This window comes from Eumetopias jubatus, unplaced genomic scaffold (assembly GCF_037043125.1).
Source record: "Eumetopias jubatus isolate StellerSeaLion01/CBP00866 unplaced genomic scaffold, mEumJub1_p1.0 scaffold_11, whole genome shotgun sequence".
Taxonomy (NCBI): domain Eukaryota; kingdom Metazoa; phylum Chordata; class Mammalia; order Carnivora; family Otariidae; genus Eumetopias; species Eumetopias jubatus.
The window spans coordinates 17,551,900-17,696,078 of record NW_028274817.1 but is presented as its reverse complement, the minus strand read 5'-3'; the positions used below and the strand labels follow the sequence as shown (position 1 = coordinate 17,696,078).

Below are 144,179 nucleotides of genomic sequence, written 5' to 3'. Positions count from 1 at the left end.
AACTCTGCGGTGTGGTGTGTGCTACACCATTTTCCAGAGTTGCCCTCTCTGGTTAAGTGTCAGTCCATCACTGTGGTACCTGGCTTAATAGCACAGTCTTTATAGAGTGTCTTCATTTCCTTTATAACGATCCTGTTCCCTTACAGGTGTTACCCGCAATTCCCAAACAAACTGCATCCATTCAAATCCTTGTCTCAGAATCTGATTCCTGGAGAACCCAAGCCAAGATTCTATGATTACCCTTGAGTTAGTCCATAAAGAGCCCTGAATGAGACAGTCTTTACCAAAATATTTTTGCTTTTGTGTCTTACAGTGATCTGTCTAATGAACCTTTGGTTCCTAAATCATAGCCTAATGAGGACTTGCTAGTCAAATGGGATATAGAGAGAGTAACTATAGATCAGATATAGTATAATATACTTAAATAATTTCCTCTTGAGAATATCAATCTCCTAAATGTAAGGGATGTGGAGAATTATCCTTTTAGTATGAGGTAGGAATGTTGGGATCAAGGGTCATTTTCACAAATTGGCAAACTAAGGGGATTAGGAAAAGCCACTCCTGATCACTAGAAAATGTAAACTTTCTCTGAATAAGCCAAATGAATACAAAAACGCTTGCCAAGATTTGTTTGAAATTTGCTTGAAAAAATTAAGGATAAAGATTTCTGGAACAAGCTGAATCCATTTAAAAAACAAAGTATAAATGGAACAATATGCTATCAGCTTCAACAACAAACGAATGACAAAATCAACAACAAAAATACAAACTCATTTTTTGAGCACTTACGTGTAGACAGTTTGCTAAATGTGTTATGTGTGGTATTTCGCTTAATCCTCACCAATAAACTCTTAAAGGTATTATTTTTTTATCCTCATTTTACACATGAGAAAACTAAGGCACAGAAAGGTTGAGTCACACAGCTAGTAAAGGGTATAGATAAGATTTGAAATCATGTTTTTCTACTCCAAAGCTTATGCATATTCTAATTTACTTCTTTGCTTCCCGCTCATGTACGTTTTTATTACTGTGTTTCTCTTCATGTGTGTTTATTTTCGATAAAGATCAGTTATAAAACGTAGAACTGAATGCGATTTAATGTTCGAATCTTAGAATAGCTTATAATAACTGTGTAAATAAATTCAGTAATGAGAAAAAAAATCCTTAGTTGGATCATATATCTAACCTGGGATTCATAAATTATGGTTGCCATGTTCATAATGAGTCTACAGCACATCATATGTCCAATCAGGCCTGGGGATTCCACACACTTGGCTTTTCGACAGAACCAAATCTGGTATGGTTTACACTCCTGATAGGGCTTTTGTGTTCCCAATCGTCACATCCCTGCAGAGTGCTTTGTGCATAGTAGGCTTTTGATAAATGCATTTAATTGAGTCCCAAGTCTTCTTTGGACTGGTCTCCAGCCCCAAGGCCCTCAAATAAGATTGCAAGTACAATCAACCCGATCACCGGGGTTTGAGGTAACTGCTTTACCCTTTCTGAAGTCAAGGATGAGAAGCTCTTTCCTTGATCCCACCTCCCCAGCACTAAACAATTTTCAGTTTTCTCCCGGGTCTTGAGGCTTGATTCCCAGGGCCTCAGGATTCTGTGTCCTCCCATGTTCCTGGGCACTAACAATACATCCCCCCCCTCCTCCTCAGAAGTACTCTGGGCCTTCCTGCCTCTTTGCCTTTATTTGCAGAATTCCCTTGGCCTGGGATAGCCCCTCCCCCATGTCTTGGCTTCTGCCTGGCTCTTGTCTCAGATTCCCGAACCTTGCCTGAACCAGGTACAGATGTAATTCCAGCCCCGGTCTCCAGTCCCGACTCTCCAGACCAGCTGGGAGTACTTACTTCAGCCTACTGGGGTCTCCAACCTTGACCTGGCCCCTCAGATCTGGTGGTTGGCCAGCGTGAGCCTGATAAGAGCCCTGAAAAGTCACCACCGGCGTGTGTGTGTGTCAGCTGGAAGCCCGGTTTCCAGCCTGCGCCTGCAAATATCTGACTTATTTACTCGTTCTGCCTTTTGTTTGAGTTCTTTGAACACAGCAGGTTCCCCCAAATGATTTCAGACAGCGCAGAAAGAAACCTGCCCTCATCAGTCCAGGAGTGAAATGACAAGTCAGGCCTGTAAATAGGATTCTGGCCTTTTCTACAGCTTGGCTCCGCTGCCTGTAGAGACATGCAGCCCCGCGGCACACCCCCACAGAGATGCATGGCAGGACAGGAGCTGGTAAGATGAGTATTGACATGGTTTGTGCACCTTTAGATAGAGGATTTTATTTGAAAGGGAGATGAGGCTCAGAGTCCTGTTGACTCCATCAAGGAGAGCAGTGATGTGATGTGTTGTTAAGAGGGTCTCCCTGGCCATTTAGGAAATCCAGTCACTTGGCCTGAACTGTGCCAGCCCTCAGCATACATTGTAAACAATTCCCCCACTTTCTTCCTTTATTGCCTTCAGACAACTGAACGTGCTTTAGATATATTTCTGGAATCACAGAAAAGCAAAGCGCTCCTGTGTTTGCCTGAGATACATTTTCATGCGCGGTTACGCCACCCCCCCCCTTTCTGGCCAAACTTGCACGCTCAGCTGGAAATGAAAGCTCCAGGTGGTTGGAACCCTAACTGTCCCCGCTAATGGGCCAGCCTTGGCCAGCACAGGGCCTCCTTGCCATTACTGTGCCATGTGGGAGCACAGGTCCCTACTTGCCTGGACGCGTGCTGCTTTGTAACTGCCCGACCCTGACCACCGTCCCTCCCCCTCCTCACCAGCTCTTCAGTCCCCTGCAAGTCCTCATCGCCATACCTCCACCCGTGCTATTTAAAATTATTATAGCACATATATAATGCTTGCTTTCGCCTCTACGAAAACATTTCTACCAGTAAGAAGAGGCTCACCCGTTGATTTTGTTTCCAACGTGTTGGCGTTTTTTTCCCAATAGAGTTGAATCCATTTGTTAATGCTATTTACTCTATTGATTGGAAATACCAGGGGGTCACGCTCCCTAAAGGGGCCCTTCACACAGTAAAGGGCAACCCAGATTGGATTAGCTTATTTAGCAAGGGTGTCAGCTCCTCTCAGACATCAGTGCCTCTGAGACACCCCCTTCCATTTTAATTCACTGTTCTTAAGAAAGTTAAGATCCTTTTGAATAATCTGAGATGTGTGAAATAAGGTTAGTCACAGGATTTCCTGCCACCAGAGCTCACAAACAAACTTTCCTCACTTCCTCTTTTTTAAAGTTCAATTTAGACTCACAGATCTAGCTGCTTTTGTTTGAGTGGTTACAGTCTCCACCCTGTTACCAATGGTTAAAAGGGTTGACAGACTCTCAAGTTCTCTCTCTCTCTCTTGCTCTCTCGCTCACTCACTCTTGCTCTCCTGCTCTTTCTCACTCTCTTTCTCTCCCTCTGTCACTCTTTGCCTCTGTTTCACTCTGTCTCTGCCTCTGTCACACACACACACACACACACACACACACACACACACCCTAGAGGCACTGAAACAACAGACACTCTTTCCATCATAAACTTAGACTCAGAAAACTCAGTTTCTTCTAGTTTTGGCTTCTTCGTCTCTCTTCCTTACAGGCTTTGTTATCTGTCTTCCAATCCATGGACCTGGACATCCTCAGATCTCCAGGCTTTGAACTTTTTCTAGCCTCCTGCAAATTCTCTCTCTCTCTCTCTACTGTGTAACCTCATTGCACCTATACCTCCCCATAGGACCAATGTTCCTATACCATTGTCATGTAAGGCCCTGGGCTCAGCTAAACTGTGAGCTTCTTGAAGGGAGGGATTCGGTTTTATACATGTCTGCATCCAGTAGCTTTGCTCCAGATCCTCAATATTTGTTAAATAAATGGAGACAAAAGTAACAAATCAGGTAAGGTGTTATTCCTCCCAGGTAACAACATCTTAGTTCAATTACAGCTTATGCTGCCACAAGGCCATGAAATATAGAATCTCACAGTGGGAATTTCAGACCCTGAGGGATGGTTACCCCATTTGGACATATTTCAGGGTTTTTTTTTTAAGATTTTATTTATTTATTTGACAGAGAGAGACACAGCAAGAGAGGAAACACAAGCAGGGGGAGTGGGAGAGGGAGAAGCAGGCTTCCCGCGGGCAGGGAGCCCGAAGTGGGGCTCGATCCCAGGACCCTGGGATCATGACCTGAGCCGAAGGCAGATGCTTAACGACTGAGCCACCCAGGCGCTCCATATTTCAGGTTATTAAGACACCATGTGTGATGAGGCTAGAGATTTCTTTATTCAGAGTTATAGGTTCCCCATTTTCATCAGACCGTCCAGATTTTCCACCAGCATTCCTCTCCTTCCATATTATCCACTGAGGACCAACACAACAAGTAATTTAAGTTTATAACTATGTATCTCTCTAATGTAAAGAAATTCCAAGCTATGCACTATATACCAGTAAAGTTTCTCCAGGTACAGGTCACATGACTCATTTTGCTTGGATGTAAGCCATGGGTGGATTCTATTCAGGATCCATCTGCTGGCATTCCTTTCTAATCCACAGGTCCTTTCTCAGAGTGATGGGATTCTGATTGGTTCACTTTACTTCTACTCTCCGGAGTAGAAGACTGGATCTATTATCTTTGGTTCTCATTCTGGTTTCTGGAGGAGTAAGGCACTTTTTTGCTTGAACCCTAGATGGAACCCATTTGCTTCTGGTAGAACCCATTTCTATGTATGCAGTCTGCATCCTCATTACCAACACAGCTGGTACATTCTGACTACTCTGTTCTATGAATTATGCTTCTTTTTACCTCCCTTCCCCAGCCTATGACATAGGCCTTGCTCTCTCCATGAACTTTCCTATGTACTTCTCTGTCTTAGGAGGTTCTGCCTGGCATTACCCACTACCATGCATCTAGAATCCTTTGCTTTGGATCTTCCTGTTTTCCTTTCTTCACTCTTCAGCCAATCCCTGTCCCCCAGCCTACATTTTTCCTATCATAGCTTGTCTGCTCTTTTAGTTTTCTGAAAATGCCTCAGTTAATTCTTCATCACATGCCAACTGAGGGTCAACTTCACTTTCTCCTCCCATCCCTGATCCAGGTAAAGGGACCCCTCTACCACCTAATTAAACAATTTAAGAGCAAGGACCATGGCTTATGCTTCCACATGTCCCATACCACAATAAGCACAGGGCTTTAAGCATAGCCAGTACTCAATAAAGATTTGTTGATTCAGTTTTCTTGAACGACATCCCCCACCTAGCATCCCCCACAGCACATCCGTGTTTTCAAGACAATTCGGATTTACTTCAACTTTACTGCGAAAATACTTAAGGCCCCACATTTAGGAATGAAAACAACTACTTCCAGCTCTCTGGCGTGGTGGCTGGGTAGCAGTTCAAAATCCCTTTTGAGGGAAGACACGTAGCTTCCTAGTCAGCTAGCTGAGAGTGGAGGGGAACATTTCTACAGGTTGTGCTCTATTATCACAGGGAGTCGAAACCATAAGCAGGAAAACCACTGGCATCACATTCTGTTTAAGTGTAAGGGGAGACTTGGCAGTGCTGACCTGGGAAAGGCAGCCCAATGGGCAGTACCAAATGTCCACCTTGATTTATTCAAAGTTTGACAGGTTAAATGAAAAGCAAGGGTGCTTTCTTCTCCTCAATGAAAATAATGAATATGAATTCCCTTTAAGAATTCCAGATAGATTTAAGTATTCCAACCATGGGACATCCCAGCGAGGTAGAATTCTGCCTCCTAACACTTGGAGGAATCTAGTTTCAGTTTCTAAGTACTTTCCTTGAGCCAGTCTCCGGGGGGATGATATTGCTCCCTAAATGACAGAAAACACCTTCACCTTTAAAAGGACTTGGGTTTATTAAATCTGATTTACAATGAGTACTGTGACAGTTGCCAGATGGCAAATATTCAATTGCTGTTGGCCCTTCATAAGTAATCATCGTTTCTAAAGGGAAAAGGTGCTTCCCTAGTTTCAAATCTTCTCCTGAACTGCTCTAGACTTTCAGTCGGTACCACACAATATCTCAATTATAAAATGTCGTATGTTGCTCCTTAGCAAAATGAATTGCATAATTCTCTTTTCAGCGAGGCTTGGATCTAGTACCTCCCTACATGTCACAGAGTTGGGCATATGGCAGATAATGAATCACTGCTTATGAGTTTCACGTAATAAACAGCTTTTACTCCCTACTATGTTCCAAATGCTGTCGTAGGCAGAAAGGCTGGGTATACATTTCATCAGACAAGTCTTTGGCCCTTATTGCAGAGTACAGTGGATCACATGAACATGGAAATCAATAATTACAGCCAAACTTGTTAAATGCCATAACAAGAGTTTAAATGAAGATGAATGGGAGCACTGCATCAGGGTGAGACTATATCATTGAAGACATCTGTTCAAGGCTGCTCCTATATACTAAGGTAGACAACAGGAGAAAAAAAACTTTCCAATAGAATGAAAAGCACAGAACAAGATAGGTCCTGAGAGGTTCAAGGAGGAGAGAGCTAGTTCTAGCCAGAGCATGCAGTGTATAAGAAGGAGAAGGACGAGATGAGGCAGGGCCATGCTAAGGAATTGGGTGTTGAGGAGCCATCAATGGGTTTACAATCGAGTGTGGTGTTCAGATCCGCACTGTTAAATAGCCCACTTTAGCAGCAACACGCAGGACAGATCAGACAGTTATGAGCAGACCAGTTAGGAGACTACTACAATCATCCGGGTGAGTAACATACAATGATGCCTTAGGCTAGGGCCATGGAAGTGGGGACAGGAAGCTCAAGAGTGGATAGATTTGAGAAGTATTATGGGGGTAAAATGAATAGCATCTCATGACAGGTAGAAGGACAGGTCAGACAGGGGAACCCCGGGAGACAGTGATAGTGTTCATCGAGATCAGCTGTGAAGTCAAGAGCCCAGAGTTTGGAGTCAATGCTGGAATGGTTGTCACTTAGCTGTGAGGTCTGGGGCAAGGCTTCTCTCCCTGGAAACTCGCTTTCCTCACGGGAGAAGCAAAAATAGCTATGACTTACCTCACAGATCTGTTGTAGGAGTTAAATGAAATCATGCGGGAAAATGTGCTTTATATGCTGGAAGGGGCTACATACAAATGTTAATTGTTATCCCGTTGACTTGAAAACTCACTTTTTGAATCTAGCAAAGCCAAACCCTGGCCTTTTTCCTTAGAACCAGTTACTGACACTGTGTCTCTCATAATTAAAGAAAATGTTGCTTGTGCAGGACAGGTAGGCAGAAGGGCTTATTCAAGGCATAATGACGAGTCAAGATGACAAGTCAATCACCCACACCCTCCAGTCCTCTCCCCTATGCTGCCAAGCAGGAAATGGCTGTCAGGGGTTATTGTGCAGGTGACAGTTAACAGCCATACTTTTAACATTCCCTCAAACCTACTGCTTTGGCCTGCTTTTAGTCACATTGGTAAGAACTCATTGTTTATGTCCTAAAAAAGCAACAGTTGTAACTTGGTGATTTGAGATTTGTTTATACCAGCTAATCAGTGGATTCTGAACAAGAAGAATGTCCTCAGGCCCAAGGAGGACATGAACACAAATGTTATTTTCTCTGAACTGTCAATTAAAAGTCTACATGAATAATAATAAACATGACCATTGAGTTGGTCACCAGTGATGTCTTGCCCCTAAACTCCTATCTTGAAATGGGGTTGCACTTCCACTGCCTTCCTCTAAATGGTTTTTGTGAAGGAAACCACATCTTGTTTGTACAGGTTGACCAGAGATCACACACACAGTTTCTATGTGAATAGGTAATGTGTGCTTCTGCCTCTAGCTCTCTTTCATCTGTTGGCCTTCTACACTGCTCTGAGTTCTCAGGGTACCAGTTCAGTTGTCAACTACACACATTTGATTAGACCTCATCCTTCCAAAGTATGGCTTTTGGGTCTCTGTTGGAACACAGGGACCCTCCCGTCTTCATGTATTTGTTGGGCTTATTTCTTATGTTATTTCAGGTTTATTTCTTTCCAGCATTGAAGAAATTTGCTAGAGTTTTTATGTTGAGGTGGCATAAATCTAAATACACTGAAGTAGTAGTCCACAAAGAATATATTATATATATTTGAGAATAAAATACAACCTTAAATTTTTATCTTTATAGTAACAGCTAACATTTCTTGATCACTTTTGCCATCCCGGACATTCCACTAAGTGCTTTACATGAACTATCCCATTTAATTCTCAAGACAACCCTGCATGGTACGTACTATTATTACCTTCAAAGATCAGCAAATCCAGGCTCAGAACAATTAGAAATTTGCCCAAGTCCACATACCTAGAAAATGGCAGATCTATAATTTGAACCCGAGTCTGTCTGATGCCAGAACTCGGTTTCTTAACCGTTATAGAATGCTGTTTATATGATACCATTTCATGTATTCTAATTACTACTGGCTGAAAGCCAAATAGGTCTGCAAGAGAAGCTTGTCTTCTGGTACTGTTCTGCTTCTCTCTTCTAGGAACTTCCCTACTTCATCCCCACATGTCCCATCCTGTGTCTTCATAGTGCCTCAGAATCTGACCTAAGTCTGTTCTTTGGGAATATGAACCTCAGCCTCTACTATATTCCCACTGATATATACCAGACTTTCTTAAGGCACCTCTTTCAGTTAGGTGTTCGATGGAAAGGATCTGATAAAATTAATTTATACCTGGATGCTAATGACTGACAATGATTTATTACTCCTTTCAGAGATATCTGCATTTGCACAATGGAATCTTACCTTAACCCAGAATCAATAAGAGGGGACCCGAAAATTTCAAGTCAGGGTCTTCTCGGTGCTACCATATTTGTCATGCCATCTGGACATGGGCTGAGCATGCTGCTCATCACATCTCTGAATGAGAAAGCTAGTATAAGCAGTATGCTAGTTTGTGAGTCATTCAAGAGAAAATGTAGGGGCACCTGGGTGGCTCAGTCGTTAAGCGTCTGCCTTCGGCTCAGGTCATGGTCCCAGGGTCCTGGCATCGAGCCCCACATCGGGCTCCCTGCTCAGCGGGAAGCCTGCTTCTCCCTCTTCCACTCCCCCTGCTTGTGTTCCCTCTCTTGCTGTCTCTCTCTCTGTCAAATAAACAAATAAAATCTTTTAAAAGAGAGAGAGAGAAAATGTAGAAAATCATATGTGGGATTACTACAGGATTTATCTGAAGCCATGTAAAAAATTATTGTCCAAGTCATCATTAGAGGTGGCATTAGCATTATTGGACAGGAATTGCATATTTAGGAAACTACTATTGGAATGAGATATTTGCAAAGCTTTCTTTGGGGTCTTTGAAGTACCATTTTGGAGAATCATATTATCTCTTTGTCTAGATGATTATTACTAAAACTTCTTTGTGTAACTGAATATGCAAAGCCCTATATAACACTAAGGAGTTAGCATTATATTTGAGTTTTCAAGTAACAGAGATGCAGTCATGGTGTAGATCTATCCATATTCTGTTACCCATGTTCCACTGGGACCTGCAATTGTGAAATAGCTGGCTGAGGTTAGGGTTACAAACTATGTCCATGAAACCGAATGAGGCTAACTTAAACAAATGGGAATTGAACCACCAACTTTGACCTCAGTAATTACATGCTCTAAACAACTGAGATTTGCCAGTATCTGAATAAGATTTAATAAATTCACTCTCTGGAACTGAAAGTTCGACTTTTTTCAGGAGGACCTAACCTACTCACAGCCAAACATATCCAGTACATAATTTGTAAATATCTGCCGCATACTATGTACCATTCACTATACATAAAAGTTATACTCTCTCCACAAATATAGAAATAAAATAATAGCTGAGTCACAGGATGAATGTTTTAGCTGTGAAAACACTCTAAAACACAATACAGATATAGATCAATACTATTGTCATAATTAGAAGAGTCTGTTTTCTGGAAAACCAGAATCATATATATAATAACAATCCGACACATACACGGGAATGGAAAGTATTAAGAGGAGGAGTAACGTGATCAAATCTGTGTTTTATGAAGATTACTTTGGCAGAGGTGTGAAGAATGGGTAGGCAGGGAATGAGAAGCATGGAAAAGTGGGATGGGGAGAAAGAGACACTGGCCATAGGGAGGCCAATTATTAGGACACTCCTGCAAACAGTTCAGGCAAGAGATGATGAATTCAAGAGACATTATGGAGGGTAGACTTAATGAGTCTTGGCAATCGAAAAAAATAAATAATAATTCTTCACATCTGAGAAGCAAGAACTACTAAAGAGTAGATGCTATAAACCATCACTTTTCTTCCTCATTTACTTTAGGCAATATAGAAATTCAGTTGGCTCAGCGGTAGATAGTGGTTGGGCAATCAAATTCCTTCCTTTCCATTTGTTTTCTGTTCCTTCTGAGAGCATTATCAAGGAGCCACAAATCTCTTAAGTCTGAGTTCTGCTCTCAGGACTCAGCGTATCAGGCAGGGGTACCTTCCACGGGGGCCTGTATAAAAGTCCCAGGAAGTGGCTTGGTCCCCAGTTCAGGGCATTCATTCATGGATGCCACCCGCAGTCTAGCCAAGTGGAGAATCTGATTATTGGCCAAAGAGGACTGCAAAAGGCTCAAGTCAGAGAAGTAATAGCAAGTGCCAGGTCCCAGGGTGAGGCAAGGCGGTAAGAGGAAAAATGAGTCACGAGGTCAGAAATGAGAACAGACTGAGGAAGGGTTAGGAATGAGTGTGAGATAAGCTGGGGTGAATGGTTCAGGACAGAAGCCATGAATTCTGAAAGAATGAGGGAGGCCTGTTTTCATGTAATGTGGGCAGGTTGGTACAGGCAAATACCTGGTAGCTTAAAGGCACTGAACAGGCCCGGACACCTTATATGGAATCCCTAATCTAAAGTGTCTCTGCCTCAAGAGCTAAAGAAACTTACATTCTTATAATTACAGCAGAGTTTCCTATTTGTGTTTCAGTTTCCGAAGATTTGCACTAGAAATAGACCTTCTCGGTAAGTGAGGCCACAAGCTCTTTCGCCCCCTTGGAATTCATGGGACAGATGATTTCTAATCCCGAAATCTAAATACAAGGCTATCCATCTTTCTTATTCTATTGGGTTACTATTTTCAAAGACAAATCCTCTAATCTATAAACACAGACTGCTTCATTAACTGTGTTTAACAGGTAGCAGAGGCTTAGTTACTGACAACTGCCCGGCGGTGACTTGGAATCCAGCCCTTGGTTTTTCCAATTTGCTGTAACATGATACAGAGCACAGAGCACATATTTTGCCTTAAGAGAGATGTCTAATTTTGTTAAACTTTTCGCTCAGGCTGCCATCATCTGTGCACGCTGCTTTAGGCTCTGCGAGAAGTTTGTACTGGCCTTGTGGTTGACTAAGAGTAAAACAAGGAAGTAGGAAAAGTGCAAGAAGAAACTATAGTGAATCCTTCTCCCACCACCCCCGCTTCTCCCCCCCCCAACCCCCCCCCGGCCCAAATATAGTAGTAGTTATAAAAGGGATAAAAAGCTTAAGTCAGAAAAAGCTTGTGAGGGAAAATCCAAGCTGGGAAAGGTTCCGTAATCACAGCTGTCTCTGACTCTTTCCCATCTGAGTTTTGACCTTTGTTCTACTCCAAGGCTGCCCCCAGCCTTCTAGCCAGGGCCACCACTGACACTGTCATCCTTGCTTTCCAGTAGTCCTCTCAGTACACTGGCCCTCCTGGACCGGTGATGGGCAATTCCCTTTCTTCTGCCAGAACAGGGGAGGCATTTTTCAAGTGGATTTTTACTAAGAGGAGACAAAAGCAAGGAAACTCTGATGCCTAGAACTGGACAGGATTCTCTATTTTGCCTGGGTGGCTCAGTTGTTAAGCGTCTGCCTTCGGCTCAGGTCATGGTCCCAGGGTCCTGGGATGGAGCCCCGCATCGGGCTCCCTGCTCGGTGGGGAGCCCGCTTCTCCCTCTCCCACTCCCCCTGCTTGTGGTCCCTCTCTCGCTGTGTCTCTCCCTGTAAAATAAATAAATAAAATCTTAAAAAAAAAAAAAAAAGACAGTGATTCTCAAAGTGGGCTCTGGAGGTCAGCATCAGCAACACCAAGGGACTCATTAGAAATGCAAATGCTCAGGCCCCATCCCAGACCTCCTGAATCAGCAACTCTGGGAGTGAGGCCCAACAGCCACCTGTCGTTCAGGAAAGCCTTCAGGTGATTCTAACCCCGGCTCACGTTTGAGAACCACTGTTCTAAGGAAACCGCAACCTAGTCCTGGGTAGCCTTGACCAGTGCCCCCTGCAGAGCACACAGCCTCCTCTACATTCGGGCCAGAGGACTCCATGTTCTGGGCTAGCATGTGCGCCAAGTATTACTACTACTAACCATCACTTCAGGAGCTTCCACATCTTCTGCCTGTTGCTCACGGGCTCTACCCTGTCCTAAGTGTATTATTACACTCAGCGTTACATTTAACCCTCGTAACATTCTTAGCTGCATCTTCCAAATGAGGAGATGTAGAGTCAGAGAAGGGAGTTGCCAAAGGGATGCCACGTCATAAGGGACAGGCCGGGATTCATACCTAGGTGTCTGTGACTCCAAAGCCCATCGGCACAACCTTGATATCACACTGCCTCCACATGGCTGAGTGGCTTCTGTGCCAGGCACCACTGTCTGGGCAGCGTCTGTAACCGTGAGTCTCCTCCTCGTGCACTGGCCCTTTCACATATCATCCCAGGACAAGTTACTTAACCTCACTGAGCTTCAGTTCCCTTGTCTGTCGAATGGAGAAATAATCCTTAACCTCAGAGGGTGGCCGGGAGGATCCAACAGGTAAATGTATGTGAAAGTGTTGTCAACTGTAACAGAAACAAAAGGCCTAATTGTCTCCTCTCTACAGATGAGGAAACCTATGGTCAGTGTGGTTACCTGGGAGACAAAAGGCTGTTGGCTTTCCACCTGTTATTTGAGGGTGTGGGGAGGGCTCTGCTCCCCGAATCTCTCTCTCAAGTAGAGAGCCGTATTTAATAAGTAGTAGTCTCTATTAAGATGAAGATGTTCTCCAGCAGAGTAACGAAATGGGCAAAACACAGATACATCTGGATCCAGAGAGGTGAGAAAAGCCCAGAACCAGGGCACAGCCTGGGGGAGTACTGGCTCAGCCACTAGCTGCCGAAATGGGCTTTTGGGCAGCCAGGGGGCACAGGGTCAGGGCCAGGGGAGTGGCCAGAGAGCAGAGACTCTGCTGTGAGAAGTAGGAGAGCTCAAAGGATTACACACTTTCATCATTTTGCTATGGCCCAATTATCCATATGAGAATTGAAATCCACATGTTGTCCTCTCTCGCTTTTGAAATGATTTCCATTGACTTCAGAACAATCCTATCTTTTCATGTGTCCTTTGCCCTTTCTCTGTTTCTCAGCTTTCCAGTTGTTTTCTTTTTCTTTTCATACTTCTTTCCCCACAGATAAGGTGAGTTCTCTGTGAACTAGACGTTCACTCTTAGGCTTTCTTCTCTTCCCCATTTCTTTTTCATGGTGTGCCTGTAGCACATACAGTATTTCAATAAGGTAGAGGTCACCAAGCCAACCGAGGACATGGGTGCCTTTTGTGGAAACTAACCATGTTACACCATGAAGACAGAAGAAGCCCCGAGCAGGCCTGGATGGCTCCGTCCTTGGGTTTTTTGAGCACTGGTGTGACAGAGAAGATATTGTGTAAGTTTTCATGGGAGGGCTTTCTTGTTTTGTTTTGTTTTGTTTTTTGTTTTTTGTTTTGTTAAGTAATCTCTATATCCAACACGGGGCTCAAACTCACAACTCCGAGATCAAGAGTTGCACACTCCTCTGACTGAGCCAACCAGGCACCCCTATGGGAGGGTTTTTATACAGGGATACTCTTTTTAAGCTATTTTCTGTTTTTCCTTGTGTGAAATGTATTTTCTCTGAAATGGAATTTCTTAAAGAAATAATGGGCATGAAATACCCCAAATGAATGCTGGCTGGAGAATGGGTGTTAAAGGAAAACTCTCCACCTACACTCTTTCGGGCAAATTATTCTTCTGCAAGTAATTTTTTTTAAAAGATTCCATTTCTACATGGCAAAGCTGTGCTTTCAACAACATTCAGTGCATGTTAGGCTATCAATGAAAACAGGCCCAAGAATAGGCTAAAGTACAACCATCATGAAATACCCACAAGGAATTCATATGCCATTCCCCCCATTCCCCTACTTAGGTCATAATTAAAAAGGAAAAGCCACACTTGACCAAATTTCTGGTCCATCCAGCCCCGAATTTTTATAGGAGGACTCAGAGACTTGTTGGCAGCAGGAGTGGAGAGGGTGTGGTTGGCCTCCTTAATGACAACCTCAAAGGCTAAAGACATTTCACAAGATTCTCTTAGTAAGCTATCATGGTTTTATCTTCTACAAATATAGCCTAAATCCTTCCTGAGTCTGTTTTCACCTCAACTTGTTGCTTGAGGTGGTGAGTTCCCTAGGTTTTACTGCCCACTGCATGGAGTCTCACTGCTTTTTGTTTGTCTTGAGCTTGATTCTTCTGAGTTTTAAGGTCTGTGCTGAGTTCTATCCAGTAAAGAGCTTTGATCATTATTTACTCTGTACGTACCCTTCATGATGCTTTTATAGTGTGGATAATAGGGGGACCCACCTCATAGGCGTAATAGGTATTGAATGATTCAGGACATGTCAAGTCACACAGGAAGTACTAAATAAGCAGTTATTATTAGTAGTGCCAGTATTAGTATGGACTTTGGCCATTGCCTCAAATCTTTATCTTTTTGGGTTAAAAACTCCTAATACTTTGAGTCTTCTCATTCCGTTGTTCTTCCTGCCCAACTCTTGGGTTCCATTTTGCCTTTCTTGATTTATGGCCCCCTGAATTAAACATTGTGTTCCTCTGCCCTAGGTTCTTAATTTTTTTTTTCAAAAACAGGATAATGTATCATTCTGTTTCTAGTCTATTTTCTATGGACGCACAGAATTTTGTTGACCTTTCTGGCCAAAATGGTGCAGTGAGCTGAAATTGTTCCAGAAATATCTGCAACTCCTAGATCTCTTTCCTGAGCCATAAATGACAACAGTCTTATCATTTGTGTGATACAGTTAGGGTTTGTTTGTTTGTTTGTTTTTTCTGTAGAACGCTTTACCTTGCTGAGATAATCTACTGTTCATTTTTCCCCACTCCCCCAATTTTGAGAGACTTTCTTGCCATTTATGCTATGTCAGCTTGGCATTTCACAACTGAGAAGAGCTTAGTGCCAGCTACAAACAGAAATACCACTGTGTATACCTTATGTTATACCACTTGTAACACATATAAATCTGGGACCATAGGAATCTTAATGCTGACACTTCTCCATCCACAGAAGCACCCACTTTCTCTTACCCTCCATTTCTTTTTTTTTTTTTAAGATTTTATTTATTTATCAGAGAGAGAGCACAAGCAGGGGGAGGGAGAGGGAGAAGCAGGCTCCCCAATGTAGGACTCATTCCCAGGACCCTAGGATCATAACCTGAGCCGAAGGCAGACGCTTAACTGACTGAGCCACCCAGGCGCCCCTCTTGCCCTCCAGTTGATTCTGTAAGTTCGCTTGCCTTCCGTGACAAAATGTTTCCCCAGATCCCACAGGGACTCATTTAACAACAACAAAGAAGTCAGCAGGATGGAAGCTTGTCAAGGTTTGTTTTTTTTTTTTTTAAGTCTATGTAAATTATATCCCCTGGTTCCTCCTCATCCATATGTTATTTACTCTCTTTTGGAGCGCTAATAGATTAGTCAGACATGATTTTCCCTCACAGAAACTCTGCTGCCTTCCTTCTGAAAGGTTGTGTTTGTCTATGAATTTAGATTTATTATTTAGCTATAAAACAGTTGTTCAGAGAGTTCCAGATTTTGCTTTCTGAGAATTTTTTTATATAATCATTAAATGTCAGTGCTGGAAAGAACCTTACAGATGGCCCAATTCTCTTCCTTTTACAAGGAGGAAACTGAGGCCTAAAAAAGTTTCTGCCAAATGCATTTTCCATTTCTTGGTCTCTTAACAATTTGAGTACAATTCTTATTTTGGCTCATGCTAATATGTTTGGGGCTCGATCACACGTGGGGCTCAATCTCACGACCGGAGCCAAAACCAAGAATCCATCGCTTCACTGACGGCACCACCCGGGAGCACCTCCGCAGTCCATGTTCTTAATAAGCACACTATATACCACCTCTCAGAATAGATTTTTTTCAATAGCAATGTTACCTGTTTCCTAATCTGATGGCGACTTTGTACTTAACCCTAACTGCACTTATTTTTGTATTTTCCCCTCATTATATATCACCACCCCTTGCTCCAATGCATATGCAGAGGCACGCACATATACGCAGGAAAATGCTTTGATGACATAATTTCCCTGCCCTTGCCATCTCTTTTCATGCCCCTCTGTGTCCCTCAGAGGTGTCCATGGGGAGTTTCCCCATGAGACTAAAGTATATAAACCCTAACCCGAAACTCTAAGAATATTCTCATTATTAAAGAAAAAAAAAAACACCCTAAAAATCCTTGCAATTAATCCCTAAGGGCAGAAACCACACTGTAGGGGCGCCTGGGTGGCTCAGTCGGTTGGGCGACAGACTCCTGATTTTGGCTCGGGTCGTGATCTCAGGGTTGTAGAATGGAGACCCTCGAGGGGCACTGGAGTCTGCTTGAGATTCTCTCCATCTCCCTCTGCCCCTCCCCCTGCTCGTGTTCTCTGTCTTTCTAAATAAATAAATAATTTCGTTAAAAAAAATCACACTGTAATTTTTTGTTGTAACCTAAACATGTTAGGGATTAAAAAAAAAAAAATCACGGAATGAAGGAAAACATTTTAGGCACTCTGGATTCCAACTGACTCGGCCCCTGATTGCTATGTAACTTCTGAGCAAGTAAAGATGGTTTCGTAAAGAAGCGTTAGATTTTCAAAGATTCACAGGGGTTGCTGAGCACAGTGGGGGCTCTGGGAAAGAGGCAAATGGACAGGGGGACGGGAAGTGCCACTATTCATGAACGGTCAGTTCTGTACCAGACACACAGTAGAGCAGTTTGTGTTCATCATTTCATTTAATCCTTCCTGTCAGCATTCGAAGGAGGCATTAATAACTCCCATTTTGCGGATGAAGAAAAGGAGGCTCAGACATCAAGTTCACAAAGCTAATAAGGCCTGTCTGGCTCCAAAGCCCGTGTTTATTTTGTCCCCATTAAATTGTACTACCTTTCAAAAAGTAGATGCCCCTTAGCCTGTTTTAGAGTAAAAACATCAAAGTAAGAAGAAAATGGTGTGAGTAAATCTTATATTTTTCTTTTAGAAAGCTCTTCCTGAAAGCAAGCCCTTACTCTATAAACAACACAAAGCTGCTTTGTGAAGGAAGAAAAATGTGTTTTGAACAACAGTACTTATCAGTTAATTCCATTCGTTAGAGTGAAGCACAATTTTTCTTTAACCTCTCCTATTGGAGAGCACAGAAGGAAAAATTAGTTCAAAATGTTACAGATCTTTTCACTTTTAGAACAAAAATTCTCACTAAAAATGCTGCACCCAAATGATATTAACAGTCAGAGTAAATTAAAAGAAATTCAAACTTGTAGAACTGTGATCTTGCCCATGAAGTATTCATTACTCATGACTTTTTCAATATTCCACGTAGAGAAAATGAAGCTCTCTACCTTCCATTTCTTATAATCAGTAGAAGCATAGTGGTTAAAAGCGTAAATTCTGATGTCACACTCCCTTGGTTCAAATTCCAGCTCTACTCCTTAAGAACTATATGACCTTGGCTTGAAGAGTTGTCAGAGTGAGCAAGTAAAAATACAGGACAGCCAGTTAAATTTGAATTTTAGATAAATAATGTTTTTCAGTATAAGTATGTCTCATGCAGGATTATTCATCACTTATCTAAAATCCAAGTTTAGGGGGAGCCTAGGTGGCTCAGTGGGTTGAGCGTCTGCCTTTGGCTCAGGTCATGATCCTGGGGACTTGGGATCAAGCCCCACATTGGGCTCCCTGCTTAGCGGGGAGCCTGCTTCTCGCTCTCCCTCTGCTGCTCCCCCTGCTTGTGCTCTGTCAAATAAATAAATGAAATCTTTTAAAAAATAAAATAAAATTTAAGTTTAACTGGGCATCCTATATTTTATCTGGCAATCCTACCTTGGATGAGATACTTCGTCTCTCTGTGCCTCAGTTTTGTCACCTATAAAATGGGAATGATATGATAGTAGTACCAAGCCCATGGAGTTGTGGTGAAAATGACATGGAAATGTATGTAAATTGCAACCATGCCCGACACAGAGCAAGCATTATATGAATGATAGCTCTTGTAATTACCTAATTTTCTAGTTACATTAATACAAGTTGGGCTTGGGCTCCTGCTTTAAAAAGGACAACGAAAGAATTACTTCACATCTCATTTACTAGGTGCAGAACTGGAGTGGAAGAGCAATACTAAAGTGTGTTGTTATGCATACTCACATGGAATACCTTACTTTTTTACTAGGAAACATATTCAATAACTCAGCATTTTACAACCCAGACACCGTTTCGTCTGTTATTGTTCATATAAATGACCTTTCCATACAGCAATAACCTTTTTATGCTTTGAGGGTCTGGAAAAAAATAAGAAAATATCTTTTTTTTAGTATATATTTCATGAACTAAAGTCATCCTTCACAACATAGTAAGCACTCATTTCTCTATATTTGCATAGCAGGAATCTGTATATTGTCAGATGCAAAAGTAACATTAAAATTTAAGAGCTGGTATGTTTCAGTTTCTTGCAACACCTGAGAAAAACCCAAACACATAATAAAACGCATTGTACAAAACATTTAGAATATAATCTATTTGTATCTGCTTTCCTGATTTCAGATTGTAAATGTCTACCGCTATTTTCCCTATTTATATGAAAAGCATGATTTATCTATGTTAATTTCAAGTTGGCATTTAGCCACTTGAATGCTTACCTTCACATATGGTAAACTACAGGGATGTGTGAAGTTTCATAAAAGGTCAACAGCACACAAAGAATGGGAGAACCGGAATAGTATGAATGGTTCTGAAAAATTGGGAGAAATATTAACTCAAGTTGCTGTGCACTTTCACAGCAGGCAAATAACATGGCTTTGCCAGTAATCTGTGCCTTAGATTGCAATAAATTCTTCCTGTTTTTCTTTCCACTGTAGAAGACACTAAGTTGGCTTCATGAAACCAGGCACACATGTCATCTCCCACCTCATTTTCTTTTGAATGTAGGAGGGGAAATATAATACAAACTGCTCTGGTGCACAATAATCTATTTTACAGTTGCATGCAAGAAAACCATCCCAGAAAACCTGGGAACACAGCATTCAGATCTCTTCACGTCACTCCTGTCCTTTACCCCACTCTTTTCTTGGCTGTCATTATCGTGCACTGAAAGGGCAATCTATGTATGCAGGGACACAGCAGAAATATTTAGTGATATAATATTATAGAGATGAGATTAATAATCACCACTTTGAAGAAAATGGTATGCTTTCTGCAGATAGATATGAAGTCAGTAGGCACAGGCAGCCTCTCACTGGACCAAAACATGGGACAATTATTCAAGAAGGGACTCTCTAAATAGGAAGTGAACGGTTCCAACTTGCTTTCTATTTTTTAGGTCCTTTATTGATGACTTGCCATCAGGTAACAGAGGATTCTTCTCTGCAATTCTCAATCTATATTTGCAATCTGACCTCTTGTTATTTTTAAACTAGCTTCTGGACATCCGCGCTTGCGTATCGGACAGACACTTCAAACTCAGTGCATCCAAACTGAACTCCTTATCTTTTCCCCAAACCTGGTCCTCCTCCCATATTCCCTGGCTCAGCTCCAGGCATCAACATTTACCCATTTCCCTAAGCTAGAGGTCTCTGGCAATTTAAACCTCTCCTTCTGGTCCTGGCCACTTCCAATCAATTGAATGCTGTTGATTCCACCCCCAAATTGTTTCCGGAATCTATCCCCTTCTTCATTCTCATAGCCATAAATTTAACTCAGTCCTTCTCCTGTACTATTACAATGGCCTCCTAATGGCCTCTTAATAGGTCCCTCTGCCTCCAGCCTCTCCCATATCAAATCTATCCTTTATGTACTAACCAGAGAGGCATTTTGTTTTTGTTTTTTGAACATACAAATCTGGAGCAAATTCCTCTCTTCCTTAAAATGACTCAGTACTCCTAGGCGCTTACAGGATCAAGTCCAAAGTCTTTAACATGGCACACAAGGCTCACCGTCTGCCCCTCACTTCCCCTTCCGACCTCATTACTAGGATGCCTCATGTACTCTGTATTTTTGCCTGTTAAACCAAACTACCAGCTAGTTCTCCGAGAAAGCTTGTCATTTCTCTAAGCTAGTGATTCATAACCAAGAGGGACACATCATAATCACCCAACGAGTTGTTCTTTTTTTTAAAGATTTATTTATTTATGGGGGGGGGCAGAGGAAGAGACTCTTTCAAGCAGACTCGTCACGGGGCTCCATCCCACAACGCATGAGATCATGACCTGAGCCGAAACCAAGAGTTGTATGCTCAACTGACTGAGCCACCCAGGCACCCTGTTTTGGGGGGTTTTGTTGTTGTTGTTCGTTTTTTTAATAAAATACACATGCCCTTTTGCCCTTTCTCTGCCTCAGATCTATAAAATCAGAATCTCTACAAATGGAGCACAGTATATAGATTTCAACTGGATCATCACGTGATGGGGGGGCTACGCATGCCTGGCTTAGGCATTTGTTTGTGCTGTTCCTTCTATCTGGAATGCTCTCTCTACTCCCTCTCCCATGACTTTTCCTGGCTACCTCCTACCCATTTTTCAAGGCTTAGTTCAAATGTCACCTCTTCTGTGAAGCCTTCCAGGATCTACACAGCTCAAATGTATTTCTCTCTGGTGCCTGTTGCTGTAGCATTTTTAAATGTAGTGCTATAATAATCATGTATCACTCTGAGTGTTCCTTGTTTTTTATGGCGTTCTCCTGCAAGAAAGCAAACTCCTTGCATTTCTTTGTCTTCCCAGCACTTAGCACAGTTCCTAGCACTGTACTCAAGAAATATGTGAGAAAGAAAAGAACGGAGGAGAAAGAAAAGGAAAAAGAGAAGGGTGGTGTGGCCTCGGCTGTCTCTGGAGCCCAAGCGCAAGTATAAAAAGACATCCTGTCTTCTATTTCTCAGCAAAAACCCCCTGCTACAGTCTACAGTTGGACCCTTGTGGTGGGCCTTGTGGGATAACATACGGACTTTTTACTAATCTTAAACTTTCCATTTGGCACAGGAAAAAAAAAAATGAGTAGGGTGGAAGCTTTGCTTGTCCACAATGTTGAGTTTCTGCCCGCAGAAGCTTCTGGTAGTCCCTGATAATCGTCCTGCAAGGGCTGCCTGTTACTACCCTGCTCTGTTCATGTCCTCTTGAGAACAGCAGCAACAAGACTATGGGAGCTTTTACCACAGGGTGACAGAACCCCAGCAAGCAAGTTGAAGCGTGGTAATTTTACACAACTGCCTTTCTTAGAGGTCCTGGCAACGACTTCCTTTTCCTCAGTGCGAGCTGATGGCATAGTCACTTCCTATTTGGTCTCAACTGCCAGTTTTTTTCCGGTTTTTAACTGCCACCTTTGACTAGAACTGTTTTCTTGAGGAGCCTACAAATTAAAGAACAAGGGGTCAATTCAATCCATCCTAAAAGGTTAATTCAGAGGGGGAAAGTATCACCCCGACTGGTTGTTCAGCATCATTTCATGGTAACACAGGAAGGGTTCTCCTGTGGCTAAAACCTGCACTCTGGAGAGCACAAAGAAGTTACCTGACTTCATTACAAAGAGCCCAGTCTCCCAAAGAATCTCTCCTAAGAAACTCCCCAGTCTTCATGTTCCCAATGGCAACACAAAACTATCGTTATGGGATGACTGGTGCCGAAAGCAGTGTCTCCGTCACCACCAAGGAGGTTGGGAGTGAGGGCATGCAGGGTTCTGATAGCCTTCGCCTTATGTCCAAGGCCCGTAAAGATCCCCAGGGGAATTCTGGGACAATTTAGGCAGGCAGCACAACTGGAACCAAGAGGAAACCTCTTAACGTTCCATCTTTTGGCTCCTACCTCGACATGGGAATGACACTGTCTGAGCCGCATTTACCTCTCTCAGTTCTCTAACTCATCGGTGAGGGCAAGAGGTAATGAGCTTGATGCTTTTGGTACCTAAATGCAAATATTTCGAAGTGAGTAAGCACACATGTAAAGAAATATAAGCAGGAAACCACTTAAGCAGCATCTGCTTCCACCCACCTCCTCTGTGGCTCTATTCCCCTCAGTAGCATCAGGAAGTAAAGCTAGCAAGAAAATTCAGCTGGGCTGAGTCTTAGACACTAGTTTTTGTTGTAAGTGATACCATGGTAGAGTCCTGTGCAAGCCCCCAAAGGCTTAATGCTCCTTGACCGAGAACTGATTCTATAGGTTTTTCTCGGGATACTTTGCTGGAACAATAGTGAGGATGAAACATCTGCAAGAACTATTATGTCCTGATTTCCAATTTGATACCCACAGAGAGTAAAGAGGAGATTTGAGGTATCACATATGTTTTTACATATTTTTTTAAAAAAGAACCCCTGAACGTCGTCCTTCCAAATATCAGTACAGAGTCTAGCAGCTTGAATCAAAATCTTCCTATCCTTGGATGGTGAGCTTCAGGAATTACCAAAATCATTCCCTTTCGTTCCCAATATTCAGATAATTGAAAGAAATTCAGATAACTGGATCAATTTGTACTTGCACTTCATACATTTATATACATTACACATTTCAATGCAGTTATTAAATAAGGCTCAAATTGTTAAAAGTCCAAAATGTGAAACCCTACCTCTAAATTTTGTCAAGTGGAGTAAGAGGTCAAATTTACCTCAACAAGGTCACATATTTAAAGGCTCCTAGGTAATGCCTAGTACATTACAACCTGCTCCATGATTAAATATTTTTAAGCCAATCATTAAATTTTTCTCAAAGTTATTCTCTGTTCAATATTATTTTTCATTAGGTAGTATTCACTCTTTGGAGGAAGACGATCTATGGTTTCACACAAAGGTAAAATAAAAATACTGCTTTGTTTCCAGTACCTCCCTTGATGTGGCCCAGTATCTTTGGGAATGTTTTTTGTTGGTGGTGGCTTTTGGGGTTGGTTTTTTTGCTTTTGTTTTTTGTTTTTTTGCCCCGGCCACCACACTGAACTGAAATCCTCAGGGAACCGTGTTTCTCAAGTCTGTTTCTTGGTTAGTAACCCTTAATGCAAAGAGTACGGAGCATGGTTTCTCAAACCTTGGCACCGCTGGCATTTTGGGCTGGTCAGTCCTTTGTGGTGAGGCCTGTCTTGTGCCCTGGAGAATGATTAGCAGCATCCCTGGCCTCTACCCACTCCCAATAGCATCCTTTCTTCCCCATTTGTGACAACCAAAATATCTCCAGGAGGTGAAATTGCCCCTCGTTGAGAACCAGGACCCTAATACATTATTACCTCACTATTGCCTATATCAAAGTTTGGCCATTTCTATCTACCTACACTTTAGCTATGAACCAGTCCACTCAGTAAATATTTATAAACATGGGTAAAGTTAAATATTTAATATTGAGGGTATGACAACATGTCAGGAAATTGAAACTACAGATTGTAAATTTAAATTATCAAGTTTTGTTAGGCTCAAGGACAAATGTTTAACTTGAAATTCACTGACTTTGCTTAATCTGTATACGATCTTACTTCATTTATACAGTTATTAAGTATTCATAGCCACTCAGGTCACATAGATCAAGCAGGTACCAAATCCAATCTGAGGCACAATCTTGCACTCTATGGGGCTACCAAAGAGCATAAGATGTGGTGTCTCCCCTCAAGGAACTTTTTCCATCAAGTTGTGGGAATACATGGTCACATATTATTGGACTCTGGGCTGACATTTTGAAGTAAAATATTCAAGTGTCCTTTTTGGTGGGGAGTAACAAAAGCACACATGAATTAATTTAAATTAAGAAATATATATATATATACACACACATATATATATGAAAAAGCATAATCAAACCACAAGTAACTCCATGTTACAACTCAAGTGATCTCTATCAAATATAATTACAACAGATAGTTTATTTAATAGCAGCAGACCTAAATAAGGGTCAGAAAGTTTACTAAGATCTCAAAAGCGGTGTTTTTAAGGAAATGTCTCAATAGTTCAGGTCTCAAAATCTAGCATTCACTCTTCCACATTCTTACATAACTCTGGCTCAGAAGGATGTCAGGGAAAGTCACTTCTCAGATAGGCGTAATTTACTTATTAAAATTACACAACTCACTCTTAGGTAGTTGGGAAATTAAAGTAACTGGAAAGAATTTAGGACATAAAAAATTAACAGTGTAACATACAGTAAAGTGAACAACTTAAAGATTCAACAAGAGCAGTGCCCAGGAGTTTAGCCAGGCATCAATAAAACATACAGTGTACCCATTACTTGCCTAGCACTATACTAACCTCAGTGAGCAATTCAAAGGAAATTCATTCATTCATTCATTCACTCATTCATTCAACAAATACCTATTGAGGGCTTACTATGTGCCACACACTCTTCTAGGCTCTGAGGATACACCAGTGAACAAACCAGACAAAATCTTGCCCACAGAAAGCTGGCATTCTAGCTGCATAATTCTTAGATAAGAGAAGCTGGATCTCTGGCCTCAGGGAGTTAATCATCTTGTTGGGCAGACCAAACAAATGAAATCCATGAAATAAGAAAGAACTACAATGTTGAGCACTACTTCCACCAACATGCAAGAGGAGGAGTATTGAAGGAGGGTTTGGAACAATGAGGAAGGTTCAGTGGGGCTGGGACTTGAGATTTAGACCCTTGCTACTCAAAGTGTCATCTGAGAATCACCAGTATTGGCACCACCTGGGAAACTGTTAGCAATGCAGAATCTTGGGCCCATTCCAGACTTGCTAAATCAAACTCTGCACTTTAAAAAGAATCCTAGGGAACTTCTCTTTTTTTCCTTTAAGATTTTATTTTTTTATTTGAGACAGAGAGAGAGAGAGAGAGAGAGAGAGAGAGCATAAGCTGGGGGCGTGCAGAGGGAGAGGGAGAAGCAGACTCCCCACTGAGTAGGAAGTGGGATGCAAGGGCTTGATCCCAGGACCCTGAGATCATGACCTAAGCGGAAGGCAGATGCTTCACCAACTGAGCCACCCAGGTGCCCCAAGAATTCTAGGGAACGTCTAAGGACATTAAAGTTTAGGTGACCCTGCTGGTTTCTGGCCAGGCTGACATTGTTAAGTATGAGCTGGGCTGGTGGGAAATAAAGACTGGATAGGGGCCTACCATCAGGTTAGAGGTTGTGAGGACCTGGAGGTGGGGAACTAGAAGTAAGGAGAATGCAATTATATCCTTTATCATCTGAATGGATAATGAAATGTGATGGCTATACATGCAATGGAATATTATTCAACCATGAAAAATAAGGAAATCCTGCCATTTGTGACAATATGGATGGACTTTGAGGGCACTGTGCTGAGGGAAAGAAGTCAGAGAGAGAGACTAAATACCGTATGATCTAAAAACTACCAAACTTATAGAAACAGAGAGTAGACTGGTAGTTGGCAGGGGCAGGTGAGAGGGGACACAGGCGAAGGTGGTCTAAAGGTACAAACTTCCAGTTAAAAGATGAGTAAGCTCTGGGGATGTAATGTACTGCATGATGGCTAGAGTTCACAATACTATATTATATCCTTGACAGTTGCTGAGAGAGTAGATCTTAAAAGTTAGAGGGACTTGGGTTTGGATTCCCAGCTCTACCACTTCTTAATTGTGTGATACTGGGGCCAAATTATTTAACCCCACCAAGCCTTTTCCATCCCCTGTAAAATGGCTGGGGGGGGCGGGGCACGCAGGGAGGCAATATGACCTCAGAGGGCCCTTGTAAAGATTCAATCAGCTAACATATATCTAACACTTGGCAGTCCGGGCACAAACAAAATGATACCCATTAATAATAATTATATCGATAACAATAAAATGCTATCTTGTGAGAAAGATTCAAAACCAGCAAAGGAAACAAAAGAAACTTTTAGTGTCTACTAGAGCCCCAACACTGTGTTGGGTATAGACCTGTAACAACCTGCAATGTAAGGAACTTCATCCTCATCTTAAATTGGCACTTGGATATGACATTTTTAAATGTAATTAACCCTGTTGGTCCTTAAAGGTGCCTTCATGATGGGATGTCTGTAATTGTCTATTATCATTGTTACTGTTGTTATCATTAGGGTATTCTCAAAAGAACTTGTCTCCCTGCTGGAGTGGAACTTTAGAGGGAGCGGACGCAGGGAATGCTGAAACCACGGCTGCCTATATGCTGAGTTCAATAATTAGCGTACTGCTAATGATCCAGTCTCATTTTCCATGCCTCTATCATCCTCATTAATTTTTCTGATGTACTGTTTTCCAATTTCTCTCTCTCTCTCTCTCTGTCTCTTCCACGTGCAACCTTGGCAAGAGAAGCCCCAGTCTGGCCGCCCTCCACCAACTGACAGCCCAAAAGGCAGGGGTAGGTAGCCTCAGGTTCAAGTCACCTGAAGTAGGTCTGGGGGCGGGGAATCCGGAAAGCAGGCGAGCGGCTACGGATCCGCCCAGAGGCGCCGCCCCACCCAGCGGGGACCCGACCGCAGGAATGAGTCGGGGGTCTACCGACTCGGCGGCTCTCCGTGCCCCCACCCTCGACTAGATCGGGGAACCAAGAGGGACTTCCAACACTCCCCAAGTTTCAACTCAAGTCGTCCCTGAAGCTGCGTGTGCCCCAGCTTCGAACGCCTGCCTGCAACGTGGCCGCGTCTGGGACGCCCTCCTACCCCCAGGGTCGCCCAAACTCCACCATTCCCTTCCCAGGCCGGGCCGTGTGCCCGGTCCCCCAGTCCCCGGCTTCTCCTCTCCGCGTGCGGGGGGCGGGGGGAGCCCGCCCCTTCGCCGGCTCGGGCGAGCCCAGCCACAGCCCTGCACGGCGAGGAGCCTCGGCGCTCCTGACACCGCCCGGCTGCAGGGCGGGGGCAGGGCCAACGGCGGAACCGCCCCCAACCGCCTCCCGGGCCCGGCGAGCGGGCGGGCGGGCGGGTTGCTGGGGCGCCTCCACCTCCTCTTCCTAAAGCGGCGAGGCGCAGACGAGCGGCATCACTCGAGCCCAGGTCCCGGCCACCGCCACACGCTGAGCCCCGCGTTCGGGAGGAGGAGCGGCGGCGGAGGCGGCGGCAACAGCGGCGGGCGGGCGCCAGAAAGGTAGACTGAGTCCCAGGCAGCCGCGCCGCCGACCGCCCACCCCCCGCCCCAGCCCGGGGCGACGCGCCATCAGCCCCGTCACCTCACTTCTGTGTGTCCCTCCAGGCCCCGGTCGAAAAGCCTGGGAGGGCCGCCGAGCTACCCCCGGAGGAGGAGCCAGTCCAAGCCCAGGGCGCCACCGCCGCAGGAGCAGTGCGGAGCAGCCGTCGCCTTCATGGCCCACTCACCGGTGGCGGTCCAAGTTCCCGGGATGCAGGTGAGGAAGCCCAGGCCGCCTCCGCCGACCACGTGACCGCCCCGGAGCCCGGTGCGCGGTCCCCGGCGATCAGAGGCGGCCCCGGGACTGCCCTGAAGGCAGGGCCGGGCGCAGGGGCCAGGTGACCCGGGAGTCGGGCTCGAAGCGTTTCCCGGCGTTTAGGCTAGCTGGTGCACTGCGCGGGGAGGGCGGGGAGGGACCGGGCGCGCGGCGAGGTGCGGGGGAGGGGGGCGGGGGAGCGTAAAAATAGGCCAGATCCAGACACCTGCGCCTGCGGAGCGTGGTCCGGCTGGGGACTGGAGGTGGGAGGTCTTAACTTGGGAGAGATGGAGGTGTCTCGGAATTTGTGGGGTAAAACGCAAGTCGTGCCCTCCCCCCCCCCGCACACACACAAGTTGGGGCGGAGCAAGACAAGGGGGTGTCGGTGGTGGCGGCATTGAATTGGGCTCTTCCTGTGTGCGTAGAGCGAAGAGCGAGGTGGCTTCTTTTCCCCTTTTGGTGTTGCTTCTTAAGGGCGAAGTTCTGTCTCGCTCCCCCCCACCTGGCCCAGCCCATAGTGTGGCGTGAGAAACGCAGGGTCCTGTGTCAGAGTGGCCGAGGTGATGACTTCCCAGCCCCCTCCCCCTGCCTTTCCCACAAGACGACTGTTGCATGTGGTTAAAGGAAGCTTTTTGTCCTGGACAAGGGACTACTGCTTGGGACCCATCTTCTTACTCCAGATTTACCCAGGCCCCTCCCCCCGTTATATTTTCATTTTATTCAAGAAGAAATAAGCGATGTGTGCCTACGCTTTTTACGCGGTTACGCTTTTAAATTGGTGCATTTCAGGCTATCTACTAAATGTTATCCAGGTCTACTAACTTTCAAGCATTCGCTTTTTTTTCCTTTGCTAGTGAGTCTAAACAACCCATTTATGAACAAATCAGAGACTAGAAACATTAAAGCCTCAGTCCCTCATTATCTTCTAAGAATGTGAAAGCAGACTTTTTCAAGTTAAGAAAAAACGTTTAGAGTAGTAAATAGCTTGTGTTTCTAGTAAAAATCAAAGCGCTGTGGATTGGGGCCTCAATTTACTAATTGATGCATGGAATTCATCCTTCTTGTTAGCAATGGGTCATATTTTGTGCATGGTCACAAAAAAGTAACTTTAAAAATACTTTCCCATAAAAGGACCATTTGTGTTGAACATATATCAATCCTAGGACTCCCCTGTGTACTAAGCACCAGGCCTTTTAGCTGCCTATAGGGCACATCTGTTGAGTCCCAGGAAGTCGGTGTGTATTTAATAAAAAAAAAAAAGAGAGAGAGAGAGGAAGAAAAAGGGAAATGAGGAATGTTAGGGCTTTTTAGAAGGTTAATCCACTCAGGCTTTACAGAATGCCTCAAACTTTTTTCTCAGCACCCCCCCCCCCCCCCCCGCTCATTCTCCCATCCACCCTGCCCCACACCCCATTCATTCAGTCTGCCTTTTATTGTAGCAAGAGATTAGTAGTTTGCAGTACTAACTCCAGTTTTGCTCCCTCTGACGTGCAAAGAAGTGCGAAAAACGATTCATGGTGCTCTCCTTTCCATTATGTGGGGAGTAGAACGGTACAGATGGAAAGTTTGTCTCTGAGGGTCTCCATGCTTCTGTCTCCATTGTGTGCGCGTGCGTCAGCAGAGAGAGAGAGAGAGAGAGAGAGAGAGTGAGAGAGTGAGCCTCGAGTTCATCAAGTTTGTGATTCTGGGGAACTCTGTGCTGAGGAGAAAATGGTTTCTGGTCCTTATTTGGTTTGTCTTTATTTGATTTATATGGTTTCTGGTCCTTATTTGATTTGTCTTTATTTGATTTATATGGTTTAGGACCTGCTTGCTGTACAGTATTTCTTACTGCTCCCTGCTTTGTTTAATTATCCGAGTTCCCTGTCTCTTGAATTTTAAAATCTTAAGGTGGTTTAAAATGTGAAGTACATCTTTTAATTTACAAGTTCTGCCTTTCACTGTATGCCTTCCCAAAGTTGTGGTTACTTTGTCCCACATAATTTGGGGAGGGCAATAAACTCCATATTAGCAAAGAAGAGAGGGATATTTATCACTTTCTCCATCTTAATGGTAAATTCTTAGCTGCTTATTTCCACTTTATTTGTAGATATGGTTCTTAAGCATTTGATGCAACACAAAAGTTTTCCACTGTTAAAATTGTACAGTACCCTAAAAATAAATTTGATGGCATGCAGTGTGACTCTTGAGCCTAGACTACTTTTACTATTATTTTGTTCAAAAATATTGCAGATGAGATGCAGAAATATATCATGAACTTGCAAAATTCTCCTAGACTTTTATTCAAGAGTTAGGAGCAACTTTTAAACCCTTAGAGAAGTAAGAAAACTTGAGTTAGCCATGTGTTCTTGAAATTAATGTATAGTATTTCCACAAATCAGGGTGAAGTGGTCGACCAGCCTATAACTTTTTAACAGTTTATTTTAGAGAATTATGAAGATTGATGGAAAAAATGATTTTTCCAGAAATAAAAACAAAATTACTTTATCCACAGTGTTTTTTCCCCCTGAGGAGAGACGTGAAGTAGAAGCCGAGCTACCTGTTCTATCACTTAAGACTTCAAGCATTCCTGACTTTCGAACAAAGAAATTTCTGTTGCCACTAGTTTAAAATAGAAAAGAAACTTGGAGTGACGAAAGAAAACCCAGGATTTGGTCCAGTTCAAACTCTTCCTTATGAATTAGTTATTCAAACTCATATTGTTGATGTTTCTTAATATTGTGGGAATGACCATTTTTGCCCAATTACACCAAATGTTGAGGGTATGAATTTGTTTTTTACTTAATTTGTGCTTACTTTGTTAGTGTATACCTAAAGGAATTTTCCATACCAGGAGCTAAACTCTTGAAAAATATTTAAAGCACAACTTTAAAAAAAACAATAAACCAATAAACCTGTTTCTTTCCACTCAAATATTTACTCTTTAATGATTTAAAACATATTTTTTCTTTGAAGTTTTCAGTTATAAGTTATACTTAAGTTTAAGATATTTTCCCTTAGAACCTGCATTAGTATTTATTAAGACAAGTATTCTAAATTGGTTGTTAATTCTTTCATAAAATGTAGGTGGGAGAATAAAGTTAAATGTTGAATTGGAGTACTAAGTGGTATTACGTCACGCTTTATGTTAGGTCTCTTGTGAAAGTTTTTAAGTTCCTATTAACGAATTTAAAAAGTAGTCTTCATGTATCCTTAAGTATGATAAAGGTGGTACAGTTGGTTTTGTTTTTTTGTTTTTTGGGGTTTTTTGTTTGTTTGTTTGTTTGTTTGTTTTAAGTCATCTCCACACCCAGCGTGGAGTCCAATGCAGGGCTTGAACTCACGACCCTAAGATCAAGACCTGAGCTGAGATCGAGTCAGATGCTTAATCGACTGAACCACCCAGGCACCCTTAGGTGGTATAGTTTTTAAGTGGTTGTTATTTGAGATATGAAATGGAAATGAAGTTTAAGAATTAATGAATACTTCATTAAAGACTTTTATCTAAGAGGTGGAAAACAGTGCCTTGCATTGGTGAACCTCATTATTGGATTCTGGGAAGGATACAGAATTATACTACATGATCTCTAGCCCTTGAAGGTCTTAAAATGTTGGGGAGTTAAATCTAGTACATGAAATATAAAATAATGCAAAAATCTGGAGGCCTTATTCTAGAATAGAACTTTCTGACTGGGGGAGTTGAAGGCTTACAGAAGGTAAACTAACTGCTAAGGATTATTGGGGTTCATATGGGGGAGGGCATCTCCAGGCAGGGATGTACCCTGAGCAAAGGCATGTAGACAGGGACAGGCACACCCCCCACAAGTGTGCATGCACACACAATTTTTGTGAGATAAAATCATTTGGATTATGATGAATTCCTCTAAAGTAATAAGAGGTAAGATTGGAAAACATGATTGGGTCTAGATGATGGTGGTTCTTGAATGCTGAGGAAGGACTTTGGCCTTTGGGCTAGCCATGAAACATTTCTGAGTAAAGGAGGTTCAATGAACAGTTAAATACAGCAAGAGAAATCTCAAGATTGGATGAACTGACGACCTGGAGGATTGAGAAGCCTTTTGAGGCAGTTGAATCTACTGAGGCTGTTTCAATGGGATAATCATATCAGTATAGAGGCAGTCGACCTTGCGTTGACTGATTGCTTTCCATATGCCCAGTACTGTGAAGGGAAAAAAATATGATTACTAGACTTAATAATTAGCTAATTACAGAAGGAGAAATCAAAGGTTTTGTGGTGTTGAATATGGGAAACTGGGAGTTATGGTTCATATGAAAAAAATTGGAAAATCATGGGGAAGAGCCAGATCTGGTGGGAAGTTAATGATTTCTGTTCTAGAATTGTGAAATTTGAGGTAACAATGAGCTGATGAAGTGAAAATGTGGAACAGTAGTCTATTACCTTGATTGTGGTGATGGTTTCACAGGCATATATGTATGTCCAAACTCATCAAATTGTATGTTAAGTATGTACAATTTTTTTTAGTGTGTAACAATATGCCTCAGTAAGGCTGTTTTAAAAAATGTCCATGGGTGCCTGGGTGGCTTAGTCGGTTAAGCAGCTGACTCTTGATTTCAGCTCAGGTCATGATCTCAGGGTCCTGGGAATGAACCTCGCATCTGGCTCCACGCCCAGCGGAGAGTCTGCTTGCGATGTTCTCTCTCCCTCTCCCCCTCCCCCTTCAAAATAAATAAATAAATCTTTTTTTTTTTTAATGTCCAAAAAATATTTGAAGACATAGATCTGGAGCTTTAGTCATTCATCAGGCATATACTGAGCATTTACTATATGCCAGTCTCTTTACTTGAAACTGAAGAGGAGCCACCGAGAAGGGAGAAGTTGCTAATGCCAGAGAGAGTATGTGGAGGTGTGGGCCCTCACGAGACAGGAAGCCTAAGTGGAGGACTAGCTTGTAAGAAAAGGAAGGGCGACTTCAAGATGCATGGGAGGATGAGAAAATGTGTCAGCCCCAAGAAGGGGTTAACTGGGGGCAATCCTTTAACTAACTCTGATCATGAAAACAATTGGAGAGGGAATTCAGTTTGGTGCCATAATCTAGTATGTGGAGTTCTTACCTCCCTCACACCTTCTGAAGCTTTGCAATTTGAGGTGGAAAGAGGTTTGAAAGCATTGTCTTGCACTGATAAAGCCGAACCATTGTCCTCATTGGTGAGTGGTTGATACAGGGATGTTGAATATGCTAATGATAATGGCAGAAGACCAACTGGAACAGAATAATCAGAAACAACTGTTAGCTGGGAGAGTTGGAGGTAGTTGAAAGGTATGGGGTTAGAGAGCTAGGGGCTATAGGGAAGGTAAACAGGAATGGTGCATGGTAGGACGTGTGCCTTGAACACTAATGAGGGTCTGGAAATGGCACTTGAGGACAAAGGTCCATCATGTACCTCCCTTGCTTGAGTCATAGAAAATAAGAGAACATAATTTAGCTGGTACTTAGGAACTGATGAACATCATGATACTGTGGTTTTTTTTATTCTGCCTTTCATTTATTCAGTGACCTTGAGCAAATCATCTCCAAAATGGCAATAATAAAAGCTGCATTTCCTTTGCTTCAGTGAGATGTTATTAGGATGAATTAACCATCATCTGTGGAGTATATTTCGAGCCCCTTTGTAAAAGGTGTTATGATATATATGGGCAGTTCATCCTGCAAAACAATGCTAGGCTAATCATATGAAAACACTGTCATTATCTCATCTCTGTCCTACTTGATAACCCACATTTTTCTATTGAAATCATCCTGTCTTCCTCTCCTCTTCTCCACACTACCAGTACCATACCCGAAGTCCTCTGCTCAGCTTTCCAGACTTTTCTGTTATCTGGCTCTGGTCTACAGATGCAAAGTTTACATTATCACTGTTTCCCAGCAAGAAATCCCTTCTGTTCTGCCATGCCAGTTACAATTTAGCAATCACTGGCTGACCAGATCCTACCTGATTTTCAAGGTCTGCAAACTTACTTTCTCTGTGAACTTTCCCTGAGTGGTCCAGGCTACAGAAATCTCTCGTATTTCCAAGCACCTGTTATATCTCTTGTCAGTAGTAGACTGACAGTGCTTGATTCATACATTGCCTTAGATTTTCTCTAACATACTTGTCTTCCAAACAAGGTTGTAAATTTCTTGAAGGCGGGGACCATGTACTTTACTTTTCTTTATACCACTAGGCATGAATTATATGTAAAAGTGTTGGCTAATGAGTCCCATATAGACTAGACTTTTCTAACTTTTTTTTCCATTCTGTTTCTCTAAATATATTGTGTAATGCTTGAATTCTTACAGATCATGGAGGCTGATTTATGTGTGCACAGTGTAGACTTTTTATACTTACTAAAATGATTTTAATACATTATATGTAACACATCTAACAATCTATACTTGTAACTAATCAGCTGTCCACACAAGGAAGCTGTCATTCTCCTTACCTTCCAGGGGCCTTTGAGAGAAAAAAGAGACTCATTGCTTTCCTGGTAACTAAGGCTGATTGCAGACAAATTTGTGTCTTTGTGAGAAATAACCTCTTATCCCTTCCCTCTGTTCCCATCCCCACCCCACCCCCCCAAAAGCCAATACAAATAAATAAAAGAAACTGTTTTACTTCTCTGTCCCAGCTGTCACATTAGAAAGAATCTGATAACTTTCATTCATATTAAGATGTTTTTGATTAATGGCTCAGTGAGTGACCTCTCCCACGGATGTTCACATTTTACAGGGAATAATGTCTGAAAAATAAAAAAAGGAAATCCAGTAGTGGAACTTTAGATGGCTTGGTGATTGTTTTTGACTGAACTGTGTCTTCTGAATGAGTGGTGGTTTTACTCATTTTATTTGTTGCTAGAAAATGGAATTAGGAGAACAGAGTTAACAGCAGCAAACTCCTTTTCATTTCTTGTCATTAAGACCCAAACAATTTTCACCACAGGGACATGTAAAGAAATGTCTCTGGAAGAATGCCAGGAGGTAACTTGCTTTTCAGAGAACAAAAATCAATAAAATAGGCACAATTAAATTTGGACTCCATCTTACATACGTTTCTCATTTTGTCATCTGCCGTTTTAGACTACGATGTTATATGGTCAGGAGGGATCACATCTTTTAATTAATACTTGTGAAATCAAACATTTTTAAAAAAAATACTGACTAATTCAGGACGCCTGGGTGGCTCAGTCAGTTAAGGGTCTGCCTTCGGCTCAGGGCATGATCCCGGGGTCCTGGGATAGAGCCCCGTGTCGGGCTCCCTGCTCAACAAGGTGTCTGCTTCTCCCTTTCCCTCTGCTTCTCCCCCTACCCCCCCCCCCCACCGCTTGTGCTCTCTCTGTCTCTCTCAAATAAATAAATAAATCTTTTTTAAAAGATTTAATATATATATATATTGACTAATTCCTCTCAACCGTCCTATGAACTAGGAAGAGCTATCCAACTGGAAAATACCTTTACATTTGGATTTTAAAACAAAACACATTGCTAGCCAACTCTACCCACCATCCTCTTTGATGTCACTCCCCCAGATCCCATGTAATTCTGGCGGTTTACTTGACATGCCCATTCAGAGAAGCCAGGAAACCTAGTGCAGCCTGATCTCATCCTTCTTCTCTATTCCTGCCTGTCTCTCCCCACCACCTGTCACCAGCATTTACCTAACTGGGGATGGAGGTACACGCCCCCTCAGCCTGTTCTGGACTTGTTCCAGCATTTCCCTGACTGCACCCTGCTGGCCTTTCTTTTCCTTCATTTATCATACCATCATGGATTAGAATGATCCGTGTCCTAAAATATCAGATTAGTCATTGGTATGGCATAGCTCTGGCTCTTCTAGCAGAATTAGAACAGAATTGTGGTTCATACTTCCTGAGAACTAGCGTAAGCAAAATTGTAGACAGCTTTAGGTGAAAGAGTTGAAAATGTTCTTTTTTTTTAAGATTTTATTTATTCATTTGAGAGAGAGAGAGAGCACAAGCAGGGGGAGAGGCGGAGGGAGAAGGAGAAGCAGACTCCCTGCTGAGGTGGGAGCCCAATGCGGGGCTCGAACCCTGGACCTGGAGATCATGACCTGAGCCAAACGCAGATGCTCAACCATCTGAGCCACCCAGGCGCCCGAAAATATTCTTTTTTTAAGTGGCTACTTTCCTCCTCTATGGTGAAGTCACTTTGAAAATGTGCTGCTAAGGACATGGAAGACATTATGTTTTTGTCTCTTTCTCACGAAAAATGTTTACAGAAAAACTTTTCGATCCTTCTTTGTGATCCAGGTAACAGATTATGTGTTCTTTGTGGTGTTTTTCTGCCCTCTCCTCCTTTCACCTGTTTAAAAAATAAGTAGGGAAAAGAAATCTGTAAAACCCTATCAATTTAAAGTGCAGAGGACAGAAAAAAGTAGTGTTCAAATCAACCACCATTGGATTTTTCCGTTTGTTCGTTACAGAACAATGGAGTGTCTAGCTGAAGAGTAACAGTTGCTTTGAATTATAGAAACAGCTTACCAGTATCTGCTTAATGAAGTTTTACTGGATTTGAAATCCATACCACACTAGATATGTTAGAGAATTTCTAAGCATACTAGTGAATTACTCTACCAGGTTTCAATAGTGCCTGGTAACACAATCCTAGGAGTGAATTTTTGGCAGGTGGAAGAAATACTTCAAGGACATCTAGACGCATCCAGATTTTTCTTCGAAAATGCATTTTTGAGTTGCTCTGTTAGTGCCTTTTTATCCCCCTCCCCCCAGCTTTCCATTAAACCTTTGGCTTTGCAACATATCACTTTACAGTATGTTATATTAAGCTAGGACTTCACTGCTTGATGCAGTATAGTATAAATAACACAGCAGTGGGTGATGGGGAAGGGATGGACGACATAGATCATCAGGTGGAGCGTAAGTTGTTTTTATAAATGCAAGAAAATTTGGGGGAGCCAAGCCAATAGAAACCATAAAGTCATTATTTCTTCCCAAAGTCTCTGCCTGCTCGGTATCGCTGCCCACTAGACCTGGGAAAGTTTCTAGACTCCCTGGTCTCAATTTCCTGCTGCCTGCCTTCACTCTGAGCAGAAACACAAAAGAAACCAATCAGCAAAGCATGCACACATGCTACTAAGTATGGTGACAGAAAATAGAACTTTGACCTCTTGTGGTTAAGGAGACTACAGTCAGTGTGTCTGGCAGCCTCAGGGAAAGAAGCATTTTTCAAATGTATGCTTTTAAAGTGCTGCTGACCCCATGGGAAGAACAGTTAGCAAGCTCATTAATTAGGGTCCTGTTTGCTTCTGTAGTTTTAGTTCAAATCCTTTGTTCGAACTTAACTCTGAGCTTTCCTCTGTGCTAGTCAGTAAATGGTAACGACTTTCCCAAGTTGGACACTGGGGGCGATCCAGGTTTACTGTTTTTCCGCCCTTAGTTGTCATGAAACAGCTGGGTGTGATTTAAATTCGAAAATTATCAGCAACCAAGTTTGGAAGGCCTACTTTGCATAGGACATGGTACTTGAAGCCTATCTTTGAGGTACAAAAAGTATAAAAAAGAGTCCCTGGCCTCAAGAAGTTTTTGCTGTACCTGGAAAGACTAGACACCTACACATTTAGAAATCTAGCACAATGCAGAGCAGTGGCGATGAATCGCAAATGAGAGAGAAACTGACATAGGAGCATGCCGTGGCAGAGCAGACTAAGGGAACGGTCATTTATAGGATACCATTCAAGGAGAGTGGGAGACATGCAAGGGAAAAGGTACAAAGGGATATGCACCAGGTTCCCTCTATCACAGAGTTTTGAGGTAGGTGCTCACTGGCTTGAACTCTGAGGGCCAAATAGTGAAAGGCCTTGAATGCCACACCAGGACATTTATTATTTTAAATCCATCTACAGCAAGGACTTTTTCAGCAAGAAAGTGAACTGATGAAAGCAGTGGTTATTTCGTTTGTTCTCTTTGTTTTTGGAAAGTTGCATTAAGCTTCCAACCCAACAGGATGGGTTAGAGAAGGGGAAGGCTGGATATAATAAGCAGATGTTGAAATAGCCCAGGCTTTCGTTAGCAAGGGTTTGATTTCGGGCAACGATGATCCAACTTGAGCATGCATCAGAACCACCTGGAGGGTTTGCTAGACTGCCAGGCCCCATCGCCAGAATTTCTGATTCTTTAGGTCTGCACTGGGGCCTGTGTATTTGCATTTCTAACGCATTCCTAGCTGCTCTGTTGATCTGGCGACCACTCTTAGCGCCACTCAAGGAAGACTAACAGACCTTGGTGAGTAATTTGGTATGGAAAGGAGAGAAACAGGATGGGAGGAGCTGAATGCAACTTTGTGTTGGAAGTTCTACAACTTCCAAAATCTCACCGTCACCCGTCACTTCTGTTTTCCTTGATCCAGGTAGGTTTGACCTCTCAGTAAATGCTCTTGTCTTCAAATACAAATACATTTATCAAGAACATGAAACCTATTTATGCCTATAGTTGTGAAAATAAAACTTTGCTGAAGTGAAATAAAATGCCAGTATCCTAAATGCCAGCAAATGGCAACATTCCCCCAAAGATTGATATTCTTAAGAATTTTGATGCATTATATCAATTTTGATTGTTCAGAATCCCTTTTTTTTCACCCTGCTCTTACCCCCTCCCCCCAAAAAACCTGCTGGACTTAATAACTCTGGGCTGCTATTACGTCCAAAAATGCCCATTCCTGGTCATGACAGTCCAAAGCCAACTTGTGTTTACATATGTAAATTCCTGGAGGAGAGAGGAAGTTATTTCTGAATCTTTAAGGAAATATAAATTCCTAAATGGCCTTTCTGGGTCCAGCTATTGCTCTCTAAAATGTTCTCTCTACCTGTCAGATTAATAAATTCCCATTTGCCAACAGGTACCATGTAGAAAAGCGCAGAGCTTAGTTCAAACAAGGGATTAGAAATGAAAATAAGAGAAGCAAATAGGGCCCTACTTAATGAGTTTGCCAACACCAAACAATGTGAGCAAACTTGATTGCTCACCTCATGCACTGGCCTTGGATCTTAAATCACTTTTCAATTTCTAAAATGAACACAAGACCAACAGAAACAAAATTATCCTTCAGAATCAAAGATTTGCCCCCAATGAGCATGTTCAAAAGCATGTACAGAAGTGTACCTCTGAACACATTTAAAGCAATGATTGTCATGAGGATAAATGCCTTGGGTCCCTAGGTGACTTGCTCCCCCTTGAGGGAATTCAATTTCTTTGGGTGTAAAAATTCTGATATTTTTACCTTATACTTCTTACCTCCTGTGTGGTAGCTGTCTCTTTTCCAGGATACTCAGTTACTCTTGTGACCCATTTTTTCATTATTCTGGGTGGTAGATTAGCTTTCTGTTGAAGAAAATTGATAGGGGAGATATATATATATGCATACATATATACGTATATATATGCGTTCACAATGTGTATGTGCACAAAGTATATTTTGTGTTTGAAAACACTTTTACTCTATTCAAGAAGATAAGGCTCAACGTTTGCCATGGAATTTTTAATCAGCGGTATCAGTTTTAGACATAACTGTTTTTAGAAAGTAGAAAAGTGGGGCACCTGGGGGAGCTCAGTCCATTAAGCATCTGCCTTCAGCTCAGGTCATGATCTCGGGGTCCTGGGATCGAGCCCTGTGTTGGACTCCCTGTTCAGCAGGGGATCTGCTTCTCCCTCTCCCTCTCCCTCTGCCCCTCCCCCTGCTCATGCTCTCTCTTTCATATGAATAAATAAAATCTTTTTTAAAAAATAATTCAGTAAAATATATGTAAAAATCATGTGCTCGGTAAACATGATATCCATGGATTTTGCTAAGTATTTGTATTCGATAGAAAATACATAGAATTCTTTACCATCTTTACAAATATTTACTCTAAGGTAAATACATATGTATATATGTGCCTGTGTCTAAATACATAACAGGCTTATCAGGATATAACACATATTATATTTTTATCATGGCTAGTTCTTCTTTCTGCTTTACTACTTAAACTGTTATTATTCCTGAAGAAATTGGGCTCACAGCAGTCTATTCCATATAGGATACAGATCATGGGAAATGACTTTTAATGAAATCCAATACCAGTGTTAAGCTGTTTTAGTGAATTAGAATTGAATTGAACATTACAAAGGATTATATTTATCAAGATTCTTAATTCTCTGCTTGATTTCTCCCATAGAACAGTTTTACAGAGCATCATTGCATCAAAGGAATTGCTTTGGATAAATATAAATTGGTTTACCTGTGAGCAAAATCAGAGGCGTGTGGGTAGTATACAAATGACTTTTGGTTAACAGAAACTTGCGATCATTATGTGCAAGCTCTTATTTTGAAGCTAAAATTGCTATAGGTACTTTACACTATGATTCTGAAGGAATAGGGAATGGAGGAGACGGGGCATCAGATCCTGTTTCAGTGACAAACAAAATCTTGTACCCAGAGAGCTGCTTTTTTTTTTTTTTTAACTATTTATCTCTTCATGAAAAATGTGACTGTCACTGAAAGATCTTTTTTCCTCTGTCACAAGCTTTCCAAAGGGCACATAAAATGAAAACGTGGGATTTGACTAGTTAAATAATGAATCAATTTCGAGGTTTTAGCATAGGTGACACCTCCATGGTCGCCTTTTTGGACTGTGATTTCTGGTAATAGCAAGTGAAAAAAAAACTATTACCGCTGTTGCTATGGATCTTCTATCTGCTGAGGTTCGGGCATCGTTTTGGAGGCTGCAGTGTAAACCCTGCTTAGGGAAGGTAGAATTTCATAATACCAGAGGATTCCTGCTGCCTCATGAGCAAACAGAAAATGTAGGTGAGGGAAAAGGTGTTGGACTCTGGAAGAAGAGAAAGACAGTATTTCCAAGGAAGGGAAAAAAAGTAGCCTCTTGCTTTAAAGATTGAGAATTCTCTATTTTTGAGAATGGGAAATTTCTCTACTTTCTGCAGAGAGGAGAAAAAGCTAACAGAAAAGGAAATTGGGGAGGTAATAGTCATTCATTTCTTTCTTGTTGCTTATGACTTCTGTGATAAAAGTTGCATTTACATAATTGATTTGCTATGGCAAGGGACCATATGTAAAGAGTCTTTTGGGTCGGGAGAAAGCTTGTGAAAGATCTGGGGGAAGAGCTGACATCGTTGGGATGGGGATTTCAGCTGCTTTTCTGTTTAAGATGTGCAGTTTTGGTGGCATGTGTACTGGGCCAATAAATTGTTTCTAGACACTTGGAGTCATTTTGCGTGGCCTTTTACTTTTTTTTTCCTTCTGTAGGTGAAATGAATACCTTTCATTAACAAGGAAAAGCGCTAGGTTATCACTGGATTATATTTGGCTAATTTGGACTGTTATTTGCAAGGCTAAGGAGAAGGAATCTTTCTTTCAAAAGACTGGGTTTAATATTATTGTTACTTTTCCAGTAGGTACTGGCCTTAAAAGTCTCCTTCAGGGAATGATTAAAACAGTTCTTTGGAGCATTGCAAGGCTGAGTAGCATCTCAGATTTACTTTGAAATAAGTTGGCTTAATGACTTTTTAGCACCACTTGATTCTGTTTTGACTGAGAGAAGAGTTCTAAGTGGTAGGTCGTCCAATTGCTTTTTTCTGAGAACACTTACGGGTACTAAATACTGTGTGTTTCTATTGTTGGCTTTTAACTTTTCAGGAGTTTAAAAGGTATAAATGTCTTCATACCTGAAAACCCAATGAAGATTGTTTTCTGCTCCGGGATTACAGCCCCCACCCTTAGGTTCCCTTGTTTACCCACATGCCAGGGTTCTTTGGGAGAGTCCATCTGTATAACCAGAAGCATTTTCATTTCCCGTGTGTGTATTTTTTGAGCACAGTGTGTCATGCAATGATAGTGTAAGTATGATCCTGATTGAAAGACGAAGCACAGTTTTAGACGGTTTTTTTAAAAACTCCTCTAACCGGAAAGATGATCTGTATATTGTGAAGGAATAGTTTTATTTAATATGGACAAGTGGTTCCAGAGCTTGAGAATTTAATTAATTTTTTTTCTGGTAGGACACTAAATCATTTCCTCCTAGCTACTAGAATGAAGAAGGTAGTGTGTTCTATTCCTCTATACTATAAAATCATGCCTGCATGCCTCTCCTCAAATGTAAAGTGAGGAGATTGTAGAGGGTAACCCGTAAGCTCTGAAACTGTGAATGAAGGGGATTCTGCTCAGGAATCTGGACTAGGTTATTGTTTACAAAAGATAAAGCACGTATGACTATGTATATATGGAAGGGATCAGGTACCTGTTCCAAACAAATTTTGAATTAGATGTAATTAATTTTCTACTGAGGTGATTAATGTATAATTACTTCTCTACTATGTGTAATTATAGTGAGGCTATAATGTTCAGCCTATGCTTTGGACAAAAGTTTCTGGAAATTTTAGATTTTAACTTCTCCATATTACATATTTTTGAATGCCTGTGTTTTTTGAAAATAATAATGATCACCTTCTTCCAGTAGTGTTTTTGGACCCTTGTTAATCTATTGCAGCCTTTCTCAACCACCGTTGTCATCTGAACCACAAAACAGAGAAAAGGATTTAAGTTAATGTTTTCTCAAGCTAAGACCATTCTAGATATATGAGCAGAGTTTATTTGTTACATACAATGGATTCCTTACAGCAACTGTCAGCAAACTATAGCTAAGGGCCAAGCCCTGCCTGCAGCCTGTTTGTGTGTAGCCTGCAAGCTAAAAAAATATTTTCTGTGTTTTTAAAGAGTCACTGAACAAGAAGAGGAATATGTGACAGGGGCCACAAAATGTACCTGGCCCACAAAGCTTAAGACCTTTACCATGTGGCCCTTTACAGAATAGTTTGCGGACCGCTGTATTAGGGTATGGGACCACACTGAGAATTGCTGATCTAAATAGAGGAAACGTTTTATAGTATTTGCTCTGAGGTTAGGGATACAGTAAGATAATAGGACAGTTGCTCTTCATGAAAGTAACTGACTTATATATTGGTCCCATTACTGTGAGGCTAAATAGGTAGACATGTTTGTCTGTTTCCTAGACAGAAAGTTTAGTGGTTGAATTATATGGAAAGTTGTATTGGTAATGATAATATGATAAATTATGTGTATACAGATAGATTTTAATATTTTTCTTAGTTTCTAAAGCAAGAAAATAAAAGTGGGAGAATTTTATATAGGAACACAGTAGAAGGCACTGATTGCTTTTATCACTATTTTAAATTAAAGGGTGATATCTATTAGAGAAGGAAGGTGAATAGAGTGCTAAGTGTCAGACATAATCACATTTGTTTCCTCCTTGTACTGAATGAGTGCCTTCACCCTACAATTAACGTCTCAGGTTTGTCAGCAGTAAGGAGAATAGTACTTAATCAAAAATGCATTAAAATTATTAGATCATAGCATATGAAATAATCAGGCTCTACCAAATGCCGCTTAACTACTTGATTGAGTGGGGGAGGTGCTATCAGCCATAAAACATATATTGGTAAATCACAAAATTATCAAGGGAGAAAAAGACTAGCAGGCATTATTTGTAATTTGCCGCTGATTTCTTTTATCTCCATATTCAGTTAATCATGACAATCTATGAGGGTTCCCCTCCCCCCCCAAAAGTGTCAGACATCATCTCTTCTTTTATCATGGCATTCTAGCCTTTGTCACTAAGTAGGCTCGGGGCTAGGTGCAGACATGAGGGAGCTACCTGAAACAAAGACTTGATTTTTCCACTCATCTGCTGAAAGCTTTCAGTGGCTCCCTTCTGGCCTGTCCAGAAATTCCTAGGAAAGATGAGTCAAGCCAGCCTGCTGGGATGGTCAGGAAAGGCATCACTGGGTAGCTGAGCTGGCTTTAAGACTGGATGGGAAGAAGAGAAAGAAAGGAAGGGAAAGAAATTCACCAAGGCAAGAAAGGACAAAGGGATTTCAAAGTTGTGTTTTTCAGAATGTTCTATGGGTCCTTTCGGGGTGGGCAGTGAGGATTTGTCTGGTGAATGGTACTTTCTCTCTGGTTAGGGCTGTAAAATGATAGGGTACAAGTCAGCTCAAGTTGTAGATCACATATCTTTTTGGGTAGCACACTGTTCAAAGCATTTTAATTACTTTGAATTGCTCATCAACCTTATTTTGGCTATGGCAGTTCAAGAACTAATTAAGGAACTTTGTTATTTGTCTCCATTCTGAGGTTATATGTTTGTTATTGCTCCTCCCCACCCCACCCCCAGCTAGCAATCACTTATTATAAAATCAAAAGCCCAAACATTTTATAAGGGTTCCTCCCAGTTCTAAAATAAAATGACCCTTTAACATCCCCAAAGAGACCATATAGCATATTTTTTTGGAGGAAAAAATTAAGATTTTGTGTACATGTATTAAAATTTGTTACTGATATTGAGGATCCTTTTTGGAGAATCGCAGTTTTTTGTTGATTGGTAAATCAACAAAGACTATAAATTTTAACTAATAAAATATCCTAGCCACAGCTGTATCGAGAACACGTAAACAACCTTATGTTTATAATGGTATTTGTTAAAAATTAAAAGATTCAACTCATATTAGTAGCTATCTCATAATGTCAGTAGCATTTCCCCCCCCTTTATTTGAATATTGAATTTGTTCAACGTTGTGCTTTGGTAACATGAACAGATTTCAGCAATGTCAGCACAAATCAGTGGGGGTTCAAACTGGTGAATCTGTACCTTTAGGGATAGGGATTAGGCTATTCACACTTGCTATTGACAGTAGAGTGTAGGGTAGGACGCGGATGGGTTGAGAAATTTCAGTTTGGGAGAAGCTGGTAAACTTCAAGAGGAGATTAATTCACAACAAAAAGCAGAAGAGGTCTCCAAGCTGGAATTCTTTGGGGAAATTAAAATACGGGGATAAGCAGAGCTTTTTTTTTTTTTCCCCAAATGAAGTGGTACTCCCTATGCAAGGGAAAAGGAATAACAGTAAGAAAATCAGGGCGCCTGGGTGGCTCAGTTGGTTAAGTGACTGCCTTCGGCTCAGGTCATGATCCTGGAGTCCCGGGATGGAGTCCCACATCGGGCTCCCTGCTCAGCGGGGAGTCTGCTTCTCCCTCTGACCCTCCCTCCTCTCATGCTCTCTCTCTCTCTCATTCTCTCTCTCAAATAAATAAGTAAAATCTTTAAAAAAAAAACAGTAAGAAAATCATCAGTGAGGATGTTGAAATTTGGCCCGTTTTGTTAGTGTAACAAATCTGTTCCTGTAAGCTAATTTCTATATATGTTGGGTGCACCATGGTGCTGAGCATAGAGGTAACTTTTATGTTCATTTGTAGTAGTTCTTCTTTCCTCGGGTTTTCAAGTACAACTATGACCCACACAGACACCCCATTTTACTTGATTCCTGAATGTATTCTTGTTTATGAATGCACTGCTTCAAATAAGATGTAAAAATAACAACAAACATTATTCTTGCACCCGTACACACACACATAAACAGATACTCTGATGATATTTTTCACTTTGGGGAACTACAGAGTGGATTGTTGAAAATATTAAAGACCATTCTTTTGAGTATTTGAGAATCTCCTCTAGTCTTTTATTTGCCAAGATTAAAATTCTTTGCTGTTGACACCATCATGCCATCAGCATCATTTTCTTGGGATCATAGAATGTTAAAGCCAGCAGGACCTAAGAAGTAATTTTCCTTAGGCCTAAGATTCCATTGGGTAACTCCTTGCAAATACAATTTGATTAAATCCGCTCAAAGTATAGATTTGATTAAAGAGAAATGTTGGAGGGAAATTATACTGCAGCCACTTTCTCATTAAGAATGAAAAGGTAAGTCTATGTAAAATTCCACTTTTTCAATCAGTGTTAATTTTCTAAAAGAACTCATGGTGTTAATAATTTAGTGCTGTGCTTACAAGCTTCAAACCTATTGATTTTAATTGGAGTTCCCCATCTAAAAGGAAGATAGGCAGCGAGCAAATCAATTTTGTTTTAATCTGGTGCATTTTAATAAGTGTGCTAATGATTCACGGTAACATTATCTGCAATAGCTCGATATTTGCTATAAGGTGTCTCTGCCTTAGATTCTATCCAAAGATGTTTATTTCTGAAAGTACTTGAATGGCATCCTTTTATTTTACCTCCAGGATGGATAGCATAAAATGAGGCTCTCAGTGTCTATCATGTTAAAGTGCCCTGTGTGCGGGTTTGATTAAATAATGGCCTGAATAGATTAGGATACCTGTTTTATCATTTCTGTATTAGCAAGATCTTTGTCTTCCTTTCACTGTATGGCCTCATCCCCCTTTCCAAATGAATATTTTATAGTAAGAGCTTGTTATCAATCCCAGGCCATATTTGTATAACATCCTGTGTAGTCAGTAATAATCCTTTTATTTTAACATTAATGCTTATGGTTAAACCTGATCCCTGATTGAATTGTGTATTTCTATGTGTTTAGCCTAAGTAAATTAAAAGAAATGTACAGCAGAATGATATACCGACTGCCACTCTTCGAGACCTTTAATCTTTGCATTAGAGTATGAAATTGTCCTAGACTCTCCAGGACACACAGTCATATGGTTCTGGTTAATAGTGATTGCAGATGTGCTTCAAGAATCATATTTGCATAGATTAGTGTTCTGCATCCTTGTGGGTATGGCTACTACAAACTCTCCTTTGGGTATCGCTCCATATTACATTAAGAACTGCTATTTTGCAACCTAAAGAGCTCTCCAAGTAGAAAGAAAAAACTCTCAAAGTTGTCACTTTGGAAAGTTTCTATTATGTTAATCACATGCGAAAATAGAGGTTGACTTAGAATTTCATACCTACTTTAACATCCTTCAGTTTATTGAATGTAATCTTCCTTGCACCAAAAGTCAGAAATCAAACTACAAATGAAAGGATAACCTCATGCCGAAGATTGCAGGTAAGTTGTAAACACCCTGCAAACATCCAAGGACTACATCCAGTATAGAAGGCATTGCACTGGGTGCTATGAGGGTACCTGGTGCTTACTGAGACAGAGCTCCCTTCTTAATGTGTTTATTCATTTGAGAAAGGAACGATCATGACAATGAAAGAGAACGCAAAGATAATAAAATGTGTACTGTGTTGGAGGCTCCAGCAAAGAGCTATGGGAGGGCAGGGAATGAAGCGATTGAGTGTTAGGTGATCAGGTTACCCTGGGGGAGTTGGGAAGGTGTTTTGTTTGTTTGTATGTTTGTTTTTAAGGGATGTGGTATTTCCAGAGATGGGGGAGAGTGAGGGTATTGTTGACAGAAAAAATGGCATGACTCAAAGGCTCAAAAATAAGAAAGTAAAATTGTTCCCCAGTGGAGCATTGCCTTCCAAGTTTGTATGTCCAAGCTACTACTCACTGAAGTGTTGTGTTTGGTACACGATAAGGTATTCCTGAAGTTTTCCCTTTGGGCACTTAGTTTTGTTGGGTGTTCCAGTTCTATATATGGGCAAGGATAATTAACGTTACTTTCTGAATATTACTTTAGGAATGAATTTACAATGAAAGCAGAGGAAGACCAATAGAACCTTATGTTCTGTATGAGCTGAACTTCTGGCTCCCCTGGGCTTCGTTGGAGCAGTCGCTCATCTACACTGGGCCATGGTCTGGACAGTATCTCACCCTGTTGCTCTTTATCTGTCCTTGGCTTCTGAGCCTGCTTCATTATTAGTATCAGAGAGTTGGGACTTGAATGCAGTCCGCTCGAGATTCTGAATTGCTTGCTGCGACAATGGGGTAGTGTAAACTTTCCATATGAGCCATTGTATGCCACTACAGAATTGGCCGTGTAGACGGTGCCAGTTCATCCCCTACCTTAATGATTGCTTCAAAACTAGAGTTGGCAACAAGGAGGGGGAACGAAGCGACTTGGCTGTAATCCCCCACAAATTTGCAGTGTCAAAACAGGAAGGGATTTAGAGATCATGGAGCCCACCTCTTTCCCTCATTTTACAGAATGGTGAAGCCGACATCTGATCACGGAGTGCTTGTAATTTCTGGGATAAGCAAAACGAAGGCAATTTTGCCTGACCTCTCTGCTTTCTTTACCTCTGTAATACTTAATAAGAAACCAGACGTCCTTTTTCCTTTGGAATGGCTGTAAGGTCAGAGAGAAAGGAGCTAAATGATGCAATGGCATTTGCATCCAGCATTTATTGTGATGATAGCCTTAGACTTTTTGGTTTATTGAGAGAAGAATGTGATTGTTTGCAGGATGTCTCCTTCCCCTTACTCATGGCTATAATTAAAGATTTAAGGGAACTTCAAATCCCAGAAAGTTAGTCAAAAAGACAAAATTAGTTATTTCCTTCCATTTAAGAGGCTTTCGACCCGAAGATGATTTACCTGGCTGGACAAAATAATCTGATATTTCTACTTTCAATTAAAATGGCAGGAATTTCAAGATCTGTCTAGGAAATAGAGCTAATAAAAGTGCCACCAGCTAGGAATCTGTTTCTTAAGGATTTCTAAGAGAGGGGAGGTTATGGTGAAATTTCTTCTTGTGCTTTCTGCATTTAATTTTTCTTTCAAAAAATGTGGTATGTGGAAAAGTGACAATAGAATCAAAGAGATGTTTCATTCTTCTTTACCCGGCTGTAAATTGAACTGTCTTACCAACATGTGTAAAGAACTGCATTCTTCACATCCCATAATGTGTCCCGCTTACTCCATTGTTCTTTCCCTCTGCTCTGAGCTTAAGTACAGAGAAGAAAGCACGTTAGGAGGCCAGAGGAAGCTCTTTCCTTATCCTCTCTTGAGTAGGAGGAATTCAGATGAAGGAATATTTTCAATTATTCTTTTGTTCTTAAAGGTGAAGTAGACTCACAGTTATTAGGCAGGAGAAACTCCTCAAACTGCTGTGTTATTCATGCTGCTATGTCAAAACCTTTTATAATAATTTCAATGAAGTTATCCTCTGCTACAGTATTTTCCAAGTATTTTTGCTAATGAGGTACATTTAAAAACAGGAATAATAAAGGAAACTGAAAAAGTACTTATAAACTTAATTTTATTTCTGCCTTATGAACACATTTTTCTTCTTGTTGCTGTGCACAAAATTGCTGGAAGTTTAAATTGTTGTTTAAGAGTACAAAATAATACTGTATGAGACCTTTGACTTTCATGCTTTGCCAGTTAAGACCAGGGCTGCCTCGTCCATCTCAAAACTGCCTTTTAAGTGGTAAGTAAAGACGGGGACTCCACTGTGAGTTGATAAAATGCTGTGTGATGACCACAAGGAAGACCAGGGTTGTCATAACTACATTTTCGACTACAGTTCACTTATTTCATTGCATATATGTAAAACCGGGCAATTTGACATCTGCTGTATGTTGCAAAAGCAAATTATAATAACCTTTGAGAGAGATACAAAAATGTGAGCATGGCATAACAATAGGCAAACTAGGAACATTTTCTTTATGCACTTAGGTAAATATTTTGAGCTCTCAAACATGGAAATACAAACTCAGACGACTGACCACCTGAAGGAAATTGACCTCAAGCCCAACTCTCCATGTTTAATTTGAAACACATACAAACATACCAGCTTTATCTTAATTCTTATTCTGTCATATACAAAATATAGTGAAGCTAAGTATTTTATTTCAGAAATCTAAATCACAGAGGTCTCTTAAGAATTCCATCAATTTTTATCAGATACTTGTAATATGAACCTGAGGTTGTACAAAGGAGAAAAATACTCTGCTAACATCACATCGTTCAAAAGTTTAGAAAAAATTATGAGTTTGTTTTGTTCTTCTCACTATTAAAGTAATCTGAGTATTCACATGGTCATGTGACCAATTCTCTGCCCATATAAAACCTAACACAAAAATATTATTTTTATTCTTGGACAATTTCATCAACCTGAGGGTCTTTTTAAATGAACAGAACTGAAAGCCTTAGCGTTAAGGGTTATGGAAGTGTTAAGGGTTACAATAAATCACTGATAAAGCTGGAATTGGAGCTCTTGGTTTCCGGACATTGGATCCTATGGGAATCATGGTATGGAACACCATCACTACCTTGCCTCCCACACTCCAGAGGCTAGCCCATGTCAGATTAATTATTGACATGGAAAAAAATGGGCCAAATATAGTAACCTTGCCAGAAAGTCAAGATTACATACAGGTCACTTCTCTGTGGAATTGTAGTATAAAATATTTGGTAATCATGCATATCTGCAGGGATCAGTCAATTGCATAGTGATTCCAAAATTGTAAGAAATCCTATCATTTGGAGGAGAGGAAAATTCTATTTTAAGTTTTTCAAATTCTTTTAGGCTTAAAAGTTTTCAGATTCTTTAAATGTCGGGATATTCTTAAGTAGACGTTGGACAGTTATGGGGTCTGTTCGTGATGGAAAAAAAATTTTGGTTTTCTAGCAAAAGAGTATAATTTAAGTTACAAATTGATCCAAGCTGTAGTGAAAGAACCTTATACTTAGGAGTCAGGGGACCTGGGTTCAAGTTTGAGCTTTGCCACTAGTTAACTACTTTATATCCTTGAATAATTTGGGGTTTTTTCCCCTATAAAAACAGATTTTGGATCAGATGTTTGCTAAGTTCCTATCCAACTCAAAGATCCTATAATTCTTTTAATTTCAGGATTTCTCTTCCCCTTCTTAACCTTTCCCTACCTCTGCCATCATTCTGACATAAATGGCCTTAAATTTCATAGCTTCCATTTGGTGGTATTAGCCTGGGACACAGTGGGCATACAATAAATGCTCGTTACTGTTGGTGGTGGTAAGGAGTTGGTCTAAATGACCTACACATTTCCTTCCAGCTGCAAAAGCCTGTTTCTGTTACAGCTCTATCCAGGGAAAAGTCAACTGTGCTTGGATCATATATAGCACTTTAAAAAGATAGTGTCCTGTGGTCTTGAACACAAGCCGTGCTAAGAGGTATATGGCTGTTGATTTTAAATCATTATATATATTTTTTCTGGCATCATCTTGATTAGGAGACACTCAAACTTTTGAGGCAGTGTTTATAGGGCAGTTGACGAACCTTAACATAGGCAGTCATAACAGAACTAATTGCATTTGAGACTCATGGAGCCCGTAGAAAATGATTTCTATGCTTTCTACTTGTTAGATGACAGGTCATAGTAAAGACATGGAAGTAATCCAGAAAAGCGTTTCCTCTCTAGCTTGGGAGAACTGATCTGAGCAATTGCAACAGGTAGTTAAGGGGGTAAATCTCTAGTCTTTAGTATATTGTTAGGCCCCAGTTTTTAGTTACTCTCTGTGACTGTCTGGGCATTCTGAGTTCACGGCAAGTCACTCCTGGTGTTACCACTTGAGACTTTGAGGAGAGTAAGAGGTCTTCCTTCCTAAGCCTGATATCATTAGCACATTCTTTGCTCAGCATTTCCTGTATACCCCTCTTCATGAGTGAGTCACTGGTAGGCCTCTACACAGATCAGTCTTTGTAAAGTGCAAAAAGCATTGTATAGCCAAGGGCATCCATAGTATGGATTTTATTAAGGTAGGGAGGCAAGTGCAAAACCTATCTTGAGGTCATCTTTGCTCAGCTGGGTTCTTAGTTCTTGCAGGTTCTTTCACTCAAGCTCAACCCTTCCTGGTCAAGTTCTCTGAGAAATCTACCTTCTCTTCCCTAAATCTGTATGTTTGTACTCTCAGCTCCAGACTGGAGGTTTTACTTTGACTACCTCAGATTCAAAGAAACTAGATTTTGTACCTTTGGTTTTTGACCACCTTTGGCTTTCCAGGTCTCCGTTCTGTTAAAACCTCAAGGCTAATTCTAATTCTGTCTACAATTTTCTTGTTTCTCCTGATTCAGTTATTCCTAATGCCCCTGGGTTCAGGATATGCTACCCCAAAATATAGCACCTTGGCATATTGAATATGTTAAGCTAAAGGAGTTTGAGGAAATAGAAGTAGGAAGGTCACTCTGACTGACTCTCCCCCTTCCCTTCCTCCCTGCCCCTCTCCCCTGAAGCAGGTCATAAGACCCTCATGTGGGAGGTGTTCTCATAGTACCAGAAAGAAAAGGAGCGTCCTTCTCTCCAAAGACAAAGGGATGCCAAGAAGAATCTGAACAAACAGACCTTGCTATGTTTCCCCCAGTTTAGTACATTTAGCTCATACTCTTTGCCCTTTTCCACAATGTTTTGCTCTTTGTCAAACCTAGCATTAAAACACACCAGTTAAGGGATGCCTGGGTGGCTCAGTCGGTTGAGCTCCAACTTTGATTTTGGCTCAGGTCATGATCTCAGGGTCCTGGGATTGAGCTCCACATCAGGCTCTGCACTCAGCTCGGAGTCTGCTTGTCGCTTTCCCCTCTGCTCCTCTCCTGCTCATATTCTCTCAGAGAGAGAGAGAGAGAGAGAGAGAGGAAGGAAGGAAGGAAGGAAGGAGGAAGGAAGGAAGGAAGGAAGGAAGGAAGGAAGGAAGGAAGGAAGGAAGGAAGGAAGGAAGGAAGTCTTTTTTTAAAAAACCCACCAGTGTAGCCATTTCTGAGTCTTCATTTCTTTATGGAGGTTCTGTTATCGTGTAAAACTTAGATTAAATAAATGTATATGCTTTTCTTCTGTTAATCCATCTTTGTGAGTTTAATTTTCAGACCCAGCCAGGGACCTTAAGAGGGTCAAGGAAACCTTTTTTCCTTCCCTCCACCCGCCTCCACAATTTGTACCCATTTTCTACTAGCTAAACTTTTACTCTTTGCCAATGTTGACTGTTAACTCAAAACTGTCATCAATTAGATCTGAGCCTCTTATGTACTCTACTATTACATGTACCATATTGTGTTAAAAAGTTTTCAAAGATACATACACAAAGAGTATGGGAGATTGCACTCTGGGCTATCCTGCCTCAGTTTTGTGGCACTTCCTGGGGTCCTGGCCTCCGGGTAGTGAAGGAATAAACTGAAGTAATTACCAAAAAAAAAAAAAAAGAGAGAGAGAGAGTGAGAGAGAATACGGGATACGCTGTGTGTGTTTTGGTAAATATTACTTTTCTGGTCTTATTTGAGGGTAGGCACTAATTTTAGAGATGTGTCCTTAGAAGTATTGCAGACTTAATTTTTTAAATACAGCTATGTATATATAAATACCAAAGTGGCCTTCGGTTTACTTTTAATCTCTGAGTTGTCCACTTTTAGTGTGCACAGTTAGAAGAGAGCCACAGGCTTGCCTGGAAAAAATAGGGGTGATGAGTTCCCTATAATCAAGGACACAAATTTCAGATGTCTGCTCGGTGGTTCCCAATGCCAATGTCAAGTCTGGTGCCAAAATGACTACATAGGAAGTAGTTTGGAATACTTTAAAACAAAAACTTATTGCTGGGCCCTAATTTCAGAAGTCCCAAATCAGTACTTTGGGGATGAGGCCTAGGTATCTGCATTTTAAAAGTTGTACTGGTGACTCTAATGTGCAGCCAGGACCGGAGAGCCCTTAGAGAACCCTTAAGAATCCTTCCAGCCCTCTGATTCTGTGATTTAAGTGTGTAAGAAGCCTTCTTGCATCTGCCCCTGACTTTCCACAGTAAGATGTCCCTTTTGGACATGCTAAGAGTATTTCCACACTGAAAGCTTGTTGCTGCTGTTATGTTTTAGTAGTAATGGTAACTTCTAAGACTTAAATTTGTTAACAGTGTACTTAGAGCCGAAGAGTTCAAACCCAAGCATAGTCTGATGAACCTCCTGAGGTGGACCTGTGAGGTTCCCACGTGCACAGACCTGCTTTTGTGGGGCATGTATAAATCCTCTACCGTTAGTTGTAAATCCATGTGAAGTTAACGTAGCCGTTCCTCCCGTTTGCTGCTATCGAACTTAGAGCTCCATCCTGCACCAGGGCTTTGAGAAGGCAATGCAAATACGGATCTAGTAGTAAACTGGGATTTTGCAGTAAAGGTAGGAAGATTAGGAGATTTTAATATTCTTTGGAAATTCTTAATATTCTCTAATATTATAATATTCTTAAAATTTGATTGGGATGCAGAGGAAGCTGACTTGATATTCTTAGAGACTCTGAAGAAGAGTGATATGAACAGGTGGCCAAATCAGTTTCTTCATATAGGTTGTTTCCTAGTGCATTGCTTGAGATGCTTACCATGTATTTGCTTGATTTTGCCCTTGCACAAAAACAAACCAACCAACCAGAAAGCATACCTGTCCTAATAAAGATTTGGTATACTTCGGTTTAAGAAGCTAGTGAGATGGTGAAGGGAAAGATAGAACTTCGGTATTATCTTCTGGAAGTCAGGGAGGTGAGGTTCTCCTCAGGAAAAGTTGTTTTCATGATTCCCCCGACTCTAGATGTTGCAGTTCTGCATGACAAGTTTTCATCCCAAAATAAAGGAGTGGGAAGTGCAAACATTGTGTAAAAGCTTTCTCTTTTCCTTTGTCCGACTTGGTATTCCTTGATTTAAAATCAGAAACTATCATGAGTTAGGATCCACTTCAGAGCTTGTTTAAAATACAAAGTGTGACTTGATGTTTAAATCTTTGTTTACATACTTTCAGGAACCCATTTTATTATAGAACGGCTGTGTTCTCCCAGGGGTTGATTGTTTCAGTGAAATCCTTTTAAAACATGAATTAAGGAGATTAGGATTTAATCTTTGTTGCTTACAACAACAAAAACTCTTGTTATAAAGTTAACAAATACACTTCCTAGTCCAGAATGTGTTACCAAAGAGTGCATACTATGTGTTTTTTAATCATTGGTGTACTTACAACTTTCAGATTTGTTTTGTGTTTGTATCAGAAAAATGGAAAGATTTGTTCCTTTTATTTTTCCAAATCCACTGAATTTAGCAACTTACAGAGAGGTGAACCTATCACGGAGCTTTGGAGAGTATTTTTGCCAGTAGGTACTAGAAAGACAAAAATCATCACCAAAAGTAGGAAGAGGTGACTGGTGGGTTAGCTACTATGTGATACTAACCACAACAAAGTATAGTGTCTTGCTAAGGGAACACCAAGGAAATTAATAATGATGCTACTCAAGTTTTAGAGAAGGTATATAATAAAATGTAAGCATTCAAGACGCATTTGCAGCCTACTGGAAATCTAAATTATTTTTAAAAGCCCGTATGGGGGGTGCCTGGGTGGCTCAGATGGTTAAGCGTCTGCCTTTGGCTCAGGTCTTGATCCCAGGACACTGGGATTGGGCCCCACATTGGGCTCCCTGCTGAGCAGAAAGCCTGCTTCTCCTTCTCCCGCTGCCTGCGGCTTCCCCTGCTTGTACTCTCCCTCTCTCTCTGTGTCAAATAAAAAAATTAAAAAAAAAAAAAGCCCGTATGGGAAGCTCAAGATATATTTGTTCCATGTGGGTACTGGAGATGGGTGGGGATAACAAGTAGCTTGCAGTATCAGAGAGACTACTACATGGAAAGTACATCTTTTAGAAATGGAAAAAAATCAAGGAGAATGGGGAAGCTTATAAATTAAGCAGGTCATGTACAAACTGAATTTTGGGCAGGTTGAAAAAAATTTGGTGAAATTTTTCAAAATCAGTTATAAGCTTTTAGCTACTCAAAGGCCGGCAGTTTAATGGAATTGTTAGTGGATCTGTTTGATGCTGTTGCTGATGCAAACAACTTAATGAGAAACAAAAATAAACTTTAATGATTTTGTTGTCTAATAGAAAATCTAAGGGAACATGCTAACTCTGTAATTGTCTCCTGAAATTGTTGATTAGGTAAAATTGTAGTAAATGAACAGATAATGTAGGTCCCATTGACAGATTAAACATATACAGCTCACCAGAACTAGATAGCATCCTTCTGTTTTTTGAAGTATTTAAGTACAAATTAATAACATGCCTTTTTGGGGAGGTTTGGAAATCCTGTGTTTCTACTTGATCAGTAGTACATATTCAGCAATATGAGTTTTAAGTAAGGATATAAATATTGTCTCGTGGGAGGCAAGTTTGAATTCAAAATTGTATAAGGCAAAGGATATTTCTGAATCAGGAAGGGACAGTGAATTTATGAATATCTGAAGCATTTGTTAACCTAAAAACCTATGCTTCATTCCAGATTTTATTGTAGCAAAATGTTGACTGATTCTGGATTCCTACTGCATGATGAGTTGTGGAAGCTCAATGTAGTACCATTTCCAAATGAGCACTAGCAATTATGATCAAGGCGGAGAATCTTATTTCAGCCATTGATGAGAATGTTACATACAGATAGGATCCCAAGTGAAGGAAGAAAAGACTCATAGATTCTTGAGTCTTTTGCGTTCTTTGTTCACATGATAGTTTAGGAGTACAGGTGGGGTGATTGGAATGTCAAAGTTGGAAAGAGGAGAGTGTAAAGGTAATGTTTTGCTGGCAGGATGTTAGAATTTTAAACAATTCACCTACTTACAGCTTAGGTTACGCGGTCTCTCACCATCACTACCCTTGCATTAATGTGCAAACTCTGTCTAGTCAGCTGCTTTATACTAAAAAGTGCCTGCCCCCCCTTTTTTGGAGTATGATTCACATACAATGTTATATATTAGTTTCAGGTTGACAACATAATGATTCATACGTTACTTAATGCTCACCACAGTAAGTGTAGTCACCATCGATCACCAGACAATGTTACTGTAATGTTGTTGACTATATTCCCTGTGCTGGACTTTTCATCTCTATAACTTATTTTATAACTGGAAGTTTGTATCTCTTAATCCCCTTTGTCTATTTCGCCTGCCCCCCAAACCCCTTCTTCTCTGGCAACCATCAGTTCTCTGTATTTAAGAGTCTGTTTTGTTTTGTTTTGTTTAGATTCCACATATAAATGAAATCACATGGTATTTGTCTTTCTCTGTCTGGCTTATATCACTTAGCATTATACCCTCTAGTTTCAACCATGTCATCACAAATGGCAAGATCTTGCTCTTTTTTTATGGCTGAATAATATTCTATCATATATATACCACATCTTCTTTATCCATTCATCTATCAATGAACACTTGGGCTGCTTCCATATTTTGGCTATTATAAATAATGCTGCAATAAACATAGGGGTGCATATATCTTTTAGAATTAATGTTTTCATTTTCTTTGGGTAAAAACCAGTAGTGGAATTACTGGATCATATGATATTTCTCTTTTTAATTTTTTGAGGAACCTCCATACTGTTTTCCACAGTGGCTACACCAATTTACATTCCCACCAACCGTGCATAAGGGTTCCTTTTCCTCCACATCCTCGCCAACACTTGTTATTTTTTTGGTCAGCCATTCTGACAGGTGTAAGGTGATATCTCATTGTGGTTTTGATTTGCATTTCCCTGATGATTAGTGATGTTGAGCATCTTTTCATGTGTCTGTTGGCCATCTGGATGCCTTTAGAAAAATGTCTATTCGGGGGTCACCTGGGTGGCTCAGTCGGTTAAGCATCAGACTCTTGATTTCGGCTCAAGTCATCATCTCAGGGTTCTGGGATCGGGGCCCAATCAGTGGAGAGTCTCGTTGAGATTCTCTCCCTCTCCTCTGCCCCTCCTACCTGTTTGAGTGCATGTGCACACATGATCTCTCTCTCTCTCTCTCTCTCTCTCTCTCTCTCTCTCTCTCTCATAAATAAATCTTAAAAAAGAAAAATGTCTTCTCAGGTCTTTTGCCTATTTTTAAATCAGATTATTTGTTTTTTTGGTGTTGAGTTGTATAAGGTTTTTTTATATAATTTAGGTATTAACCCCTTATTAGGCATATCATTTGCAAATATCTTCTCCTGTTCAATAGGTTGCCTTTTCGTTTTGTTGATGGTTTCTTTCACTGTGCAAAAGCTTTTTATGTTGGTATAGTCCAAATAACTTATTTTTGTTTTTGTTTCCCTTGCCTAAGGAAATATATCTAGAAAAAAATGTTGCTAAGGCTGTTGTCAAAGTAAAAAGTACCTGGCCCTTTGGCAGGCAGCAGAGACAACATTTGCTCTATGGGATTGTTTGTGGTAAGAGGATCAGCTAAGCCCAGTTAGTGTGGGTGATCCGGTAGAATATGGACTAGCTGGCTGTTTGGGATTATAATTGCTCTGACAAAGCACATGTGGAGAGTCAAGGGAGTTTGTATGCTTTTAAAAATGTGTTATTGTCTTATGTGATTTATTTTCCTTTCAAGTAAAAGAAATTTGATGCAAAACATTTGTGTTCTTTTCTTTCTTTCTCTCCCCGGTCCCCCCTTAGAATAACATAGCTGATCCAGAAGAACTGTTCACAAAATTAGAACGCATTGGGAAAGGCTCCTTTGGAGAAGTTTTCAAAGGAATTGATAACCGTACCCAGCAAGTGGTTGCTATTAAAATCATAGACCTCGAGGAAGCCGAAGATGAAATTGAAGACATTCAGCAAGAAATAACTGTTTTGAGTCAGTGTGACAGCTCATATGTAACAAAATACTTTGGATCATATTTAAAGGTAATGTGTGTGTTGTATTATTTAAGTCATAAGGTATTTTCCTTATAAGTTTTTCTTTCTTTTTTTTTTTAATTCTATTTTTTGAAAGGCAATGTCTTAAATTAGGATTTGGCAGTCTTTGGCCTCCAGGCAGAATCCAGCTCCATTTATAAATGCCAGATAGACTGTTTTTAGATTTAGCAGCTGTATCCTGAATGCATCCCAGCACTCGGCCGCACCGTTATTCCACACCTGAACTTTGGATTGACAGGGGAGCAGAAATGCAGCTGGTCCTTGAGCCATATCCTTTGTCAGGAAAGAGCTTTCCCCCTGGGCTTTCACACATTATTCTCAATGGTCCAGTCTGTCTCAACCTCAGAATTGATGGAATATTTAAGCATGTCATGTATTCCATTGAGTTACGGTGCTTATTTACACATCTTTCTCTCCCTCCAAATTATGAGCTCCTTGATGGCAGGGAGTTTAGCTCAACCAGTCTGGGTTTTTACATCACTTAGCACAGGACATGGCACATCTGAAGTCCATGATAAATATCTGTTGAAGTGGAGTCAAATGGAATACTATCTGTTCTCCCCCCTCCCCAACAGAAGTTGGAATTTTAGTTTCCAGGATTGTGGAATTAGCAGACACCTGAGGTCATGGCAGATGGAGATGTGATTGGGTTAGTAAAACCCAAGAGTTCTTGAGTTCCAAAGTTAGAAGTCAGGATCTTGGGGCGTCTGGGTGGCTCAGTCGGTTAAGCGTCTGCCTTTGGCTCAGGTCATGATCCCAGGGTTCTGGGATCAAGTCCCGCCTCGGGCTCCCTGCTCAGTGGGGAGTTTGCTTCTCCCTCTCCCTCTGCTGCTCCCCCTGCTTGTGCTCTCTCTCTCTCTCTCTCTCTCTCTCTCTCTCTGTGTGTGTCTCAAATAAATAAAACCTTAAAAAAAGAAGTCAGGATCTGTGCCTATTGAAATGTGAAGAATAAATAGAAAAATTCTAGCTTAGGTTAGAGTTACAATTATTTTAAAATTAAAAAAATTTTTAAAGATTTTATTTTTATTTATTTGACAGAGAGAGACACAGCGAGACAGAGAACACAAGCAGGGGGAGTGGGAGAAGGAGAAGCAGGCTTCCCGCAGAGCAGGGAGCCCGATGCGGGGCTGGATCCCAGGACTCTGGGATCATGACCTGAGCCGAAGGCAGACGCTTAACAACTGAGCCACCCAGGCGCCCCTAAAATTAAAAGTTTTTATCCCCATGTTGAAATTTTTCAAAGGAAGGCAGTATTAGTTAGGTCTTTGCTTTTCAGGGTTTACAAGGGGGGAAAGAGTTTTGTTTGTTTGGTTGGTTTTTTGTTCATCTATCTCTAGGCCAAAAAGGGTGTGTTTATAACTCATCAAGCTATTGGCCTGCATAAGAATTAATGCTATCTTTTTATATTGTGCTGACCAAATAAACCCTAGGATAATCTATCTGTATTAGTTACTACTGATTTAGAAATCATAAATTTCACTGGCTTTTTACAAAGCCTGTTTAATATTACATGAATTAGATGAATGTGGAATGAATGTATAGTAGAATAAATCCTTAAACAGCCTGTCACTATGTGTCATACCTGTATTAGGTGCTGGAGATATAAAAATGAATAACCTGGGTGGCTCAGTCGGTTGAGCCTCCAGCTCCTGGTTTCGACTCAGGTCATGATCTCATGAGTCGTAGGATTGAGCCCCATTGATTGAGCTCCACGATCAGCAGGCGTCTGCTTGGTGATTCTCTCTCTCTGCTCCTTCCTTCCCGCCCTCTCATAAGTAAATAAATCTTTTTAAAAAAATGAATAGCATAGAGGACATTAGGAGAAGGAAGGGAAAAATGAAGGGGGGAAATCAGAGCGGGAGACAAACCATGAAAGACTATGGACTCCGGGAAACAAACTGAGAGTTTGAGGGGAGGGGGGGTGGGGGGATGGGTTAGCCTGGTGATGGGTATTAAGGAGGGCACGTATTGCATGGAGCACTGGGTGTTATACGCAAACAATGAATCATGGATCACTACATCAAAAACTAGTGATGTACTGTATGACTAATATGCCATGATAAAAAAATAAAAAAATTTAAAAAGAGGGTAAAATTCATGCCAAAAAAAAAAAAAATGAATAACTCACCCCTGCCGTTAAGGAGTGCACAGTCCCACGTTGCACTAAAAGGGTGCAGATTTTGTGATTAAGTATGTACAAGGTACAGATGGAGCACAAATAGGCAAGTAGTCACTTCTCTCATTTTGGGGGGACGGCGCTGGTGTGAGGGAAAGGCTTCCAAGAGGAGATGGTAATTCCTGTTCAATTTACTTCTCAGTGTTAGCCATTACTCTCTTTAACTGTACCCAAAATTATTTGATTCTTTGTGGCATATTTTGCTTTTGAATTCTTTCCTACAAAACCTTATTTAGCGGATCAGACTCTTTTTTAAGGAATCCTGAGAGGTCACTCAGTCTCAATACATTTAGGTCCCCCTCCTGATTCCCATAGCAGGCTTGGTTTGAGGCAGCCTCAGGAAGTTGTTGTTGTTGTGTGTGTTGTTGGTTTATGCATTCTGGTTTACTCTTTCTGGCTTGAATCCTGGTAATTCCAGACCCACTCTAGAGCAAACCTAAACCTTTGCTATTCTTAGGCATCTGTAACAACAGATAAGCTCTTCTTGGTAACTGACTTAAAATATTAAATAAGCCCTATTCCAAATGGGTTATTCTATATTATATTGAAAATGGGTATCAACGTGGTATTGACTGTTTTCATTGGATGCTTATAGCCTTTGGTGATTCAGACTCAGTACTCTCATGGAAAATGAATTCTAATAGCTCTATTTGTATTATTTATTCCTAAGATTTCATGTTTTTAAAAAATTCCCCTCATGGTGTACATGTACCAGTCACCCATAAATACTTAATATTTAAATAAATAAAATGGATTGTCTTGTCCAAATCTTGATTATGGAATGTTCTCAGACTAGTCAGTGAATCAGGGCCATTATACACGATGTCTTCTTAAAGGATTAAACTGAATTGTTTTTTTCTCCTTTACCATCATTAATTAAAGACCACGATATGAAAGACTACTTTGAAAACCATGTCACTTCTTGATAAAATTGTAGAAATTCACAGCTGGCTGATATTATTTGTATCCTGACTCTATTTACATTAGAGTAAATAAATGTATGTGTATTATCTCTGTATACATGTGCATATATACACACAGAAATAGCTTATGATTTTATAACCTTTTAGTATCATTTATTTAAATTACCAACTTAAATTGACCAACTTGTTTATTTTCCATTTATATTAAAACATAGTGAGACTCTGTAGGCTTGCTTTTTTTAAAAAACTAAAATCGCATCAAATATAATAGGGTTCTGTTTAATGCAGTCAATATAACTCAAGGCTACATCCTCTAAGTACCATCAGGGACCTGCATTATCAATCGACTTATGTTTTTATTGTGGTGCATCCTTCCATTTCAGATGACATGGGGGATTCTGTGAGTCAAGTTAATTGAGTATAGTAGGATATGGGTTTTTCTCAGGTTCTCTTTACGCAGCATATCATACATAACCAAGACCTCACTGTAAGCTGGAGGAAAAGTTATTGCATTTGAGAGAAAATTATATGCTCTCTGAAACTGTATGTAGTTGTAGTGATTTCCTTGAAACATGCAAAAATGTACAAGGTATTCATTTTGACTGAGCTCACTGTATAACTTCATTTTTAAAAACAAGAGTAAAAACCAGACAAACATCAGTATGACCACAGTATTTTCCTTTAATTTTAGTTCACTGCAGATTTTCATGAGAGACAAAGTTAGTCTTTATGAAGAATGCTAAAATAAGCAAACCCTTCCCTTCTGATCTCATAATATTGGAAAAATCTTTTATAATCTTTAAATATTTTTCTAGTTTGATGTAAATCTTAAAATGAAGCTCACTCGGGCATTGAATAGAATTTGAATCATGCCTTTATTTGTTGCTGAAAATCGCCTTTAGATTTCTGTTTATGTTAAGGAAATATGCCCCCCCACATACCACCACCTTGATATTTATCAAAAAAAAAAAAAAGAATTGAATGACAGAAGTAAAATATTCCAGAATAGAGTCTGTAAAGTTTTGTGACCTTCTCATTGTTTTTCCTGAGACTTTTGTGTGTGTTTATTCCCAGTGTATGGTGAATGTTTCTGGAATGTTCCTTAGTTAAAAATTGTGTTTTGGAGAGTTTTCTTATAAAACTCGAAGGAAGTTGAAGAGGGAAAAATTTTTTCCTCCTTACAATGTTTTTTCCTCAAAACAAATATAGCTTTAAACTTGAGATAACACACTCTAAGGAGCCCCATATTAGATTCAGTTTAGCAGACATTTACTTATTGAGTGCCCTACTATGTATACTCCTTTCATTCTGCATATTTGCCCTGGTCAGTCTCATCCACCCTATCATGACAATTTCTTTTTTAAAAAAAAAAAGATTGATTTATTTGAAAGGGGGGAGGGGCGGAGGGAAAGAATCTCTAGCAGACTCCATGCTGATCGCGAGCCCCATGTGGGGCTCAATCCCACAACCCTGAGGTCATGACCTGAGCTGAAATCACGAGTTGGATGCTTAACCGACTGAGCCCTCCAGGCGCCCCTATCATGACAACTTCTAAATTCATGTCTTTGGTTCTAGCCTCTCTTCTTAGCCCCAGATATCTAACTTGCTTCGCATTACCCACTTATCTGTGGGTACATCAAGTACAATAACTCTAACAAGGAGTAGCATTTGAACAAGAACTTGAGCATAATTTTGGTGAGGGTGGAGTATAGAGAAGGTATTCTAGTTTGGAAGAAAATGACTCAAGGGTAGTAAAGCATGTGGCAAGATGATCTCTCCTCTCCTTTCCCTTGTGGTTCCATAAAATTTTACGTGCTGTTTCTTTTTTATTGTGGTAAAATATACATCATAAAATTTACCATTTAACCATTTTAAGTGTACAGTTCTGTGGCAGAAAGTACATTTATGTTGCTGTGCAACCATCACCACCATCCATCTCCAGAACTTTTTCATCTTCCTCAGCTGAAACTCTATACCCATTAAACTATAATTCCCCATTGTCGCCTCTCCACGGTCTTTGGTAACTCCCATTCTACGTTCTGTCCCTAGGAATTTGACCACTCTGGGTTCCTTATATAAGTGGAATCAGGGGCGCCTGGGTGGCTCAGTCAGTGGGCGTCTGCCTTTGGCTCGGGTTATGATCTCAGGATCCTGGGATCGACCCCCGTGTCGGGCTCCCTGCTCGGCGGGAAGCCTGCTTCTCCCTCTCCCACTCCCCCTGCTTGTGTTCCCTCTCTCGCTGTGTCTCTCCCTGTCAAATAAATAAATAAATAAAATCTTTAAAAACTAAAAAAATAAGTGGAATCAGACAGCAATTGTCCTTTGGTAACTGGCTGACTTTAGTTGTCCATGTTGGATTATGTGGTCAATGTTGTGATTGGCTAGGAGATTCATAGACCAGCCCATTTAATTCAACATGTATTTAATATATAGTACAATAATCATCTTTCAAATAGATATGATGGGTATTTTATTTTATTTTTAAGATTTTATTTATTTATTTGACAGAGAGGGACACAGCGAGAGAGGGAACACAAGCAGGGGCAGTGGGAGAGGGAGAAGCAGGCCTCCTACTGAGCAGGGAGCCCGATGCGGGGCTCGATCCCAGCACCCTGGGTTCATGACCTGAGCCGAAGGCAGACGCTTAAGGACTGGGCCACTCAGGCGCCCTGATATAATGGGTATTTTAAATGTTTTTTTTTTTTCTCCATGAACAAATGAATTCCAAATCCCACAGTAGCCTTTCTCCCCGCTTTGGCCAAGTGTCTGTTTAGCAGCAAACAGTGGGGTTCAGTGGCCTTCCTGTGGGGCGACAGAGGTGATACTGCAGACACCAATAATCTGTTTGTTGACACTAGGGTTCAAGTTCTCCCCAGTAAATAGTACGACTCTGGAGTCCCTACTCTTTGGGCGTTCTGAATTTTGGAACAGAGAGCCAGTTCCTAACCCCTGACCACCCATGTTGATGCAGGACTTTAAACTTACTCCTCCAACCCGTTGTGAAACTGTGTGGGTCACTTTGTAAGTGGAGAAGTGGAGTTTTTCCTTCGGGGACTTCCTCCGCTTCAATGTGCCGGATGTACGGTTATGGTTTACAGTCCCTGGCTCTTGGAATTTTAAACCGGTATGTAGATACCATCTCAGCCTTTTAAATTATTTAAAAGCAAGCCAAACATACTTATTTGCATTCTCCAACACAAACATCTTTTCACAGAAATCAAAGGTAGAAGTTGTAGTCCTCCAAAAGAACACAAACATAGAGTCTAGGCTTTTCGGTTTTGTTCTGTTTGCGATCGGTGTTTTCCCTGAGACCTGCTGTGGAAACGAGCCCGTGAGAAGAGCCTCTGTGGGTGAAGCTTCCTTGAGCAGGGAAGAGCCCCACCAGCCTGGCTTCAGCCCCCACACCTTCCAGTGAAGGCCTTCCAGGGAGGCTTGTCTCCAGAAATGGCGATCAGAAGGAAGCAGGCAGAAAATCTGTCCGGCACCTCTGGTTCCTTCCCTGCCCTGTTTCCGAAGAGTCCTGGTCCCACCCAACGGCTTGCTTGCAAGGAGGAAGCCGCCTTTTTCAGATCTGGAAGTTACTTGCTCCCAGCTTTAATAACATTTTAAGCTGTCCGTGAATATGCTTTAGCAGAGAACAGACAGTTGGTAAGTTTCTGTTTTGAGTCGGTATCCCCCCAAAAAAGGACACACATTGTTTCAAACTTGGAAAACAGATGCTTTCCTTCGCACAGAACTAGAAAACAGATACACATGTTTAATAAGATCTTTTCATTTGCCTTTTAAATATCAGGTGCATGGGAAGCATTCTGAGTTCATAAGGTAGAACATAGGACTTATTAGAAACAAACTTGTGGCAAAAGAAAAAATTCTCAGGATATGCGGTGTTGTGAGAAACGTTTTTTTCTTCTCTTGAAAAAAGGATAAAGACACATCAGGTTGACAAGTCCCAGGTTTCGAGGGCCTGATTTCAAGACATAAAAACAAGTTACCTGAAGTGCTCCCAGAACTTTTTCCCCTCCCACTGTTAACGGGGATGTATTTCCTCTCTTTCCTACCCTAGACACCGCCCCTGGCAAAGACTCTCAGCTCTTCTCTTTCTTCAGTTCAGGCTGTGATAGGGGAGTAGCTGTTGAGACTGGGGGGAAGGTACATTGTTCCCTCCCCCCTACCCCGTGCATCCTACATGGTGTCAGCATCCAGAAAGGAAGGAGGAATCCTTTCATCTTAATTTAACCAAACCCTTCCTCCGTGGTCCCTAACACTAGGCCACCTCCCACCTCCCAGTCCCTATACTATAGTGGCACCCATCAACATGTTCCTGGGGTCCATTTTCTTGCCATGCTGAAGCCCCAGCCTCATGGGGACACGTGGACATTTTGTTTGGAACTCCTGAGTACTTCCCGGGGAGTTTAGAGTTTGACGGCTCCTGGCAGTAGCTGGAGAATCTTCATCCCACAGCTGGGGCTGTAAAGGTAAGAAATATGTCCCTGACATCCCAAGTTGAAGCACAACACTGAGTGGGTTTTTCCCCTGGAAACATTGTGAGGGTGTAAATAGTTTGTTTCTCTGGCTTTTTTCCTGCTACACTGTGGAGACCTTCATGTTCGACTGTCTGTTCAATTGGACTACCCCAGAAACCTTGACGTTATTTTTTATGGGAAAAATGCTTGCTTTCCAAATTTGAAACACCTTACTTAAAAATGGACTTTTAGAACACAAGCCATTCATAACTTGGCTCCTTGCCAGGACAGTAAAATCAACTGTTCCACTCATACTCAAGTCTGTGGTCCCACAACAATGCAGAGAACAGCACTCATGAAATGATTTGGGGAGAGAAGTGTCCCCCATATTTCAGGCTACAGCTGAAAGAAGAAAAGATTTAATGGTTTATTCCAATTTTTATCTGACATTGCTGAATGGTGTGTGTGTGCGTGCACCTGATTTGGAATTTATGTTCATGTGTGTATGCACCTGATTTGAAATTTATATACATGTACTTGCCCCATTTCTTCCTGTACAACTTAACAGTGAAGTTAATTCTGGAGTAATCAAGTAATCCTATGCTTTTCAAGCTACACACTCCCTTTCTCTTAGCCATGAACCTTGGCAGTAGGGGTATGGGGGCGAGGAGGGACAATATCCTTTCTAGGCTCCACATGTGTACCAAAAATGCCCATTAATCATGGCTGATAAAAGTGGTACTGTACATGAGAACAAAAGCCAAAAACTCTAATAAGGCAAACCATCCAGTGTACTCAAACTCTAAAATCACATGGGAAGTACCCAGAAGCTCCATTTAAAATTTCTACAAGTCTCCATATACCTCCTCATTCTTTAATGTAACTATCTTTTCCTTTCAAAATCTTCCAAAATAAAAATTTAAGGCTATGGTTTCTTTTTTCTGGGTTTTATAAAAATTGCTAATAGTTCAACAGTAAAAAAAAAAAATAATTCTTCATTTAGCTATATCACAGGCTAAATAGGTTGGGAGGGAAAAAAAAGACTCAGAACTTTACTTTTATTTATTTTTTTAAATTATTTTATTTTTATTTTATTTATTTGTAATGTTCTATGGAAAAACATATGCTGGGCTTCAAATAACTAATTTTAGACTTGTATTTTAGAACCAGTACATTAGTATGTCAGATTTAACATTTTATGCTAGTATGTTATTTGGCTCAGGTTTATAATTATTAAATTGTTTCGTGGCTTTTACAGGGTTCAAAATTATGGATAATAATGGAATACCTGGGTGGTGGTTCAGCACTGGATCTTGTAAGTATTTTTAAATAATTACACACGTACACATCTGTAACTTTTTTCTTTCAACGGGAGTAAGCAGTGGCTTTTGGGCAAGCTGAATGGTTGCTCTAGTTAATATGTTCAAATTAAACTCTTTATTCAGGTCCACTACCCTTAGGTAGTTTGAGCTAGATTGCAGGATTGGGCATATTGCTGACATTCTTAGAGTGTGTATGAAATGCAAAATAGCTTAATGAAATAAAGCACTGCAAATTAGGACTGTATGTGACAGTTGCTATCAAGTTTAGAGTTTTACTTTGCAAGCGTTTCCCTGAAAAGACAGAACGTTCTTGGATTTTTAAAAATATGTGATTCAGGTAACTGTCACTGAAACTGGTCCTTGGGTTCTCACCAAATAGGCCTACGGACCCAGTTCCCTACAGAATTCTCTCTGCCCCCACCCCATAGATCATTTGGAAATGTGATGGTATTTTTGGTTGTGATAATGACTTGGAATTGCTAGGGCCATTTTAGTGGGCAAAGATCAGGATACTAAAATCCTGCAATGGGCAGGAGAAGTTTCCCCCAATGAAGCAGTGATGGTACACAAAATCCCTTTGAGAAACACAGGTTGTTTTCCCCACATTGGTGTGATTCTATTATTGCTGTTTTCCCCCCTTTAAATCTTTATTAATATGACATTGTATTTAAAATTCAATATGCATTCATTACTAGAGGCAACTTTGTGTAGTAGGATGGCCACTGGGCTGGCCTATAGGAGTTTGAGGTTATGGGGCTAGCTATCTTCATAACTAAATCTGTGCCTGTGAACCAGACACATAAATTCCTTAGGCTTGGATATCCTATAAAACAAAGAAGTTATTTCTAAGTTCCCTTCTGTCTTCAGTATTATATGACTTATATTTTCTTAGGATGCTTCTGCTTTTGAAATTATAGAGTATGCTGTTTCTAAAAATAAAGTGTTTTGATGATTAAGATCATCAAATAATATTTTTAACTCTTATTTTCAAGTGGAGATGAGTTTTCCCAACCGTGAGTGATTAAATATTTCTAAAAGGGTTTAATCCTCCCTGCCAATGACTCCAAAGTTTCAAATAATCCTATGAACAGAAATGACTGTAAGAGATTTTCTTTCCTTTAAACAGAACCATATTTAAAGCATTCTAAAGAAATGGTAATTAAACTTGATGGAGAGTCTCATCTCCTTCTAGGAATTCATCTCATTTTAATCAGTTGCTGAGTTAGGTGATCCTTCCTTGTGTCTAATATCCTAAAGCTTGAGTTCATTTTTTTCTTTCTGTCTCCGTTCTAGTGATAGAACACAACTGGTGTTTCTTTGTATAATAATCCTTCATGCTTATGGAGTCAGATCTCATTCTTTTGAAGTTAAATGACCCCATTTCCATTTGTCTTGTCACATAGTTTTATTCCACAATAGTGTTTTCATTAGCTCTACGAGAAGCCTGCCAGTTGTGCCACAATCCTCCTTCTTCTACTTTTTAAATATTAAGAGCCCTTTCCAAAGTGATCACAGTTCCCTTATCTGGTCCCCCAAGGTGCTCACCATATCCCTTCCCTGTTCCATCAAAAATCAAGAGACCTAGGTCCTAGTCCTGGTTCTGCCATTGACTCACTGGCCAATACTGGACAAGCCATTGAACCTCTGTGCCTTGATTTCCTCAAATATTGAATGAAGAAAATCGATTAATAATTGCTCGAGGTTTGTTTCTCTAGCTCACAAATTCAAGAACACTGTGATTGAATGGTAAAGTTCATGTAACTGGCCTTTGTAAGGAGGGCCAATGATGAGAAAATGTGCCATACAAAGGAATGCTAGCATTTGGGGAATCTAAGAAAGGATTAGGTTGGAGGGAGGGCACTGCTATTAGGGACAAGAGAAAACAAGAAGGGTGCTGGGCAGAGAGTCTTTCTCACTTTAAACTGGTGCCCAACTAAAGGAGTGTGATTATGACTTGTAACTGACATCAACATTTTAGAGCATATATACCTCAAGATTCTCTCCCATTCTTGAAAAACACTTAGTTGTGTATGAACAGACTTTGTGCATATTTAGGTTATTTTATGGAATTGATCATCCCTGACTTCTTTCCAGGAAGAATTGCGGTGGCTTACAACAAAAACTCATACAGTAGGGCTAATAGAATAAAATAGGGGCACCAAAGAAAAAAGTTGGAAACAATATGCTAACCATAAGAGAAGGCATAACGCAATGTGCTGCATTAGGACCGGCTGAAAGTCAAAGGAGTGGGGGAGAGCCCCAGGCCCACAAGTATACAGTCTGTGAAAGAGCAGATGTCCCTCTCTTGCATGCTCTCAGTGGACAATAGAGGCAAATTACCCAAGGCCAGTATGCGGCCCCGGAGGCAGAGGTATTAGCTATTAGAGACACTGGCACAGTCCTCAGTCATTGAGGAGTTCAATTATGCACTCCAAGGCCAGTGGACCAAGATTTCAGCATTCTCTCTCCCGAGGTTGTACAGCAAATAAAAAAACAGTCTCTGTTCCATCAACTTTACCTTCGTTCTCTTTCCAACTCCCTTTTTTTCTCATTTTCTCATTCTTGTCAACATGGCCAAGGAAACATTTTAACCACAAGCCTTGAAATAGTTTTCTGTCTGATAATGAACCAGGAAAAACCCGGCTCTAGCACCCCACTCCCATTTCCCTGCCATGGAGCCTCCCCGTCTCATCCTCCCCCAGTACCCCGTTCATTGAGATTGTACTTTTCCTGAATTTTAAACTGGACCTAAATATACCCAATAAGCTAGTGGGTCTGTAGGACCCCTTTTTTTGTGTTTTTTGTGTGTTTTTACAGAAATATACTTTTTAAAAATTCTGTATTACATAATATGTTGGCTTATCCAGGCCACTTTTGGAAGTCCTTCAGAATGACAAGTAGTATCCCTTACAGACCTTGCCCGATTTCTTAAGTAACTGAGGGTATACCTCCTCTGCCCCGTCAACATGTTATGATCAGTGATACCAACTACAAATCCTTAGTATGACCTTTGTCTCTCAGTTATTTTGGTAGTCCCTCAGAATTTCATTGCCAGCAATCAATAAAATGCCATTTTCACCTTTGAGAACAACTTTAATCACTCCTGTTTAGAAACTTTTGGGGTGGAAGTTGATAGATTTATAAGTAAATAGATAATGTTACCTAGGAAAGGCACCTATTGAACTACGGACATCCCCGGAGTATGCTCTATATCCAGGCCACAGTTAATAGTCAATGGTGAGACTGAAGTACAGGGTCTATTTTAAGCTGTTAAATTTCAACATGAAAGTGCCCTTTATTCAGAATAAATACGGCATTCATGAAAGATGAAATACACAAGGTGCCAAAGAGCTGTGAATCCCTCCCAGTGTGAGGCAGAGTGGGCCATGTTTGATTTTCACCACCTCTTCCCTCCTTCCAGCAAACAGAGCTCTACCTCAGCTCTGACTTTAGATTCCCACCCTTTCCTGTAATAATATTGTACAATCCACTGTTTGTGCTTTATGAGGTACCAGAATTTTAAAATAACCATTTATTTTAAAGAGAGATTTTCAGATATTCCATTACAAGTTCTCCTGAAACCTAATCATTGCTTTCCTTGTATTCCAGTTGGAACTATTGGCTTTGGTACAGGGATGGGGAGAGAAAGGGAAATGTGTTACATTTATTTGAAAAACCGTATCCCTTCAAGATTTGATTTTTTTTTTTTTTTTTTTTACAATGAAAGTCTGAAGAGATTAATTATCGTATTCCTGGCTAAATTTTAAATTTCGGTCTCGGGGCGCCTGGGTGGCTCAGTTGGTTAAGCGACTGCCTTCGGCTCGGGTCATGATCCTGGAGTCCCGGGATCGAGTCCCACATCGGGCTCCCTGCTCGGCGGGGAGTCGGCTTCTCCCTCTGACCCTCTTCCCGCTCGTGCTCTCTGTCTCTCGTTCTCTCTCTCTCAAATAAATAAATAAAATATTTAAATAAATAAATAAATAAATAAATTTCGGTCTCAAAAAGGCTCTCTGCTTTCCAAAGTGACTGAGATCCAACGAATGCCAAGAACCGAACCATGCTGTGGGCTGACTGATCTCAAAATCAGTTTAGTGTAAATAGTTAAATCATTTAAATAGACAACGCCAAAATTTAAGTAGCTGATTTCTTTTTTTCCTAGCCAAAAAGAAAAGAAAGCTAATTCTGTCTTGTTTAAGCATATTTCTTAAATCTTGGATGTAAATATTTAGGAACCTCGGGACGTGGAGCTGGTACAGAGGTCACAATGCTTCTATTATCTTTCGAGATTAAATCTAATCATTTAAAAACCCTTTCAGCCTTTTGACTTAACTTGTTTACTCTCTTCCCTCATCTTTTAAGTTGTTTTCCCCATTGTTTCAATATTGGCTCAATAAGCAGAATTGCTTCGTATATTTAAGTGATTCCCTTGTTTCAAAGATAATATCAAGTTTGAACTAGATTGTTCGGACGTGTGTAAAAGTGTGTGTGTTTTCCCCCCTCAGCTTCGAGCTGGTCCATTTGATGAGTTCCAGATTGCTACCATGCTGAAGGAAATTTTGAAAGGTCTGGACTATCTGCATTCAGAAAAGAAAATTCACCGAGACATAAAAGGTATACAGAAATCTTATATGAACCTGGGAAACATAGCTGCATTCTGAGGAAGCTGAGGGGTTTTCGTTTCTTTTTTCCCCACAGCTGCCAACGTCTTACTGTCGGAACAAGGAGATGTTAAACTGGCTGACTTTGGAGTTGCTGGCCAGCTGACAGATACACAAATCAAAAGAAATACCTTTGTGGGAACACCATTTTGGATGGCTCCTGAAGTTATTCAACAGTCAGCTTATGACTCAAAAGTAAAGTGTTACCTGTACAAAGCTGTTTTGTTTTTAATAATAGGTTTTATATAGCATGCTATTCGATGTAAAGAAACTGCCCAAATTTTCCTTCTTTTAAAAGGATTTTGAAAGCTAGTGTTATGTCAGGTGTTCCTGCTAAATCATAAGTTCCCAGGATGCTGATAATATTTTGAGCCTCTTCCCTTCAATAGCCTTCCATCCCACTTAGAATAAAATCCAAGGTCCTTACTATCACATACATAGCTGTCTATGATCTGGCCCTTGTCTGCCTCCCCAGCCTCCTCTCCTTTTATTCTCCTCTATATTCTGTCTCCTTCGACCACAGGGGCCTCACTGCTGTTCCTCAAACATATCAAGTACCACTCTGGCCTCAGGATCTTTGCACTCACCCTTCCCTCTATCTGGAATAACCTTCCTTCCAATCAGGTCTCTGCTTAAGCATTACTTCACGGTGGGGGCACCTGGGTGGTGCAGTCAGTTGGACGTCCAACTCTTAGTTTCCACTCAGGTCATGATCTTGGGGTTGTAGGATCAGCCCCATGTTGGGCTCGGCACTCAGCGTGGAGTCTGCTTGAGATACTCTCCCTCTCCCTCTGTTCCTCCCCTCTAAAATAAATAAATAAATCTTAAAAAAAAAAAACAACCCATTACCTCACAGAGTAGTCTTCCCTAGCCATCCTGTGTAAAATTTGCAGCCCCCTGACCCCATCATTCATGATTCCCTTATCCTGATTTTATTCTTTTCTTCACAGAACCTAGCACCGCCTGACATCATATTTATTTACTTATCTGTCCCTTCTGTTGGAACACAAGCCCCTTGGCAGCAGGGATTTTTGTCTGCTTTATTCACCACCTCAATCCTCAGTGCCCAGAATGTGGTGCCTGGCAAAACGTTAAGGAATTTGATATTTTTTTTAAATAAATGAATTTAATTAGTAAAAATTTATTACATTTACATTACATTTTTTGAGACATTTTATTTTTTTTAAATTTCCTCTCTGCCCCCAACATGGGGCTCAAACTCACGAGCCCACGATCAAGAGTCACACGCTCTTCTGACTGAGCCAGCCAGGTGCCCCTCTTGAGACACTTTAATATCATGTGACGCACAGGCTGTTTCATGGCAGTCTGTTGGAATGGAATTTTGAGCTAACACTTTTTTCTCTCTCTTACGCCAGGCTGACATTTGGTCATTGGGAATCACTGCTATTGAGCTAGCCAAAGGAGAGCCACCTAACTCTGATATGCATCCGATGAGAGTTCTGTTTCTTATTCCAAAAAACAATCCTCCAACTCTTGTTGGAGACTTTACTAAGTCCTTTAAGGAGTTTATTGATGCTTGCCTGAACAAAGATCCGTCATTTGTGAGTACATATTGCTATTACTACTATTTGTTTTTGATTATTAAATCTATATAAGCAAATGTGGTTTTTCTACAGTGAGGAATACAGTGCATGTGAAAATTGTCTAAGATCCTTCTAGGAACCTGGATCTTCCTTCTCTCTTGCTAATGCTGTTCAGTCCTTAACAAGATCCTTACTTTTCTCCTTCCTCCGTATCTTTTTCTCTTTCTCATGGTCCCTAGTTCCTTCCTTATTCTGTTGATCATTTCTTATTTCAGAGGGAAAGAAGTTTGAGAAATGAAGTTCCTGTTATAGGAAGTCATTATTAAAGTACACGTGTAACTATCCACAGTGATTTTTATTCAACTGTGTTTTCATTTTTCATGGAAAGTGATGTGTGCGTTTCACTTCTTTGAAAATTTAATGTTGAGAAATTCCAGCATATGAAGTTGTATGCTTTTACTGAAGTCTAATGAACTCCACTCATTTACCTGGCAGATTTGATCACAGTTGCTTTACTGTTTCTAAAATAAAGCTGCCTGGTGACTTCTAGAAGCTAGAAATTTACAAGAACTAATTTTTGATGTAACTGTTTTTAAGTTGAGAATGAATATTCTGATATTAACAAAACCCTAGGGGAGAAATATCCCCCACAGCACCCGGTATTTGCATTTAGATGCACTATGAATTAATGTGTGATGGAGAAAGGATTAATCTGGGGATCAAAAGATGTGTGCAGATGATAAAGTTACAGCCTTGCTAGTTGTCATCCATTTGTCCAACTTACAGTAAATATAATAAGAGTATTTGAAAGCACTATGTTGAAATGTTTTTATTTTATTTTGTTGTTGTTGTTGAAATGCTTTTAAATGTTAACTTATTTTCAAAATCCTATTCTGTGTTTCTTTGCTTTTGAGAGGTCCCTGCCTGCCAGTTTGCTGGTAGGTAGGCCACCTTTTCGCCCCCTGGGCTTGAACAAATTGGTACAAAGGTAGTAAATTCAATTTGGTTGCCTTGAGCCACTTCAAAAAGTAGAATTAGCTGTTTATTGCCCTACAGCATTTTAGTTGTCCTCATGTTTATAGACCTACTTTTCAGATGTACCTTTTCTGCTTAATCATTGAAATAATTTTTTACTACCCCTTGCAATCATAAAGAACCTGGAAGTATTCTTGTGTCCTTCCTCTTTCCCTAGCGTCCTACAGCTAAAGAACTTCTGAAACACAAATTCATTGTAAAAAATTCAAAGAAGACTTCTTATCTGACCGAACTGATAGATCGCTTTAAGAGATGGAAGGCAGAAGGGCACAGTGATGATGAATCTGATTCTGAGGGCTCTGATTCGTATGTACAAATCATTCAATTTTTTTTTAAAGATTTTATTTATTTATTTGAGAGAGAGAGAATGAGAGATAGAGAGCACAAGAGGGAAGAGGGTCAGAGGGAGAAGCAGACTCCCCGCTGAGCAGGGAGCCCAATGTGGGACTCGATCCCGGGACTCCAGGATCATGACCTGAGCCGAAGGCAGTCGCTTAACCAACTGAGCCACCCAGGCGCCCAAATCATTCAATTTTTATGTAGGTAGCCCATTCTAATATTGCCTATCTTTTAACTAGTATCCACTATGCTTTCTCTAGCATAAAATATAAACCTTATTTTAAAGTTTTACGGTAGAAACTGTGGAAATCTTTTAAAATCACAGTCTGTGGAGTACAATGAATTTGGAAACAGGTTTTTTCTTAGAAGTGAATTGCTCTATTTTTAAATGGTCTCGGTCTAACCCCTAGTGGATACTTGAGTATATTACAAAATTTTGGAACAAGATTCAATTAAAAAGTGTTATATTAGTTTGCCCAAAGTGATAAGGGGCTGTGTCTTCTCATACTTTGGGGGAACCTGCAAAATCCTTCTGGAGAACTGACCTCCAGGCCTTTCCCACCCCTTGGCCACATACTAAACTGTGATCACACTGATATATTTAAATATTCATCTATATATGATTTCTACCTCCCTAAAAAAGTTCCACCGGTTTTCTAACCACAGCATTGACATTGACATCTGAGATTCTAAGTCCATAACTTAATGGAGACCAGGGAAGTCTGTAGGTTACACCAGAATTTACTCTTCCACTGGCTGAATCGGCACAACGGCAACACAAAATTTCTTTTGATAATACTCTCAGAGTCCTGCATTTATGAGAAATTGCCCTACTTTAAAAAAAAAAAATACCAGGACGATTTTTGTGCCCTGTTGTAATGGTTTGTTGGCCATGGCTGCCCATGAAAGTAGCCCATGGAACTTTAAAAAAGAACCAAAAGCCACGCCCCAGGAGATCCTGATCCAGTCAGTGGGGAGGGGTGGGGGCAGGCCTTTATCTACGTGGTAAGAGGTCTCCACCTGTGATTCTGATGCACACTTAGGAATTGAAGACCACTGCTCTTCTCCAGTACATTGTAGTATCCACCCAAAACCAAGATCAAATGCTTTTTTTTTTTTAAGATTTTATTTATTTATTTGACAGAGAGAGACAGCAAGAGAGGGAACACAAGCAAGGGGAGTGGGAGAGGGAGAAGCAGGCTTCCCTCGAAGCAGGGAGCCCGATGCGGGGCTCGATCCCAGGACCGCAAGATCATGACCTGAGCAGAAGGCAGACACTTAATGACTGAGCCACCCAGGCGCCCCCAAATGCTTTTTTTTTTTTTAGATTATTTATTTATTTATTTGACAGAGAGACAGCGAGAGAGGGAACACAAGCAGGGGAGTGGGAGTGGGAGAGGGAGAAGCAGGCTTCCCGTGGAGCAGGGAGCCCGATGCGGGGCTCGATCCCAGGACCCCGAGATCATGACCTGAGCCAAAGGCAGTCGCTTAACCAACTGAACCACCCAGGCGCCCCCCAAATGCTTTTTTTATACTCTGATTTTTTATATATCGGAACAACTCTTCAGAGTCTGGCTGCATTGATTTGGAATCAATGATTTGATATTTTCACCAAGCTGAATTATTTAGGAACTTATATTAGTATTTTGGGCCATCTCTTTAGGGAACCCACCAGCAGAGAAAATAATACTCATCCCGAATGGAGCTTTACCACCGTGCGGAAGAAGCCTGATCCAAAGAAGCTACAGAATGGGGCTGTATGTACATGGCATTGATCACTTCCTCTCGATAGATTCTTTTGGACTAATGGAGTGAGATTATGATGGCCAAAAATTATTAGAATTTAATACCCCTAAATGCCCGCCTATCTCACTGTGTCCATAGTATGCTTCATTTGCCATTAGTTTTGAGCTAATTAAGTAAAGGTCATGGAAGTCGTTTAAGTGGCCATCGGTATGTTTTTTAAATGCAATTTACCTAGACATGCATACACCCAGTGGAATCATGGATATCTGATGTAATCCTAGAGGTCAGAGGCCTTCCGGATGATGGATGGGTGGGAAGGAAGCATGGAGACGTGCCTTATATTGGGCCTTTTGGGAGGGAGGTTTCAAATTAGTGCTCGCTTGTTACAGAATAAGAACACCATGACTTATTATGTTCATTTCATGGGCATAATCTATATTATTTGTTCCAAGGAGCAAGATCTTGTGCAAACCCTGAGCTGTTTGTCTATGATAATCACACCTGCATTTGCTGAAGTAAGTACGGATTCATTAGCTTTGGATATCTATGTTAAGAAGTCTGGTAATTTTAAATGTTATTGCTATTGATCTTTCTCAGCTTAAACAGCAGGATGAGAATAATGCTAGCAGGAATCAGGCAATTGAAGAACTTGAGAAAAGTATTGCTGTGGCTGAAGCCGCCTGTCCTGGCATCACAGATAAAATGGTGAAGAAATTAATTGAAAAATTTCAAAAGTAAGCTTGAAATGTCATTTAAGAAATTATTTTGACATTTTCTGTGGGATGTTTATGATACGATATGATTACCTTGATTCAGTCATTTCAACTATTCCTAATTATTAAGTCACTTCTTAATAGTTGTATGCTTAAAACTGTTTTGTTTGTCGCCCATCTTAAACACGAGCTTTTGGAATTATCTTTGGGCATTACAAGGTACTTTTCCCCCTGAAAGAAATGGCCTGTTTTGGTTTTTTCTCCTTCGCCTGCTAGTAGGGGTATAGACGAAAGGTCACAGAGCATATTTTTATTTGGGCCCTTGTAGATACCACTTAGGAATGTTTTCATTCTTGCCACTACCCTCATCACACTACTATTCACATAGCTTCCAGTGCTGAAGTTCTTACGTTTAGCCCCCGTAAGTAAAGTTAAGGGAAGGATTGTAGGTAGAGGAAGTCAGTATAGACTACAGAAGGTCCTTATGATTGACTTCAGTTTCCACACTGTCTCAAATTGTTGGTTTAACTTTGTTCCTATTCAATAAAGTTCATACATTTAATTTTTACGTTCTCTTTTTAAACCAGACTTTTGTATGCATGCACACACCTTCTTAGCTCCAACAGAATAAAGCAATACTAATTCTAGTCTCAATCCCGTGATATATCGCTTCTCGGTGCATCTTTCTACTTGTTTATCTTTGTGATGCCACTGGGATCCAGTTGGAACAAACTATACGGCCTGTGAAATCACACGCTCTGATAGATCTTCTATCTGATGAAGCCTATTTGTCCTCATACACTAAACTAACCCCTCTTCAAAATCCCTTAGATTTTCATGGACAACTTCCCGCTCTTTTCCAATTTGCAAGCAAGTCAACTGGAGGTTGTCAAATCAGATATGGATGGGATTTTGGTTTTTTTGTTTGGTTTGGTTTGTTTTTTTTTTTTAAAGATTTTATTTATTTGAGAGAGAGAGAGACACAGCGAGAGAGGGAACACAAGCAGGGGGAGTGGGAGAGGGAGAAGCAGGCTTCCCGTGGAGCAGGGAGCCCGATGCGGGGCTCGATCCCAGGACCCCGAGATCATGACCTGAGCCGAAGGCAGACGCTTAACGACTGAGCCACCCAGGCACCCCGGAAGGGATTTTGTTTTTAAGTGGGCCCCACATGGAGCCTGAACTCACAACCCTGAGATCAAGACCTGAGCTGAGATCAAGAGTCAGACGCTTAAACCAACTGAGCCACCCAGGCACCCCTACAGAAGAGATTTTTGAACTTCTTTATATGTTAACGTCTACCTGATGATATTCAGTAAAAGAATTTAGTTTGCTGAATCAGTACCTTTATTGCAGAGTTCATACAGATGAGAAATATAAACATGTGTAGTTGTATATAGGTTTAAATTTTTCTTCATTTTATAGGTGTTCAGCAGATGAATCCCCCTAAGGAACTTATTATCGGCTTCTATTTCATATGGACCCAGAGAAACCCACCAAAGCTACTCCAAGCTTAACAATGCTTAACTCATGAGCTCCATGTGCCTTTTGGATCTTTGCAACATTGAAGATTTGGAAGAAGCTCTTCAACTATTTTGTGATGGTGTTTATCATTTTATATTTTAAAGAGATTATTTTGTAAGGAATAACTTTTAATACTATAGTTTCATCTGTATTCTACTAAATGTTGAGATACAGTTTTGCTTTTAGGTATCATTATTATTTAAGTTACTGGGATGAATACCTTTCATGTTTTGATCCTTAGTTAACTGTACACTCATGAAACGTACAGGTCTTTCAAAGTCATCCTAAATATTCAATGTTTGTAAATCATCAAGCCTCAAAACACTTAAAAGAAAAAAAACACAAGCATATTCTAAAAGTGACTATTGGTGGGGAGGTGGAAACAAGTCATTTCTTCTTAAAACGGAAGTTTTTAATAAGCTCTTGGAAATGAAACCTGAAAAGTATTGACTCCCTCTACCAAGTTGGGATGATTTTCCAGGCAGCTCAATGACGATCCCATTTGAGAGCCCTGTGTTTGAAGCATTTATAGGCAACATGTAGCAACAGAGGTACCTCTTGGTGTGCAGTATTGACCTTCTCTTGCAGAAGAGGCAGTTAACCCTTATTTAACATGGTTGGAAAATTAAAGCAATACTAATTAGCCAAGGATGGGTCTTTGGCAATACTGGAGGAATTTATCAGTCTTCATTTTTAAAATCTTCAACTCATATAGCATATTATATTGCTTGGATTTGGGGAGCTTAAGTAAAAGCTGATAATCATGTGATTAAGTACCTGATCTACAGGTATGAATATAACTTACACCAGCATATTTTTGTCATGGTAGTGAAATGTCCTATAAACTATTTATACATTTTTGTTCTCCATAATTATCCAGTACATAAGCATCATTTGTTCATTTTTGAAAGGGTATTTAAATAAGCATTTTCTAGTTCATATGAAAATAACCAGAGTACAGGATGACCTGTGTCCGTACAAAAGTTAAGTTAGACTGTACAGTTATTTTCAGTTATATTTATGGTACTGTTACATGGGTAATACCTTTTTTCTTTTAAGCCCAATATATATATTATGCCTGCCTAAGTTCCAAACTGGGGCTATATTTCAGTAGTTGTAGAATTATTGATATTAATTAGTTTTGGTAGTTAACGTTTTGTTGTTTGGATCTGCACAGTTTGGTTTTTGCACAGAAGTCATTTCTAAAAATCGGAATAATTGCCAAATATTAGAAGAAAGGTGTTCTTCAAGTAAAGAATACAGTTTTTAGTCAAAGTGGCCATTACCTCTTCTCTTTCTGTAATAATACAGACACTTGAATAAGTCGTGGTCATGTCATATGCCAAGAAAGTTCTTTTCATTGGTGCCTATACTGTAACAATTACTTTTAATGCTTGTATTTTGAAGTAATGGTTCAGTTGAAATTTTCACCTGCTATGTGACTGAAATGCAATTACAGTTTATAATTTGTAGAGGTCTAGAAATAATTTTGCAACTCATATCATGGGTTGAATGAATATTTTTGTAAAAGCAAAAGCAACGAATTTATAAATGGATTATTTGAAACTTTACAACACAGCTGCATCATGGATAGGAATTATATTGCTTATTCATTAGAGTTATTAGTCCTGTAAACTGTTTCTAGGCGAAGCATACTCCAATGTTGTGGGGGATTGAAAAATAAATATTTAAATTTCATGGTCCTCAGTGTTTGTTTTCTCAAGGTGGGGGTATGGGGCAGAACTTTAATTGTTTCAAATTTTGTCTCCTCTGCTCTTTAATTTGTTATTGGAACTTTAACACCAACGTCTCCATTGGAAACTAGAAGGTGTTCTTCAGATTTAAGCACTGATTATAGCTACCATGCATATCTGTCCCCCTGTCCTGACAAAAGTATTGGTAGAGTCCTCTTTCACTCAGAAATGCCCTAGGTTGGACAATATGTTGTGTGGTCACCCTAGTTAGGTTTTATTAGGAAATCAAATACAGATTTGAACCCTATAGTTCTCTGGGGAGAACAAATTTCACAAAGACTTCCAGAAATTGAGATGAGAAAGAGCATGTAAGCCTAAAGGAATTTGAGTTTGTCCTAGAGAAAAGGTCAAGGATGAACTTACTATAGCTCTGAGGATCTATAGGATTAACATATAGGTGACTGGGCTTCAATATATTATTATTATTAAATCGCTTTTTTACATTCATGTTACTGGGTAGGAGCAGGGAAGAAAGTGCTAGAATGTGGGAAAGGCTAGAGAAAGGTATATTAAAAGGAATTTTTCTGATATAAGGACAAAGAAAGTAAGAACATGATGCAAGCTGTGTGTGTGTGTGTGTGTGTGTGTGTGTGTGTGTGTGTGTGTACACATACACACACTTACGGGGCACCTGAGTGGCTCAGTCAGTTAAGTGTCTGCCTTCGGCTCAAGTCATGATCCCAAAGTCCTGGGATCAAGCCCCACGTCATTGGGCTCCCTGCTCAATGGGGTATCTGCTTCTCCCTCTCCCTCTGGCCCTCCCCCTCTGCTTCTGCTCTCTCCCTCGTTCTCTCCAGAATAGACTCTTGGTTCATGAACTCAGTCTGGTTTTAGCACTATCCTTCTTCTCATCAGCTACCCCAATTCTACCACTTCTCCCTCCCTGACTCTACGTTTTCCCCTGCCTCCTTCCTTTTTCTTATTAACTGTCCCTTCCCTTGGTAATAGACCAGAACCAATCATTTCTGAAGTTGACTAAAACAAAATGAAGATCATACTTGCAACTTCTTTTTTTAAATAAATGGATTTCCATCACTCTTTATTAAAATACCATTCATCTCATTTCCTTGCCTACATATACATGCAACAAGAGACGGCAAAAAAATAAAGTCTTGCAGGAGAAAGTAGATAAACCAACATGTTAATTTTTATCTGTCACTACATATAATAGATAGTTAAGAGTACAGAAGTAGTAAGTCAAACGTCATAATATCTTCATCGGGCATATATCTGGCTTTAGAAATTGATTAATTCATGAATTTCCAAGGTTTAGAATTCTTCCAAGTCCTAGATGCATTAAAAACTTGTATTCTGATGAGAGGATCTATGCCACCAACTTGTTCCTGAGGTATAGGAGGGCCATGCTCCCCCTAATAAATGTTATAAAAATTGAAGTCTTTAACACACGACAGGACCATTTTTACTGGAACCTTTAGTCACAGTATGGCTTAAGAACAAAATGACCAACACAGTCACAATCTACCAAATCACTAAAGGACATCAGAGGCCGATGCTATGCCAACCCATACTGTCACCATTATTCAGTGTGGAAGAGCCTGAACTTCATCGATAATGTCTCTATGGGGAAACGTAAAACGGAGATGACAAGTAGCCACCTTGCCTGACCACGGTGCTGGTGAGGAAAGGGTATGTTCCAGAGTCCCTTCAGAGGAAACTGAGGAGGGGAGCTTGAGGAACGAGGCAGCAGCTGGATCTTTAATAAGCTAGGTGCCCAAAAGTAGGAGATCCCCTTAATACCAACGAATGATAACTAAGAAAATGGTTTGTGCAGAACGTTCCTTATATTTTACCTAAGTTGGCAACATGGAACTGGCCCAGAAATGTTCACTGAGTTCACACTTTTAAGCTAAAAAGTAATTACATGGTTTTAGCAAAGTCCTGTCTTCAGCAGTTGGCGTATTGAAAGAAACACCTTCATCCTCTTCATCAAGCTGTAGACTACCAGAAGATAAGCGGATTCTGGCCATGGGTGACCTTGTTCCTTTGCCATACAAAGAGTAGTAGTCTGGTTTAAGAATTTCTGATTCTGAATCACTGGATTCACTAGTTACATACCTTTCTGTTGCTCCCTGATCCATTAAAACTGTTGGAAACTCCTGCTCTGCAAACATATATGTAAAAAGGTCAGCTTTACGACTCAGAGTAGGACAAGGCCCTAAAGGTCTAAATTCGGACCCAAAAGGAAAACGGATCGCTTTCATGTCTGATTGGCTCTGGGATCGTTTCGGGGTTTGCTCTTGAATGCTATATGCAAATGCATCTTCTAAATTTGGGTCTTCCGCTTCCAGATCTACGTTGATGTTGCTCCTACCACTAGTCCTGGCCATAGCTTCTTGGAGTTCTTGAAAGTCTTGCTGAAAGCTCTTCATTCTGACATTCCTTGGGCTTCTTTTGGCTGGCTTCATTGCAGCGGGCTCTAGACAGCTGTCTGGCCTTTCCCTTTCCTCTGCCATGACTGGGGACCGTTTGGGCACCTGGGGTGGTCTGTCCACATAAAAAAAGACTTGGGGAGGCATAATATCGACCTGCTGACCAGTACAAGGAATATAGGGCACATCTGTGTAAGTTAGCTGCCTTGCGGGACTCACTTTGCTTGCAAGGCCAGAAGATGCGCTCATGTGATTGTCAGCAAACTTACAGCTTGGTTGGAAGGAGCTCAGAGGACTCCTTTCCTCAAAGTAGTCTCTGGGATCCAGGTCAGTGCTAAAGACAGGGTCTGTATAAATAAAAGGGAAAGAGGAACTGCTTTGGGACTGATGTAACAGTGTGGGATCCGCCTCTGGTTTGGAACGCTCCAGCTCGGCTGCAAACGTCACCTCCACTGCTGAGTTTCTCCTCCTATGGTCTAGCACCGGCTCCGATGCGTGCACTCCATTCACATTTCGGTAATACCCACCGCCGTACGCTAGTCTCAAATCTTCCACCTTGCAAGAGAGGACATGTTGGTGAAAGAAGGGAAAAGCCATTTGGTTGGCGTGGGAGCAGGGATCTAAACGCCTTGAATTTCACAAAGGTATTTTTCACAAGGTCATATCGATCCATATTCTATTCCAAGGCTGATGAATGGATACAGAATGGGAAATACCTTGTACCATATCCCAATCCATGTGCTAAAAAATACACACGACAGTCTCCTTTCTCACTGCATCCCACTCCCTGCCTCTGAGTTCTCCATGTTCTTCAGCCAGCGTGGGACTCCAGGCAGTATGGTTTAGTAGCTCATTTATAAATGAGCCAGGGGTTCTGCCTTCTGGTTCTGGCTCTGCTGTGTAACCTTAGGTGGGCCTCCTAACCTCCCTGCTCCAGCCTCCTCCCTATTCTCTGTAAAATGGTGGGAAGGAGGGCTATGCATGAGAGGGTCACATGTTAGATGGCACCTTCCAGCATTATACCTCTGTGACGCCTTTGAAATAAAAACTGCCTATGATTTGAATGAAGACATGAGAGTTTGTGAGACCTATAATTATTTTTTTTTTTAGGGAGAGCAAAAGCAAAATAATTACCATGGTTAATGCTTATAAAACTCAAATGAAGCCATCATCTCATGATTCCAGGAGAATAGCACTTTGTTCTTGAATTAAGTGACAAAATTACACAGCAAGAGTACTTTAAAACGTTAACCCAAGACCTTGGAGCTTCCTCTAAGCCTTAAAATTTTTCATTAGGTAAAAAAAAAAAAAAAGCTTTTTAGTTTTAGAAATTCATTTGGATCTGCATTTTGCACGATGTTAGCAATACAAGTTGCAATTTAGAGATGCGCCAGATCCTTTCAGTCCATAAGATACACACCAGTGGTGATTTATTAAATGGTCTTCTATTGGCTGGAAAGACTGAGCTGACAGACCTCCTGAGGAGGCTAGCCTAACTCAAACAGAGTCGCCTTTTTACACACCGGGACATTCTGGCAGAATCAATTCTTAAAAGCATTTGACATGTAGATGCAGTACATTTATCTAAAGAAGAAGGGATTTTCAGAAACCTTACTTGTTTTGACACATCAGAGAGGAGGTCCGGTGAGGACCTGCATTGTCGCTCATGGTACTGAGATGGGTAATGTTTCCTGCAATCCGCAAACAGAGAAGGAATTGAAATGGTCTGCAAGCACATACAGAATACATAGAAATCTCTACATTCAGCTTAAAATCAACATGAGAGAGAGAGAGAAAAAACCATGTACCTCTCAAATGGCAAGCTCCTCAACCTCCCTTTCTTTCCATATTCCAAAAGCTGCCTTTGGGTCCTTCCACTGTGGTAAAGAATGAGATAAGACATTTTATTAACACCACTCAGGCTACTAAAACTCCAAAGCTTCATTTACTGTTGGAGTCAGGAGTCCCAATGAATGACATAGGCCATGAATCTTTGACCATCACAGTAATGATACTACCCGCTTTTTCAACTATCAGGCCTAGAGCAACCTCAACTTCTCAGAACCCAGATTTTTAAAAGCTTCGGAACAAGACTATATCACAGTTAAAAATTCTGGCCTTGAAAATGAACTGACTCTCCTATAAAGGCCTTTTCCCTACCTGCAAATTTACACACAATTTCTAATAAGGCTATTTATCCAGTTTCCCAATTCCTGACAGAAGAAAAACAGCTAACTAAACAGAAGAGGTTCGCTCCAGCCAGACCATACACCAGCAAAGAAAGCCAGCCGACGGCTGGGAGAAACGCAAGAGCCAAAAAAGAAATCAGGAAAAATAGTAAAACCCAAAAAGTCTGAGCCATTTATCACTGAGGTGCAGGGACTGTCGTGCCTCCCCCCACCCCCAGGCCATCGCCTCCCCTGGATAATAAGTGATGTTTATATTAGCTCCGGTCATTCAGAGAAGGGCAAACTATGCTCAGTATCATCTGTTTAAGAAGGCGGGGATTTGTAAAATACATTTTGGAAAGATTCCATCAAAAAACATGTATGTTTTTAAGATCTCAGTTCTTACTGAGGCGGGCTTCCACTATTTGAAAATCCCCTATGGGAAACATTCAATTAGAAGGTGGGTTTTTTGTTTTTGGTTTGGTTTTTTTGTTTGTTTGTTTGTTTGTTTTTTAAATCTTAGCTAAGAGTTTTGAAGCCTTCTTCCAAAGAATTCCTAGGCTGGTGTGTTCGCGTAAAAACGAGATCATATTTTCACCTTGCTTCCATTCCTCCAAAATGTCCCCTGCCGCGAAGAGCCTCTACTGCCATACTGCTCAGCGTTCTGCCTCCCTTAGCTCCTCCAAGCCTGTCTCCCCACCTGTCTCTCACCAACCACCACCAAACAGATGTCGTTGAGCTTTCCTTTCCATGGCTTGCACAGAGGTTGTGATATAAGGAAAACAACAGGTTCATTAAATACATCTTCTCAAACAGCATAAGACCCCCCCAATCCTTGCCAATATTCTGATCTAGCCCCTTAACTAGGGTGCTTCCCTCCTCCTGTCTCCCCGTTGGGAAATATGGACCTCATGTGTCACACAGAGAAGGAGCAGTAAAGGGGATCACCCTTTAAGTGATTCTTCATTGCTTCTAGAATTCAACGCCTTCCACTGCCTTCCACGTTATTGAAAAGAAGTTGTGTGTACAGTTGACCTATGTGCAATATTTCATTACCTATAGCGGAAACTGGAACCCTTGCTGCACAGTAGGGCTTTGGGCTTGGATTTGGGCTCTTCAGAAAGTCTGAAGAAAGCATGGTACTCCACACAGGTCTTCCAGAAAGCCTTGCAGGCATCTCGGCTGGCCATGGTGAACTCCAAGGTGTCCTTGCACAACACCTGTGTAAACCAATTTCCATCAAGCCAAACATCCTTCAAGACTATCAAAGAACTTCGAATCCTAGTGCTTTCCAAACTGTTGGTCCAGGGGCCCGTGCAGCTTCTGATTTTCCACTTGGCTCCCTACAGGCTTCACACCTACTAAAACCAAATGATTGGCAACCTTCCGAGGAACAGACAGGGCCACTGCTCAAAAACAGAGCCCTCTCTGAGAAGCCAATCTCACTCTGGAGCCCCCGTACCTCAAACACATTTTTACCCCCTCTTCTCTGCCAGGAACATTTTTATGAAGTTGTAAATTAGGTTAAAATGAACATCAAAGGACATCCTTTCAAGGTGACAAGAAGTTATAAATGACCAACAGGAAACACGGGGAGGAGGCGATTTCCTTACAGATGGTAGGCTTTATAGGATAATTACATGTATAGGCGTCTTTTTAACATACCAGCTAGAAACATTTAGTCCTCCCTATGCTGCCCTGTTCTACAATGCTCTATATTGCTCATTTAGCATATCCTAATCTGCTCTAGGGGAGCTTAGCCTTTCAGACCTAAAGTTCAAGTTTTCCCCATCCCCCCGACCCACTCTATGACCCCCATTTGTGCATGCGTGCATGCAGCCCTGTTTTCTGCTGAGCCCCCCTTCCCTCATTCCTTTCCAGGTTCCCACATGCAGCCCTGGGACACTCCACAAGCTTCACACTGGAGACAGTCTCCTGAACTGCTCAAATAAACACTTTGGTGTAAGGCCACACTACTGCATCCTCTGTAGGTCAAAAAATTAGTTGATACACATTTTTCATTTCCTTTAGAGTCACAAAAGAACATCCTTTCTAGTACCTTTGTCGTACCCTGTACAATGCAGCCTTGACCAATAAGAGCTGCTTTTGCCTAATCTATACCCCCACCCCCACCCCACCTCCGCCACATCCTGCTTTGGCAAATAGTAGGTGTTCAATTATTTGGCATGTACTCGGTGTTCAGTTATTTTTGTTTAAGGAAAGGAGATGAAAATATAAAATGGGGCAGATAACAGCAAATAAACATGTCCATAGTCCTAGATCTGGTCACTTCCGTTTGATTATCAAATCCCTGAAAAAAGAAAATGGTTTTTAAGGAGACTTGCCTTTCATTCCAGCCACCCCGTTTTCCCACTAGTTTATTCATTCTGAACTGCCAATAGGATTTCTTGGTGTTTTGCCTTGAGTAAAAATATGACTAACGCTCTGGTTTATTTATGTAGAGGTAAAAGAGAGAGTACATCACCCTTCAGCTTTCACCACTCACATTCAGACCATTTGCTGAAACAACCAAGAAATCCCAAGTGAACAGAAAGTGAAAGAATTTATTAGAAAGCTACTTACCAAGATGTTGGCATGAAGTTTGATGAGAAAATGCTTTCTCTTAAAACTCAACTTGCGGATTTTAGCCCAGTTGAAAGTATTGATCTTTGTATTTCCCTGTAATGACAGGCATGGCAGATTTCAAGGTGAATGTCAGCACACGCTGGTTTGGAAGACAATGAGAACCCGTTAGAAAACGCACCTCATGCATGGGACCATCCTACCTCTTGCACAGACTGATTCTGTCCTACTAGGTAGAAGCTGTGGCCAAAGAAGGCATTCGAGGGAGACATAAGGCTGCTCTGAAGTGCAAGCAAGAAGGGGTATGCCTGGGGAAGGTTTCCAGCCAGGATAGGGAGATCATGGGAGGAAGGGATGACTGCCACCCCATTTACACAAACACCTTCCATGGCTCCTCACTGCGTGTGTCTTCAAGTCTAAACACGTTTGGCTGGGGTGTCCTGCCTCAGCTGTATTGAGCATCCAGCCTTCTATCCCACTGATCCTAAAAAACACCCTTCCATCCAACCCTGTACCTTCCTTCCCAGAGGGCTCCTCATTCTTCTTACCCAGAACTGCCTTCTCCCTAGTCAAGCTGTCTTGCCAGTCTGGTAGCATCCCCTCTAAAATATTGTTATATATACTTATATCTATATATAGGTACATGTTGTATATAGTTATATTTATCCATTTGTTGGTTGGTCGGTTGCTTGATATTTGTTTGCTGACGTGGTCCAAAAATCAAAGGTATACAAAAAATATATACATCGAGAAGTCTCGCTCCCACCACCATCACTCCTGTATCTGTCCCTCTGTACCCATCTATCCATTCTCTATGGGTAACCACATTTATTAGTTTCTTATGTATACTTGTCGTGCAACTTCAGGTCGATAGGAAAGATTAGCTTTTGATTACTGACTGATATTGATCACTATTTCTCTGGTCTCTCCAAATAAATTGTGAGTATCTTAATGACCAGAGCCATAGGTCAGGCTTAATGTTAGTTTGTTGACTGTGCCATCCTTTATCCTTCTTGGGGCCTTTGTCTGTGTGCCCTTTGTCTGGAATCCCCTCCCTCACCTGCCAACCCTATCTCTTTGATCTGGACAACTTCCTCAGGTCTTGGCTTAAATTTTTTTAAGTTTATTCATTTACTTATTTTTAGTCATCTCTACCCCGATCGTGGGGTTCAAACTCATGACCCCGAGATCAAGAGAGTCGCAAGCTCTTCCAACTGAGCCAGCCAAGGCACCCCCTTAGCTTAAATGTTAAACCCCTTTCACATGTGTTACCTTAGCACCCCATACTTCTTCGAGCACAAAAACATAGCATTTGTTTAAAATTACTTGTCTCATTGTCTGTCTTTCCCCTGTTAGAAGGCAAGGTCCATGGGGCACCTGGGTGGCTCAGCCAGTTGAGTGTCCGACTCTTGATTTCGGCTCAGGTCATGATCTCAGGGTGCTGGGATCGAGCCCCGTGTTGGGCTCTGCACTCAGCAGAGAGTCTGCTTGAGGATCTCTCTTCCTCTTTCTGTCCTTCTGCCCCTCCCCCTGCTCGTGTTCTCTCTCTCTCTCTCTCTCTCTCTCTCAAATAAATAAATAAATAAATAGATCTTTAAAAAAAAAAAGACTTTGTAGAATACAAGGTCCACGAAGTCAGGATCCCTCCTGTTTACCTCTGCAGCTCTAATATCTGGCACAGGGGGCTATACAGTAACTATACTGACGGAAGGATGAATGAATGAATAGTTGCTGCCCGACTCTGTAAATATACTCAAACCCATTGAATTGAAGAGTTAAACCAGATGAATTGTATAGTATGCAAATTATATCTCAATAAAGCCGGTTTTGTTTGAAGAATGCAATACCGAACACATACAGAGTACTCAGTACACAAGTATTCTTTGACTGGATTTGGGGTGGGACAAAATAGACTGGCTACATCATTCCACACTGTCCACAGAAGTACTCCCACCGGAAGAGCTCCCAACTAACACGACGGCCTTGCTCCCCTCCGCTTCCCCATTTTCTCCCACGCAGTAGGACCGATGGGGGGAAGTTAGAGTGGAATGGGTAAAATTCCTTCCTGGGGGAACAGCTATGCCTGTGGCCCACTGGGTCTTTTGCCCACCCGTGTACTCTCGTGCTGCAAAGTTTACAACCTGAAACATGAGAAGGCCAAGATTCTTCTAGCTGAGTCTGCACCTGACCCGTCGGTGACTTGCTTTGGTGCTCTAATTTGGTCCCTGTGGGTTGTTTCTAGTAGATTTGGACAAGGTGAGTGCACTTGGTGTCACAGCCGAAGCTTTTAGATGCCAAAATCCATATTCGTATTTAGGGTCTACAAGTTCCAATGGGCCTCTTGACTTTCTCTCTCCACCATGCTGGCCCGATCAAATGTGTGAGCTCCTCAGAGTCAAAACAGTCCGTCAGAGACCACAAAGGGAAGCAAAGCACATCGAGGGGAGATATTCACAAATATCCCCCCCCTTTCTGGCTGGTGGTGAGACTGAGGGGCGAGGTCACCTCAGGAACGGACACCCACGTTGGAACCAAGGTAACACCCAAAGCTGCAGGCCTTTAAAGGAAAGAGTTGTTACCCGTAACACCAGTACTCCCATGTGAGCGACAGCCAGGTGGATCTGCATGCCTTCGCCGTCACTGGCGGGGTGAGGCCTGATGCCGTACATATCCAGCTTCCTTGCTATATCCAGTAGCAGAATGTCAGCTTCAGCTGGGCTCCTGCCCCTGCAAAGGGAAAGAATTTATGAGCCTAATAAATGCAGCAAGAAAGACACCTCCGCCCTAAGGGCTCCGTGAGGAGCTCAGTGTATTCTTGAGCCCGAAGCTTCTCTGACTTAAGGATTTGCTTTTAAGAGTCTGTCCCCAGCTTTTGTGTTCCCTGCTGGTGGAAGCTGGTGCTGGCTGAAGTACTCACACGTGCTTCTGATGAAAGTGCATGATCTTGCTCTCTAAACAGTCTTGGTTTGGTAAGTAGCGGGTTTCTGCCAGATGTTTCTTATCTGTTTCTTCATGAAAGTCTCCCAGTTCTGCTGCATGACAGAGAAATGACATTTTTCACATTAGCATTGAGGAGTTTAGGAATGGAGCACTCAGCAGACCCTCTGGCCTCCCGCAAACAGCCCTTTCTTTGCAGCCAATGTGGCCCTAGGCTCCCCCATGCCATGCCTTATATGTACTTATATTTTAGGATATGGGGGGGCAGGGAACTGAGTCTTTTTCAAATCAGAAGCAGTGCATTGCTCTGAAGTCTCAGTATAGTAAATCACAGGCACCGTGTATGTCTTACAGGCTCCGGGATCACAGATGACTATTTCATTAGTTCCTTCTTCCACACTCTGTTTCTGATCTTTTTCTTCTCACCAGTCCCTGTTATGGGTTGAACTGGGTATCCCTCCCCCCACCACTGCCCACCTCAAATTCATGTGGAAGTCTTAAACCCCATACCTCAGAATGTGACTGTATTTAGAGATAGGGCCTATAAAGAAGGGATTAAGTTAAAATGAGTCGGTAGGGTGGGCCCTAATCCAATCTGACTAGTGTCCTTATAAGAAGAGGAAATTTACCCCTGCAGAGAGACACCGGGAACACAGGTGCACAGGGCAAAGGGCAGGTGAGGATGCATCCAGAGGGCAACAATCTGCAAGCCAAGCAGAGAGGCCCCAGAAGAAACCAAAGCTGCCGACACTTCAGGCTTGGATTTCTAGCCTCCAGAACTGTGAGAAAATACATTTTGGCCCTTTAAGCCCCCTGGTCTCTGGTATTTTGTTATAGCAACCCTAGCAAACTCATATGGGCCCTTAATCTCACTCCACCCTGACTGTATATTATCAGAAAAGGAGACTATAAAAGCCAAGTACTGCGCAAGCCAGCCACAGCCATTCATCACTCTGTACGAAACGAGTAAAACCCCAGCTATCTGGAATCCCCAGTAAATGAATCATTCTGGAAATCATTCTGCCTTTTCCAAATCACTGGCTGCTTATCCCTGATCATAATCTACTCTTTTCTAGATGTCTCTAGTTTATTGTTATAAACATCTGGCATCGCACAATGCCTACAGAGGTGATTGGGGTATACAGGAATATCTGCCCCTACAGTTAATGGCTTCAAAATGTTTCGATTCTTGAACTATTGTGTCTTCTTTATAATTTTTATGCCTTTTCCCTCTCTGTCAGATTGATATGAATCATTTCCTGGTTACTGACTTCCCCCGAAAAGGTCTCCACACTTGGTTGTAATTATGACTTCTAACTGAGAACCTAGATATCCAAAACTATTAGCATTTTATGAATTCTAAGAGTAAATACATTCTCCGTGAAATCCTGTAACTAAAATACATGGACATGGGACACTGATTTTGAGCGCTGGAAACTTACTTCCTCTTTTCTCTTGATTTTTTCTTACATTTTAGACAGATGACATGCTCATGACAGATGAGGTATGTAATGTATATTTTTTAGAAGTCACATTATTAAAAAAATAAAAGCCACATTATAATGAAAATCCTCATATAACAAGCTTTTTTTAAAAAGGCCAAATCAATGGCTTTTTAATTTATTTTTTGCCAAAATTGATAAACATACACATCTCATTAAAACACAGTCAGGCCCATATGATTTCACTGATTAATTCTATCAAATATTCAAAGAAGATATGAAGACCAGTTCTTCACAAACTCTTCCAGAAAATAGAAGAAGACATATTTACCAATTCATTCTATGAGGCCAGTATTACTCTGATACCCAAACCAGACAAAGTCATCACAAGGAAACTACAGATCAATGTACCTCATGAATACAGAGGCAAAAATCCTCAACAAAATACTAGTAAACTGAATCCAGAAACATAAAAAAAAAAAGGATTATACATCATGACCTAGTGGGATTTATCCCAGGATTGCAATATCAGTTCAACTTGTGAAGATTAATTAATGTGATATACTATGTCAGTAGAATAAGGGACAACAAAATACATTATCATTTCAAAATGATGCAGAAAAGCTTTGGAAAACATCCAACACCATTTCATGATTAAAAAAAAAAAAAACCATGCAGGGACACCTGGGTGGCTCAGTCAGTTAAGCGTCTGACTTTTGATTTCAGCTCAGGTCATGATTTCAGGGTCATGAGGTCGAGCCCCGCATCCAGCTCCACACGGGGCATGGAGCCTGTTTAAGATTCTCTCTTTCTCTCTGCCCCTCACCCAGCCCCTGCTCTCTCTCTCTTTCAAAAAAAAAATACAATAATAAAAAAGTTTTTAAAATCCAAGAAACAAGGAATAGAAGGGAACTTCTTCAACCTGATAAAGTTTATCTATGAAAAACCTACAGCTAACATCATAATCATACTAAATGGTGAGAAACGGAATGCTTTCTCCTATGACCAGAAACAAGACAAGGACGTCTGTTCTTGCCTCTTCTATCCACCATTGTACTGGTGGTTCTAGCCGGTGCAATTAATCAACAAGAAAAAATATCAATAATTTGCACTGAAAAGGAAGAGATAAAACTGTCTTTACTTGTAGTCAACCTGGTCGTGTGTGTGGAAAATCCTGGGGAATCCACACAAAACTCCTAGAATATAGGAGTTCATCAAGGTAGCAAAATAGAAGATCAATATACAAAAAGTACTTGCATTTGCATACACTAGCAGTGAGCAATCCAAAAATGAAACTAAGAAAGTTCCATTTACAATAGCATCTAAAAAAATAAAATGCTCAGGAATAAATTTAACAAAAAGAAGTATAAGGCTTGTATACTGATGATTACAAAACATTGCTGAGAGAATTTTTTAATCTCTATATAAATGGAGAGACATTTGGGGATCATGTATTATAAGATTCAATATTGTTAAGCTGGTAATTTTGCCAAAATTGATCTATAAAGTCAATGCAATTCCCACCACTTTTTAAAATATAAATTGATAGATGATCTTAAAACTTATGTGGAAATGCATTGGATGCAAAATAGCCAAAACAATTTAGAAAAAGAAGAATGAAGTTGGAAGATATACACTTTCCTATTTCAAAACTTAATACAAAGCTACAATAAAAATAAGACAGTGTAATAATGACATAAGGACATATAGATCAATGGAACATAGTTAAGAATCCAGAAATAAACCCTTACATTAATGGTCAATTGGTTTTTTTATAAAGACACCAAGACAATTCAATGGGGGAAATGATAGTCTTTTCAACAAATGGGGAAAATGGACAACCACATGAAAAAAAAAAAATGAAGTCGGATCCCTACTTCACAACATACACCATACAAGCAGACAAAAAAAAAACAACAAAAAAACTCAAAATGTCGTATATCTAAATCTAAGAGGCAAACCTACAAAGGCTCTGGAAGAAAACAGGAGAAAATCTTTGTGCCCTTAGGTTAGGCAGAGTTCTTAGGTACACCAAAAGCACGATCCACTAAAACATATTGAGAAAGGGGAATTCTGCCAAAATTAAAAACTGTTCCACTCCAAAAGCCAGGATTAAGAAACGGAAAGTCAGGCCACCAAGCTGGAGGAAAAATTTTCAAATTACATATCTCATAAATGATTTTTAATCAGAATATATAAAAATCTGGCTGGTTTAGTTGGAAGAGCATGTGACTCTTGATCTCAGGGTCGTGAGTTTGAGCCCCACGTAGAGACCACTTTAAAAAATAAATGAATAAAATTTTAAAAAGGATATATAAAAATCTCTTAAAATTCAGTAAGAAGACAATCCATTTTAAAATGGGCAAAAGATCTGAAAGGCATTTTGCCAACAAAAACATAGGGACTGTTAATAAACAGATGAGAAGGTGCTCCATATCATTACTCACTAGGAGAATGTGAATTATAATTGCAATAGGATATCTCTTCATATCCACTAGAATGGCCACAACCAAAAAAAAAAAAAAATAGATAATACCAACTATTGGTGAAGATGTGGAGAGATTGGAAATGTGATACGTTTCTGGTTTTATTGTTACAATTTGGAAAACAGTTTGGCAGTTTCTTAACATTTTCAACATAAATTTACCTGAAGATGAGGCAATTACCGTCTTAGGAATCTATTCAAGAGATAATGAGAATGTGTCCAAACAAAGACTTGTACATGAATGTTCATAACATTATTCCTATTAGCTAAGCTGGAAACAATCCAAATGTCCACAGTCAAGTATAGAGATGAACAATATGGGGCATGTCCATAAAATAGAATACTACTCAGCAAAAGAAAGGAAGAAACCACTGCGATTCATGCTAGAACATGCATGAATTTCAAAAATCTTATGCTGAGTGAAACAAAGCCACATAGATGCAAAAGACCACATATTTTATCATTCTGACTGAAATGTCTAGAAAGGGCAAAATCTATAGAAACAGAAAGTAAATTAGTGGTTACTGGGGCTGAGTGCGGGAACAGGGAGTCACTGCAGATGGGCACGAGAGGTCTCTCGGTGTGATGGGAATGTTCTAAAACTGGATTGTGGTAATGGTTGTGCAATTTTGTAAATTTACTAAAAACTGTTGAGTTGTAGTCTTTAAAAGGGTGAATTTTATGATAAGTAAATTATACCTCAACAGAGCTGTTTTTGCTCCCTCGCGCGCACGCGCTCTCTCTCTCCCAATAAATAAAATCTTAAAAAAATAAGACACACGCACACACACATCAACCCTACTACTTATTAAGCGCAAGACCCTGACCCTATGTTGACCCTAGGAAAACACAAGAATGCATAAGACTGCTGGTTTTTCACTCCATGCAAGACTATGACAATCTAGGAGGAGACCTACAAAACACAAATGAGTAAATATCAGCAGTCAAAGAAGATAGCAAATGTTCTGAGCATCTTCACTGTTACCAGTGGCCCAGAGTACCATCACCTCTTTCTACTGCAGTGGCCTCTTCTCTGGTCTCCCCACTTCCCCCATTCCCTCGGAAGGTTTTCACCCTGGCAGCAACATGTTCCCATTAAAACCTAATTCAGATCATCTCATTCCTCTGCTTAACATGCATCAGTGGTTTCCCATCTCATGTGGAGTAATGTTCTAGGTCGTTAATAGGCTTCTAAGGCCCTCCACGATGACTCTCCCCCACCCCCCAGCTCCACCAGCCACAGAGCCTGCTTAAATGTTTCTTGAACACTCCTGGCACACTCCCACCTCAGGCCCTTTGCACAGGATGTTCTCTCTGCCTGGAACAACCTTCCAGCCGATTTCTGCAAGGCTTGCCCCTCTCACCTCCTCCAAGTCTTTGTTCACGTGTCACGTTCACAATGAAGCCTACCCTGACTACCTTATTGAAAAAGTCAGTACCCACCCCCAGGATTCCCCATCTTCCTTCCATATGTGATTTTCTCTGATGCACTTACCACTTTCTAACATACATGACATATTTCCTTATTTCGGTTATTGTCTGATTGTCCTCCACTGCCAAAATATGAGCTCCATGAGAGCAAGGCTTTGTGGTGTCTGTTCACTTCACTGCCGTGTTCCCCGCACCTATAACAGTACCTGCCACGTGGTAGGTGCTCAATAAGTTGTTGTTGAATGAATGACAAAGAAGTTACTAAGAGTGTTCATAAAAAGGATGTGTAAGAGAGACTTAGGCAGATGAGGTCAGCATGTGGAGATTCTTGAGTGCCTAGGACATAAATATCGGACGAATGAATAAATGAGCAAACGAATGAGCCGCCTGCGGATGTTCTGCACACTGCCTTAGCATCCAGTGACATGCACTGTGAGGAGTGGGACTCATTGAAACTTTAGATTTTTCCCTATGGAAAGAACTTGTATTGACAAAATATCCTCTAGAAAAACTGAAGCCCTCTGTGCTATGCCTCAAATGGCCACTAGGGAATGCCCAAATCCATAATGCTCAGCTATTAAAAATGAAATTGGGCTCCCCAACAGCCACAAGAGGCTGTTGGGGAGCCCAAGTCATTAACAGGCTGATAATGAAAAAGGATAAGTCTCCCAACATTGTTTTGTCTATCCGCCTTACCCCGTGCCTCCCACGGGCCAAGCATTCAAAGCCCATCAGTGTGACACGTAGTTTTCTGCCACCTCTCCTAAACAGACCCTATGCTTGAGCTGTACCTGAGCTGCGTCTCTGCCCATCACATGTGCCCCTTTAAGGTCCAGCACAAAAGCCACCTCCTCCAGAAGCCTTTCCTGATTACCATTGCTCCCACTGTCCACTGCATTCCTGATATCCTGGGGCTATTGTCACCTGTCCCAGGCAGGCATCCCTCGGTAAACACTGATTTAGATACTGTCTCTCTATCTATCCAAGCACTTCATTCTGGTGTTCCCAGTGAAATCAGAAGGCTACCAGCTCTGGCCTGTCAGGAAGGTCAGGGACAGAGGTCAACGCCAAACTCGTGAAACAAGCCAAAAAAATGACATTATGATCCTGCAAAAGTGGTAAAGAACAGCCTATTCTTGGAAGGCCTCTCTAGGAGAGATAGAGTCCACCAGCCATAGGAGACGAAATACTATCTCCAGCTGCTTCGACCCCGGCCTTAGGGGTGCAGGAGAAGCCTGGCCTGCCCAGCTTCACCCCCTCCCAAGCAGGCCCCCACCGTTCCCCGGGTCTCCTTGTCCCTGCCTTCATTATTCAGCCCTAGTCCAACTACTTGGCTGCCAGCAAATGGGGAACTCTAATAGACGCCTGGGGCCTTTTTCCCTTTTAGCGTCTTTCACCTGCTGTCCTCTGTGCTTTGTTCTCCAGACTCATGATAAAGAGCAACGCAAAAATCCCATCAAACATGACAATGTGCTGCAGAAAGCACATACCAGAAATGCATCCTGGGGCAAGCAGAGAGAGTGGAGCTTGCCTGGCAAAATCCATGCCGGGACAGATTAGTCCAACCCAGCTCCAGGACAGCAAGCCCCAGGCCGGGGGTGGGGGTGGGGTTGGAGGGGGGTGGGGGGGTGGGGGGGTGGAGGAAGTTACACCATGATAGCAAGAAAATCGGCATTTACTTTTAATCTATGCAACCACTCTGTGAGAAGGTACTCTTCTTGTCACTATCCTAAAGACTAGGCACCTGAGGCACAGACAGGTGAGGGGACTTCACGCAAGCCTGTAACAGCTAGAACATAGCAGGGACTGGATTTGGAATCCAAAGCTGAGTGACGATAATGTCCAGCCTCTTTCTACTGGCCCATGCGGATTCCGTGCACCTTTTGCAGGCTTTCTCTCCTCCAAAAGTCCTAACACAGGATGGGCACAGGAGGGGGGTGGGGTGCTCCGCTCCTTTGCTCGGTTCTCTATCTGCCTGACAGGTCCCAAAGCCGACGTTTGCTACTTACATTGTAGGATGTGAGATACCATCAACGCTGTGCAGTTCTCACTGCATGGAAGCCTTCCTAGAGCCAAATCCTTCTTTATTTGAAGAGTAAAAAGATACCTGAAAAGAAGTTGGGGAAAAATCTCTTGAGAAAGAAACAGGAACAAGAGAGAATCATTTCCTTTCTCCCAGATCCAAGATGTTTCAAGAAAGAAACGGCACCCCCAGACAGTGAGATGTCTTTTTGGGATTGTGACTAATGCATAGGCTTTGCTTCAGCCCCAAACCAGCCCCAGACCACAGCTCGGCTGCGGCAGCATTTTGGCAGGCCTCACAGCCATTAGGAATCACCCCGGCTAAATCCTCCTGCCAACTTGAGGGAGTTGGCCAATCGTCCTCTTGTGGCTTCTGCCACGTAGCAAAGCCACATACATACCCAGCCGGAGAGAAAGGGAGATTCAGCAAGACCAAGCCCGCTCGGGCCGCTGTTTACCAAATGCTCTCAAGCACTCCCTATCAAAACAACTTAGGTTGGTGGGGCAGGAACAATCACCCTCATTTCACAATTATAGAAAGGCAGAGCTACGTGATTTTGGCAAGGTCATTTTGCCCGAAGATAGTGAAACTGTGGCCAGATGTCAGGTCACGCACTGAACTGAGGCCTCCTCCTATCCAAAAGATTGTGTTGCAGAAATCAGGGACGTGAGGCCATGTTTCACCCGAACCACCTTCTCCATATCACCAGAGCCCGGCCCAGCTCTTGGCACAGAGCAGGCAGGAAATTCCTATGTTCTGAATGGAGTGAAGCCACACTGCCCTTTTGCCCACGGAAGGTTCGTCAGGGACCCAGAAAGTGCAGGTAGGTATCAGAGCTTTGCCAAAGCGATTGCATTTGCCCCACACTTTTAAGCCCTTATCAGAAGAGAATCAACTTTTGAAAAGATGTGTAAAAAGAAGATTCTATCATTGACTGCTTTCTTCCGTGGTCCAAAATTGGTTCCAATATTTTATTTTATACACTCAAACATTCATGGAGTATCTACTGTGGGCATTTCCCAATATAAGATGTGCCTTTCTAAATAACGTTTTATCTGGACTTTTTTAATTTAAATCAATTAAGCCTTGAAGGCAATGTAGTAAATCAAAATTAATTGCAGGTGATAGATAAAAATCTAGATTAGAAAAAACAGGTAAAATTAGTAGGTGATTATTCAATTTATAAATGCACACTTCATTATAAACCTTCAAATTATGAGCTCCCCTAACGGGCTAGAAATGACTCAATTAGAAAATTTATATTTGCATACCACTCTCAGAAACTCATGGATTGGTCCCAAACAAGGCATCCTTGTGAAGTCAACTATGGTTAAGTATCTTCAACGGAGGAAAAAATAAAGGAAGTCTAAACTTTGCCATTGCCTGCTTTTAAATATAGATGTAAATGAGAATAATAGGCCCCGAGTGCTAAAGGGAAAGAGAATCTCATTTTGCTCCTAGCAAGCAAGAAAGGAAACTTCTTGTCATTTGACACGTTCCTTGCTATTAAGAGGGCAGCTGCCTGCTACAAATACCAAATCCTCGCTCTGAACAGCTGATGAATCATTTATCATCGCATTGATTTTCTCATTCTCTTTTTTTTGGCGGCGGGGGGAGAAAGTTTATCTCCATTAAAATTGGTCATAATGTGAGACTCAACTGAAATGGGTTAGCGAGTGCAAACCGATAGATACCAAGATATCGGGTTATCTGGGAAAGTGGCCTACAACTCACAAATGTGGAGAGAGGGGGCGAGCCAGTGACAGACTTGTGAAAAGTGACGTCTGCGGAGCCCCTTCAGCAAACAAGGCCCCCTGTACAAAAGGGGCAAAGAAGAACTGGACTTGTTATGATGGGGAAGGCCTGGCCAAGTCACTCTAGCTCCCGGGACCGTTTCCTCCTCTGTAGACCAGGAGGGCTGGGCTAGATGATCGCCTATATCCCTTGTAGGGTAAGATTCTAGAGTCTAGCAAGCACATTCAGGTTTGGAGGAGTGTTAGGTTGACAATGCATTTTTGGAGAAGTAGGTTTACGTTTTGATTTTGAAGGGCGTTGTATATAAGTATAAATATACTTTTTAAAAAATGCTTTATACTGGAGACTTTTTAACTTTTTTATTTTTATGAGTGTAAAATATTTTACCTATCTAAAATTATGAATAATGTATAATTATAAATGGTTGTTAAAATTATATAAAATTATGAATAATTTATAATTATTAAAGAATTATAATAAAATTATCAATGATTTATATTATACATGATAAATAATTTATTTAAATCATTCTTTAGACTTTTTATTTTTTTACTTTTTAAATTTTTTATAAGTAGACGTCATTATCACTCTCTACCTATGGGATGCACACACACACACACACACACACACAAACACACGCGCGCGCCCGGTTTTCAATATCCACAGAAATTAGCTGGTATCACATTTGTGCCATCAAGCAGCCCTCTGGTTAGAACACAGATGCGATGAAGGCAAGCGCTCTTACTGTGGTAGCAATTAATGGCAGAACCCCCACGCGGGCACCCAGGCTGGCTGCCCTGCTAGATGCCACCCTTCCTTCTCCCTGAGGTCCCCACCCTTTGGAAGATTAACACTTTGGGGACCAGCCAGGCCCATCTTCTCTCCAGCTCCTCACCATCTCCCGGAGAGTGACTGAGAGCCAAGCTTTCCAAAGAAGGCAAGAAGCCCATTCTCTGATAAATGGAGAGTAATGATTCTTAAGTAATACCATGCAGCAGACACACAGGGAAGTTACCCTACCTTGTAAGCTCTTCTCGAAGATGTCCCGGGTCCACTGGGAAAAATTTCACCATAAATTTGAAAACAACCTCCTTAGGATCTTAAAACACAATATCTCCATAAGTTTTATTTTAATGTCCATCACAACAGTTCCAGGTCTTTCCACACACACACACACACACACACACACACACACACTTCCCCCTGTCCTCTCTCCCCCTCTCCCCATCACTCCCTCCCTCAGACTTTTCTTTTAAATTTCAATTTTTCACATTTCTAAGGTGGTGCTATCTCTGGATTGTGTCTTTATGTGGATAGCAATAGGGAAAGTTCTCCTGCCCCCGTCTACCCTCTCTCCCTCTGAGTTTCTTTTTGTAAAGCTGTGCCTCTTTCTGGGCCCTACTGGGTCCTTAAGAGGTGTCCCATTTAAAAAATAGATACCACTTGCCACTTGGGATTCTGCATTCCTGGCTGAGAGAAGAGCCCAGCTTTAGAAGCAGGTGATTATCATCTGGCATCAAGCATCTCAGAAGGGGAACTAGAAGTGGATGGACTGCTGCTGCTTTGTTGCTTAAAATCTGCTTTAAGAAAACACATCTACTTGCCTTCACTCCTATTCGCATTTGAAAAGAAGAAAAGAAACTCTTTGCATCAAAAAGCAAACGCATCCGTGCACCATTAGCAGCATGCGTTCAGCAAATATTTGTCAAGTGCCTATTCTAGGCCAAGCATTGTCCTAGGCGAGTACCGGGAATGGAAGGGCAAGCCCTCATAGCCGGGTAGAAGAGGCAGCCCCGTAGACCGCTGCGAGCACTGAGTACCGAGCACCGAGTACCCGGCAAGCCCGAGAGGGAGGACAGAGGGCTCCGGTTAGATCGGAACTGTAGATAAACAACGATAACGCAAGGACATCCTTACACGGAGAAAATCTTTCTTTCTTAATCTGAAATTCCGGTTTAGGTGGATATCTTTTCTTTTCTCGGAGAGCCCTACGCCTGAAGGGAGTTGGCCACAGTCAGGAGAGGTAGGAATACGAAGGGGTCAGTGGCAGCGGGCCGGCTAGACAGGCAGGGGCGCTTGGCGGAGCGGGCTTACGAGTTCGGACTCCATTCTAAGGGCAACAAGGAGCCGCGGAAGCACGTGACGCCGGAGCGTGAGGTGGTCACCTTTGTATTTTCAGTAGCTCCCCTCGGAAGTAAGGTAGAGGACGGATTGGGGGAATCAGGGAGGAAGCCGTGGGACTAATGTGACAGACGATTAAAATGCGGTGGGAGGGGGCGCCTGGGTGGCTCAGTCGGTTAGGCGTCTGCCTTCCGCTCAGGTCGTGATCCCGGGGTCTTGGGATTGAGCCCTGCATCGGGCTCCCTGCTCGGCGGGGAGCCTGCCTCTCCCTCTCCCTCCGCTGCTCCACCCTGCTTGTGCTCTCTCTGTCTCTCTCAAATAAATAAAGTCTTTTAAAAAAAATAATAATAAATAAAATGCGGTGGGAGCAGACAGAACCAACACGGAGAGGGCAGGTAGAGCGAAGAGACACCCTAGGACGGCGTTTCTCAAAGTGTGACCGAACTCCCCCTGCATTCAGAAACACCTGTGGAATTTGTTTAACATGCAGGTTGCCTGCCCCCAAACCCGGGAATGAGGCCCGGGAATCTGCATTTGAACAAGTGATCCTAACACACACTGCAATTTCAGAACCGCCGCACTAGGTGCTGAAATACGGGGTGGGGGTGGGGGAGATTTCGTACATAGCAGGCACTCGAATGTGAACTGAAACAAATGGACAAAGTCTGTGGCATGATAAAACTAAAACATCTTCGGGCAGAAGGTGAATGGCATTGAAGATTGACCTTATAAGTAACAAGGTCAGGTTGCCTAAGATGGGCCAGCTGGGCACTTAGAGTATTTTAAGTTAAGGAGCTCAGTGGGTTAAGTGTCTGTCTTTGGCTCAGGTCCTGTTCTTGGCGTACTGGGATGGAGCCCCTAGTCCGGCTCCCTGCTCAGTGGGAAATCTGCTTGCCCCTTCTGCTTTGCTCCCCTCTACTTCTCATTCTCTCTCTCTCTCTCTCTCAAATAAATAAAATCTTTTTTAAAAAGATTGTTTTGAATTAAAAGCAATCAAAACCCAGTCAATTCAGGAAATGCTCTTTACCTCCCCCTCAACTGGTTAAACTTAGATTGGAAAGGAGAGCCTGTACCAGGAAGAGAGCTATCACCTTAGATAACTACATTCTAATATGAACTAGGTGTGGTAGACAGGGAGGGACCTCCCGAGGCCTGTTTGATCAAAGTCCTCTATGTCCCATTGTTTCTGAGTGGGTCCCAGCCAACATTTGTTTACCAAACATTTACTTTTTCTTCTTCCTGTGAATTGCTTTCTTTCCTTTTGAAGTGCCAGACCCCTACCCCCTTCTTTGTTCAGGATGACACACTGGCCTCACTTTGTCTGACTGTCTTGGTAATTTCCATGTCTGTGTGGCCTCCCCATACGTACGAGATTAAATTTGAATTTCCCCTGTTCATCTGTCTCGTGTCAATTTGATTCTTAGTCCTGCTAGAAGGACCTTGAAGGGCAGAGGAAATTCTTCCTTCCCCGGGGGACATCAAGGATGCTCCAAGGCTTGAGCCAATCCCCAGAGAGCTGTCACTACCCGAGTTCTTCCAATCTACCCAAAGATCCAGCAGCATGATTTTTTTTTCATCTTGGGCAAAATTAAAATGATTTTTTTAATTGCTACACTCACTGACCCTGTGAAGGATTAAAATAATGCCCCAAAGCCCTTTTTCTCCCCTTATATTTGGTGAGGAATAGCGCGGTGTCGCTGAAATGTTTTCAAGTTGTAACTGGGAATTAGATCCCTTCAGTTGATTTCCCATACTTACTTTTTACTTGCTTTGTGATGGGCTTCAGCAGTTCCAACCAGACCTGTGATAACATTAATGAAAAAAATGGGTAGGACATGGCATTTGAGTGCGGCTTTTTTTTTTTTTTTTGGTAACAGATAAAAGTCAACACAAAATAAACAAATACCAAGACTATTTAGACCCCCTTCTAAAGATAGATAGAAACAGCAGTGTCAAAGAGATGACGTACCTACACCACACTCAATCAACCCCCTTGTATTTTTCCAGTGACAGTGAACGTTGTTGATCTATAAACTCTTTGCTGTTGACATTTGAATCACTGCTCCCCTGCCTAAGTAGGGTGACAAAGGTGTCACATCCAAGGCTCATTAGTTACTACAAAGACTAATGAAGGCATTTGGCTCTGCATTTGAATCCTACAGCCCCCAAATGCCACCTTAATAGATCTAATGAGCCTTTCTGGGAAGGTGCCAGATAACAGATATGCCAATGCAGGACACAGAGAATGTTGGGAGCTGAGAGAGGGGGAAAAAAGAGCCCCCTGAATCCTCATTGGTGAGGTTAGGAGTCTTCATTGTGGAGGCTAAGGTCCAGCGTCTGGGAAATCAGAACGGATAAAGCAGAGGTTGCTGTTCTCGGGGTGACAGAAGAGGAGCAGAGGGGAGAAGAGTTTGTTCGGTAAACTGAGGTGATTTTAGATAGGCAAGGAGGGAAACTTGTTATTAAATCCAGGCATCTTGCAAGGGTTTGAACGCGTTTTCCTTTCTCAGTCAGGTTTGAGCCCTACGTCCCCAGCCACAAACTGCATTTTAGAGGTAATTGTAGACACAAAGAACCCTATAATGAAACCAACTTACATTATTTCCAGAATGGCTACAGAATTCTAATCCGAAATACTCCTTTTCAGCAAGATTTAGGTGGCTGCAACTCAGGTTAAACAGCGCCTTCCCGGATGACTTTTGCTAAACAAAACAGAGAGAGCACAGCAGAGTTTGCATTCCTAACCTGATACTGTCAGGCAGTGCGGAAGGAAGGGTAGGAGCCCCCTCCAACTCTCTGCAAACACTGTTTCTTGTAAGCACCGTTTAGACGTCCTGCATCCTCTCAGAGGACGATGTTTTACAGATAAATACATGCATCTACCTGTAGATTGTTTTAGGCGCCCCCCCCCTAGAAAAGCCTCAGACTCATGACAAACCCTCTTGGAAAAAGAGAGCCTTGCACTCAACTAGGGCAAGATTTGCAAATCTACCCTTTCAATGGAATTCTTTAATCAATTCATCCCACAGGCAATTTGAATGATTTCCCCCAAACTGACAGATAGTTTAATCAAGATGCAAATCTGACCTGCTTAAAACCCCTTCTGTGGCTCCCCTCAGGATAAAGTCTATACTCTGGCTCAGGAGGCTGGGCCCTCTCTGCTTCGCGTGGCCGTGCCTGCCCCTCCATCCTCTTCTCTCGCCCCTGCTCCTCGCTGGCATTTTCCTTCCTAATAATCGCAGCCTGCTCTGCCCCACACCTGTCAAGTGGTTTCACACCTCGTGCTTCTGCTCCTGTCATTCCTTCTCCACCTTTCTTTGGCTTGGCTCACTCCTCCTCAGCTCGGATGCCGTCTTCCCTGGAGAGCTTGCCCTGATCCCGATCAGCGACAGGTTGAGTCAAGGGCAACCTCTGTTCTCCCAAGCACCCTCGCTTACCCCACACGCGGCACTCTTAACCCAGGTGTCTGTCTTCCCCATTCGACTGAGTCCCTTCATAGCAGGGACCTCGCGTCATTTTTCTTGTGACTCACCATGGCTAACTCAGAGCCTGGCACCTACTAGGGACTCTTGAATGTCTGTCGCCCTGACATCACACTGGCCCACTGAGTCACATGAGTTCCTTGAGTAGACTTCACTTTGCATCCTTGCCCACCAAATCTCCCACCAATTCATTCACATAAGACCACACATCATTCCCCGCCCCCCCAAAGCCCACGGACACGGTGAGCACAAAACAGCCCCTTTCCTAGGCTTGAGCTTTGAAGCTTTCTCTTGGAAAATCTCTTTTCGAGCAGAGCGCAGCTGGGGCTGATCTCCAGCCGCCAGCGTGGCTGAACCCAAGGGTAGCTGTTGCAGGGAGGACTGTGATGGGAAAATTGGGCCCTGGCGGGTAGGCACAGAGACAGGCCGCTGAGAACCCCTAGTTAAAGCCAAGTCACGCGGCGCCCATGGTGCTGCTCAGGAAGCCGAGCGAGGGGAAATGGAGTTGGAAATCACCGACCCATAGAATTTACAGCAACCTTGAGAGGTCAGAGAGTCCAGCCACCCTCCTCCCGCCCTCTACCCTCTCCCTCAAGGCAGTGCCACGGCTGCTGAGTGTGTGGGGGGGGCACATCTGGGATTTAATAGCTTCCAGGAAGGCGGCCTACCCCACCCCCTTCCCCCAGCGACCCCAAATCCTCCCCTCTCCCCTGGACCTCGCTCCACTTGGTTACACCGTCCAAAGCTCCACCGACTCGAGATGCATGTGGGTTAACCAGGGTCCTGTTTTAAAATGCAAATAAGCCGCCAGGGGTGACACCTCATGCATCCCCAGCACCTGGAGAGAGCCAAGTGGGAGAGGGGGTTGGATTTTATGTGCGAGGTCACATTGGAGCTGTGGTCCTGAAGAAGGGGGTCAGCCCACATAGAGTTGGGGGTGTGCGCAAGGGCATGAAGGGCATTGGGGGTCAGTGGAGGAGGGGGCGTCTGTGAGGGAGGAGGGAAGAGGGAGTTTTTGCCTATGTGGCAACCTTGCCTAGGGCAAGTGCTGACACAGACCATTCCAGACAGATGAAATCGTTCCTATTTTTAAAGTCCTCCAGACAAGGAGCTGCCACGGGATTTTTATTATGAGAAAAAAAAAAAAAAGAAAAGAAGAAGAAGAAGAATTTCTAAAGAGAGATACGACAGCAATACTTTTTCCGACACCAAAGAAACATTTCAGTCATGAGGACCAAATTCCGTCACAGGCTTTCAGTTTCTTTGCAAACAATTTAAGAAACTCAGGATTTTCCTTTCTCCTCATTTTTGGATTTTTTTTTTTTCCATCGGAGTACTTAATCCTCCCCATCAAGGCTGCCACATTCCATGTGTTTGTATATTTAAAGGTTTCTGCTGTCCCAAAGAATATATAGCTATTCTTGTAAGGATTCCAATCAAGGCTTCCTTTTTGCTCCCTTCTGTAAGAGCCCATACCATGTTTATAAGAATAATCTCCTGATTCTTCTATCCTGGCACATGTTGCCAACTGGCTCTTAAAGCCTTTGGCATTTATGCATTTGGAGGTCAGTCGCTCACGTGGCTGGGGCTCTCCACCCCCACCTCGGGAGAGGCATTTCCCTTCAGCCCTCCAGAATGTACGTCGAAACTGGCCAGCCTTGTGGAACGTGTTGCATAATAGGCAAGGTCTTGGTTCTGTCTCAGCGTGCAGGCTTTAATGTTTTTTAACCATTATAATCCAATCCTGTGATTTTTAGGTTGCGATTATTTTTCTCATAATAACTCCTTACATACAACTTTTCTGGACTTTTTTTTTTCCCCTTTCTGGACTTTTGATCCTCTTTTCCATCGCAAGGTCTTGTTTAAGCTGACACTGTCAACATTCTAATCAAGCTCTTTAGTGGATCTAAATTCTTTACTACCAGTGCTCCCACTCAAGGAATTGGAACCACAATCCTGAATCTTGTTTTACCTTCTCCCTTGGATTACAGTAGAACAGCGTCCGCCTTAAAAAAAATACACACATACACACACAGTTGACCCTCAAGCAACACGGGTTTGAACTACAGGGGTACACTTATATGTGGATTTGTTTTGATAAATATAGTATAGTACTGCAGTATCTCACTACAAATGTGTTGTCTCTTTCTTATGATTTTCTTAATAACATTTTCTTTTCTCTGGCTTTATTGTAAGAATACAGTGTAGAATACACAGAACATACAAAATATGTATTAAGCGATTGTGTTATTGGTAAGACTTCCAGTCAACAGTAGACTAATAGTGGTTAAATTGGGGAGGAGTCAAAAGTTATACATGGATTTTCGACCATGTGAGGGGTCAGCACCCTTAACTCTTGTGTTGTTCAAGTATTATATATATATATATATAATTTAGAACTTTTTAGAACTTCCATTTATAATCTCCAATTTACAAACTCTGTTTCAATCATAACATTGATTTCTGGGGGCTCCAAACCCCTCTTCTCATGGGAACAACAAATATTCAAGGTGGTTACCTGTACAAAACAATCTACCACAGCCTTTACTCAGCTAGAGCTGTCATAGAACAATTTGTTAAATCAAGCCCGAATTGTAATCCTGCTCCACCCACTTACTAACTGGATGAATCAGGGAAAATCTTTTAGCTCACGGATTGACCTGCTTTTTCCAAGCACCTGAAAACAGAGACCATGTGTTTGAATACCTGGCAGTATGTACAGTGCCCGATAAAGAGTGGACATTCAATAAATGTTTGCTGAATAAATAGATGGATGGAGCCAAACAATTAACTTGATTCCTGTGCATTAGTAAGACAGTTCTCTCAGGAGGAAGAACAAATTAGTCACTGTGTGACTTAGGGCCAATTACTGACTCTTTCTGAGCCTCAGTTTACTCATCTGTAAAATGGAGATAATAGTAGTATTATCTCATAGAGTTGTGAGAATTAAAGAAGATAATTCACATCAAAGCCTTTAGTACAAGGCCTGGCACATCATAGGACTTAAGCAATGCACACGTATAGATAAATGCAAGAAGAGTCTGGAAAGATACACAGCAAATGTTAATAGCATTCTCCCCGGAGGATAGATTTAAAGAGGAATTTTAACTTTTTACTTTGTGAATAGCTGGATATGTTTTTAATGAGCAAGGACAGTAGAAACTCTCTTAACCAAATTCCACTCAATCATGCACAGAGAATGCTTTACAATCCCTCTTAATTAATTTATTTTTAAGCTTTTATTTTTAAGTAATCTCTACACCCAACGTGGGGCTCGAACCCACGATCCTGAGATCAAGAGTCCCACGCTCCCCCGACTGAGCCCGCCAGGCGCCCTACATTCTCTCTTTAAAGTACTGGCAGGGGCCTATGTCATGATGAAAGCCCATGACCACTAGGCTACTCTAATGGTTGTGTACTTCTACACCCATCAACTGAGTTCCACGCTCAATAATAATTATTTTCTTGAAAATATTTTTGATAATTCTACTTGTTACTGTAATCACACAATTAAAATTGTAAGTACACCAAAGAATCATGAACACTAGAAGCAAGGACTGTTTCTATGAAAACTAAGTTCATCACTTAGCAAAACCTCAGTAGGGGGGAATCCCCAAAACTGTGCCGTCAAATTAGCTTTGGATATGACAGCAGTAAAATACGGGGGGAGAAAACTCCGGAAGGATTCTGTACTCAAATTGCTTTGCAAGCACCCACATTCTTTCTCCACGTTAAGTAAGCAAATACTGGAAATCAAAGAGGGTGCATTATGGGTGTGGTTTATGGAAGAAAGACAAAAGAAATCAGACAGAAGTCCTTACTCAAAAAAGCTTTGACCCTATAGTAAAAGACTGGCAAATGACTAACAATGTATATGTTTTATGTCAAAATTAGAAGTTTAAGGGGCACCTAACTGGCTCCATTGGTAGAGCGTGCGACTCTTAATCTCAGGGTTGTGGGTTCGAGCCCCACATTGGGTGTAGTGATGACAAAAAAAAATAGAAGTTTAAGATGTCTATGTGTGTGTACTTATTATGATTTTCTGCTTTAACAAATTTTATGGATTAACTGACCAACAACCACCTTTGACCACATTAGATAAAGGAGATTCTAATGTATTTACATCTTGACTGTGTATTTTAAAAAAATATAGACTGTCATTAAGGTTTCGGAAAAGGATGAACTGGAACCAAATACAGCATACTATTAACAATAGCATAATCGATTATTTTCACTTTTTCCTTAGAGTTGTTATATTTTTCAGAGACATGCCATAGGCACTATAAAAGCTAAAAGCATAGTGCCAAACAAAAAGTCTTATATATGCTTTTCCTGTTTCCAGTGCTGATTCCCACACTGAAAATATTTCTCATGTTCCCCGCAGGAAACTGTTCTTGAAGTCACAGGTGGTTTTCACTCGTTCTCCTGACTTTATGGCTATGTCTTATTTTTATCCCAAAATATGACTGGATTAGCCCCGGCTGCCATCACAAAACGCCATAGACTGGGTGGCTTAAACAACATGTAGTTCTCATGTAGTTCTGAGGAGTGGAAGTTTGAGATCAGAGTACCAGCATGGTCAGGTTCTGTGAGGCCTCCTCCCGGCCTGCAGATGGCGGCCTTCTTGCTGTGTCCTCACCTAGCGGAAGGGGAGCTCTCTCCTCTTCCTCCTCTTCTTCTTCTTCTTCTTCTTCTTCTTCTTCGGCCACCAGACCTATTGGATCGGAGTCCTACCCTTATGATCCTATTTAACCTTAATTACTTCCTAAAAGCCCTATCTCCAAACACGACCACAGTAGTCCCATTGGGGATTAGAGGCTCAACAGACAAATTTGGCTGGGACGCAATTCGGTCCACAGCATTTACCCAGTTGGATGGCACACTTTAGTCACCCTAGCTGCCCTTTATGACTTTGGCTCTTTCCAAACATTAAATCCACTCTCAAATAATGAAGATTTATGAGGCATTTTGGAAAGAATGTGCCTGGTTACAGAAGGCCAAAACAAAGTTCCAAGACCGTGCCGAGTACCTGCAATAAACATGAGGAGGTGGCTAAGAATGCGGGCCCTGGAGTGGGACACAACCGGCTGTAGGTCTGCGCTCTACCTGCTAGAGGGATGATCTTGGACAGGCTATTTCATCTCTCTGAATTTCAATTTCCTTAATTGTAAAATAGGATTGTCAGAAGCCAAACACAAAAGGCCATATGTTCTCTGATTCCATTTATAAGAAGTGTCCAGGGGCACCTGGGTGGCTCAGTCATTGAGCGTCTGCCTTCGGCTCAGGTCATGGTCCCGGGATCCTGGGATCGAGCCCCGCATCGGGCTCCCTGCTTGGCGGGGGGCCTGCTTGTCCCTCTCCCACTCCCCCTGCTTGTGTTCCCTCTCTCACTGTCTCTCTCTCTGTCAAATAAATAAATAAAATCTTAAAAAAAAAAAAAAAAGAAGTGTCCAGAACAGGCAAATCCATAGAGACTGGGGGGGGCTTCTTTTGGGAAGAATGGAAATATTCCGGAATTAGATAGTTGTGATGTTTGCCCAACACAGTGAGTATACTAAAAACCACCGAATTGTACAATTTAAAAGGATGAATCTTATGGTATGTGAATCTCACCTCAATTTTTAAAAACTCATAGAGAGCATCCAATGAGAATATTGATGTCGAGGGCTTTACACAGTGTCAGGGCCATAGGAAGAGCTCAAAAAGAAGTGTTGACTGTAGGATGACCATCGTCCAAACTGGCACATTTTTGAGGCTTGACAGGGGTACTAGTAATTATTATATTGTCACAACAGGTGTAAACCGGGACCGTCCTGGACGAACCCTGATGTATGGTCATCTAGCTGTTAGCATCCGGATCACCCAAGGGGTCTGTTTGGATGAGGGCAACATTCACTTGATTATTCAAGATCTGGAATATTAAGGATCACACACATAAGTGTAAGTGTCCCCTCATAGAAACCAGTGTGTGTAGATCAGTCCTTCATTGGCAAGTGAATGAGTTGCCTTTGGGGCGTGTTAACACTCTGACCACTTTTTCATAGGTCACACTCCACATTTAACAGCCACACACACACAAAAACAGGAAAACGCCTTCATCAGTCTTAGCCTTCTCCTTAATAAACCGTTTAAAAGCTCATCCCTCACCTCCCCTTTAGCATGTTTTTCTCCATTCTTTATTCTCTTTACCCAATTCTTTTTGTTTTTCTATTGTAATCCACCCCCACCCCTTCCCCCGGCCCAAACTCCGGGCTTACTTCTGATGCCCTTGCCTTTGTCCTTCTATGTTTGCCTTTACTCTTCTGTGAACTTTCTCCCTTCTCTTTGATGCGATACACATTACCAAGCACGTGCTCTGTGCCGGGTACTTTCCCAGGCTCCAGGGCTACTGGAGTGAACTGGACACAGGCATTACCATGAAGGAATACATAGCAGGCTGGCAGGCCGAGCAGGCACATCAACAGGTAATCGCAGTAGCTGGGGCTAAGTGCCCTTGTGGAAGCATGTAAGCAGGGGGTAATATGAGATCACATCCAACGGGCCCCAAACCCAGAAAGATGGGAAAGGGCATAGCGCAATGGATTCCAACTTGTGCGGGGCGGGGGCGGGGGCGGGGGGTGGGGGGGGGAGGGACACCTAACCCGAGACAGGAAGCAAGAGTTGGAGTTAGCCAGGTGAAGAGCAGGTTAAGAGAAGGATGTCAGAGGCGGAGATTAGAGAGCCTGGTGTGAACGATACTGCCATGAGGTGTTCCTAAGGGAGCAAATGAGATACAGGGACTGGAAAAGCGGGCGGGAGCCTTACCAAGACGGGCCTTTTGTGCCTGAGAGGCCATAAGCCTGAAGGCAGGGTTTGAGGTGGGGATCGCTGAATGATTTTAAGTGGAAATTAACTTGGTCCCAGCTGGGTTTCAGGCGTGCCATCCCGGCAGTGGTTAGGGCAGAGGTTCCCAAACTGTAAAGTGCATATGAATCACCTGGAGATCTTGTGAAAATACAGATTCCAATTCGCTGGGTGGGAGGTGGGGCCTGAGAATCGGCATTTCTCACAAGCTCCCAGGTGAGACCGGTCTGGCTGCTGGTCTGCCACCTACACCTTGTGGGACAAGGGTGTGAGGAATAGAGGGAGCAGGGGGCAAAACAGGCAACAGGTGGATCAGGTGAGGCTCCTTCCGCGGCTTGGGGGAGAGAAGATAGGTGGTGGTGTGGACTTTGGCAGACCAGGAGGTGAGGTGTGAGACACGTCTCCATGGCCAGTGCAAGGGGGCTGGGGCAGGTACGGGAGAGTAAGAGGCCTGGAGGGCCTGGTGTTCCCTTCGCTTGCCCCGCTTTTGCTTTCGGCCGGGGCCAGGGTTTGCATCCACCACGGTGGAGCGTAGGCTACTTTCTGCTGCCTTTTATTCACCCTTCTGCATCGCCCTGCTCATCCTCAACATCTGTTTCTTCACCAGTTGGCCTACCGACCCCATGCACAACAAGGGGCTACCCCGGCAGCTTGCTTCCCTCACTTCCCACCACTCCTTGCTCCCGAATTCTCCCACCTATCTGCGAGTGGGGATACTTGGAACATTCCTCACCAATGCCTGCACATACCTGAGCCCCTCCTCAGACACTCCCTACCCTTTGCGCCAGTCTGGAAAGAAAATCATGGCTTGTCATATCAAAAACTTTCTGCCGACATACACTTACAAAATATCTCCTTGACGCTTCGTCTCTCTCTCTTTTTTAAAGACTTAATATTTATTTATTTGACACAGAGAGAGAGAGAGAGCACAAGCAGTGGGGAGCGGCAGACAGAGGGAGAGGGAGAAGCAGGCTTCCCGCGGAGCAGGGAGCCCAACACGGGCCTTGATCCCAGGACCCTGGGATCATGACCTGAGCCGAAGGTAGACACTTAACCGATGAGCCACCCAGGCGCCCCTGACACTCCGTCTCTGATCTGCTCACAGATTCCTTCTAAAAGTCACCCACTTGGAATTTTCTTTCTGGTCTTTTATGGTGCCCCTGAGAGCTTTCCTGTGTATTATCCCATTTGCAACTTGCCCCAGTCACCCACTCTGGAACTGGCCGAGAATCAGTTCCGTCCAGGATAGTATAAGCACATCGCCACTCAACATCTTTATGTAGAGGACTGTGAGCTAGTTCCTTCTGTCCAACCTCATGGCTAATTTCCATCTCTCCTTTTCCTCTTCATATACTGAACTCCAAATGGCATTTCAGAACCCAGAACCATGAAGGGCACTCTAGTGAGAGTATCTGATTTGTACTGAGTAGAATAGAGTCTGGAGATATTTCTGAATTTTGGTACCCTTCAGTACAGTTCCAGGGTTAGAATGTTTTCGGTGATGCTGATTTAATTTCAATCATGTAGGAAAATCTTGTTCTACTTCTTGGTCTACCCTTCTTCACCTCAGTCTAGCTCTTTGTTTATAAACAGCAACAGGCATACACCTCATTTATAGAGAGTTTGGGCCTCCAGAGGTAAGTCTTTTTGCTTCCCTGTCATCCACAGGCTAAATCCAGAAATCTCAGAACCCCTTAGGGATTAAACCCTGGGACTGCCCCTTTTAAAAGGTTGTTTCAGGATGTGAGGGCGATCTGGCTGTGATATCTGTCACCCCATTGATCGCCAGGGTTGATTCGGCTGATCTGGCTGGCTAGGCGGGTGTCCCCTTCCTCCCTCACCGCTCCATGTGCGTCCCTCCCGAAGCTGCGCGCTCGGTCGAAGAGGACGACCTTCCCCGATAGAGGAGAGGACCGTTCTTCGGTCAAGGGTATACGAGTAGCTGCGCTCCCTGCTAGAACCTCCAAACAAGCTCTCAAGGTCCATTTGTAGGAGAACGTAGGGTAGTCAAGCTTCCAAGACTCCAGACACATCCAAATGAGGCGCTGCACGTGGCAGTCTGCCTTTCTTAAAAAATAAATAAATAAATAAATAAATAAATAAATAAATAAATAAATAAAAGGTTGTTTCACTTTTCATTAAAAATGCAAATATCCCGGGGCACCTGGGTGGCTCAGTCATTAAGCATCTGCCTTCGGCTCAGGTCATGATCCCAGGGTCCTGGGATCGAGTCCCACATCGGGCTCCCTGCTCAGCAGGGAAACCTGCTTCTCCCTCTCCCACTCCCCCTGCTTGTGTTCCCTCTCTTGCTGTGTCTCTCTCTGTCAAATAAATAAATAAAATCTTAAAAAAAATGCAAATATCCTGGGGTGCCTGGGTGGCTCAGTTGGTTAAGCGTTTGCCTTCCGCTCAGGTCATGATCCCAGGGTCCTGGGACAGAGCCCCCCCCCCTCCCACCGTCTGGCTCCCTCTCCCTCTGCCTGCCTTTCCCCTACTTGTGCTCTCTATCTCTATCTCTCTGTCAAATAAGTAAAACCTTTTTTATTTTTTTTTGTAAAACCTTTTTTAAAAATGCAAATAACCTGACATTGCAAAAAAAAAAAAAAATAGGCCCATGTCTCACACATTTACCAATGGAATCAGACGCAACCAGTTTTCTAAGAAAGAAATTGAGCATGATTTCAGAGTATGCACTGGGTAAACCACCCAGGAACCTAGGAAATGGAGGTCCTTCAGGGCAAGGCAGAAGAAATCACTGGCCAAGCTGTAACCCTTCTGGGGGACTGAACTCCTGGTAAAAAGAAAGAATCACTGAGAGGCTGATTACCAGGTAGCAGCAGTTCATTCCAAAATGGAGCCATCTCTGCAGGCAGTCTGGTCTTTTAGCATCTGGTGGAGAGCAAGGTGCAGTTAGACACATCAAAGAACAAAGAATAAGTAGGAAGTCAACCAAGGCCCTTTCTAAGGAGCGCACAGGCTCAGCAATAAACCCTGGAGGGAATCAGTTTAACTGGGTACTTAAGATTTCCTGGTGGAGCTAAGCCGAGAGAATAGCCCTTGTATTTGCTTGTGCATGTGTGACATTCACACCAAGTTACAACTGGTTTTTATTTTATTTCTGAAAACACATAGCAGTTCAAAGTACTGTGTGTGTGATAGATGGGAGGCTTAAAGTTGCTTAGGATTAACTGCTCAGAAAGATTTCCAGCCCACGTGGCTGTCCTGGGGAGTGGCGGGGTGGGGGGAGGGAGAGGGCGGGGGGTTGGGCGAGGGCGGGGTCTGGGAGAATCAAACTGAGCAGCTGCCTGACTGCCATATTGATACTGACCAAACTAAGTTTGGAAGAGAACTCTGGAATCAGAGACCTAATCTAGTACCTGATAGATGATACTTTCTGGCAGTCACCTTTTGGAGGCTACAAGGGAATTGATGGTGTCATTGCCTGAGGCCTTATGGAGGCCTGGCGATGATCTAGACAAGTTGCATCTGATTCATACTCTTTGCCGGATGGTGTCTCATTGCTCAGTTACCCTTCATCCTAAAGGAATAAAAAGAAAAAAACCCTAAGAGTACCACCCTAATAGCAATCTTGCCCCCACTCCTGGGACACTGAAATTACCATGCCTATATTGGAAAGGCTGTTGAAAAGTGACAGGGTAATAATAGCATTCTCAAGACAGTGCTCCCAAGTCTTGTCGAAATTGCTAGCTACTCTGGGTAATTAAAACAATGATCATTGTTTGTTTCCATGTAATGCTTTAGCACTAAATCCATGTGGTGTGCATGATGCACAACCAGATTCCAAATGGTAGCTGAAGTTTTCCTTTAAACCTGAAGTCGATAAAACATTTTGTATGTATCTAGCAATACGCAACACTCAGGACACAAGAGAGACCATTAGATGTCATGTAGTCTGGCCCCTTCATTTTATAAGTGAGGAGATCTGGATCCAGTGCAAGGAAGATACTCCCCCAAAGGCTTTCAGCAGGTTAAAAGCAGAGCTGGGGCAGGGGGCGCCTGGGTGGCTCAGTCTGTTAATCATCTGCCTTCAGCTCAGGTCATGATCCCAGGGTCCTGGGACCGAACCCCGCATCGGGCTCCCTGCTCAGTGGGGAGCCTGCTTCTCCCTCTCCCTCTGCCACTCCCACTGCTTGTGCTCTCTCTCTGTCTCAAGTAAATAAATAAAATCTTAAAAAAGAATAATAAAAGCAGAGCCGGGACTGAGCCCATTTCATTACACCAGGCTGTCCTTGAATATAAAGAAAAAAACTGATGTCCAGGTATATGAAGGGCAAGAAAGATAAACACCTACAACTTGTCCCTTTCATCGTCACTCTGTTTTTCCTTAACTATCTTTTCTCACCTTTTGACTGTACTGTTGACTCCTATTTCTTTGCTGCTTACAACTCCAGTGTCTCTCCATTCCTGTCTCTTCCTTCCTAGAATTAGTTTTATTGCCTTTAGAAGGAGTGCTCAGTATGTTGCCCAGCGGGGCTCTGAGCTGGTTGGAAGCCACTCTGTTCTGACAGGTTGTGAATTTCACAGAAACTCTATAAAGGAGCCATTAAAGAATAATGTCTTTTAAAACATCTACTTAATAAGAGGCCATGAAACACAGCGTATTAGGGTTACTGTGGAGAAGCTGTGTTGACTGAACAGAGAATCTTTTTAAAATATATTCAGAAAACTCTGCCAAACTAAATGGAGTGGGGGAGGTACATGTGAAGTTTTGGGATCCATAAGAACGTAGTATATCCGTGTATAACATATACACCAACATGTTAAAATCTAGGCGATGGGATTTTATTTGCATTTTACTTTTTTCTTTTTGTTGCCAGAATTTTCTAATCTTTCCGTAATGAATGTACGTCCTATCATGTATTAAAGCTGGATGTGAAAATTGAAAAATAATAATGAACTTCTAAGGGCTTCTAACTGATTAGCAAGACGCGAAGTCATGTGAGCTATCACTCAGACTAATTTCCCTGTCACCAAGTGTCTCGTTCCCGCACCCTGTCAACACCCCCACGTTAGCCAGGTGTGCTGGCTTGTCGACACCTGCGGACTACACCAAGGGACCAGCTCTGCCCCGCAGCAAGGAACCTATAAGGGGCTCCTGACTCAGACTCAACTTGGCTTCTTACCAAGCTCCACCCTTGAAGAAGTCACTAAGGACCTGTTCTTTTGTTCCTCTCTCCCTACCTAGACATCTGTCTGAGTGCCTGACCCTTATTCACCTGGTTTTTAACTTAGGCTCCTGCCGTGCGCTTCTGGCTCTCACAGTAGCAGCTGGCTAGGCTCCCCCAGGCTCTGCTCTCCTCTTGATTGATCTTCACCTGCGTCTCGCACACAGGTGAGATTTGCTGAAGCGTGTGGCTTAGCGGTATCGCTGAACTCCGGGGCCTGCTGGCAGGATTCTGCCCCTTTCCTCCTAGTCTACCCTGCGTATAGCCAGCCAAGTCCTGAGGGCTGACTCACACAGGTGGGCCTTGGGTGACCTGGGCTCTAACACCCCAAAGCCTGGTGGTTACATATTCTTCTCAGTCTGGCTTAGTCTGGGGCTGATACCAGGTTCATAGACCTATGCCATCCTCCCTCCTCCAGGCTATTGCAATATGGCAGATCTATTGTTAGGATGTGCAGCGTACTAAAGCGGTTGTCTGGGATTCTCTTCCTGTACTCAGGGCCAAGCACAGCCAAGCCCAAAACAATTTGTATTCATGTGGATTTTTAAATACTTTACCTCGAAAATTCTAGCATTCAGGAAAGAAAGACAAAGCATGGTTTCACTTGCAAAATGCAGAATGGGAAGGGAGTAGTGGCAGGAATTGTTACTTCCTAGCAATCTTCAGTGGGAAACGGGGGTCCCAAGAGCTACTAACCTTTGGGTCTCAAAATTAGTTGCATACTCCCAGATCCCACACTCCCATATCTTGCTCCTAACTTCTTAGGTGCAATTATCTGTGCAGAAGGATCTGGGGAAGCTGACTCATTCATGTTTATAAATCAAAACCAAAAATATTCCTCCCTTCTGAATGTTGAATTTGACAATTGCTTGTCCCAGCTGAGGAGGCGCTACCCCACATTCCTACAAATGCGGAATCGAACAGACACGTTCACGGTGGCATCTCCATACAGACTTGGGGAACCTTTGTAGGCTATCAGGAGAACAGATGACCTCTCCCTTGTTGAACTTTGGGGGAGCCTGAGTCACGTATTTCTCATCTCTGGCAGTCAGCAAGGGTTTCCTGTGAGCACACGGTTTTGCCTGGATGCAGGTTTGGTCCAGGGAAATTTTGTTACTGTAATCCATGAAATGTTTGTGCCAGATCTCCCCTAACTTAAGACTTGACTTGCCTGCAGCTGAGAACAAGGAGAGAATTCATTCTTTCATTGCTTCAACAGATAGTTATTGAGCATCGACTATGTTTCTGGGAAAGTGCTGACTATATACTCTGGACAGTCCCGGACTTCACCAAATTAAGAGAACTCACTGTGCCTTTTTGGATGCATACCCCCCCCACACACACCATTGAGCCCCAAAGAATGACCTATCCTTATTGGCCTCATGCAATTCTCAGACACCCTAAACCTTATCTCTCCAACCCTGTCCATTTGTCTGAACCATTTCCATTGTCCATCATCTGTCCCATGAAAGCCCCTTCACGGCTATGTCAGGTCCTGCTCAGCCCAAGTCAGTTTCCCCTGAAACTGCTGACCTGGTTTTCTGCATCGTCACTCGAACACACACACAAGCCCTAACTGCTGAGAATGTCAGTACCAAAATAACTCCAACACAGTGACTCTTGAAAGACAAGAGTCTGAGAGTGGATATGGTGGTCAACTAAATGAGTTCTTAACCCAGAGGGTCCCGTGCAAATCCTGTTTCAACCACTTGCTATACTTCTCTGCCCAGATTGCTCATCTGTCAAATGGGGATATTAATAGCACCTACTTCACTGAGGATTTCAATGAGCTAATACACGGAAAGTACTGATAACTAGCACCTAGTATGTAATAAACATTCTTGTGATATATATTAGCTATCATCACTACTTTCTAGATCGGAAAGAAATTGAGTAGTAATTGTGGGCTAGTGACAATGGGGTTGACATTTGGAGGCAGGTGTGGGTGTGAGCAGATTAGAACACGTGGCCCAGCCATTTTGAGAGGAGTCCCCTAATTTGATTGCTTATGCAGGAAATGGAACTTATACAGCAACCACTATTATAGAAATGACGTTTCTTTCACTGTTTTGTTTTTAAGTGGGCTCCATGCCCTGCCCAACGTGGGGCTTGAACTCACCACCCTGAGATCGAGACCGAGCTGAGATCAAGAGTCGGACACTTAACTGACTGAGCCACCCAGGCGTCCCTCTTTCATTGTTTTTGAGGCTTTTCCCCCCTCATTCGGAAAGCAAAATATGCTCATTAAAAAAATCAGGGTAAAAAGCAGAAAAGCAAGAGGAAGAAATAAAGTGTTTATAATCTCATCCATCAAAAGACAGACAGTATGAGGACCTTAGGGTAAAGTTTTCCAGATAATTCTCAATGCATGTGATACAATAACACTTTCTGGTGACCAGTCTTTTTTAAAAGTTAGCATTATGGGGCGCCTGGGTGGCTCAGTCAGTTAAGCAGCTGCCTTCAGCTCAGGTCATGATCCCAGGGTCCTGGGATCGAGCCCCGTGTAGGGCTCCCTGCTCCGCGGGAAGCCTGCTTCTCCCTCTCCCACTCCCCCTGCTTGTGTTCCCTCTCTCGCTGTCCCTCTCTCTGTCAAATAAATAAATAAAGTCTTTAAAAAATATATAAAAATAAAAAGTTAGCATTATATTATAAATATCATCATTAGTAGGGGTGCCTGGCTGGCTCGCTCAGTAGAGCAGGCAACTTTTGATCTCTGCGTTGTAAATTTGAGCCCCAGGTTGGGTGTAGAGATTATTTAAAAATAAAATCTTAAAAAATGCCATCATTAGTTACTGTATAGAAAACCACCTGCAGGATGGACACATACATTGTTTTCTCCTTTTAGCTCTTGCAAACAACACGAAGATAGACATCTTCTTAACACAGAAAGATGCACACCCATCTTGGCACATCAACCTTAATCATTACCTTAGGAGACATTTCTCCAGCGTTATTAGCTTATTTATTATTAGCTTATTTAGGTTGCATTGTTATTAGCTTATTAGCTTATTTACGTGGCATTGTTGGCTGGTTGTCTTATTTTTGTCTGAGACTTTTAATGAAATACTAAGAAGTTTCACTTCTGTGTCAAATTTTAATTAAATACCGAAATACAAATACAAAGCGTGAAAAAATTCATGGCAGGGATTGCCCTTGCTTGGTAAAGCCGCGAAAGCACCTTGTGAACCCAGACTTCCTGCTGGGCCTGGGAAGTCTGGAGGCAGCAGGCTGTAGGGGAAGGGGGGGGTGGGCTCTGCAGTCAACACATGGACTTCAATTCCTGGCTCAAGTACTTACTTGCAGTTGTATGACCTTGGGCTCATTTTTAACCTTGTTGAACCTTAGTTTCTTCATATGAAACATCCTTTTTTATGACTTGGCCCATGCTTGTCTCTCCTATCTCATCTCTGTCTGTCACGGCTCTCAGAGAACCCTCTGCTCTCAACTGCAAAATCCAGTCAGACTGAGCTACTCCCCGGGCCTTTCCCTGTGTTTCTCCCTTGGTCTGGCCCAACCTTCAAACTCGAGTCCATTTCCCTCCCTGTGGCTCAGTAATTAGTACTGATCATTAGGGCTTAGGATAGACATCATCTCCCTTAAGGAAACCTTTCTGACCAACCCCTCAACATGCACACTTCAGTCCGGGTTATTTGCCCCTCTTCTTTTGTGCCATTAAAAACTATCCTTGCTGCTGTCATTTGCACATGTTACACTGCAGTGTGGGTACCTGTTTACATTTCTGGTTCTTCCACGAGTCTTTGAGGTCAGGTACTATTTCTTACTTTTCTCTGCATCCTCAGTAGGCAACACGGTGCGTGGACGCAGGGAAGGCTCCCCAGAACTTGTCAACTGACTGATGAATGAACGAAGTCGTGTAATCATACCTATTTACCACACTTATTAACTCACAATTGGATGACATAATGGAAGTGGAAATTCCTGGAACACAGGTCAGGAAATGGTATCTCGGAGCACTAAAGGCAGCTGACAGTATCTTTGGGAGGGATCTCTTGCAATCACTTAAAATGTTCTGGTGCAAAATTCTGGGGAACCTTTGTCTTTGCTGAAGTCTGTCGAAAGGTAAATTTCATCATCATAGAACGAATCGCAGAGGACAAAGGACCTTTTGTTTAAGACAGCTAAGCCCAGCGATTAGTGGTGAGGCGCCATGCCTAAAAGCTTCCAGGGCCTGGGGTCAGCTCACCCAGACAGACCTCCCCTCTCTGGCCCCACACCTTGGACCCAGAAGAGAAGGAGGAAGTGAGTAAAGGAGAAGAGAGGGAATAGAGCAAAGGGGGCTGGAATAAGATTCTGTGGGGCTAAGTAATTGCAGCTTTTGTGGAGCAGCTGTGTTTAGAACAGACAAGTTCTACATCAGAGTTCCACAGCCCCCAGAGAAGTGCCCCCCTGAACGCCTGTCACCTTCCATTCTTCCTGAGCTTTGCAGATCTTCCCTGCGGTGCCTCTCCTGGGCACTTCATTGGCCAATCCCCCCTACCTCCTGAGGTGCAAATGATCTGTTAAGGGTGGATCTCTCCGCAGTAGAACCGGTCTCACTGAATGTTCTTCCAGTTCTGACAGTCTGGCACAAAAGTGCTTCGTGGCACCTGGTCTCACAAAGGCCAGCACAGCTCTCAGCAGCTGGGATGGCAGGCCCCCAGGTCCTTTTAGGAAATTGCTGGCTCAGTCGGGCCACCTCCCAGGTGGCTCTGCCCCTCAGGCCATCCCCTTTTGATCCCCAGACGGTGCTCGGCTCAGTTTGAAGAATTTCTCGCGCTAGCTCCGGGTGCAATTGACAACAGCCTTGTCTCAAAGCGTCAGTGGGGACTGAGCTCTTATTCATGTAATGGGTTCGTATTTGTGACAGGCCCATGATGCAACTGCGGGGTAAAGGGCATTTGAAAGAAAGAGAGAAAATCCTATAGAATTCAGGGGAATCTTGCCCTTTAGCCAGTTGCACTCAGAGGAGGGCTTTAGCTGCGGGGGGCGGCTGAGGGGGGGCAGAAGGCGGGCCGGGGGCCCTGCACCTGATGAAAGTTAAAGGGGTGGCAAAGCCCCAACTCACTGAAACTCTTTGCAGAGATTCCCACGAGTGCAGACTTGAACGAACATCCAACCACCACCCACCCAGCTCCAGAGACAGTTCCCTGTTCCCACCCCCAGCGCCTCCAGTGTTCTGGAGTTCAGGTTCCCTCCTCCTTTCAGCTGCAGGGATGGGGGGAGAGGGGCAGGGGAGCAGTGGGGGTGGGAAGGCTTGAGTCCAGGCCTCTCCTCTGAGATGGAGCATCCGGAGGGCAGGCTGGCAGCCAGGTGACAGCAGAAGGTCCGGGGCCCCTAAAGGAGTGGGCCGGGCAGCACCTAAACCACACTTGGCCTGCTGCTCAGCCTGGCCCCAGGCCAGACAAAGCACAAGCACTTTCTTTCTTTTTCAGTTCAATTTATTCTCTGAACCAACAAACCTTAGGCTATGAGGGGCAAAGCAAACTCAGTAGTTTAAACAAAGGCATTCATCAGGCAGCTGGGGCCCCCTGCAATGACAAATAAATCCCTGGCAAAGAAACGGCCTCCATTGGCTAGACTGGGGATGCTAACGACGATTGCAGGACGCTTTTTCTGACGTGGTTTAGAAGCTCCTTCCCGGAGTTCTTTGCACAGGCAGGGGGTGGTATGGGTTGAGATGGGCTGTCTGTCATCCGACGCTGATGGAGCACCTAGCGTGGGGCAGGCTGCTCGGAACTAGAGGGTACATCATGAGGTTCTGGAAAACCAGGAAGCTTCACGACATATACAGCAACCCCACTTAAGCCATAATCCACACATACAGCGACCCCACTTGAGCCGTAAACCTGCCACCTAAAGAAAGAATGACCAGCCAAGGTTTGCAAGCTACACAGACCAGGGCTTGAACCCCGGCTCACCCATTAACTTAAATAGCACTGTGACCTTGGGTAAGTTGACTTCTCTGCACCTCACTTTACATGCTTGTAAATTCGAGATTTTTATTATTTTTATAGTAATAGTCTAGGCCTCATCCTCCTTCCAGGCCTTACTGCTGCTTGGACATAAATATCAGGACATGTGTTCACCATCTAAATTTGGAGCCAGATTCCATAAGGCATCAGTGTGGCAAACCCTTTTATACCACTTACTGGTGCTGTTCTAAGTGTTTTATGTATATTAACTCATCCAGCCTTTGTAGCAATTCTACGGAGTGGCTACTAATGTTCTCCTCCTTTTACAACTGAAAAAAACGGAACGCACAGAGAGCTTATGTAACTCTCCTAGACAGTGCTACTTCTTTGTGTGAAAATTACACGCAATAGTCCAAGTAAAATACACCGGCTGTGGATAAATCCGATCTGCGGTTATTAGTCAGTGGTACTGTTATCATTATTATTGACTACCTTAGCATTACTATGAGTAGTTACCACAGACTAATTTAAAATGTAGGTAAACACGAAGGGTTTGGCCATTTCCCTCTGCTTCCTTAAAGGAAGCCTAGCATTATTTTAGGTAACTGTAGGCGGTTACAGACCCTCCCAGGATTAATGGCTCCAGGGGGAAGAGCAAAATCCGCCCCGCCCCCCCCCCCCCCCCCCGCCCCGGGCCTGCTGACTAAGCAAAGGGCAAACCGCTAGAAAGGCAGGATAAATTCACCCCAGGAAGCCCCAGAGGAAGCAGACCTGGGGAAAGAGCACTTTGCCCGGAGGTAGGCTGCAAAATCAGGGCTGATCCAAAGAAACTCCCAAGTTAAGGGTGAAAGACGATTTGCCAACTGTAGAAGTAAAGAGGTCTGTAAGCAAGAGGGAGGGGAATTAACGTGCTTTGACTACCTACTTTGGGTCAGGAATCTGGTCATTTCATTTATCTTCACAGCGACTTCATGAGGTAGGTGCTATGATTATCCCAATTTTAGTGGTAAGGGCAGAGGCTCAGAGAGCTGAGGGGATTCACCTGAGGTTCCCCTGCTTAAGACTGCCAGGGCTGGGACCAGAACTCTCTCCATAACCCCATCGATAAATCCAAACAGAACTCATTATTGCCCACCCTAAACGTGCTCCTTTCATTCTGTTCTCCGTCTTGATGAATGGGGGCCACCACCCAACCGGTCACCTAAGGCAGGAATTTGAGGGTCATCTGGAAGCCTTCTCACTCATCTTCCATATCCAGACCAGCATCAATTGCTTCTAGAAATTCTACCTCATTAGCATCTCTGTATCCATCCTTCCCGTCTCCGCCATTCCCTGTCAGGCTGGAATACTGATAGTGGGGAGCATGGGTTAGGAGAGAGGCTGACTATCTAACAATGGCACCACTGAACTTGAAACTATCATCCAGACTCTGCCTGGCACCTCCAGCACGTAGAGGGCGAGCACAATTGGGGGGAAGGGCAGAGGGAGAGGAGGAGAGAGAAGCAGACTCCCTGCTGAGCAGGCAGCCCAACATGGGGCTGGATCCCAGGACCCTGAGATCATGACCTGAGCCAAAGGCAGCCGCTTAACCGACTGAGCCACCCAGGTGCCCTGCCCTCAATCCAAGTTTTTTGAGTTTACAGAACTCAGTCTCAGGCCAAGTGGCTTGCCCAAGGCCACACAGCTTACAAGTGGCAGAGTCCAATTTACCCTGCTTTATGAGATTCCAAATGCACATTATATCATTTATATGATGCCTCACAACAACTCAGGGAGCTAAGGGGTTAAGTGACTGGCCCAAGATTTACACAGCTAAAACGATGCATCTTTTGTAGCCCTAAATCCAGGTACATTCTTCTTATACCTGAATAATTTCCATCTCATTGGAGTTTGAAAACCTTTGCCTTATGAAGGGGTGGATCTCTATTTCACTGTTGACAGAGGTACAAAAGATCCCTCATCATTATAAATTGAAAAACCAGCTCCTAGACAAACATCCCAAAGGTAAATACCACTACCCCCCCACCCCCCAGAAAAATCCCTGGGCAGTTCTTTGCTTTCTTATTTACCTTGAATAGTGCTCAGTCCTGGCACCGCCTCCCTTGTGACTCTTGCAGAGAATGAGGCCCCGTGGCCTTTTGAGGGGTTCCCAAGGGAATGAGGTGAACTGACTCATTACGTTCTCTCGCTGGGTAAGCCACGAGGTACCCACTGCAGTGGCCAATGCTGTCACTTAGCAATCAGGTAAAATGTAAGATCTGAGAGATTTCATACCTCTTCTTTTGACTCTGGGCTCTAGAAACCATCGAAATGAAGTGTGCTTTTGGAAATTCACCACCAACAGCTTTTCTTCCCCTCTGCCACGCTTCTACTAAGGCAGAACTGTGTCAGGTTGTGGGGTGGGTAGCAGACAGAACTGTGTCAGATATAGTGATGGGATTATTGCCTTGAAACTCTCCCTCTAACCCGGAGATAAACAAACAGTTTAGGCTTAAAGGAAGGTCACCCTCCAAGGACACACCTGCTCCTGGCACCTGTGGGTGTTGGGAGGATTCAGCCTTGAGCTAGACCCCCGACCTCCTCTACTCTTTCTGAGAGCTCAGAAGGCCTTAGCTTTGGTCCTATCCTCCCTTTGTCTCTCGCGAAGAGTCCCAGTCCTCATGTTGAAGAGGCAAAACTGAACTTACACTAAAATCTGCAATTATTACTATTATTAGTTTTAAAGATTTTATGTATTTGTCGGGGGGGGGAGAGAGAGAGAGCGAGCACAAGCAGGGGGGCACGGCCCGCAGAGGGAAAAGCAGGCGGGGTGCCCGATGCGGGACTCGATCCCAGGACCCTGGGATCATGACCTGAGCCGAAGGCAGACGCTTAATGACTGAGCCACCCAGGCGCCCATGCAATTATTTTTTAAAAAGTAATGACCTTATTTCATTTCTCCTCTTGCCTGTCCACTCCTATCATCATTCTGTAGATAGAGTCCTTCTCTGTTTTTAAAGGATGCAGCCCAGGATCATGCAACACTAGGGATGGTGTTGATATTGGACAAGGATCAATTTTGTTCAATAAATATGACAGCTTGAAAAGTTAGATGAGGTTTTTCTTTTCACTAAACACATTTTCCTCATTGGATTACATTTAGCAGGTCCATCCCAGCCATTCCGAAGTCCCGTGTCTACCCTGCATCCCCCAAATACTCTTGGAAATGCATAAAGGAAAAGGCTGAACTCAGAGTTCATCTATAAAATCAACGCATAAACTCTCTGAGTATAGATACGCAAAGAAACTTCAAAGAGCCAGGATGTCTCCCAGGCCAGCCACTTTTCCCAGCAAGCTAACTGAAGGCATGAACAAGTCAAAGACAGGTCAATAACAGAGAGAGTTTGTCAATCATACAAGGGGAGTGAAAGGAATCAATGAAGCCCAAGTTGGTAGCTCCCAGCCAGCACTGCCCAAGGGAGAGTGTGCCCTTGGTCAAGAACTTTACTTCCCCATATGGTAGAGTCTACTGTGCCCAGAAGAGAGACTAAATGAATGAATGGGTGACTGGATGGTCTCAGTGACAGGGCCTTTGTGGAAATGGCTGCATTATCAGCCCATCAGATATTAGCGTCATGGGTCTAATTCCTTTAAATCAGACTCTTCTGACACTTGGCATCCGATGTAACTGAGGGGAGGCCCCTAGCGTCCCCAGTCCCACTGTAAATAGTGCCACTAGCATCCCGATTGTAAATACCAGTCTCTGACTACAGTTCTTGTGAAGTGCTGACAGATCAGCCTTCTGAGTCTGGAGCCCTGAGTCAGATCTTGGACACCAGCAAATTCATCAAGATTATGTTACCCGGGATGGAGGAAAAACAGAGGGTTCTGGATGTCAATTAGTCTCACCCAGGAGACATTATTCTATCTGAGCATGTGTCCTTTTGGTATTTCTACTACTGTACTTTCTGTAAAATCAACACCAATGCCCAAGACTCCATTATTTCTCCCCGTGCAGCCAATTCTTTCCTTAAATTTTATCTTAAAGAACAATTCTCCCCGGGACTGATCCATGCCTCTTGAGACTTCAGTCAACTTTGCTATCAAAAGCCCTTCTGTGTGGCTTTCTGTCACTGTTAATGGTTCTCTTCACTATGGGTCCTAGCGTTTCTTCATCCTGTTTAAGATATTAGTACTAATGGGGGCGCCTGGGGGGGGGCTCAGACTGCTAAGCCTCCCACTCTTGATTTGGGCTCAGGTCATGATCTTGTGTGGGGGGGTCCTGCGCTCAGCGGGGAGTCTGCTTCTCTCCCTCTCTCTCTCCCTCTGCCCCTCCCCCTACTCACACGTGCACTCTCTCAAATTAATAAACAAAATCTTTTAAAAAATGATATTAGTACTAATGGAAGAGGATGTTTAGGTTGCTTTTTTCCCCCTTTCCCCATTCAAAGCCCCCCAAAGTATGGTGCTGGGGTGATTTTAAGGAATTATTAACAGGGCTGAGGGACTTTATTTTTTTTTAAGATTTTATTTTTAAGTAATCTCTACATCTAATGTGGGGCTCGAACTCAAAACCCCGAGATCAAGAGTCACACGCTCCACCGACTGAGCCAGGCAGGTGCCCCCTGAGGGACCTTTTTAAGCTTCTGAATCAATGAAAAAATTCACACCAGGGTCTCCCTGGCCTCTAGAAATCACACTCTCATAGCTCTTCACATATGGGTAAGGAAGAAAGGATCTACTAATTGGTTTACAGTTGTCATCAAGGGCTCACTGTATGCCAAATTCTATGCCCTTTGAGGGCAACAGAAAATAATGTTCATGAGCAATAATACAAGACTAGAAGGCTACTGACAGATGCCTCTTCTGGATACAGAGGAGAAGACATGGCCCAGTGGAGAAGACTTCTGGATTGGAAGTCCCAGCTCTGCAATTATCTGCTGTGTAATGTGGCACAAGTCACTTCAGCTCCCTGAGCCTTTACCTCTTAATTTGCAAAATGGGCAAAGATTAACCTTTTCCCTCCCTTCCCTCACAGGGTGGAATGCAGGGTCAAAGGAACCAGTGGATGTGAGATTGCTTTGTCCATTTTAAAGTGTTGGCCCTTAAAATAAATAAAGTGTTAGCCCTTGGTGACTGCGTGCCATTGCTTGTCATCATCACCATCATCTTCATCATCATGAGCCCTCCTCCTCGTCAGTCTCCTGTCGTTAAGGAGAAGATCCTGTTGGACAAATGGATGCTAAGTTATGGTCCCACGCCCCTCGGGACGAAGCTGCCCGGGGGGTTGCCGTCAGTGCTCTTGCCCACTCTGGGTGACACCACGATTGCTACTTACAGAGCAGCCTTCCCAGGGCAAAAGGGATCAGATGCTGTGACACCCGAATTGCTGGGTATCAGATCTCTCCCATTATCTTCCCAAGGAACACAATGCGCTGCAGCTGGAAAGAGACAAACCGACTCGAAGCAAAATTAGGCTGGCTTCAAGTTGCTGTTACTGACTCCTCAGAAGGTGAATCTTAAAAAGCTCTGGTGCTCTGCCTCCCCCACCCCCCACCATTTAATTGGATCTGCGTTTAAGCTACACATTCAGAAAGCTCTTCTGTCACTTTTGGTCAAAGGTTTTTCTTTGAGTTGCTTGAATTCTCTATTAAAAACTTAGCCTAAAGCAGTGTCTTTTGAATACCCAACTCACTCATTCAGGTACTGGAGCACTGTGAGCCTACACCACCCGCCTGCAAATGGATAAACTACTCAAAAGATATTTTCCACCCTTTAAATAGAGTTCCAAGAAAGAATAGGAAATGCCTCAGACCTCTAATGGAAGCTATTTGCTGCAAAAACAAATCATTCAGGTCTGTGGACCTAGAAATGCCTTTTGCAAATCACAAGTGAAAGAAAGAGACAGCAAAACAGCCGCTGAAGCCATGAAGTCATCGCCCACAAAGCACATGATTCAAATAAAAATGAAATACTCATTTGAAAAATGGGTTACCCACATACCCAACGGCCGTTGTTAGTTTGTGTATAAAAGAAAACAACCAGCATTTTGTATGAATTTCATAGAACATGAACTACTTGTTCCTTGTTAGTAGCTAATATAAACATCAGAGCAAATAGCATCTTTTGTTCCAATAAAATCATAGAACATTTCAAAACGGCTCCTACATAAATCCTTACATCAAAATGTACATATCTTACGATTCCGGAAGATGAGCCCCAAATGATGTGCTTAATACATTTGTTCTTCCTTGAAGAGATGAGGTATAATTGTACGCAATCAGCTCGTAGCTAGGAATTATATTAAGAACCCTGAACTGTAAGTACTAAATCAAACTAAATAGTCTCTTACCCTATTTTTCTCTTCATACTTGTCATTACTTCCTCAAGTTCTCATTACGACTGCATAATTCTACCCCCTTGCCGAAACCCCAGGTTTCCTTCAGAAAAGGAGGGTAGCCTTCCCCTTCTCCTTTCCCTCACAACCATACTTTTCTCCCCACAAATGTTCATGGGGTGAGACTCACAAATTATTTCAATGAACACTAATACCTTTCTGGGTAGGACGAATAAGCTACTGCTGCTTTGTTTTTTTTTACAAATATTTAGCATCTCTTCCAAACTCGCTCTTGTTGTCCCTTGAGGAAAGAGAACCTGTTCTAGAAGAAAGGTTAATGTGAAAACACGAGCTACACTGTGATATTAAGTACAGATTTCTTTTTCCAAAGCTAAAAACCACAGTCCCTCCTTCATTTGGTCCTAAAGAAGACATAACATCGCCGGCTAATGGGCTGTCCACAAATGACCACTATTGAATGAATAATAAAGGAATAATAGCAATGTGATTTCCACTTACATCAACCACAAAAATCTTCTGGGAATCATCCAAAAACTGCACTTTTAAATGTAGCATTCTCGGAGAGGCCGTTGGGCTGCAAGCAGGCTTGGAGTGCTGTGGGAGCTGTGACAGGAAGAGGGGCTTTCTCCAGCTGGATGCCGTGCGCTTGGGGGCCCCCACCCCCACCCAGCCCCCCCCATCCCAGCAGGGCACACTTCAGCAGGGCGTTTGTGCTGCGCAGCGCTGGTGATCAATAGCATCTGGCCAATCTCCTATTTGGTCAACGTCAAATCCAACTGGACTCTCTCTAGCCCTCTTAAACTAGTTCCTTTCTTCAAAGGAAAAGAAAACGAGAGAAAGTATTCGCAACCTCTGGGGATTTTCTTTATTTCGCAAGAGCACAATTTGAAATCCCGAGATGAAGCTTGGTTAAACTGAGAACAGCTCTTCTCCAAAGTAAAGGGATTAGGTACTCATGTTAGTCTCATATGGCACTAGAAATCTCATGGCTGAACTAGGAAGCTTTATGTAGGATGATTTTAATTGTTTTGAATTTACATGATCTAAGAAATGAAAACTATGTAAAAAGGAATATACGGAAAAGCTTCACTTTTGCTTGCCCCCCTCTGTTCTGGGGGATCCCCATGCACCCCTATCAGTACCAGTTTTATTAGGGTTCTGTTGCTGTTAGTTACTTAGCCTTCAGTGTTTCTTTAAGCAAATACTGTACGAGCACATCGAACATATTTCTCTTATGCAGATAGCATGCTATTACCCTGTTTCGTGCCTTCCTTTTCTTCGTACATCACTTTGTGCATGGAATGCTTCCTCATTTCTTTTGACAGCTCTGTGATTTTGCACTGTGGGGGTAAAACATAGTTTACTCAAATGGTTCCCTATTGTTGGACGTGGGTTGTTTCCAACCTTTGGCTATTATAAACAAGGTTGAAATGAATATCTTCATCCGTATGTCATCTTATATGTGTGCAGGTCTAGCGGTCAGATAGATTTCCGGAAGTAGGATTGCCGGCCAAGAGTTACATGTTGGTAATTTTATAGTGATTTCAACGTTTTCCTTCATAAAGCTTGTTATGGGTTGAATTGTGTCCCCCCCAAATTCGTGTGTTGAAGTCCTAACCCCCGGTTTCTTGGAATATGGCTGTATTTAGCGATAGGGTCTATAAAGAGATAAGTGAACTGAAATGAGGCCATTAGGGTGGGCCCTAATCCAATAAGGCTGGTGTCCTTCTAAGTAGGGAAGATGAAGGCAGACACACACAGGGAGAAGACCATGTAAAGACACGGGCAAGAGAAAGACGTCCACCTACGAGCCAACGAGAGAGGCCTCAGAAGGAACCAACCCTGCCAGCACCTCGATCTCAGACTTCAAGCCTCCAGGGATTGTGAGAAAATAAATTTCTGTTGTTGTAAGCCACCCCGTCTCTGACGGAAGACCTACCAGACTAGTACAAGTGTTGTACCAGGGCGCAGTCCCACCGACAACGTATGACAGGGCCTGTTTTCTCCGGGCTCACCGACAGAGTGTGGTGTCAAACTTTGGGGTTTCTGCCAAAATGATAAGTGAGAAAAAGAATCTCAGTCCAGTTCTTTTTTTGTTTCGTTTTTTTCTAAGTAGGAGCCATGCCCAGTATGGAGCCCAACGTGGGGCTTGAACTCACAACCCTGAGATCGAGACCTGAGCTGAGATCATGAGTTGGATGCTCAACTGACTGAGCCACGCAGGAGCCACTCTCAGTGCAGTCCTAAGTCTGAATTTTAATTTTTCATCTTATGAGAGAAGTCCAGCATCTTTTCAGATGCTTAAGGGCCATTTAGATTTCTTTTTGGTCAACTCTCTGTTCATGTTCCACAGCCCCTCTTTAAAATATTGGCTATTGTCCTTTTCTCTTCAATCTCGAGCAACTATTTTAACACTAGCCCTTTGTCCGTGATATGAATTACAAATATTGTCCCCTATTTGTCCTTTGTCTTTCAACTTTGCTTATGGTGCAGGTTTGGTGTCATTTGCCATGGCAAGTTTTTGATTTCTGTGTTGTGAAATTTGTCTATCATTTTCTAAATGGCCTCTAGACTTTGAATCATAGTTAGAAAGGTCTTTCTCACTTCAAGGTTTTCTTTTAGTACTTTTGTGGTTTCATTTTATCTTGGTATATGATGTGACCTATGCATCAATTTTCACCTTTTTTCCGAATGGACACCTAGTTGTCCTGATGTCATTGATTAGAAAGTTCGTTCCTACCCATTGATTCGAGAAGCTGCCTTTATCATATATTTTTTAAATATTTATTTATTTATTTGAGAGAGAGAGAGAGCGCACAGAGGGAGGGGCAGAGGGAGAGGGAGAAACCATCTGGAGCGGACTCAGCGCTGAGCACAGAGTTCGACCTAGGGCTTGACCTCGAGCCCCTAATATCAGGACCTGAGCTGAAATCAAGAGTTAGATGTTTAACTGACTGTGCCACCCAGGTGCCCCATGCCTTTATCATATATTAAATTTCCATATGCATTTGGGTCTGTTTTGGGATTTTTATTCTATTCATGTACCAATTCCACACTGTTTTAATGTTTTTCACATTGTTTTCATTTTTGAGGCTCTAGAGTGTGTTTTATTTTTATTTTATTTTTAAAAATTTTTTAAATTAATTAATTTTTAAGCAATCTCTACACCCAACTTGGGGCTCGAACTCCAGACCCTGAGACCAAGAGTCACACACTCGACCAACTGAGCCAACCAGGTGCCCTTCCAGACAGAGTATGTTTTAATATCTAGTGAGGCTGTTCCACACATTGATCTCATTTACAGAGTTTTCCTGGCTTTTCTTGTTTACTTATTTTTCTATACAAGCTTGTAAAATGTGTTAAAATGATAAATTTACTTATGGAAAGTTGGTTTGTCTCAGATGGCGAGTCTTCTTATTCATGGGGCATGTATATCAACTTGCTCAGTTGTACTTTCATGTCCTTCTCTTCTGGAATGTAGTACTTAATAAACATTTTCTGAAACATACACAAAACCAAAATTTTAGTACACTAAACTCCCATACACTCATCATCCAGATTAAATATTGTTATGAGATGAATTGTATTCTTCCACAATTCATATATTGAAGCTCTAACCCCTGGTTCCTCAGAATGTGACTGTATTTGAAGATAGGGCCTTTAAAGATAGTGAAGTTAGAATTGGGCCTTTAGGGTGGGTCCTAATCCAATCCGACTGGTGTCCTTATAAAAAAAAGGAAATTTGTACACACATGTACCAGAGATGTGCATGCACAGAAGAAAGACTATGTGAGGACATAACGAGAGGGCAGCCATCTGCAAGCCGAAGAGAGAGGCCTCAGAAGAAACAAACTTGTTGACACCTTGCTCTTGGATTTTTAGCCCTGAGAAGTGTAAGAAGTAAATTTCTGTTGCTTATGCTACCTAGGTTGTGGTATTTTCTTATGGCAGCCCTAGAAAACTAACACAAATAGTATTAAGATTTTGCCATTTCTTTCTCTCTCTACCTCCCAGGAATTATTATCATTATTACTATTGTTAATCTTTTTTTTAAAGATTTTATTTTTAAGTACTCTCTATACCCAACCTAGGGCTTAAACTCACAACCCTGAGATCAATAGTCACATGTTCTACCCACTGAGCCAGCCAGGCTCTGCTCTTAGGAATTATTTTAAAGCAAATTCCAGATATCACATCATGTCATTTCACTCCCTTCATATGCTTGCTATTGATCTCTTAAAAATATGGGCATCTTCTTCGTATAACCCCAAGACCATTATCACAACTAAGAAAATTTTCTTGTTGTCATACCTAGTCCATGTTCAAATTTCCCCAGTTGTTTCAATTTTTTTTTAAACCGTTGGTTGCTTTGAATCAGGATCCAAACAAGTTCTGTATGCTGCATTTAGTTGTTACATCTATTAATTTTCTTTTAATTTCTTTCTTTTCTTTTAAGCCGTACCCTTGCTCCCATTCAATGCCTTTGATTGAAGAAACTTAGCCAATTGTCCTATGGAATGTTCCACGTTCTGGATCTGTCTGCTTGCTTCCTTGTGTTGTCATTTTATTTGTTACCCTGCTCCTCATATTCCTTATAAATGGAAGGTAGCTATAAGTGCTTGATGAGATTCACATCCAAATTTTCCTTGTAAGAAGACTTCATAGTTGATACTGTGTACTTCATCAAGAGGCATATGTCTGGTCGTTTCTAGTGAGACTAGGATTGATTAATGGGTTTAAGTAATGAACGTCCAAGTGTTTGAAAGCATTCCTCACATAGGTTTTGTGCATTTATTATACATTCACTCCTAGGTATTTACTCTTTGTGGTTGCTTTTTAAAATGGAGGTCTTTTGTTCCATCTTCTAACTGAAAGCTGTTGGCACATATGAAGGGTATTTTTATATATTAATTTGCTATCTTGCTAACATACTGAACTTTCTTAAACCTTTGTAGTAGTTTTTCATTCGATTCTTGAGTTTTCAGATATCAGACAATCAGGGGCGCCTGGGGGGCTCAGTCGGTTAAGCGGCTGCCTTTGGCTCAGGTCACGATCCCAGGGTCCTGGGATGGAGCCCCGCATCGGGCTCCCTGCTCAGCAGGGAGCCTGCTTCTCCCTCTCCCCCTGCTTGTGCTCTCTCTGTCAAATAAATAAATAAAATCTTTAAAAAAACAGAATAAAATTCCAGTTTAGCTGAATTTTAAACTTCCCTGCTCAGTGGGGAGTCTGCTTCTCCCCTCTCCCCCTGCCTGCCCCTGCCCCTCTTGTACACACACTCTCTCTGGCAAATAAATACAATCTTATTTAAAAAAAAAGGTATCAGACAATTATATGTGAACAGAAATGGTTTACCTCTTCCTTTCCATTTCTTACAACATTAATTTCTTTCTTTTCTCTGATCGGATTGGCTAATAGCTCCAGTGAAATGTGAAATCGGAGCGACAATAGTGAGCATCCTTTAAGTAAAACACTGGCTTTTGAAGGAGATATTTAAAAACATATATTTCAACCTGATCAGGCAAGAAGCCCAAAAACACCACGCTTTGTCTATATTGAACTAACTTATTCGATGTCACTAAATAAATAGGCTGGTAAAATTAGACCAATGAAAAGCCGTCATCTGCTGGACAAGAGTATATACCTTTGGTAATATTTTGACAGCTCACAGCGCAGCCTTGACAACAGCTCCAAGTGGGGAGGCAGCTGCAAGGCTGGTGGAAAAAGCAGTAGCTTTGTGACCAAAGAATCTATTTTATTTTTTTTAAAGATTGTTTATTTATTTGAGAGAGAGAGAATGAGAGATAGAGAGCACGAGAGGGAAGAGGGTCAGAGGGAGAAGCAGACACCCTGCTGAGCAGGGAGCCCGACGCGGGGCTCAATCCCGGGACTCCAGGATCATGACCTGAGCCGAAGGCAGTCGCTCAACCGACTGAGCCACCCAGGCGCCCCAAAGAATCTATTTTAAATCTTACCAGCAATGTGACCCGAGGCAGGTCACTTCCGCTCCCTGCACCTCAATTTCCCAACCTATAAAATAAGGTGACAGTTCTAATCCATAGGGTTGTGAGAAAGTGCCTGGTACACAGCTGGCACTCAACAAATGTTTGCGGAGTGAGTGAATATTAAGGAAATAAATATGACTAAATCACTCTTTGCTGAAGTTTCAAATGGTAAATGAAGGAGTTCTGTCTTTCCCTCTCTTTTTCCACCTAGACTTGATTCCTGCAGTTATTGCTGTGGCAATGTGTTACTAATAGACTGCGATCCAAAACAGGAAACTGTCCTAAAGGAAATTTTCAGATTCTACTTTAAAATAAAAATCCCAAATTGAGCTCACCCTTGGAAAAATGAGCCTGGCCAGTCTGTCTTCACTTAGTTCCTCCACACATAGGGAGGGGGAGAGGGAACGCTGGGCAAGGCGCCAGAATAGGAGCGAACGGAGATTGGGGAATGGACTCCAGGGTTTGTGAGCTAGGATGGAAATCGAAGACTGTACGATGTAGCTTTTACCATTATCGTGTTGAAATAACGAGAATAAACCAAAACCAAAAATAAAAAGCACCACCCAGCTGTCTTCTCCTAAGATCCAAACAGTGATCTGTGGCATAACTTAAGGGATAAAAGTTAAGAATTCTGACCAAAATTATGGCCCCAGTTCCTGTCATTTCATCATTAGTGCCTCATTTCTTTGGGGTTGTTATTCTTCTTCAGGAGTCCCTTATTTTTTCCCAGGTTTATTGAGGTAGAATTGACATTTACCACTGTGTAAGTTTAAGGTGTACAACGTGATGATTTGATACACTTATATACTGCGAAATGATTACCTCAGCAGCCTTATTTAACACCTCCATTACCTCACTTAATAACCATTTCTGTTTTGTAATGAGAAAATTTAAGATCCACTCTTAGTAACTTTCAAGTATACAATATAGCATTAACTGTGATCACCATGCTGTACATTGGATTTCCAGAACTTAATCATTTTTTAATTGGAAGTTTGCACCCTTTGACCAACATCTCTCCATTCTCCGTGCCCCCCAGCCCCTCGCAACTACCATTCTATTCTGTTTCCGGGAATTTGGCTTTTTTAGATTCTACACATAAGCCATATTATACAGTATTCGTCGTTCTCTGTCTGGTTTATTTCACTCAGCAAAGTGTCCTCAGTGTTCATCCAAGTTGTCTCAAATGGCAGGATTTCCTTCTTTCCCATGGCTGAATAATATTCCATTATATATATACAAACACAGCTTCCTTGCCCAACCATCTGTAGACTGGTACAGCCATAACTTGGCTATTATGAATAATGCTGCCGTGAACATGGGGGTGCGGTGTCTCTTTGAGATCTTGATTTCATTTCCTTTGGATATATACCCAGAAATGGAATTGCGGACCATATGGTAGGTCTACTTTCATTTTTTGAGGAACCACCATACTGTTTTCCATAGTGCCTGTACCAATTTACATTTCCATCAGTAGTGCACCAGGATTCCCCTTTTTCCCACATTTCTACCAACACTTATCTCTTGTCTTTTTGATAATAACCATTCTAATAAGTGTGGGATAATATCTCACTGTGGTTTTGATGTGCATTTCCCTGATGACTAGTGATATTAAGCATATTTTTAGGTACCTGTTGACCATTCGTAAATCTTATTTGGAAATATGTCTACTCAGTTCCTTTGCCCATTTTTTAATTGAATTGTTTTGGGAGTGTGTGTGTGTGTGTGTGTGTGTGTGTGTGTGTGTGTGGAGGAGGGGTTTTGCTATCGAGTTGTATGAATTCCTTATATAGTCTATATATCAACCCCTTATCAGATATATGATTTGTAAATATTTTCTTCCATTCCATAGGTTGTCTGTTTGTTTTGTTGTTTCTTTTGCTCTGCATGAACTTTTTAGTTTGAGGTAGTTTCACTTATTTATTTTGGTCTTGTTGTTTGTGCTTTTGGTGTCATATGCAAAAAATCATTACTAAGATCTATGTCAAATAGCTTTTTCCCTATGTTTTATACTCCTATGAGTTTTATGTCTTTAGTCTTTAATGCCTGAGTCCATTTTTTTTATTTTTTAAAAAATTTTATTTATCTTAGAGAGAGAGAAAGCACAAGTGGGGGGAGGGGCAGGGAGGAGGGTAAGAGAGAATCCCAAACAGACTTCCCGCTGAGCATAGAGCCCAATGTGAGGCTCAATCCCAGGACCCTGAGATCATGACCTAAGCAGAATTCAAGAGTTGAATGCTCAACCGACTGAGGCATCCAAGTGCCCCTGATTCCTGAATCCATTTAAAGTTAATTTTCATAAGTGGTGTAGGATGAAGGTCAATTTCATTCTTGTGCATGTGACTGTCCAATTTTCACAACACCATCAAAGAAGGTATCCTTTCCCTATTGAGTATTCTTTTTTTTTTAAATGAATGCCTTTGCATTTTTTTTTGAAATTTATTTATTTATTTTGAGAGAGTGAGAATGAGAGAGAGAGAGAGAGAGAGAGAGAGCGCACATGAGAGGGGGGAGGGCCAGAGGGAGAAGCAGGTTCCTCGCTGAGCAGGAAGCCTGATGCGGGACTCGATCCCGGGACTCCAGGATCATGACCTGAGCCGAAGGCAGTCGCTCAACCAACTGAGACACCCAGGCGCCCCCTATTGAGTATTCTTAACTGCCTTGTCAAATATTAGTTGACTGTACAGGCAAGAGATTATTTCTGGGCTTTTGATTCTGTTTTATTGGTTTATGTGTCTGTTTTTATGCCAGTATCACACTGCTTTGATCACCATAACTTTGCAGTATAGTTAAAGTAAAGAAGTGGGCTGCCTCTTGTTTTGTGTTATTCAGGGTCATTTGTAGTTCCATATAAATTTTAGGATTATTTTTTCTCTTTCTGGGAAAAATGCCATTGGAATTTTGATAGGGATTGCATGGAATCTATAGATGGCTTGGGGTAGTATGGATATTTTAACAGTATTAATTCTTCTAATCCATGTACATGGGGTATGTCTCCATTAATTTGTGTCCTCTTCAATTTCTTTATTCAATGTCTTATAGTTTTATGTTTATAGAGCATTCACCTCCTTAGTTAAATTTATTCCTAAGTATTTTATTGTTTTAGGTGCTATTGTGAATGTGACTGTTTTCTTTATTTCTTTTTTAGATATTTTATTGTTAGTTTATCAAAATGCAACTTTTTTTGTATGTTGAGTTCCTATTTTGCAACTTCACTGAATTTGTTGATTAGTTTGAATAGTTTTTTGGAGCCTTTAGGAGTTCTCTATATAAGATCATATCATCTGCAAAGAGTGACAATTTTACTTTTTCCATTCTGATTTGGACACTTTATTCCTTTTTCTTGCCTGATTGCTCTGGCTGGGACTTCCAGTATGATTTTGACTAAGAATGTGAGAGTGGACCACTTGTCTTGTTCTTTTTTAAAAAAAAGATTTTATTTATTTATTTGACAGAGACGGAGACAGCGAGAGAGGGAACACAAGCAGGGGGAGTGGGAGAGGGAGAAGCAGGCTTCCCGTGGAGCAGGGCGCTCGATGCGGGACTCGATCCCAGGACTCTGGGATCATGACCTGAGCTGAAGGCAGATGCTTAACGACTGAGCCACCCAGGCATCCCCATTTGTCTTGTTCTTGATCTTAGAGGAAAAGCTTTCAAACATTAACTATTGAGTATGATGCTAGCTGTGGGATTGTCATATATGGCCTTTAATATGTTGTTATGGTCCTTCTATGCCCAATTTGTTGAGAGTTTTTTTTATCATGAAAGGATGATCTATTTTGTCAAATGCTTTTCTGCATCTATTGAGATGATCAGATAATTATTATCTTTCATTCTATTAATGTGGTGTATAACATCTATTGATTTGTATATGTTGGATCATCCTTGCATCTCAGGGATAAATTCCACTTATACATGGCGTATGATCCTTTTATTGTCTATTGAACTCATTTTGCTAACACTTTACTGAGATTTCTTTGCACCTATATTCATCAGGGATATTAGCCTGTAATTTTTTTGTGGTGGCTATCTGCCTTTGGTATCAGGGTAATGCTAGCTTTGTGAAATGGTTTGGGAGTGTGCTCTCCTCCTCAATTTTTTTAAGATTTATTTATTTGGGAGAGAGAGAGAGAGAACACACACAAGCAGGGGGAGGGGCAGGCAGAGAGGGAGAGAAATCCCCAAGAAGACTCCCTACTGAGCATGGAGCCAGACATGGGGCTTGATCCCAAACCTTGAGGTCATGACCTGAGCCAAAATCAAGAGCTAGATGCTCAACCGACTGAGCCACCCAGGCACCCCTCTCCTCTTCAATTTTTAGAAGTGTTTAGAAGGATTGGCCTTAACTTTTCTCTAATAGTTTGGTAAAATTTCTTGGGAAACCATCTGGTCCTGGGTTTTTGTTGGGAGATTTTCGATTATGGATTGAATCTTGTTGTTTGTTATTGGTCTGTTCAGATTTTCTATTGCTTCATGATTTTGTCTTGGGAGGTTGTATTTTTCTAGGAATTATCCATTTCTTCAAGTTTATCCTATTTGTTGCTGTATAATTGTTCCTAGTAATCTATAATCCTTTACATTTCTGTGTAATGTCTCCACTTTTATTTCTGATTTTAGTTTTTTGAGTCTTCTCTCTTTTCTTATTTAGTCTCACTAGGGTTTGTCAAATTTGTTTATATATTTCTTTTTAGAAAGGGTTTTTAGGGGCACCTGGGTGGCTCAGTCAGTTAAGCATCTGCCGTCGGCTCAGGTCATGATCCCACGGTCCTGGGATCCGGCCCCACATTGGGCTCCCTGCTCAGCGGGGAACTTGCTTCTCCTCTCCCTCTGCCTGCCCCTCTGTCTGCTGCTCTGCCTACTTGTGCTCTGTCTCTGTCAAATAAATAAATAAAATCTTTAAAAAATAAAAATAAAAAACAAAACAGAGCTTTTAGTGGCATTGATCTTTTCTATTGTTTTTCTGGTCTCTGGATCATTTATTTCTGCTATAGTCTTTATTTCCTTCATTCTACTACATTTGGGCTTAGTTTTTTTTTTTTTCTAGTCTCTTGAGGTGTAAAGTTAGGCTGCCTGAGATCTTTCTTTTTCCTTAATGTAGGTATTTACTGCTATGAACTCTGTCTTAGAAGTGTTTTTGTAGCATCCCATAAATTTTGGCATATAATGTTTCCATTTTTGTTTGTTTCAAAATACTTTTTCTTTTGATTTCTTCTTTGACCCATTGATTGTTCAGGAGTGTGTTGAATTTCCGCATATTTGTGGACTTTCCAGTTCTCCTCCTGTTATTGATTTTTGGTTTCCTAGCACTGTGGTTGGAAAAGATACTCAGTATGATTTCAGTCTTCTTAAATTTGCTAAGACTTGTTTTGTGACCTATGATATGCTCTATCCTGGAGAATATTCCACATGAACTTGAGAAGAATGTACTGGTGCTGTTGGATCGACTGTCCCATGTATGTCTTTTAGGTCCATTTGGTTTAGACTATAATTTATGTCCAGCATTTCCTTATTGGTTTTCTATCTGGGGGATTTATCTACTGTTGAAAGTGGGGTATTGACATCCTCCACTATTGTTGCATTGTTGTCTATTTCTCCCTTCAGATCAGTTAGTATTTGTTTAATATATTTGCATGCTCTGAGATTGAGTGCATATATATTTATAATTGTTATATACTCTTCATGAATTGACCCTTTTATCACTATGTGACCTTCTTCATCTCTTGTTATAGGTTTTTGTTTTTTTTTTTTAGGAAGTAAGCCACACTTGTAATCATTCTTTTTTTTTTTTTAAAGGTTTTATTTATTTATTTATTTGACAGAGAGAGTGAGAGAGCACAAGCAGGGGGAACAGTAGAGGGAGAGGGAGAAGCAGGCTCCCCGTCAAGCAGGGAGCCCGATGCAGGGCTCCATCCCAGGACCCTGAGATCATGACCTGAGCCAAAGGCAGACGCTTAACCATCTGAGCCACCCAGGCGCCCCATATAGTTTTTTTCTTGAAGTCTATTTTATCTGATGTAAGGATAGCCATCCCCGCTCTCTTTTATTTCCATGGAATATCTTTTTCATCCCTTCACTTTGAGCCTATGTGTGTCCTTATAGCTGAAGTGAGTCTCTTGTAGGCAGCATATTGTTGAATCTTGTTTTTAACCCATTCAGCCACTGTATGACTTTTGAATGGAGAATTTAATCCATTTACATTTAGAGTAATTGTTGATAGGTAAGAACTTACTAATGCCTTCTTATTAATTGTTTTCTGGCTGTTTTGTATTTCCCTTGTTCAAGAGTTCCTTATAAAAGTGCCAGTAGTCCTTGATGTTAATCAACTTTACTACAGGGGCGCCTGGGTGGCTCTGTTGGTTAAGCAACTGCCTTCGGCTCAGGTCATGATCTCAGGGTCCTGGGGTCGAGCCCCACATCAGGCTCCTTGCTCAGCAGGGAGCCTGCTTCTCCCTCTCCCTCTACCCGCTACTCCACCTGCTTGTGCTCTCTCTCTCTCTGTCAATTAAACAAATAAATAATCTAAAAAAAATCAACTTTACTACAATGGATTTAATAGAATGTCAGAGCTGAAAGGAACTTTCTTAGGTGTATTGATTTATTCATTTCCTGTATCTCTCATGAAAATAATTTTTTATGAACATATAAAAATAAATGTTCATTTTTTCAAAGTTAAACAACATAAACAAAGAAGGAATTAGAACCACCTGAATTTAATTAAACAAACCTGAGATAATCACCATTAACATCTTAGTAAACCATCTTTAAAAAAAAATGATGGTAGTAGTCCAGGTACTATCATTTGTCAACTGGGTGATGGTTGATATTCTCTGAACCTGTTTCCTCACCTATAAAATAGGAAAAACACACACTGGGTAGCAAACATTGACAGTGTGTCAGTGCTTTGCACAGATCCCCTCAGATACCTTTTACTACTTTTGTGTACCCATCTTCCTGGCTTCTATACATTTTGTTTTTAAAGGCCAGCACTTGCAGCTCTTTTGAAGAGGATGGCCCTTGGGTGACTAGTGCCACTTTCCCTAAAAGTGCAGAAAATGAGAAAAGCCTAAGAGTTTACATCCCCCCAGGCCAGTCATTAGCCAGTGGCTAGTGCAGAAGTATAAAAGTCCACCTCTAATGGGTAATTTACATGCCAGAGCTCGTCTGAAGGATAAAGCTAAGGCTGGGACTTAGTCCAAAATTGCACCATTTTTGGCTTCTTCTGTATCCCATTTTCCCCATTCTTTCTGGTTCTTATAGGAGAAATGGCTTAACAAACTACATGCATGAGAAACTTCATCTCCTTGTCTTCTTGTGGCTAACCCAATCTAAAACACTCCAGTTACTTACCTCACAGGTTATTGTCAAAATAACTCAAGAAAGTGGAAGTGACTACCCTTGCTAGGTCATGGGTGCTCCCATGACCATCCTTTCTGCTTTCCTCTTCAAGGATGTGTTCTACGTAGGACTGACTCTCAGGATACATGCAGAACTACCTCTTTAGAAGTGAATCTTTGCCTCTGCTTCGAGTTGAAGAAATGACCACTTTTTCTAGCCCATTCTTTCTTTCCAGGCATTTTATTAATTATCTATTTTTAAAGATTTATTTGTTCATTTGAGTGGGGAGGGGCAGAAGGAGAGGGAGAGAGAGAATCTCAAGCAGACTCCCTGTTGGGTGCGGAACCTAATGCCAGGCTCCATCGCCCAATCCTGAGATCATGACCTGAGCTGAAACCAAAAGTCAGACACTCAACAAGCCACTCAGGTGCCCCTCTTTCCAAGCATTTTAATCCCAAGAATACTAATGGTTATAACTTACACATATTGAGCTCTTACCATAGTCAGAAGATTTGAATATGTTACCACATTTTATCCTCACAATAGCCTCTGAAATAGGAATTCTTCTTATTATTTCTATTTTATAGATGAAAAAAAGGAGATTCAGAAAAAATAATTGTCAGCAAATACCAATACTGGGATGTTAACTCGGGTCATACATTCATGACTTCAGTGCCCAACTCTTGATTGCTACACATACTGTCTCTCACTTTTCACCTACCTTTCACTCAGGGAACTCAGGAATCCTGATTTTTGTCCCCAGAATCTCATCACTGACAATATGCCTCCATTAGATCCTGACATTCTCTCCTGGTCAAGTCCCTGAATTTCTGTAGTCTCCATCCTTGATCTTTGCTTTGAGTCTTCTGTGTAAAACAGTTTATCTTTAAATGATTGTTCTGAGACTTCTGGGAAAATGAGCTTTTGTTGAGTGTTCATTATGAGTTAGATTCTTTGCTAATCAGTTCATCAGCTCATTTAATTTCCACACAAACCTATCATGAGGGTACTATTTTTATCAGATAAGGAATAAAGATTGTTTTGCACATGAAAAAAATGAGGATCTGGGAGGTCTTACCCAAAGATCACCCAAGCAATAATTGGCAAGCCTGAAATTTGGAGCCAGTTGACTCCAATGTTTGAATTTGTTCTTTTTCCATCAGGCTGCCTGTTACCTTTATTTTTTTAGAGACGTTATTTATTTATTTGACAGCAAGAGAGAGAGAGAGAGAGCACAAGCAGGGGGAGTGGCAGGCACAGGGAGAGGGAGTAACGGACTCCCTGCCGAGCAGGGAACCTGATGCAGGGCTCGATCTGGGGCTCAATCCCAGGGTCCCGGGATCATGACCTGAGCCAAAGGCACACACTCAACTGACTGAACCACCCAGGTGCCCCAACTTTATTTGTCCTATTCTTAAATTTAACTTGTTGGCTCCAGAGCTAAACGTGTTGCCTCGGTTCTTACTGATGCACTATCATGGAAGAGGGTGGCATGCTTTTGGGGCACATACTTATGTTTCACCAGGAGCTCAGTCTGAATTTTGCTAACTGT

At 42.0% G+C, this 144,179-nt stretch overlaps 2 protein-coding genes across 3 annotated transcripts; one reads left to right on the top strand and one right to left on the bottom strand.

Moving 5' to 3' along the window:
- Positions 1–27,181: 27,181 nt before the first annotated feature.
- On the top strand, positions 27,182–80,144 carry STK26 (serine/threonine kinase 26). The gene is made up of 12 exons (XM_028092694.1): positions 27,182–27,330; positions 27,436–27,586; positions 57,759–57,989; positions 66,822–66,878; positions 71,388–71,496; positions 71,581–71,738; positions 72,920–73,105; positions 74,280–74,428; positions 76,125–76,218; positions 76,660–76,722; positions 76,805–76,941; positions 78,343–80,144. Exons 2-12 carry the CDS (start codon positions 27,545–27,547, stop codon positions 78,365–78,367), a joined length of 1,251 nt encoding a protein of 416 aa, XP_027948495.1. The 5' UTR covers positions 27,182–27,330; positions 27,436–27,544; the 3' UTR covers positions 78,368–80,144.
- A 1,913-nt stretch (positions 80,145–82,057) lies between these two features.
- On the bottom strand, positions 82,058–104,226 carry FRMD7 (FERM domain containing 7). Of its 2 annotated transcripts, none has more exons than XM_088028922.1 (11): positions 104,128–104,226; positions 103,289–103,331; positions 100,430–100,508; positions 97,641–97,738; positions 90,254–90,368; positions 89,916–90,063; positions 87,337–87,432; positions 85,810–85,973; positions 84,394–84,462; positions 84,201–84,276; positions 82,058–83,140 (listed from the first exon to the last, which is right to left on the bottom strand). In XM_088028922.1, the coding sequence occupies exons 3-11, from the start codon at positions 100,480–100,482 to the stop codon at positions 82,058–82,060; spliced, it is 1,902 nt and encodes a 633-aa protein (XP_087885048.1). In that variant the 5' UTR covers positions 100,483–100,508; positions 103,289–103,331; positions 104,128–104,226. The 2 variants fall into 2 exon arrangements, with proteins under 2 accessions (XP_087885048.1, XP_027948491.2); XM_028092690.2 differs by having other exon boundaries at positions 100,430–100,463.
- Positions 104,227–144,179: the final 39,953 nt, after the last annotated feature.

Coding starts and splice junctions, on each gene's coding strand:
- FRMD7 (XM_088028922.1), bottom strand. CDS start 100,482: ATGGTGAAATTTTTCCCAGTGGACCCGGGACATCTTCGAGAAGAGCTT. Junction 97,739..100,429: donor CTTCGAGAAGAGCTTACAAG/GTAGGGTAACTT, acceptor ACTTCTTTTCAG/GTATCTTTTTACTCTTCAAA. Junction 84,463..85,809: donor GGTTCCAGTTTCCGCTATAG/GTAATGAAATAT, acceptor TCTTTACCACAG/TGGAAGGACCCAAAGGCAGC.
- STK26 (XM_028092694.1), top strand. CDS start 27,545: ATGGCCCACTCACCGGTGGCGGTCCAAGTTCCCGGGATGCAG. Junction 74,429..76,124: donor GATTCTGAGGGCTCTGATTC/GTATGTACAAAT, acceptor CCATCTCTTTAG/GGAACCCACCAGCAGAGAAA. Junction 76,219..76,659: donor AGAAGCTACAGAATGGGGCT/GTATGTACATGG, acceptor ATTTGTTCCAAG/GAGCAAGATCTTGTGCAAAC.